Source organism: Rhinoraja longicauda, chromosome 9, assembly GCF_053455715.1.
Source record: "Rhinoraja longicauda isolate Sanriku21f chromosome 9, sRhiLon1.1, whole genome shotgun sequence".
Classification (NCBI taxonomy): Eukaryota; Metazoa; Chordata; class Chondrichthyes; order Rajiformes; family Arhynchobatidae; genus Rhinoraja; species Rhinoraja longicauda.
Genome location: NC_135961.1, coordinates 6,141,346 through 6,280,184, shown reverse-complemented (window position 1 = coordinate 6,280,184; position 138,839 = coordinate 6,141,346). Strand labels below are relative to the sequence as shown.

The window sequence follows — 138,839 nt, the reverse complement described above, 5'->3', positions numbered from 1 at the left end:
CAATATAGACACAAAATGCTGGAGTGATTCAGCTGGAGGGACAGGCAGCATCTCTGGAGAGAAGGAATATGTTGCAAGGAAATGCAGATACTGGTTTATATCGAATATAGACACAATATGCTGGAGTAATTCAGCTGGAGGGACAGGCAGTATCTCTGGAGAGAATGAATGTGTTGCAAGGAACTGCAGATGCTGGTTTACACCGAATATAGACACTAAATGCTGGAGTAAATCAGCTGGATGGACAGGCAGCATCTCTGGAGAGAAGCAATGGGTTGCAAGGAACTGCAGATGCTGGTTTACACCGAAGATAGACACTAAACACAGAGTAACTCAGCTGTAGGGACAGGCAGCATCTCTGGAGAGAAGGAATGGGTTGCAAGGAATTGGGTTGCATTGGGTTGCAAAGACACCACAAGTTACAGTCACTATATCCATGGACTATCCCAGAGGGGAACATCCTTTCCGACACCACCAGATGTGCACTAAACTTGTCACTCTTCAAGTCACAACTCGACAACTTGGACATGGATCACCTCACCAAACTTGCCCACATGAAAATCTAAATAAACTTTTTGCAACCAATACCCACGCAAGCGAAACCTGCATGAGATAGCCCAGCTGTTGGCGGTTGTGCAGCATAAAACAGAAAAAAACCCTGCAGATGCTGGTTTATACTGAATCAAGACACAAAATGCTGGAGTAACTCAGCGGGACAGGCAGCATCTCTGGAGAGAAAGAATGGGTTGCAAGGAACTGCAGATGCTGGTTTATACCGAAGATAGACACAAAATGCTGGAGTAATTCAGCTGGAGGGACAGGCAGCATCTCTGGAGAGAAGCAATGGGTTGCAAGGAACTGCAGATGCTGATTTATAGACACAAAATGCTGGAGTAATTCAGCTGGAGGGACAGGCAGCATCTCTGGAGAGAAGCAATGGGTGATGTTTTGGTTCCAGAGCCTTCCTCAGACTGAGAGTCAGGGGAGAGGGAAACTAGCACAAAGGTGGGGGCAGCGAGAGAGGGTGTTGCACATCTCTCGTTGGAGAGCTTCTTCAAGGTAGGCATACCTTAAGGATACTTTGCAGTGGAGCAAAGGACATATGTAGGGAGAAACTGTTGATGCTGGTTTACACCCAAGACACCACTAGTCACAGGCAGCCGATCACAAAGCACACCTCTACCATCAGAAGATAGACACAAAATGCTGGAATAACTCAGCGGGTCAGACAGCAATTCTGGGGAAAAGGAATAGGTGACGTTTCATGTCGAGACTCATCTTCAGACTCAGAACTGCAGATCTGCCAGCCTCGCACTGCTCTGTATATATCCAGATAAAATCTATAGATTAAAACTCTCGATTGTTTTTTTGTTCCTGAAGGGGGGGAGGAGGTGTTGGGGATCTTGAAGAACATTGAGGTGGATAAATCCTCAGGACCTGATGGGATTTATCCCAGGTTATGGGGGGAGGCAAGAGAGGAGATTACGGAAGCCTTGACGAAGAACTTTACGTCTTCTCTAGCCACAAGTCAGGCCCCAGAGGACTGGAGAGTAGCTAATGTTGTTCTTTTATTTAAGAAGGGAAATAGAGAGAATCCAGGGAATTATAGGCCAGTGAGCCTAACATCTGTGATAGGGAAACTATTGTAGAGGATCCTTCAGGATTAGATTTACTCTTATTTGGCAGAGAGTGGGTTAATTATGGAAAGTCGGCAAGGCTTTGTACAAAATTGGTCGTGTACAAAATTACTAAATTGATTGAGGTTTTTTTTGAGGTGACGAAGGCGATCGATAAAGGTGGAGAGGTGAATGATGTCCATATGGATTTCAGTAAGGCATTTGATAAAGTCCCCCAAGGTAGGCTGATCCAGAAGATTAAGATGCATGGAATTAACAGTGACTTGGTTGTATGGATTCATAATGGATTACTGACAGAAGACAGAAGGTGGGGTGGAAGGACAAAATTCATGCTCGAGGCCAGCAACCAGTGGAGTTACCCAGAGATCTGTGTCTGATATATAAATGACTTGAACATAAACATAGATGGGTTGGTTAGTAAGTTTGCAGATAACACTAAGATTGCCACAGTAGAGGAAGGAAGTGGAGGCTTTGAAAAGGGTGCAGTGGAAGAATACCTGAATTTGGGGGTATTAGCTAGAGGGAGAAGTTGGACAGACATGGATTGTTTTTTCAGTAATGCCAAAGGGTGCAGGGAGACCTGATAAAAGTGTAGACAATTGAGAGGTATAGACACGATAGACAGAATCCTTTTCCCAGGATGGAAAAATCAAATACTAGAGGGCACAGAGGCAAAATTTAAAGGAGACTAGACCTCACCTCTCCAAACCTCTCCTGCATTGGTGCAGCACCCTCTCCTCCCCCACTCCCCCCTCCCCTCTCCCCCCCCTTACTCCTCCCTCCCCCTTCCTTCTCCCTCCCCCTTCCCCTCCCCCCTCCCTCTTCCATTTGCCCCCTCCTCCCTCCCCCCTAAGCAGGAGGAGCTGAAGACCAGCACCACAGACAGAGGCCGGCACGGTGGCGCAGCGGTAGAGTTGCTGCCTTACAGCGAATGCAGCGCCGGAGACTCAGGTTCGATCCTGACTACGGGCGCCGTCTGCACGGAGTTTGTACGTTCTCCCCGTGACCTGCGTGGGTTTTCCCCGAGATCTTCGGTTTCCTCCCACACTCCAAAGACGTACAGGTATGTAGGTTAATTGACTGGGTAATATGTAAAAAAAATTGTCCCTAGTGTGTGTAGGATAGTGTTAATGTGCGGGGATCGCTGGGCGGTGCGGACTCGGTGGGCCGAAGGGCCTGTTTCCGCGCTGTGTCTCCAAAATCTTAAAAAATATATAAAATCTGATGCCTGCTGGAAAACTTCTGGCATCCAGACTGAGCTGAAGCCAAAGCCAGAGGGGGAACAACTGCAGTTACTCACACAAAGGAGGAAGCAGGTCGGGTTGACCATATGTCAAGTCAAGTTTATTTGTCACATACATATACAAGATGTGCAGTGAAATGAAAGTGATTGTGCTAAACTACAAAACAGAATAGATTTTTTTTTTTTAACAAAAAATAAATTAATACAGTAAATTAAATTAGTCCCTGGTGATATGAGGGACAGTTTCTATGGTTACACAAGTTATGAGGGATTTATTGCCAATGGAATCAAGCAATCAAGAAAAGGAAAATAAATGTACAGTAGGTACAGCACAAATTGCAGGACTGTAGATTTTAAATTACTCGGTTTACAAACCAGGTAAATGGCAGGTCGACCAGGTTGGTAGATTGAAGACGACTACCTCAGATCTTTTTTTTTCACAAGTTCCTGGATCGACACCAAGTGTGTGGGAATGTGATGATGCATCCTCCATAAATGCCGCTCCGATCCCGTTACTGGCAGACAGGCCTGGAGGAGCTGAAGACTGGCATCAAGGACAGCGCCTGTCTGCTGGAAAACACCCCGCACCCTGGACCTTGCTCTGGACTGAGCTGAAGCCAGAGCCAGAGGAGCAACTGCTACATCCAATTAGCCAGGATAGGATTATCTCACCTGCATCTCTAAAACCAAAGGTATCACAAAATGCTGGAGTAAGTCAGCAGGTCAGGCAGCATCTAGGAGAGAGGGAATGGGTGACGTCTCAGGTCGAGACCCTTCTTCAGTCTGAAGAAGGGTCTCGACCCGAAACATCACCCATTCCCTCTCTCCTAGATGCTGCCTGACCTGCTGAGTTACTCCAGCATTTTGTGATACCTTGGATTTGTACCAGCATCTGCAGTTATTTTCCTACACTCCTTAAAACCAAGGTAGTTCCAGTCAGCAAGAGAGGGGTGCCTCCCTCCAAACTGTATTTCCCATTGCAGGCTTGGAGGAAGATTGAGCCACCGGGACAAGTTTGAGACTGCCAGCTCATCTTCACATGCCCATAGTAGACGACAAAGGGGGTTGCATCCCCACACAGAGAGAAAGACTGAGCCACCAGGACAAGCCTAAGACTGCCAGCCATTCCTCTCAAGGCGAGACTAAACCACCAGGACAAGCCAGAGCCTCCTCACCTGTCCACAGATGACAAGGGACTGCATCTCCTCTTGGAGAAAGACTGCTGCCGGGACCAGCCTGAGACTGCCAGCACCTCTTTGCTTGCCCACAGATGACAAGCGGACAGTGCCCCCACATGGACATGGACCTTCTCGTCACCATTGTCTTTCACTGTAAATAAACATTTTCACATAAGTTCACCCTAGCATGTGACAATAAACTGAACTGTAAATTGTGTCGGTGTAGTCAGTGTTGATCCAGTGTCTTCCCTGATGCCACGATACATTGCATTCGTGTTAAAATTTGTGCCGAAGGAATCAAATTCATGGTCAATGTGGGCTGATTGATTGATAATCATAATTAATCTGCTTTACTGTAAATATATAGATGAAACACCTTCATTTGTTACTAGATTTATTGCATGTGCAAATCAGGGGCAAAACAACTGGCTATTTTCAAAAACTATATGTCAAATGTTTGTAGCTTATCGCATGCATAGTTTTCCAGATATTAACTGATCAAAACATTGGCTGTTAGGGAAAATCAAAAACAAGTGTATATGCTGGAAATGTAAACTAAAAACAGAAAATGATGGAATCACTGGCAGTTAATGGTATTGCAAAAGTATCACCAGATTTCAAGTTCAACTTATTTTACGAGTAGAAAAGGGGGTTTTGTTCCCAACTCCATGTGTGAATTCAGAAACCACTGTTGCATGACGGTTGCCTCTGTTAACTCTGCCCAGCTGCTGTCAACCCCTCTGAAATCATTTGCAAATCTTGGTCTATGCTTATGGATATTATTTTCCTCCCAATCTTAATGTAGTTTACAAAAGGACCCAAAGTAGACACAAAATGCTGGAGTAACTCAGTGGGCCAGGCAGCATCTCAGGAGAGAAGTAATGGGTGATGTTTCGGGTCGGGGCCCTTCTTCAGACTGAAGAAGGGTCCCGACCCGAAACGTCACCCATTACTTCTCTCCTGAGATGCTGCCTGGCCCGCTGAATTACTCCAGCATTTTGTGTCTACCTTCGATTTGAACCAGCATCTGCAGTTATTTTCCCACACAAAGGACCCAAAGTGTTCTGTCCAGAGATAGTGCATGGAAACTGGCCCTTCGGCCCACTGAGTCCACACTGACCATTCATTGCCTGTTTACACTAGTTCTATGTTATCCCACTTCCGCATGCACTCCCTACACACGAGGAGTAATTTGTAGAGACCGATTAATCTACAAACCCGCACGTCTTTGGGATGTGGGAAGAAACCGGAGCACGCGAAGGAAACCCATGATGCCCGCAGAGAGAACAAACCACTGGATAAATAGTTAGCTTGTTCTAGGTTTGTGGCTTTCTGGGCCATTAACTCTTATAACATTATTCAAGAAATCTCAAGGTCTATATTTCATCCTGAATGGTGATAACAACTGAAATTATAATTTTGATTCTTCTGCAGATGATGGATTTTCAAACTCTCATCAAAAACAATTTTCGACTGAGCGTTGATGGTGGGGCAAAAGAAGAAAACTTTAAAGAGGCCCAGGTGAAATTTAAGTTCTCTTTAAGTAGTTCTTCAACAGATTATCAATTCCTCAGATAATAGGGGCACCAAAATAAATTGAGAAACAGTTGTGATTGGAAGCAACTTTTTCCAGGTATTTTAAATTTTTTCAAGGTGGGTTAAAGAAAACAGTTAAAATGGTATCTCTAAGTCTGAAGAAGGGTCTCGACCCGAAACGTCACCCATTCCTTCTCTCCTGAGATGCTGCCTGACCTGCTGAGTTACTCCAGCATTTTGTGATAACCTTCAAATGGTATCTCTCTGTATTAATATATATGAAAGGTCTGGTAGTTCATTGGCATTGGCATTACAAAGCAGAAATGGTCATTAAATATCTGTTAAGCAAAAACCAAAAGAATGAAGGTAGTTGCAGCTCGACATTGGATGGTGAAAACTAGTTACTGCAACAAGGCTGCCATTATATTCTGGAGAGATACAAAAAGCTGGAGTAACTCAGCAGGTCAGACAGCATCTCTGGAGAAAAGGAATTGGTGAGGTTTCGGGTCGAGATCCTTCTTCAGACTGATAGTCAGGGGAAAGGGAAAAGAGAAATATAGTCGGTGATACAGAGAGATATAGAACAAAAAAGATATTCGAAAAAGTAACAATGATAAAAGGAACAGGCCATTGTTAGCTGTGATTAACATTGGATACTGTGATTAACTTTAGAGCAAAACAAGGGCCCAAATAGTTTACTCCAATTGTCCTTCTCCAGCCTAAGAAGTAGGTGCCCAGATTTTACATTGGTATCATTACATTTGGAAGTGATTGCTGTAATTTCTCGACACTTTGTTCAATGTTGCAATAGACAATAGACAATAGGTGCAGGAGGAGGCCATTCGGCCCTTCGAGCCAGCACCGCCATTCAATGTGATCATGGCTGATCATTCTCAATCAGTACCCCGTTCCTGCCTTCTCCCCATACCCCCTGACTCCGCTATCCTTAAGAGCTCTATCCAGCTCTCTCTTGAATGCATTTAGAGAATTGGCCTCCACTGCCTTCTGAGGCAGAGAATTCCACAGATTCACAACTCTCTGACTGAAAAGGTTTTTCCTCATCTCAGTTCTAAATGGCCTACCCCTTATTCTTAAACTGTGGCCCCTTATTCTCAGACTGATGTCTGAATAAGGGTCTCGACCCGAAACGTCACCCATTCCTTCTCTCCAGAGATGCTGCCTGACCCGCTGAGTTACTCCAGCATTTTGTGTCCACCTGGTGATTTATTGAGTTCAGCCTTTTAGTCTCTTTGTTAGCTTACAACCCAGCAATATGAATTTTGATTTATCTAACATCAAGTAACCCTTGCATTCCCTCTCTCTCCGACTCTCCCACACCCTAGTCCTCTTGCTAATTTCACTGTTAGTATTCCTTTGTTATCACCTTGTCCCCAGCCAACAATGGCCCATTGTGGGCTCCACCTTTCCTGAGTCATTGATGCAGGCTCTGGTTTGTTCTGTACCTTCCCACACCTCCAGTGTCGCCCTCCCTGACTCTCAGTCTGATCAAAGGTCTCGACCCGAAACGCCACCCATTCCTTTTCTCCAGAGATGCTGCCTGTCCCGCTGAGTTACTCCAGCATTTTAAGTCCATCTCTAATCTCTTTGTCATCTGAACATTATTGATTTTTTATTTACTTTGATTATTAATCTATTTGGGGCCATGCCTTTTTTACCTAGAGCTTGCTGGTTTTATCTGTCTCTTTAATTTACCCGCTGAACATTATACTTTCAAATTAATTCTACATTATTTTATCATCTTCCAGTCCAGTTGAAAGGTTAAGAACACATAATTCCTTTTCTGGCTCAATAAAATTTGTCTTACTATTCACAGAATTTTCAGTTTTTAGATCCTCTTTCCAGCATCTAGACTATTTATTTTAATTAACATTACTTAGTGTTCCCTTTTGATGAAAATTCCCTGAATCGCTCCTTGTCTCAACTTTGTTTTAAAATTATAATTTCTACGAAGGTATTTATTTTAAACTTAATTCATTTGTATTTCTTTTTATGCTTCTTTTAACATTTGGTATCTTCAGAAACTCCCACATATAAATGCACCAAAACTTCAGGTTAGCACTTGTCATGCCTAATTTTCTTATAATAAAAACAGAAAATGCTGTAAACACTTGGACATGCAGCATCTGTTGTGAAATGAATAGTTAATGTTTCACGTCAATGGGAGGAACAGACTTATTCAAGAAAGAAGCAGAGTAGACATTCTGGTTGTATTTCCATGATAAAGTCAAGTCAAGTCAAGTCAATTTTATTTGTATAGCACATTTAAAAACAACCCACGTTGACCAAAGTGCTGTACATCAGTTCAGGTACTAAGAACGAACATACAATGGCACACAAACATAACAGCACATACATAAACAGTTCACAGCGCCCCCTCAGAGGGCCTCAAACGCTAGGGAGTAGAAAATAGGTTTTGAGCCTGGACTTAAAGGAGTCGATGGAGGGGGCTGTTCTGATGGGGAGAGGGATGCTGTTCCACAGTCTAGGAGCTGCAACCGCAAAAGCACGGTCACCCCTGAGCTCAAGCCTAGACCGCGGGATAGTCAGTAGCCCCATGTCGGCCAACCTGAGGGACCTAGAGATAGAGTGGTGGGTTAGAAGGTTTTTGATATTGGGGGGGGGGGGGGGGGGAGCCCATTTAGGGCTTTGTATGTGAATAGGAGGAGCTTGAAGTTGATTCTGTACTGTACTGGGAGCCAGTGGAGAGAGGCCAGAATCGGGGTGATGTGGTCCCTTTTACGGGTACCCGTCAGGAGTCTCGCTGCGGCGTTTTGGACCAATTGCGGGCGGGACAGGGATGATTGGCTGATCCCAGTGTACAGGGAGTTGCAGTAATCTAGGCGGGAGGAAATGAATGTCGTCAAATTGGAGGAATGGTTTGATTTTAGCTATGGTACGAAGACGATCTGATTGGGATTTGGGAAATTGAAACTCTCACAGTGAGAGACGAAGGTGTCATGCATATAAATGGAAAGGGACTGGACCAGAAGAGAAAGATGAAGAATTTAGTTTGAGGATACAAGAGTACGTTGTAAGAGTGGGTCTGCCTGGACAGTGCTAACTATAGATTTTTGGCAATGGGCTGTGCAAGGTCAAGGCTGGAAACTGTGGACTGAAGATCCGCCCAGGAAAGAAGCTTTGTAGTGGGAGATAATGGATTAATAGGAACAGGCCCTTCAGTTTCCAATGTCTGTGCCAAACATTATGCCATAATAAACTGACCTCATCTGCCTCAACATGACCCTTTCCCCTCCATTCCCTGAATGTGCCTATCTAAAAGCCTCTTAGATGCCACTCTCGTATATTCCATCAGCCATGACAGTGTGTTCCAGGTACTCATGATCCTGTGTTCCAAAAAATTGCCGTGCATATTTCCTTTAAGCTTTGCTGCTCTCACTTTAGAGCTGTGCTCAAGCAACATACTGGTAAAACTCTTCTGCATTCTTTCCATGTTTTCCACATTCTTCCTGTAATGGGTCGAGCAGAACTGCACGCAATGCTCCAAATACAGCCTAACCAAAGTCTTGTAGAGCTGTATCATTTCTTCCTGACTCTTACACTCAATGCCCCAACAAATAAATGTGAGGATATTATATGTCTTCTTTACCACTTTATCTACTTGTGTAGGGACCAATGGACAAGTGCCCCAATATCCTTCTGCATATCAATGTTGTTAAGGGTCCTGCCATCAACCATATGGTTTTCTCTTACATTCGACCTCCCAAAGTGCAACACCTCACACTTGCTTGGATTAAATTCCATTTGCCATTTCTCCATCCGTTTCTCTAGTCTTGTATCTTGCTGTACACCTCGACAGCCTTCCTCACTGTTCTTACTTGATGTTCAGTGGTGGGGTTATGGACTAGGAGGAGGTATGAAGAAGTGTTTGAGAGCTACCAGACCCAGGTAACTTCCATCATCATTTTTTACTTTCAAGTTTTGTACATTGCCTTTTTTATGTTTCCACATCCCATCTTTATTTGATTTGCTCTTACCAAAGCCGTATGTTTTATTTCCTTTCTCATTTCGATCTTGTAGAAAGATATTAATCTCATCCAAAGTTAAAATTCATAACAGGTGGAACACGTGCACTATTTTATTGGATGTATTTGTAAACCTCTACAAAATTGCTGAATAAAATAAGTGATGTTCATTTATTATTGTGTTATTGTTATTATTTTTAATTGTCTTCAGTTTTGGGCAAAATGTTGTGGTAAAGATGTTGTCAAGCTGGAAAGGGTGCAGAGAAGATTTACAAGGATGTTGCCAGGACTTGGAGCTATACGAACAGGTTGAGCAGGCTAGGAAGATGAGGGATGATCTCATAGAGGTCTACAAAATCCCGAGAGGCATAGATCTGGTAAACGCAGAGTCTCTTGCCCAGATGAGGGGAAACTGAGAACCAGAGTATAAGTTTAAGATGAGGGGGGTAAAGATTTAATAGGAACCTGAGGGGTAACTTCTCTATACGTAGAGTGGTGGGTGAACGTAATGAGCTGTCGGAGGGGGTAGTTGATTCAGGTTGTAAGTTTGTAATGATGCCCTCTCTAAATATAGAGTAAAAAAGCACAGAAACAGACCGTTCGGTCCAACTTATCCATGCGGACCAAGATGCCCCATCTACACTAGTCCCACCTGCCTGTGTGCTTGTTTGGCCTCTCTCTAAAACCTCCCTATCAATGTAGCTGTCCAAAACTCTTTTAAATGTTGTTATAGTACTTGTCTCAATTACCTAATGCAGGTAGTATCGCACCGTTTTAGAAACATTTAGACATGTACATGGGAAGGATAGGTTTAGAGGGATATGGGTCAAACGGAGGCAGATGGGAATAATGTAGATGGGACATTTTGGTTGGTGTGGACCACTCGAGGTGAGGGGCCTGTTTCTACCCTGTATGACTCTATTGTTCAGTCAAAATGTTGAAGATGAAAAATTGAAATAGGTCCCCCAATTTACTGCAGTAATGCATTGTTTGCTTGGACAGACATGACTCCATCGCCGCCCGTACGTCGACACATTGCCAGCGGCTTCTTGAATGCAGGAGCAGCACCTTTTCAGGGGGGCGAGGATATGCTTTGTGTTTGGAGAGGCACATCCAAAGATACTAGAGGAGCAAGATAGACCACTCGACTCTAAAAACCGTAGTGGGGCATGGGTAAATTTCAGTGCCATTTTAGTAGGCAGATTCTGTGTGCTACACTGGGCAGTGTTCACAACTCTCTGCGGCTTCTTCATATATAAAATGTTTGCAAACAATTATTTTTGTTCAACTTCTTGGATAAATCGATAGTTGACATTTATAACTATTTCTTGAAGAGTTGCTGCTTCGTGATCTTTAAACTTTGGATGTTACTGATTGAATATTTGCACTAGAGATCCACTCTGTCTGTGTCTGGCCAATTGATCATATTTAATGAACTGTTCTTCTTTGTTTTCTCTGTTAATTTTAATTTTACATCCACGAGCTGTATCTCTTTGTGTTTTATTTTTAAAAGTCATGGAAGCAGAGATTAGGCATTTGCAAACAATAGAACTCTACTGTATCCACAATATAATTGAAAACACATTTAACTTAATACTTAGAGCCAAGAAAATTTGAATTGGTGAATTGATTAGTTAAAAACCCTTGACAGCCACTAAAATGACCAATGCTGCCTGACGTGGTACAGAAGCATGAATCCAATTCAAATAGACACAGTGTTGGAGTAAATCACCGGATCAGGCAGCATCTCTGGAGAAAAAGGATGGGTGATGTTTCAGGTTGGGACCCTTCTTCAGACAGGGGGGGGGGGGGGGGGGGAGGTGAAGAGCTGGTATAAATCAGAACCTGATTGGTTAGCTGATATGCAAAACAATGCAACCCTGTCTATCTTGCACACAAAATGATGTAAATCTTACCATGAATGACAGAAATAAAAAGTGTTATCCTTGTTTATGAAGTTCATTTTTGAATGATATAAAATTGAAGAGGGTTGATGCAATATACTGCTAACCAATAAATTTGTCGTTATGAGATATTCACATTTGAAAAATCCATAAATCACAAAAAAAACAAGAAGGTACCTATGTTATTTGACCAACTTAGCGGTTGAATTTAAATATGATTTTTTTACAGGTTGCAGGATAGTGGGTAAGGATCGTGTTAATGCATGTAACTCATTTTTCACAAAAGTGAGGGTTAGCACTATATTGCACCAACCCCTTCAATTATATGTTAAATTCAAAACTAAACTATGGTAGTAATGTACATTATTCATGTCTAAAGCTAGCACTTCTGTATCAGTGTAGGTATGTATGCATTACATTTTAATACACTAATATAGAATGAAAAGAATGAAAAAATATCTTGACATGTGTTCAGTTATTTTATTCACAATATTAGGATTTCTGGAAATAGGTTTGATGTTACTGATTGCGCACGTGTATGGGTAGTCCCTAATGAAATGTATGTGAGAGAACAGTGATCATGATAGGGAGAACCATGTGCTGAGAAATATGTGCATGACTGATTATATATCATGCACAGACTTCTCATGCACTATATACTTCTCAAACTTCTCATGCACTATATGCTTCTCAGACTTCTCATGCACTATATATCATGCACAGACTTAGCACATGGTTCTCAGCACATGGTATCTATAGAGAGAAATAGATAGATAGATAGATAGATAGATAGATAGATAGATAGATAGATATAGATAGAGAGATAGAGAGATAGAGAGATAGAGAGATAGAGATAGAGAGATAGAGAGATAGAGAGATAGAGAGATAGAGAGATAGAGAGATAGAGAGATAGAGAGATAGATAGAGAGATTGAAAGATTGAAAGAAAAAGGTTGCTAAACAAATAATTAGAGGAAATCACAAGAAACTAGAGATATATATATGTGTGTATACATATATATGCATATATGGCGAGTCCGAAAACTTGTTGGTTGTAGAAGAAGTTTATTGCAGCCGCAATATTCGAATACAGAGTTAAACAACAAGGTAAAGGACAACCATCAAAAACTTACTGTCTTCTTCGAAGACTTCGCCGAACTGAACATTTCGGGCGCCAAAAGCGCACATGACCACGCTGGCCAATCAGCGATGTCGCTCCCTGGACCAATCCCCATGGTCGCGTTCCCACATGACCTCGCTGGCCAATCTGAGGGTTCGACGACCTGGACCATTCTCTATGGTCGCTACATGACCCCCCCCAGAACCCGAGGTACGGAACCTAGGAGGGAGCCGGATTTCGCGACCATAACGAGTACGGAGAGGGACAGCCTGAACCACAGGAGCCGGGGGTTCCGGACTTGGAGGAACTGCCGGAACGGGGGGTCCTGGAGGAACTGCCGGAACGGGGGGTCCTGGACTGAGCGGAACTAACGGAGGTCGGCCTCTCCTAGGGGTTTGACCGACCAGGACCGGTTGATCCGGATCCAAGTGTGCAGGTTTGAGCCGGGACACCGAGACGAGCTCACTCTTGCCGCACATGTCTAAGGTGAAGGTAGCCGTTCCCTTACGCAAAACCCGGAACGGCCCTTGATAGACCCTCTGCAACGGGGCGCGATGGGAATCTTTTCGCAGAAAAACAAACTCGCAGTCCTTCAGGGAAGGCGGTTCATGTACCATGGGACACCCATGACGTGAAGTCGGAACTGGAGCCAGGGAGCCCACTCGTTCCCGGAGAGATGCTAACACTGATGGAACTGTAGGCAGCTGGTCTGAAGGGTCCGGAAACAAATCTCCGGGTACTTGAAGTGTCGAGCCATATACTAGCTCCGCGGACGACGCACCGAGATCTAGCTTAGGAGCAGTCCGGATGCCCAAAAGAACCCAGGGGAGCTGGTCTACCCAGTCCGGGCCTTCAAGCCTTGCACTGAGGGACGCCTTAAGTTGACGGTGGAACCTTTCTACAAGTCCATTTGCCTGGGGGTGATATGCAGTAGTGGGTTGTAACTTGGAACCGTACAGTTCTGCGAGCGCGGCCCAGAGGGACGAAGTGAACTGCGGCCCTCTGTCAGTGGTAATAACTGCCGGGACCCCGAAACGAGCTACCCAATGGTGGGCCAAAGTCCTGGCACAAGACGCTGACGAAATATCAGACAATGGGAAAGCCTCTGGCCACCGGGTGAACCGATCCACCACCGTGAGGAGGTGGGTGTAGCCCCGGGAGGAAGGCAAAGGCCCGACTAAATCCACGTGGATGTGGAAAAAACGAACTGCTGGGACCTCGAAATCCTGCACGGGGGGCTGGACATGGCGCTGGACTTTAGCGGTCTGACAGGGAACGCAGGAACGCGCCCAACCCGCTACCTGTTTCCGTAGGCCATGCCAGACAAACCGAGCTGCTACCAAAGCAGAGGTGGAGCGGATGGACGGGTGCGCCAGCCCATGAATGGCATCGAAAACCCGGCGCTGAAGGGAGGGCGGTACTACCGGCCTGGGACGGGGAAGAGAAACATCGCACCAGACTTTTGTGCCTTCCGACCCGCAGGCTACCTGAGCCAACTTCAATCCCGAAGTAGTGGACTGGTATGCCGAAGCGGTATCCGCTAGAAGCTGTGCCTCCGCAAGCTCCTGGGGATCCACCTCGCAGTCCACCGCCGAAATAGGGGAAAAAGCAGGTCTAGACAGGGCGTCAGCAACGGCATTAAGCTTACCCACGACATGACGGACATCGGTGGTAAATTCGGAGATAGCAGTCAGGTGCCGCTGCTGGCGGGCCGACCATGGGTCAGACAATTTGAAAAATACAAATGTTAATGGTTTGTGGTCCGTAAAGGCCACAAATGGGCGACCCTCAAGGAAGTACCTGAAATGACGAACAGCTAAATAGAGGGCCAGAAGCTCTCGGTCAAATGCGCTATACTTCAGCTCAGCCGAATTTAGTTGCCGGCTGAAAAACGCCAAAGGCTGCCAACGGCCACCGACCTGCTGCTCCAAGACTCCGCCCACCGCCACGTCAGAGGCGTCAACCGTCAGGGCCGTGGGGGCGGAGGGGCTCGGGTGGACCAACATGGTGGCGTCTGCCAAAGCTGCCTTAGCTGCTGTAAAAGCTGACTCTGCGGCCGGGGACCATATCAACTCTACCGGTTTTCCAGCAAGGCACTGGAAAAGCGGGCGCATGACCCGCGCAGCTGCCGGAACGAACCTATGGTAGAAATTAACCATGCCTACGAACTCCTGTAGTCCTTTTACTGTGGTGGGCCTGGGAAATGCCCGGATAGCCTCCACCTTCTCGGGCAAAGGGGAGGCGCCGGCAGGGGTAATTCTGTGCCCTAGAAAATCAAGAGAAGGGAGGCCGAATTGACACTTGGAGGGTTGGATAATGAGCCCGTGGTCTTGGAGCCGCTGGAACACAGTCCGCAAGTGGACCTGGTGTTCCTGCACTGAGGGGCTGGCGACCAGGATGTCATCTAAATAAATAAACAAAAAGGGTAAACCCCGGCCCACGCGGTCCATCAGTCGTTGGAAAGCCTGTGCCGCGTTCTTTAAACCGAAAGGCATACGCAACCATTCAAACAACCCGAACGGAGTAATCGTTGCAGTTTTCTGTATGTCCTCCGGTCGCACCGGAATCTGGTGGTATCCTCGTACCAAATCGATTTTGGAGAACACCACCGCTCCTTCCAGCCCAGACGAAAAGTCCTGTAGGTGCGGTATGGGGTAGCGATCAGCCGTGGTGACAGCATTGAGACGCCGATAATCGCCACATGGTCTCCACCCCCCAGATGCCTTGGAGACCATATGCAACGGCGAGGCCCACGGGCTGTCAGACTGACGGACAATTCCCATTTCCTCCATCTTCCTAAATTCCGCCCGTGCCACCACCAGTTTGTCTGGCGGTAGTCTCCTGGCCCGAGCGAAAACGGGAGGGCCTTCGGTGCAGATGTGATGGACCATGCCGTGCTTGGCCGAAGGCGTGTCAAAACGTTGGATGAGCAGCTCTGGAAACTCCGCCAGGATCTCAGCATACGAGTCAGGGGCCGCGACGACGGCCTGGACAGTAGGGCTGGGCGGGGAGGCGATTGTCGGAGCGACGGGCTCCTCTCCGGCGGAGGGTCGGAGGTCGTTACCGCGGACATCAGGGACCAGTGAAAAAGCCCAGAGAAAATCTGCGCCCAGGATCGCTTGTCTGACGTCGGCTATGATGAATGGCCATTCGTACGTGCGGAGGCCTAACACAAGGGACATCTTCCGTATACCGAAAGTGCGAATGGGGCTGCCATTAACCGCGATGAGGGTGGGACCTGTCTTACCCGTTCTGGTTTCGAGGTCGGTCGGCGGCACTATACTGACGATGGCTCCCGTGTCCACCAAAAATTCTGTGTCCGTGAATCGATCATGGACGTAGAGGCGTCGGTTCTGGCCAATCGTAACTGCCCCTATGTACGATCGGCCGAGGCATTTCCCGCGAAGGTACAAGGTGAGCGGCAGTTGCGGGATTCGCTACCCCATCGTAGGTGATAATAGCACCAGCCGCGCTTGTGCGGATCTTTTTGGCGGGCTTTCGGAGAATTGGCGGGAGACGCGGCGCCATCTTGATGTCGCTGTGGCGTGGTCACTGATGTCGAGACCTTGTTTTTAGCCGCTATGAGCGCGTCCGCTTTCGCTGCATATGCTTCGGGGTCCTTAAAAGAACAATCCGTGAGCAGCAGTCGGACATCCTCAGGAAGCTTCTCTCGGAATGCCTGTTCGAACATAAGGCAATCCGTATGCTCACCGGCTAGCATCATCATTTCGGACATGAGAACGGAAGGCCGTCGATCTCCGAGATCCGGTAGGTGCAGAAGTCTTGCGGCGCAATCATGCCTATTAAACCCGAAGGTTCGCAGTAACACTTTCTTCATGGCCTCGTACTTGTTTTCCGCAGGCGGATTAACGATGAACCGCATCACGCGTGTGGTCGTCTCCGGTGATAGAGCGCTGATGAGGTAGTAATACATCGTGGAGTCGTCCGATATCTTCTTTATATGAAATTGAGCTTCGGTGTGGATAAACCAAGATTGCGGTGAATGTGTCCAAAACAACGGAAGGTGAACGCTCACCGCGCTTAACTCCGGTGTGCCAGGCGCGGCAATCAACAACGAGGCGTCGTGTCCCTGCATAGTCGGTGATCGTCCAGATCACGTCGGGGTCACCAATATGGCGAGTCCGAAAACTTGTTGGTTGTAGAAAAAGTTTATTGCAGCCGCAATATTCGAATACAGAGTTAAACAACAAGGTAAAGGACAACCATCAAAAACTTACTGTCTTCTTCGAAGACTTCGCCGAACTGAACATTTCGGGCGCCAAAAGCGCACATGACCATGCTGGCCAATCAGCGATGTCGCTCCCTGGACCAATCCTCATGGTCGCGTTCCCACGTGACCTCGCTGGCCAATCTGAGGGTTCGACGACCTGGACCATTCTCTATGGTCGCTACACATATACATAAACCATAAAGGTCAAATTGCCTTTATGGTTTATGTACATCATGTGAAAAATAAGATGAAGAGAGAAATAGAGCGTTGCTTTAAATCAAAGTTGCTTCTGATCCACGAGAAGGAACTTTGAGACCTACTTATCTCTATCTTGCCTCTCACACACACACACACACACACACACAGGTCACCCATTCCTTCTCTCCTGAGATGCTGCCTGACCTGCTGAGTTACTCCAGCATTTTGTGAATAAACACACACATATATATATATTTATATATTTATATATATAATAAGTTAAATTTGTGCAGGGTGTGCGTTTGAGCAATACAAGGGAAACTGCACAAAAGAGGGGAGGAAGGATGGGAGGGAAATAATGGGCAGAAACAGTAAGAAATAATAAAATCAGAGAAATTAAGCAGGGGGGAAACATTTAAAAGTAAAAATAACAACAAAAATGTGAGTTGATAGCGAGTTGAAATGTGATGTGAGAGATACATTCTGCATTTTAATGGTATCATCACACATACTGTTCCCCCACAGTACTGATTACACTGTGAGAGGCAGAACGGGCGGCGGGTTTTGCTTACTAAAATGGCGGCGCTTTAGTCTTCAGCGCAGGCGGCGGGTTTTGCTTACTAAAATGGCGGCGCTTTAGTCTTCAGTGCAGTCGGCGGGTTTTGCTTACTAAAATGGCGGCGGTTTAGTCTTCAGTGCAGGCGGCGGGTTTTGCTTACTAAAATGGCGGCGCTTTAGTCTTCAGTGCAGGCGGCGGGTTTTGCTTACTAAAATGGTGGCGCTTTAGCCTTCAGTGCAGGCGGTTACAGCGGTCCATCGGTCCATCTCGCTCCTCTGGTATCTTTGGGCCCATCCCACGGGATGCCCGGCCAAGCTGACGAGTGCAGGTAGAAAGCAGAAGAATGGCCGCGGCTGCCACCCAAGTAGATTCTTCTCGCATCTGGATTGCTTTGAAGAGACTGGATCTGAATGGTAGAGATCCCTATTCATTTAACTATTGCATGCAAGCATTGGGGAAACAAGTGAAACAGTGCCCTCAAATGGTTGCACTTAATATGTCGGTGCGTGCGTGTATATTTGACTCTGGCCCTGCGTGCGTGTATATTTATTGACTCTGGTCCTAGAGATAAATAAACTGAAAGCAGGGGATGAGTCCAATCACAACGTTGGCGTCGTGCCCCAAGTTGAAAGTCACAAAGACCATTTTGTTAATATAACACATGTTAACTCATGACAATTTATTCACAAAATGCTGGAGTAACTCAGCAGGTCAGGCAGCATTGCTAGGCAGCAGCATTTATTTTCATGCATTAATTAAATACAAATGAAAATATATCAAAGAGAAAGCTAACTCAAAGCATCTCAGGAGAGAAGGAATGGGTGGCGTTTCAGGTCGAGACCCTTCTTCAGTCGTGCTGCATGACCTGCTGAGTTACTCCAGCGTTTTGTGAATAAATACCGTCGATTTGTACCAGCATCTGCAGTTATTTTCTTACATTAACTCATGACAACCATTCCTATTGGTACTGTAACTAGTCTCCAGTCTCATTCTTAATGATTTTAATTTTTGTGAGAGGTCTGGGGTACATGACCTAACAATCTGGACCAAAATCCCTGACACCCCAAAGGATGTACCGTTTTGTTTTCATCCTGCAATTTCAACAATTTACAGAGCGAAATATTATTGACATAAAACAGGCAAGGGAGATCTAATCACTAATAGATTTTTTATTAAGTTATTGTATCATCAAGTACTTGCATAGTTTTAAATTTCAATATTGTGTGAATGCATATTTCACTGCAAATTACATTGTACAATTGTTTTCCATTCCTATACTGATGAATCTTGATCTAGAAGGAAGCTGATCACAAAGGTCTAAGGATTACTTTGGGATTTTTTCCCTCTGATATTATCTGCTGCCAAACATTAATAAGTAGATTTCTAACTTCCAGCAGCCTTGGAAGTCAGGTTGGCAGGGTAGCCAATAATACAAACCATAATAATTTATTTTATCATTCCCCACTAGTCTTTGCCATCACTAAAGGATCCAGTCGGCGTTTTCCGGCGACTGTCATAGTCGTAGCAGGTCGCCAAAAAAACGGCGACTGGATCCCCTCTACGACAATGTCTTCGCCAAGCTACAACAACCTACCACCTAGTCGACGTCAAGCTAAGGCAAGCTACCGACAACCGGCGACCTAATCGTCGCGAATAGGACGTCCACCTACGACCACACAGCCGACAACCTACGACAACCAAAGTCAACCTACGTCCACCCGCGACAAGCTACGACCGTGTTGGCGACAACTGAAGACAATTCACGTCATTTTGGCCTCCGGTTTTGACGCCGGTACCTGTCGCCAGTTGACGTAGGTAGTCGCCAATGGAATTCACCGAAGTCAGCACCGGCGACAACCTAGGTCACCTGGCGACAACCTACGACAGCACCTATGTCAGGAGACGTAAAGTCACGCTCATTGCCATCAAACCCACTGTCGCCGAAAAATGTTCAACATTTTGAAAATCTAGCGACGATCAGAAAGACGCTACGACTCTTTGGAGACTACTCATGACCATACAGGCGACACCCCGGCGACCATGTGGCGACAGCCTAGTCGCCTGTAGTCGACTAAAAAATCACCTAAGTGGGACAGGCCCTTAAAGCTTTTAGCAATTTAATGTTACAAATCAACATAGAGAATCATAGAACCAGAGAAAATAGGAACACGAGTAGGCGGTTCCTGATTCAAGCTTACATCGCCATTGAGTACAAGAAAATAACTGCAGATGCTGGTACAAATCGAAGGTATTTATTTCACAAAATGCTGGAGTAACTCAGCAGGTCAGGCAGCATCTCAGGAGAGAAGGAATGGGTGACGTTTCAGGTCGAGACTCTTCTTCAGACTGAGTATATTGACTATAATTATGACATCCTTCATTTCAGTACTACATTCCTATATTCTCTCCATACCCTTTGATGTTATTTGTGCAGAGAAAATTTCCTATTTTCTTTTCAGGCATATTCAGCAACTTAGCCTCTACAGTTCTCGGTAGTAATTTAGTCTACATATTCCCCCGTTACATGAACAAATTTCTCCTCATCACTATCTTTAATCCTTTGCGCGATTAATCGCCATGAGCATTGTAACATATCTCCTAGTTGCTTTGAATAAAATATATAAAGATATACTGGGTAGCTGAGTGCCTTAAGGAATACAAAGATTTGTAAATGTGGTCCTTTCTGTTCTGCTTCATTTCCCCATCACAGAATTTGTTCCTCACTCTCCCGGAAATAAGTGTACCCCAATTGTAGTACTTGTAGTACTTGCAGCTCACAACTGTGAGAAATGTCCTGCTTACAATCTGTGTTAAATGGTTACAGGGAAAATCACAACTTGCTATGTTGATGGCAGTATTGTAAGATAGACTTTAATGTTCTCCAAACTTTATTCTATTTTGTTCATTTATATAACTTATTAAATTCAATTATTATATTAAATTGGAGGAACAGCACCTCATATTTCGCTTGGGCAGCTTACAGCCCAGCGGTATGAACAATGACTTCTCTAACTTTAGATAGTTCCTCTGTCCCTTTCTTCCCCTCCCACTTCCCAGTTCTCCCACTGTCTTCCTGTCTCCACCTGTATCCTTTCTTTGTCCCGCCCCCCCTGACATCAGTCTGAAGAAGGGTCTCGACCTGAAACGTAGATCAGTCTGAAGAAGGGTCTCGACCCGAAACGTCACTTATTCCTTCTCTCCAGAGATGCTGCCTGACCCGCTGAGTTACTCCAGCATTTTGTGATACCTTCGATTTGTACCAGCATCTGCAGTTATTTTCCTATATAACTTATTAAATGACCACATTATAATGACTTGGAGGGGCCTGGATTAAAAAAACATCTAAATTATGCACATAACCAAAACCCAATATAGTTGATACATCCTTGTTGTTATTTTCATGGCAATTGACTGAGCTTCTTCCATCTTGGAGAATTGTCTGCAGAAGGGGCTTGACTTGAAATGTCACCCACTCCCAGTGTTGCAGTGCTAATTTTTTAGGTGCCGGAGCTGTCACTGGTGCTGGAGCGGCCGCTGTTAAATCTTCCGCTAGTTACAATTCCCCGCTGTTTATTTATTTAATTTTTTACAGAGGTGCCGGAGCAGCACTGTACCCCTGCCTATTTGTTCTCTCCAGAGATGCTGCCTGTCCCGCTGAGTTACTCCAGCTTTTTGTGTCTATCTTTGGAGAATTTGGAGACTTGATCATCCTATTTATGAAGAATTCCTGGTGACATTCATAATCTGCAGCTGTTGTATATCCTAGATAAAATACTTTATCCATTCCATCATATTGTTTTGACATTATGAGTTCATCAAATCTACTGTAATTAACCAAGCAAGATACCATATATTTTATGTTGATTTTTTCCCCACCATGGTTATGTAGAAGAGACCAGCAGCAACACTTGCATTTCCAAAGGAGTTAATATGGTTTTCAATTCGGTGCTAACTTAAATCTTTGGCTGGAAGAGGATCCAGCCTGCCCCCTGTGTGCAGTTCCAGCAAACCTCAAGCACATCCTGGTCGGTTTTAAGACCAGCCTAACACAAGGCAGATACACCTGGCGACACAACCAGGTGCTGAGGTGTTTGGCAGCTGCACTCGCGTGCAAGAGAGTTACCACCCACGCCATGCCTATCAATGCCCAGCTAACATTCCCACAAATCCCATCCTTCATCCGGGAAGGAGAGAAACGGAAGACTACCACCTCGCCTCTCAACTCATGCCCACTGAGCGCAGCCAGAGACTGGGAAATGCGGGTTGACCTAGGCCAGAGGCTTTCCTTCCCAGTTGAAATCACAGCTACCAACCTGCGACCAGACCTCGTCCTCTGGTCCAACTCCTGTCGGCGTGTTTTCATCATTGAGCTGACGGTGCCCTGGGCGGAGGCTGTGGACGAGGCATATGAAAGGAAAAGGCTGAGATATTCCAACCTTGCAGTAGAGGCAGAGGGGCGAGGTTGGAGTGTAAGGGTGCGTCCAGTGGAGGTGGGGTGCAGGGGCTTTGTAGCCAGTTCCACCGCAAGGCTCCTGAGGGAAGTTGGAGTCAGAGGGCAGGCCCAAAGAAGGGCAATCAAAGAACTTGCAAATGCCGCCGAACGGAGCAGTCACTGGCTGTGGCTGAAAAGAAAAGATACTATCTGGGCTGCCACGTGACCATCTAGAGGCTAACCATAAGACACACACCCAGGTCTGATCACCCTGCGGTGGGCCTGCCTCGACTGAGGGTGTCTTGTGATAAAAGGCCGAAACACCCAGTGACGTTGAGGTACACAACTGAAGATGTGTCTGAATGGTAGCAACATTACCTAGTGGTCACCCCCAAGAACAACACCAGTCAATTGTAGTGCAAACCTTAGGGATTGTAACATCCAGTCCTACTAATCAATCTGCAGCTGTTGTATATCCTAGATAAAGTACTTTATCCATTCCATCATATTGTGTTGACATTATGAGTTCATCAAATCTACTGTGATTAACCAAGCAAGATACCATATATTGTATGTTGATTTTTTTTTCACCATGGTTAAGTAGAAGAGACCAGCAGCAACACTTGCATTTCCAAAGGAGTTAATATGGTTTTCAATTCAATGCTAACATGTTATAAATTCATCCACTCATTCTAGAAATGTTGAGTGATTATTGTCTTTGGATAAAGTGATTTTATTGTTCGAGTATATGGAGTGAACATATAGGGGCAAGAATCGGCAATGCTATACTTCGAGCTTGCTGCACCATTCAATAAGATCGTGACTGATCTAATCTTTGGCCTCAGCTCCAGTTTATCTGCACACTCTCCATAATGTTTGATATCCTTCGACTTACAATCTATCTTGAATGTACTTAATAATTTAGTATACACAAAAAGTAATTCATCTTTATTTCAATCTTGAGTTGAGACTAGATTCCCCATCAGGGAATATTTCCTTACAGCATCTTTACCCCTGCCCCAATTTTTTAATATGTTCCAATGAGATCCTCAGCATCCCTTCTCAATCTATATTAGTGATTCATATGAAGGAAATAATTCTCTCCAGGCTTGCTGATGATTCAATCCAAACATGAATTGTGAATTGTTGGTATAAATAAATGACTTCTCGCATTTTGTTTTCAGATGATGAAATTACTATTGTTAAAGATGTTTGGATTTTACAAGAACTAGACGCAGCTGCTGCTAAGCAGGTACAATAGGAATGTTTGTTTTTCTCTTTCATATCGGTTTGCAATTGTTAAGGGACTTCCCAATTGTGTTAACAAAAATGCCAGCTAGCATTTGGTATGGGTTATGGGCTGATAAATGGCAAATAATAGGCATGTCAAAAAAAACCCCAGATAATGTCTATATCCATTAAGACAGAGTCTGACCACCTATCTTTGCCATTCAATGGCATTATCTTTGCGGAGTCCTCCATTATTAATGTCCTCGGATTCATCATTGATCAGAACCTAACATGGATTAGCCGTATAATTACTGTGGCCATGAGAGCACGACATAGTTTAAGCATTCGGTGGTGAATAATTCTCTTCCTGACTCCCAAAACGTACCCACAATCTGCAAGAAATAAGTCAGGGATGTGATGGATTTCTTCTCATTTGCCTGAATGAATGCAGCTCCAACAGCACATAAGAAGATCAATACCACCCAGGACAACATGTGCAAGAAGGAACTGCAGTTGCTGGTTTAAACCGAAGATCAACACAAAAAGCTGGAGTAACTCAGCGGGACAGCCAGCATCTCTGGAGAGAAGGAATGGGTGACATTTTGGGTCGAGACCCTTCTTCAGACTGGTTAGGGATAAGGGAAACGAGAGATATAGATGTGCCCTGACCCAATTTGCACTAGCTTCTCATATTCACCCTACGGACAGCTAACAATGGCCTGTTTCCTTTATCATCGTTACTTTTTTGCATATCGTTATCTCTCCACATCACCATCTATATCTCTCGTTTCCCTTATCCCTAACCAGTCTGAAGGAGTGAACCCAAAACATCATCTATTCCTTTTCTCCAGATATGCTGCCTGACCCGCTGAGTTACTCCAGCATTTTGTGTCTATATCGACACAACCCTAACCCTACCTTGATAACGGGAAAGCTGAGGCCCACCTTTTGCACTACCAAAATGTTTCTTCCTTTTCTAATTATGTTTTTGTACTAATGTCTTGTTATTTTTGCACTGTCTTTGCTTTAGACCGTTGTAATTTATGTCCAATTTATGTATAATTTGTTTATTTTATGTGTTTGTCTCAGTGTATGTGCCTGTGATACTCCTGCAAGCAAGAGTTTTCATTGTACCTGAAACTCGCTGTCCTCATGGATATGACCATAAACTTGAACTATACTTCACGCTGCCTTGGGAAAATAGCCAGCATTATCAAGGACTGCTGTCACCCATTCTCTCTTCTCTCCTCTCGTGTCCGGTAGAAGATATAAAAGCTTGAAAGCACGTACCAGATTCAAGAACAGCTTCTACCTGCTGTTACCAGACACCTGAACGGACCACTCATATGTTAAGGATGTATTCCTGATCTTCAAATCTATCTCATTGCACTTTATCTGGAGCTGCAACACAATATTCTGACTTTATTTTCTCGTGTGCATTGTTGTACTCGTGTATAATTTGCCTGGGTACTAACACAAAACAGGTTTTTCACTGTATCTCAGTACACATGATGATGTTAAATCAACACCAATAACATATTATATCATAATTCCCTGAATTCTCCAACTACAATGTCTTTACCCTGAGTAAGTGTAAATTTCAAGTATTAATTTAAGATCTCACTCACATCCCCTGGCTCCATGCACTGATTGCCATTTTGTTGCCTAGATACCTTACCATTAAAAGTTTTTGGGATTTTCCTTAATCTTACCTGTTGGTGATATTTTTTTGTCTTGCTTGCCCTTCTAAATTATTTTTTAAGTTCACCTCCTCACTTTGGATACTTCTGAAGAGCCTCCATTGTTCCTAGTTCTTTCTACCTGTCATGTACTTACAATTTTCTTTATTCAACCTTTAAGTCTCCCTTGACATCAAGTGTTCCTTAGATTTGCTGTTCTTATCTTTCACCCATAAGGAAATATGTTGGCCCTGAATTCTGATTATTTAACTTTTGAATGACTCAACTTGTTAGATGTAGACCCACCTCCAAGTGGCTGCTCCCAGTCTACTTTTGCTAGGTCCTTTTGTATGATACTGAAATCAGCAGTACTTTAATTTCGGGGCAATTTTCCCATATCTCTCAGTAAATCCTATGGAGCTCTCAGTAAATCCTATGGACTCCAAAATGCTCTTCACTGACACTTCAATCATGTACCTGCTATTATTCCCTCATATTTGATTTAGATTTTTTTTAGATTTAGAGATACAGCACGGAAACAGGCCCTTCGGCCCACCGAGTCTGCGCCGCCCAGCGATCCTCGCACATTAACACTATCCTACACCCACTAGGGACAATTTTTACATTTACCCAGTCAATTAACCTACATACCTGTACGTCTTTGGAGTGTGGGAGGAAACCGAAGATCTCGGAGAAAACCCACGCAGGTCACGGGGAGAACGTACAAACTCCGTACAGACGCGGCCCGTAGTCAGGATCGAACCTGAGTCTCCGGCGCTACATTCGCTGTAAGGCAGCAACTCTACCGCTGCGCCACCGTGCCGCCCAGTACTGTCTCTTTTCTCATGGGATTATTTACGTGCGGATCGAGGAAAAGGGTATTTGGGGTTCCACACCTCAAACCTGGCACAAACCTATTGTTTATCGGGTAATGGTAATTGCTGTCGTTCTATATGGTTATGAGACCTGGGCTACCTACAGCAGCCATTCCAAGGCAATTGAAAAATACACAAATGCTATCTTTGCAAATTCTTCCAAATTCATAGAAAGGATAAATATCATGTTCAAAACCAGACTCCCAAAACAAATACTCTGTTCCGAGATTGGTCATGAGAAGAGATCAAAGGCTGACCAAGCAAAAGATTCAAGGATGTGCTCAAAATCTCCTCGAAGAAATGCAACATCCTCACTGAGTCTTGGGAATATCTGGCCTATGATCACACAAAGTGAAGGAGTGTTTAGGATGATACTGAGAACCATATGTTAGACCAACACAAAAGCACTGTGTGTGACAAATGTACTGGACCACTTCTCAAGCATCTCATCCACATGGTTTATCGGTCATCCACTGCACCATTTGTGGAAGAGTGTATGGCTCACACATTGTCCTTGGTGGCAACCAAAGTAAGTTATCTTTGATCATCGGAGAGTGTTTAAGAAAAGGGCATGAACTAATTGTCAATCACATGCATGTGTTTGGGTGATTAGCAAATTTAACATTTTTTTCCTATGATAGCAAGAATCAATAGAAGAGTATGTTGTGGGCCAGTTAATTCATCAGCCCATTCATTTCATTCTGAAATGGCATAGGATGCATATAACATTTAAGAGACTTTTAAGCATGCATAGATAGAGGAAATATATGAATTCCTTGCATTTTAGAAATTCTATAATATATTAAATTATTTTTACCAACAGTTACTTTGTGTGTTTTTAAATTATAGGTTATCTTCCATTCCTTTGGGCTGGAAGACAGCATACTTGTTTTGAAGGTAATACTGATCATCAAAGCATATTAAAATAAATGTGCTTGATTAATGATCATAAGTTTTAAATTAAATTTATGGATTCCATGATTGAATATGTACTTGAATGATGAAATGAGAATTAATGACTATATGATAAATTAAAATCAAAATTTTAATCAAATGCATTGATTTAATCAAAGTTTTAGTCAAATGCATTTTTACCCTGGATTCAAAATAAATACATATATAGTGTATCCTTAAGTACTTGAACATTGAAATCGAGTGAATTTGCACATTGTGCACATGCACACAACTATTTAAAGAGAAATATATAAAATGTGATTTTTGTGCATTTAGTGTATTTTTAATTGATAACTTTAGTTAAAGTACCTAATTTTAATCCCCTAATTGCATTAATCATGGAGTAATTATATATTTAAGTTACATTTTATTTTATTTATAAGGATTGTTATAAAACTCGATTGCATGAAAATAAATGGAAACATCATGATTGCCAGCATAACTTGACAATGTCGGGTATAGTAGTAAGTGTCTTATATAACTAATGTATAATATCCCTCTTTTTCTATTCAATTCCCATTCGAAATAATGGCAATATTCTGTTAGCTGTTCCAATCACGTGTGCTTGCATAATAGCTGTAAAATATAGACATTCAGATCCTCTGCTTCTCAGAGCTTTACTATCAACATAACATCAGGCGTGAATTTTCCGCGTTTCTGCGGATTTCCGCGTTTTTTAAAATCCATTGTCTGCGCTTTTTGCATGATTTCCGCGTTTTTCACTTTGCCAAAATCGCGTTTACCAACGGAGAAATTGGATCGGAATCTAGACCAAGTGGACCCTTTGGGCGCAAACCTCTCCTGCATTGGTGCAGCACCCTCTCCTCCCCCACTCCCCCTCCCCTCTCCCCCCCTCCTCCCCTCTCCCCCCACTCCCCCCTCCCCTCCTCCCTCCCCCCTCCCCTCCCCCTTCCTCCTCCCCATCCCCATCCCCATCCCCCTACCCCTTCCCCTTCCCCTTCCCCTCCCCCCTTCCCCTCCCCCCACTCCATCTCCCCACCATCCCCCTCAACCCCCCTTATCCTCCCCTTCCCTCCCTCCCCCCTCCCTCTCCCTCCCTCCCCCCTCCCACCCCAGGAGATAGATTTAAACTTTAAAATGTAAATAACTAAAAATATAACACCGATTTCAATGAAACTTCTTCCATTAGCACCAAAGGGACGACGGTGAGTAAGGTGGGCCCTAAATTGTTGCACTATCGTGTACCGTTTTGGCTGTAGTTCAGGAACAAACAACAAACAAACAAGAGTTTTAGTATATAGATCAATTAAGACGGGGTTAAAATTTCACAGCAGAAAAGCCAATTACCACCTTTTTGGGCTGATTATCAATTAATGTGCGAATTTACTCCAAAATGTTATTCGTATACAATGACATATTCACATTATTTTGTAATGTCTGTTTTTACTTTGAAATGCACTAAAAGAGGCTTGAAGCTGGTAATTATGTGTGTAGTTTGCAAAACAATTCCAATTATTTGTTCCCGCTGTACGCCTCACGCAAGCGCTCGGCTCTTCTCTTTTTCTTTATCTCACTCACATGCCTGATAACATGCTTCATTTTTATTTTCCTGCCAAAGTAGACATTGTATATATTTTTTGCCATTATAATCTATTTACTAGATTGTTACCTACTCATTCAACCTATCTCTATCCATTTTTGCCTCCTTATGTCATTTTGACAGCTTACCTTTCTCCCTTTCTTTGCATCATTAACACATTTTGTGATCATATCCTTCAATCTTTCATCAAAGCAATTTATATAATTTGTATGTTTGAGGCACAGCACTGATCCCAGTTCCACACCCCATGCTACATCTTCTATATAAGGAAATACCCTCTTTTGTTTACTTTCTGTTTCCTATCAGCCTGCCAGTCTTGCATCCATACCAATGTGTTATCTGCTACACCATGACCATTTCTTTCACAGAGTCATACAGTGTACACCTTTGGCTCAACTTGCCCACATCAGCTACCATGTCCAGCTGCATTAGTTCCACCTGCCTGCGTTTGGCCCATATCCCTCCAAACCTGTCCTATCCATGTGCCTGTCTAACTGTTTCTTAAATGTTTGCGATAGTCCTTGCCTCAACTACCTCCTCTGGCAGCTCGTTCCATACACCCACCACTGTTTTTTACCCCTCAGATTCCTAATAAATCTTTTCCCCTTCATCTTAAATCTATGTCCTCTGTTCCTCGATTCCCATACGCTGGACAAGAGACTGTGCATCTACCCGATCTATTCCTCTCATGATTTTATACACCTCTATAAAATCAAATCCCTTTGATATGGCATCTTATCAAGTGCTTTCTGCAAAGTTAAGTAGAGTACATTCCGCTTCAAGTCAAGTCAAGCGAAGTTCATTGTCGTATGCACAAGTATGGTGAGGTACAGGCACAATGAAAATCTTGTTTGCAACAGTGTCATGGGAACGTAGACTCAGACAACACAAAAATACAAATATACATAAATTATACAAATTCTGCGAAACAATGAAAAGAAAGTGTGTACCAAACAAGACATTAGTGCAAAACAAAATTAGAAAGCAAGTCCATGGTAGTGCAAGAGATGGGCCATGGTTTTTTGTTGCTGAGGTAGGATTGGGGATGTGCTGGTCGGTTCAAGAATCTGCTGGTTGTGGGAAAGTAGCTTTTGCTGATCCTGGTGGAATGGGACTTCAGGCTTCTGTAACCCCTTCTCAGTAGTAACAGTGCACAAAGGGCCTAGCTTGGCGGGTGGGGATCCTTGATGAAAGCTGCCTTCCTGAGGTAAATGCTGCCAATGCTGGGGAGGCCTGTGCCTGTGATGGAATGGCTGAGACCACCATTCTCTACAGCCTCTTGCATTCCTGTGCGTTGGAATTGCCATACAAGCTCATATGAAACCAGTTAGGATACTTTCTACAATGCATCTGTAGAGGTTTATTAGAGCATTCGGAAACATGCCGAATCTACGCCTTCTACGTGATTATATTTCTGCACTGGGCCCAGGACAGATCATCCGAGATGTCAATGGCCAGAGATTTGTAGCTGCTAACTCTCTCCACTGCTGACCCATCAATGAGAATTGTCATGTGCTCTCCCAACTGCCCTTTTCTGAAGTCAATGATTAGTTCCTTTTATTGTTGACATTCATCCAGAGTACGTTACCTCTTTGAAGATCTATAAACTTGACTTCCCTTTCACGAAATCTTCCTTGGTTCAACAGGCTCACTTTCTCTAAGGTAAAAGCTTATTGTGTTAACTTTATGTCAACTCCAAATATCAATAGAGAGTCTCTCCATCTGATTTTCTGTTCCTCATCTTGCACTGCTTTATTAAATTCTTCAGTCATTCTTTGCTGTTTGTATATTTGTTAACTTCATTTCAGAATCTGTGTATTTGTAACAATGCCTATATTTATTGCTCATTCCTAATTGTCCTTGGGAAGATGATGATGAGCCACCTTCTGTAACCACTGCAGTCCTTCTAAAGGTGATACTCTAAGAGGGTTGGATAAAGAGTTCCAGGATTCAGGCTATAAAGAGCTGATGATATTTTATCAAATGCAGGTATTGTGCAGTTTGGACAGGCACTTGCATGTGAGGGTGTTTCTATAAACATGCTGCCCTTTTTGTCTTGATAAAGGTGATTGTGAGTTAACATGAGGGTGGAAAGAAGCATGAGTGAGTAACGAGTGCATTTTTACTTGGTTGGCACTCCAGTCAGTGTGTGTGGTGTTGAAGGGATGAATGCTTGGGGTGGTTGTTAATGTTGAGCTTCTAGATAGTTCTTGACTGCACTCTTCAAGTAGAGAGTATGCTATCACTCCAGATATAACTTTAAGATGGAGGAAAAGCCTTGTGGAGGTTAATTACTCTCTGAAAGATACTCAGCCTCACGACTTCTCTTGGAGTCATGGTATTTCTGGCTGATAAAGTTAAGTCTCTGGTCAATGGTGACCCAAGGACAATGCTGATGGGGCTCCAGGCAATGGCTAAGGATATTGAATGTCAGGTATAGGTGATTAGGCTCCCTGCTGTTGGAGATGGTTATTGGTTGGCACCTCTGTGGCAAGAATGTTACTTGCCAAATACTGGCATCATGCCTGAATGTTGTCTGAGTTTTGTTGCATATAGATATGGGCAGTTTCATTTGCTGAAAAATTGCAAATGAAATTAAATATGATATAGTCATCAATGAATATTCCCAATCCTGCCCTTATGATGGAAGGAAAGTCATTGGGGAAGCAGCTGCAGATGATTGAATCGAGGATAGTGCTCCGATGTTATGCCTGCAGTTACTGGGATAATGAGGCCAGAATATTTGACCTCTGACAATCACAAGCGTCATCTTTTGTGCAAAGTATGACATCAGCCATCAGAATGTTTTTACTTTGATTCCCATTGACTTCAGTTTTACCGGAGCACATTAATGCCACGTTTGATGTCAAGGGCAGTTGTTCTCGCCTCCACTCTGGAATTCAGTTCTGTTATTCCCATATTGGGACAAGACTATGGAGTCTTCTGGAGCCATGTGGTCCTGGCAAAACCCAAGCTATCTATTCTTGCGACTTGCCACCCATCTTGTGCCGTTCTATGTGTTTTCTTTATGTTTGTACTATCTTTAAACTTTTTTGTGAACCACATTTGGTAGAAACTCTCTTTGGTTAATTACTTTTCTGTTGGAATGCATCCCTTTTGTGTATTTGGAAAGACCTAATTAATGCCCTTCCAATACACGTGCATTGGGTGTATCCTTAACCCAAATATGCCAATTCTCTTTCATTGGCTCTACCCTCATAATTGCCCAAAATCAATGTAAGATATTATACTTGAACCTGTTTTCTCCCTCAAGCTGAATCTAACATTCAATCATTTTACAAGCACTGTTACTTCGGGTTGCCTTCAGGATGAAGTAATTAATTAATATAATGATACCATAATCATTAGTATAATGATACTATGGCTTCAACACATGTTGCTCTGAGGAACAATTTGGAAACGTGATATGGTGACCTCATCTGAACTACTTTTGCTCATCTGATTTTTGCTGTTTGCATGTAAAATTAAAATTCCCATTATTATTGCCATTAAGCTCCCTTTATTTCTTGGTATCACAAAATGCTGGAGTGACTCAGCAGGTCAGGCAGCATCTAGGAGAAAGGGAATGGGTGACATTTCGGGTCGAGACCCTTCCAGCCCCCTTTATTTCTTTATTTGTATCAATAGCCATGGAAATTGTCTTTTTAAAACATGCCGTAGATTTGAAAGTAGAGCCCAGGTAGATGGTTGTACTTGATCTGAGGGGGGAAGCAGACTATCAGATAATGTTTACATTCTTTGTTTTCAAGGAAGAAAACTAGCATGCCATCGCCTGTTGTAATTGTATTGGCTCAAAGTTGTGTTTCTTTCAACTACCTCCAGTAGAGGAAGGAATGCAGCTGTTTTCTACTGTTAAACTAGCTGTACTTTCGTTTAGCAAATTTTCCAAAGAGATCTTATCTATTTCTTTCTGAAAATTCAAATAATTAATTTTGACTATAGCCATTATTAGTTGCTTAAAGCACCTTCTTAAGAAAACTGCAAAAATGAATCAATTAATTTAATAATCATAATCATGTCTCCATTATGTTCTCAGTAACAGGAAGATGCCAACTTGAATCCAAAAAGTTACCATGACAAAGCTGTTTTGTGTTTATTTCCGTTTATGGTTGACAAAGAGCCTAGTACATTTCGGTTGGTTACTTCTTAGCTTGCTGTTGCCATGGGAGAGATAGACAGATTCTTGATTAGGAAGGGGCGTCAAGGGTTATGGGTAGAAGGCAGGAGAATGGGATTAGGAGGCAGAGATTAGCCATGATTGAATGGAGGAGTGGACTCGGTGGGCCGAATGGCCTAATTCTACTCCGATAATTTGTGAATTTGTGAAAATGTAAATATTTAATGTTATTCATTGTACTACATGCCATAATCTTGTTTTCCAGCTTCGAAACAGTCAAGGTTCTTTGATTCCAATTAGCAGCAAACTGAATGTAAACAGCAAACAATCGTAAGTAAATTACAATTATTCTGCATTCTTTATTACTGCATTCTTCAGTCAGATGCAGCAGGTGGCTGGAGATGAATATGTTATGAATCTAATGATTTAAAATGTAATAATATGCTCCTTGAAGTACTCTTAAGTCATCCAACAAATTACACTTTCCATGGCATTTCATCCACTACTCTGAATATGTATTGCCTCCATCACTCTATGTAGTCCATAGAGCTCAGAGGGCCATCGGAACACAGCTACCAGACTTGGAGGGCATCTACAACACACGATGCCTCTGAAAAGCCACCAGCATCCACAAAGACTCTTCACACCCCTGCAACAGTCTGTTCGAACTCCTTCCATCGGGCAGACGATACAAGGCCTTCTACGCCCGCACCTCCAGACTCAGGAACAGCTTCACCCCCAGGGCCATAGCTGCTATGAACCGGTCCTGCTGAGCTGGATGGTCACAACGCCTAGATCAACTTGCACTTTACCCTGTCTAAAACTGTTACAATTGTTTCGTTGGGTTGCTGTTGTCTAAATTACTTAAATTATTGCATCGTATGGGAGGCGCATTCCCAATCTCGTTGTACCCCTGGGTACAATGACAATAAAGATATATTGTATTGTATTGTATTAGTGCACAATGACTTCTTTGTGTGCCCATTTACGAAGAAAATAGTGCATTAACATATCAAAACAGCACCTCTCAAATTTGGAGATTGCTGTTCCATTACCATTGCAGGGTATTAATTCTTCCACCAAACACCACTTGTGGGTATAGCTTCATTAGAAGGACAGCAGTTGTTCATGAAGACAGTTTATCATGAGCTTAAAGATAATTAGAGAGGATCATTAAATGTTGGCCTTGTCATTGAACCCCTCTTTCCATAATATGAATAAAAACATTATTCTATGAATATCATTTTTACAGATCCACAAATTGCTCCTATCTGTTTCACTATCTCCAGAGAAGTAGCCTGTAATTCATTTACCCTGAAAACAAGGTTTTGTGTCTACCTTTGGTTTTCTAACAACTGTCTGGTTGATGTTATTGAAATGAGCTTTTTTTGCCATCCAATTGCCATTGCGGCAATCCTCCAAGCTCCTCTCAGTTACTCAATTCAGGATTCTCATTCTTGCTCACAAATTCTTCCTTGTTCTTGCCTCATCTTACCGTTGTGATCTCCTCCAGCTTTATGCATCCTTTGCTCCTCAAATGCTGGAGTCACTAATTTTGTGCAGTTTATCATTGCTTTTTCAGCCCATTGGAATTCCCCGGCTAGTTATTTCTGGCTGTGAGGAGTACTTTAAGATTTAAGATTATTTTAAGATTGCTACTTTGTTGTATTTTCATATAGTTCTGCAGTATTGATGTAGGTTGCTGTTTTGCTCAATGCTGGACATGTCTAACATGTAACCGAAGCACGGTGGCGCAGCGGTAGAGTTGCTGCCTTACAGCGAATGCAGCGCCGGAGACTCACGTTCGATCCTGACTACGGGTGCTGTACTGTACGGAGTTTGTACGTTCTCCCCGTGACCTGCGTGGGTTTTCTCCGAGATCTTCGGTTTCCTCCCACACTCCAAAGACGTACAGGTTTGTAGGTTAATTGGCTGGGCAAATGTAAAAATTGTCCCTAGTGGGTGTAGGATAGTGTTAATGTGCGGGGATCGCTGGGCGGAGCGGACCCGGTGGGCGAAGAGCCTGTTCTGCGCTGTATCTCTAAATCTAAAAAAATCCGAAAACATGACCTTAATATGGTATACAACATATCAGATGTCATACTATTGCATTAATACTATTGGCACCATTTCAGAAAAATTATTGGAAGCATTACTGTTGTTTTCTGAACATCTTTTTTCTTCCAGAGTGAAAGGTTATTGTGATTATTTGGCCGTTCATTTCATGGGCATTTCATGGTTCAACTTGCAGTCAAATGTTATTTTACTTCCTAGAATTTCTGCATTTAACTTGAATGATGTTTCAATATTTCAGACCTTATATCCTGGAAGTAGTGAAATTGTTTCAACATGGTATGTATCCTATCAATGTATTCTATGAGTGTTGAACTTTGAATAAGCATTCCTGCTTTGCCACTTGTTTAAACAGATTGGTGATTATAACATATTACCTTCCCATTCCTGTGACTAGATTCAAGAAGATCAGTGTTTTTTTAGTTAAACCTCACTTTGCAGAAATGAAAACATCTGAGACGACTGGTGAATTCTTATAAATTCCACTGAAACGCATGAACTTTAAAAGCTGTTGCCCTACATCAACATTTTGTATCGCTCAGTAAATTCTGCGTATAAGCAGGAAAACATCATCCACCACTGTTTGCTGCTTGGTAGCAACTGCCTAGAAATATGCGAAAGAATAGCAAGACCTAGTGGGAACGTTTACGAGCTGAAGACCTAAGCACAATCACTTAGAACAGTGCTTCTTAAACTGGTGAATGATTCACCTAAGGGTGAATGAAATTATTTTGGGGTGAATGAAACTAGAAGGGTGAATGACTTAATATATATAAAATTATACACAAGGGAGAATAAGATGAGCATTACCAAAAAACAAGAGGGTGAATGAAATTTTGTGATAAGACTCAAGGGTGAATGACACTGAAATAGTTTAAGAAGCACTGACTTAGAAGATGTGGTATCACAATTACTACCACAGCATCATTGAAAATGCAAACTGATAATTCACTATTTCTTGGGAGGTTTATAAAAGGATAGAAATGGGAGAAGAAAAAAGTGGCATGTTGGTTACAGAAATATGTAGACCTGTGAAGAGGGATAATGTGTCAGAAAATGACAACTTGAAATGAATTGAGAACAGAAAATGGGGCAAGAATACCACCAGGGGAATATTATAAACCAGCCGACAGTCAGTGAGAGATAGCAAAGCATGCATTCCAGCAGATCTCTAATTGATCTCAAGAAGGTGGCATAGAACTGCCTTCTTGTCACAATCTGCACTTCGTAATGAGCGATTATCTTGGCCAGCCACGTCTCATGGATCTGGATTGCATGTAGACCAGATCATGTTAGCTTCACTGATTCCCTTTTCTAAAGTTCCCATTTGTATCAATGCAAATAGGTACCTTTAGAAAAGGGAGCCACCATTTGAACCAGATGGAACCAGCAGCAAAAAACAGTTAACTCGATAGAAAGGGGAAAAGAAATATGATTTTGTGAGGAAATGTGCATATGATTCAAAATGAACAGTAGAAATGTTTGTGGATATATAAAATAGAAGATAGTGGAGGTGGTTATTGTGGAACCGCGAGAGAATGAGGCTTGAAAAGCCGGGAAACAGTAGATGCATTGAACCATTTTTTTGTATTGGTCTTCACCTTAGAGGACACTGCAATTACCCTCATGATAACAAAGGGTGCACTCAAATACCATGTAAAAATCCCAATCACGAGGAACAAATTAATCGAAAAAAAACCGTGGACTTAAGGATGACAAATTGCCAGGACTTAATGGCCTTTACTCGGTGGGTTTGAAGGAGTTGTTTGCATAGAAAGTAGACCCATTGGTTAAAGCTTTCCAAACCTCATTGAATTCCGGGATGGTCACATTCCCAGACCTCCCAACCCTTCCGAATTTGGCGAAACGTTTTTGCTTTCTTATTTCATTTCCGCCATTTTGATTTCACCTCACATTTTTCCGCAAAACACATGCCTCGCCGCTCGCCCTGCCCCTCGCCCCGCCGCGCACCGCCACTCGCCTGGCCTCGCCTCGCCGCTCACCTGGCCTGGCCTCCTCGCCGCTCGCCTGGCCTCCTCGCCGCTCGCCTGGCCTCGCCGCTCGCCCTGGCCTCCTCGCTGCTCGCCTGGCCTCCTCGCCGCTCGCCGGGCCGGGCCTTGCCACTCGCCTGGCCTCACCTCTCGCCGGGCCCTGGCCTCGCCGCCCTAGCGTGAAGGCCCGTTGATGTTGAGAGGGGATGGGGTGGTGGGTCGGGGAGTGGGGATGGGGGGCAGAGGAAGGGAGGGGGGAGGTGGGAGTAGCGGTGGGAGGAGTGGGGGGGTAGGGAGGGGAGTGGGGTGTGGAGCGAGCGGGAGTGGGAGGTGGGGGGGGAGGGGAGGTGGGGGGGGAGTGGAGGGTGGGGGGGAGTGGAGGTGGGGGGGGAGTGGAGGTGGGGGGGGGGAGTGGAGGTGGGGGGGAGGGGGGAGGGGAGGGGGGAGAGGGGAGGGGGAGGGGGGGGAGGGGGTAAGGGGGGAGGGGAGGGGGGGAGGGGAGGGGGGGAGGGGGGAGGGGAGGGGGGAGGGGAGGGGGGGAGGGGAGGGGGGAGGGGAGGGGGAAGGAGGAGGGAGGGAGGGAGGGGGAGAGGAGGGGGGAGGGAGGGGAGGGGAGTGGGGATGGGGGAGGGGGAGGGGAGGGGGGTGGGGAGGGGAGGGGTGGAGGGGGGGAGGGGAGGGGGGGAGTGGGAGGTGGGGGGGAGGGGAGGGGGGGGAGTGGAGGTGGGGAGAAAGGAGGGGGGAGGGAGGGAAGTAGGGGGGATGGGTGGGGACAGAGTGGCAGAGGGGGGTGAGGGAAGTGGGGGGAGGGGAGTGGGGATGAAGAGGGGAGTGGGGTTGGGAGCGGAATGGGGGTGAGAGGGAAGGGGGATGGGGGAGTGGAGGTGAGGGGAAAGGAGGGAAGGAGGGAGGGGTGGGGAGGAGTGGGGGTAGAGTGGGAGTGGGAGGGTGGGGGGGAGGGTAGTGAGGGGGGAGTAGGGGTGGGGAGGGGATGGTGGGGCTACAAAGTTGCATTACATGCCATATTATGAATTTTTATGTAAAATTCTGAATTTTGGACATCATAATTATGAATTTGTAAAATCAAATGTTGGGAGGTCTGCGTTCCTATACTGTCGTGTCTAAAGAGTGGAGTGGAAAATGTAAACAAAGTGGACTATAAATTGTGCAAAACATAACTTTTTACATTAGTCTGCTCTTTTATTTTCAGTTGCCCCCAAACCTCGTACTGCTACTTTGACAGTTATCAATAAAGGTTTGAAGAACGGCCTGCAAAGCATCATGAAAAGGGTATGAAAAAAAGTCGTGTATATGAATTGCAAAACAAATCATTTACCAAACTTTCCCAAATCAGAAGATCAGTATAGAAAAGTTTTTTAAAAACCTGCAGATGGGCAATGTTTTAATATTGTTAATAATCTGTTTTTATAGAAAGTTTAACAAAACACTGAGATTGGTTACTTAAAAAGTTTAATGATGAAAATACACCTCTTTTAATTCTGCTTGTTTGAATGCATTTTAATAGAGATGAACACCTGTTTTCACTGGCTTGTGCATGGGCGCAGTGTGTTTGGGTGGGATCACACTTAAGACACGTGAGAAGTATTATTGCTTTAGTTTTAAAGCACTGTCAATATGAATGCTCTGCACATTGATCATTCCTTGCATGACAAAGAGCTCGACATGTGTGTGGGCTATAACCCAGTTTCAACACACAGGGACAAAGTGTTGGAGGAACTCAGAAGGTCAAGCAATATCTGTGGAGGGAAATGGGCAGACAATGTTTCGGGTTGGGACCCTTCTTCAGGGTTCCTTACTCATTGCAGGAGTAGGCCATTCGGCCCTTCGAGCCAGCACCACCATTCAATGTGATCATGGCTGATCATTCTCAATCAGTACCCCGTTCCTGCCTTCTCCCCATACCCCCTGACTCCGCTATCCTTAAGAGCTCTATCTAGCTCTCTCTTGAATGCATTCGGAGAATTGGCCTCCACTGCCTTCTGAGGCAGTGAATTCCACAGATTTACAACTCTCTGACTGAAAAGGTTTTTCCTCATCTCCGTTCTAAATGGCCTGCCCCTTATTCTTAAACTGTGGCCCCTGGTTCTGGACTCCCCCAACATTGGGAACATGTTTCCTGCCTCTAACGTGTCCAACCCCTTAATAATCTTATATGTTTCGATAAGATCCCCTCTCATCCTTCTAAATTCCAGTGTATACAAGCCTAGCCGCTCCAGTCTTTCAACATATGACAGTCCCGCCATTCCGCCTGTCAGCTTACTGCTTTTTCTGGAGAAGGTCAAAGTAGTGAAGTTGGACATTAGGAAATCTCTGAGGAAGGGTTTCTAGAATAGGATCCCAATCCCAAAAAATGATGGATCAGCTCATTTTTAAGCATGGAACCTCCCATCTTTTATATCTGCACATATTTCCCCCCCTCTTGCTTCACATGTGATGCACTCTGTGCGTGATCTGGGTCATCCAATTATCCCATTTTCTGCACTGCCTAAAGCAGTAGTTCCACCAGTAAGTGCTCAATTGAATAAATCTTCTTAAAACAGCACTGCTGTTTTAATTAGATGAAGCATTCACTGCTAGGAATTTGTCATATTTAGTCTCAGAGAGCAGCTGCAGAAGAATGTTGTTCATTCCTGTCCTCGATTTGTTGAAGTGGCCTAAACTGCAAACCAAGATTAAGTCAAGTGAACCATATAGCAGTATGTCGTTGTTGTCATTGAATTAATTCTTGCTCTTGTTGATTCAAAGCTGAAATATTCCAGATGCTGAAAATCATTTCTAAAATGCTGGATATTTTCAGCAAAGCAGTTCCCAGCATGTAATAGTAAAAAAGAGCAAGTCCTTGCATGGAAACCTCCCTCCTATTCCTTCCATTCTCCACCAATTAAGCTATTCCACATCTTCAATCCTTTGTTACCTCAGCCTCTTCAGCAATGGGAGCATCTTATTAGTACATAACCAGTCAGGAGCACACGATTAATTGCTCCAGACAGTGCAGACAAGATTCTTCTCATGGATCAGGTGATTTTATGCCAGCACAGACTACTACTTAAAATGCCAATGCAGTACTCACAATGTAGGAATCTCGAATCAGGAACTAGAAATTTCAAAAATATTTGTAATGTTCACTGAAATTATAAGGCCGTTGTTGAAATAGACAATAGACAATAGGTGCAGGAGTAGGCCATTCGGCTCTTCGAGCCAGCACCGCTATTCAATGTGATCATGGCTGATCATTCACAATCAGTACCCCGTTCCTGTCTTATCCCCATACCCCCTGACTCCGCTATCTTTAAGGCATCACAAAATGCTGGAGTAACTCAGCAGGTAATCTGCAGTTATTTTCCTATACGAATCCAAACTTGTGTTTTCTTTCTTTAGAGCCTTTGCAAACAACTGCAGAAACATTTAAAAAGAGGTAAATTTCCACAGCAAAATAAACGTCAACTCCATGCCAAAGGATAAAAGCTCACATATTTATTCAGCTTCTTAAAAAAGACAACTGGCTCTTACACCCAGCAGCTATCACTCAATGTCTTTTCTTCAAGCTACATATACCATTTTGCAGTAACTTATTAAATAATTGCATGCGTGTGACCTATTCCTCATTAAATGAGTTTCTTTGCAACTGATCACACCTGATCACCAGTGGGATGATCCAATAGTATGCAAGCCATGTAGGAAAAATAACTGCAGATGCTGGTTCAAATCGAAGGTAGACACAAAATGCTGGAGTAACTCAGCGGGTCAGGCAGCATCTCTGGAGAGAAGGAATGGGTGACGTTTCGGGTCGAGACTCTTCATCAGACTGATGACGGGAGGGGGCGGGACAAAGATAGGATGTAGTCGGAGACAGGAAGATTAGTGGGAGAACTGGGAAGGGGGAGGGGATCGAGAGGGGAAGCAGGGACTACCTGAAGTTGGAGAAGTCAATGTTTACACCGCGCAGTGTAAACTGCCCAAGCGAAATATGAGGTGCTGTTCCTCCATTTTATGCTGGGCCTCACTCTGACAATGGAGGAGGCCCAGGACAGTAAGGTCAGATTGGGAATGGGAAGGGGAGTTGAAGGCTGAGCCACCGGGAGATCAGGTTGGTTAGGACGGACTGAGCGGAGATGTTCAGCGAAATGATCGCCGAGCCTGCGTTCGGTCTCGCCGATGTAGAGAAGTTGACATCTAGAACAGCAGATACAGTAGATGAGGTTGGAGGAGGTGCAGGTAAACCTCTGCCTCACCTGGAAAGACTCTTTGCGTTCTTGGATGGAGTCGAGGGGGGAGGTAAAGGGACAGGTGTTTCATCTTGACACAAAATGCTGGAGTAACTCAGCGGGTCAGGCATGACACAAAATACAAAGTATGCAAGCCATCCTTGGTCCAGTCTGAGGAAGGGTTTCGACCTGAAACATCACCTATTCCTTTTCTCCAGAGGTACTGTGTGAACCTTTGAGTTACTCCAGCTTTTTGTGTTTATATCTTTGGTCTCCATGGCCAAGAACACCAATTCCTCCAAGAGGGAGGATAATTAATCGCATATCCTTAACCTTACATTTCCTGACTTAAAATGTGAGATCAGCCCAATATCCATTTGTGAATTTCGTCCCGGAAATGTCTCAATATATCTGAATATTTTGCGACTTAGTTCTTTTCTCATTTATAAACTAGTAATAATTATTCTTAAATTCCTAAAAAATGCAGAAGCTGGAAATCGGCAACGAAAGCAGAAAATACTGGAAGTACTCGGCAGTTCAGGCGGCATGTGTAGAAAGAGAAGCAGTTAAGGTTTCATGTCTGGGAATATTTTTCACAACTGATACTTCATACCCTGGCATGCAGAATAAAAGAACTGATCACGGCTAGTATTAACTTCTCTGCACTGATCCACACTGGCAGGATTTCAAGCAATGAATCATGAGTCTGATATTACAATAAATTAATTATTTCACTCCGCCTTTTGATTTTTCATAAACACACACATGATCTTTCTTGAAGATCCAAATTTGAATCAAACAGCTAAAACCATACATAACATCTTTAATTAAAATGATGGTTTCTTTTGAGACCGACACAAAGTAATGCTAACCATCCCTAATAAGTCCACACTCCAAGTGTGAGTAAACCTTATTCCTAATAAACTCTCCCTATAATTTCTCTATAATAAGGCTCACCAGCCAGGCAGCACAGTGGACGCAGCCGGTAGAGCTGCTACCTCACAGCGCCAGAGACGCAGGTTCGATCCTTACCTCAGGTGCTGCTCGTGTGGAATTTGCACGTTTTACCTGTGACCATGTGGGTTTCCTCAGGGTGCTCCAGTTTCCTCCCACATCCCAAAGACGTGCAGGTTTGTACGTTAATTTGCCGTTGTAAATTGCTGCTAATGTGTAGGGAGTGGATGTGAAAGTGGGATAACGAGGAACTAGTGTGAAGGGGTGATCGATGGTTGCTGTGGGCTCAGTGGGTCAAAGGAGCTATTTCCATGCTGTATCTTTCAAATGTGCTCTATCCTGATTTATCCAAATTGCCCTTCCAAAACAACGGAACTACATTGATTACTCTCAAACCAGCAGTATGCTATCCTCGGTATCCTTTTTTGGGGAAAAACTCTCAACGTGTCACATGTCGATATTCCCAGTGACAGGTGTTCCCTACTCCCCACTTGAGATCTTTCCCCCAAGGTCATAGAACATAGAACATGCAACAGTATAGCGCAGGAATGAGCCCAATGCCCACAATGTTTGTGCTGAACATGATGCCCAGTTAAATTGATCTCATCTGCTTGTGCATTGTCCATATCCCTCTATCCCTGCACTTCCATGTGCCTATCTGAAAGCCTCTTAAACACCACGATTGTATCTGCCTCCACCGCCATCCCGGCAATACGTTTCAGGCCCCCACCATTCTCTGTGTAAAGACACATGACCCGCACGTCTCCATTAAACTTTCCTCAGGCTCCGGAATTCCAGAGAAAACAATCCAAGTCTGTCCAACCTCTCCCTGTAGCTGAAACCCTTTAATTCAGGCAGCATCCTGGTAACTTCTACATACACATCCCTCCCCCTCCCTTCCCTCTTCCCCCAGCCTCACCTTTCTGCCCCCCCCCCCCCCCCCCCCCTCCACCAAATGTTGGTTAACCAGTTCCACGGTTCACATCGATATATCCCTCTTGGGATAACACAGTCTCCAGCCAACAATCAGCCTATCAGGGTTAGAGGCACAATACTGGAGTAACTCAGCAGGACAGGCAGCATCTCTGGAGAGAAGGAATGGGTGACATTTCGGGTCGAGACCCTTCTTCAGCATATCAGGGAACCTCCTTGCCTGAGATCATTTGTTGCCAGCCCCGATTTGTCCTGTTTCTCTCCAGTTTCTCTCCCCCCCCCCCCCCCACCCCTTCCATTACAACCAGTCTGAAGAAGGGTCCGACATGAAACGTCACTCATTCACCTATCCATTTTCTCCAGAGTTGCTGCCTGACCCGTTGAGTTGCTCCACCATTTTGTGTCTCTCTGTGGTATAAATCAGCATCTGCAATAGTTTTTCCTTACATTTTGACTATTCCACTGCAGTTTCTTCTGGTCAGAGAAACATAGAAAATAGGTGCAGGAGGGGGCCATTTGGCCCTTCGATCCAGTATTGCCATTCATTGTGATCACAGCCGATCATCTACAATCAGTAACCCGTGCCTGCCTTCTCCCCATATCCCTTGATTCTGCTAGCTCCTAGAGCTCTATCTAACTCTCTTTTAAATTCATCCAGTGAATTGGCCTCCACTGCCTTCTGTGGCAGAGAATTCCACAAAGTCACAACTCTCTGGGTGAAGAGACTTCGCAAAGGAGTACTCAAAATGCAATGAAAAGGAATTGCAGACGCTGATTTATAATTTGAAGAAGTTCTCCCTCTCTCTCTGATGAAAGTTCTGCGAGACCCTCTCTTACTGCTCCCCCTCTGTGATTCCCACTGCTCTCCGACCACGTTTTAATCCAGACTCGCTACCACAGCCACGTGTTTTTCCTCGGCGCTTGCCTTCTCCTCCATCTTGTGCCCCTTGGCTTCCAGCTCCGGTTGCAGACCTCCAGTTCAGATTTGACCCGGTTTACAAGTACCATCAGTCAATCCATCGTTTCCCACAACAGTTCTCCTCCTGCTTCCTGCGTTCCACACGGACCGCTATGTGCTAGCACCAGCAGGTTCTCGATCTGACTCTCCCGTATCTCTGGGCCTCACTCACCCAGACCGGCAATGGATCTCAACATTACCTGGTTTTACGCCAGATCCATGCCGTCAGTAAATGCTTCCTCACCTACCTGGACTCCACTAAGGATCACAAACTTGCCCGCCCCCAGACCGGTCCTTCCGCTGACTCCTCAGCTTGCCCACCCACAGGCCCAAGGCTTCACGGCTGGATCATGCCGCTCACCGACCATCACGTGGGTGTCCAGATGCACCATCGCCGCCAGGAGTGAGAGCAACACCTTTCTTATTCCTCAACTCTACGCCTATGGCCTCACTGCATGGTCCATCCAGTTGTCCTCTTTAAGTGTAGCTTTGATATTTTCCCTGATCAGTAGTGCAACCCCCTCACCTCCTTTACATCGCTCTTAATCATGTCTGAAATCTCAAAACCCTTAGTGGACAACAGAGGTTCGAAATGTTCATGGACATCGCTTTACCTGCTTAATGCTGTATTGTGTCAACAATATTTTATCAACTTGTTTTTCATACGTATGATGGTAATCATGGCTTGCTCTTGAGTAGTCCTCATTGAACCCGGATTAATCCGGTTTTAACCAGGATTGTAGCATAAGGACTGTTTCATGGCATAAGGTTACAGGTTATAGTGGAATAGAATTCTGCTGCTCCCGCGCCTGGTCCACAGTGCTTCGTGATTGCCTAGTTTCGAGCTGCTGGATCAATTCAAAATGGATTATATGTAACACGGTGATACAGTGACACAACATGAAGCAGAGTTCCTAGTGGGTCCGACAGCACGTCTGGAGAAAAGGAATGGGTGACGTTTCAGACTGAAGAAGGGTCTCGACCCGAAACGTCACCCATTCCTTTTCTCCAGAGATGCTGTCTGTCCCGCTGAGTTACTCCAGCTTTTTTGTGTCTATCTTCGGTTTAAACCAGCACCTGCAGTTCCTTCCTACACAAGAAGAGTTCCTAGTTATGATTGGGGTAAGGGTTCACAGCATTCCTTACAGAGGCAAGTGGTAGATGGGTGTGAATGAGGTTAATTTAAATTTGAATTTCCCTATGTGTTGGATGTCTCATCTACATGTTGCAAGCTCAGTACGGTGTCTCCTCTGACCTCCCTCGTTTGGATGCAAAACGGCTGGTTCTCCACAGAGGTCTTACCTTTGTACACCCATGCTCACACCTCACTGCGTTTCGGGCCTACTATGATGTAGGGCTCTTCTTACAACACCTCCACTTCCATGCCTTTTTCTATGGGAAGGAATCCTCACCTCCCATTAAACGACCTGAAACGTGACCTATCCATGTTCTTCAGACATGCTGCTTGATCCGCTGAATGATTCCAGAACTTTGTGTTCCTTTGTGTAAGCCAGCATCTGTAATTCCTTGTTTCGACTCCAAGCATTGATGCTGAACAATGTTTTTTATAAACCGAATAGGATATATTTTTCAATCGGGCATTAAACAGATGCAGAGATTGAAAATATTCCTGATTGAGACGTAAATATTTCGCCAATTATATAATAGAAAACTCACCTTCATAAGTTCATAAGTGATAGGAGCAGAATTAGGCCATTCGGCCCATTGTCTACTCCGCCATTCAATCATGGCTGATCTATCTCTCTTAATCACATTCTCCTGCTTTTTCCCCATATTTCTACTCCCTAGCGTTTGAGGCTCATTGAGGAGGCGCTGTGAACTGTTTGCGTGCTACTGTATGTTTCATTTTTTTTCCTTAGTACCTAATCAGATGTACAGCACTTTGGTCAACGTGGGTTGTTTTTAAATGTGCTATGCAAATAAAATTGACTTGACTTGACTAAACTTGACCTGTACTAATCATGAATCTGTCAGTCTCTGCCTTAAAAATATCCATTGACGGCCTCCACAGCTTTCTGTGGCAAAGAATTCCACAGATTCACCACCCTCTGACTAAAGAAATCCCTCTGACTAAAGAAATCCATCTTAGACAATAGACAATAGGTGCAGGAGTAGGCCATTCGGCCCCTCGAGCCAGCACCGCCATTCAATGTGATCATGGCTGATCATTCTCAATCAGTACCCCGTTCCTGCCTTCTCCCCATACCCCCTGACTCCGCTATCCTTAAGAGCTCTATCTAGCTTTCTCTTGAATGCATTCAGAGAATTGGCCTCCACTGCCTTCTGAGGCAGAGAATTCCACAGATTCCCAACTCTCTGACTGAAAATGTTTTTCCTCATCTCAATTCTAAATGGCCTACCCCTTATTCTTAAACTGTGGCCACTGGTTCTGGACTCCCCCAACATTGGGAACATGTTTCCAGCCTCTAACGTGTCCAACCCCTTAATAATCTTATACATTTCGATAAAATCTCCTCTCATCCTTCTAAATTCCAGTGTATACAAGCCTAGTCGCTTCAGTCTTTCATTCTGAGGCTGTGACCACTGGTCCTAGACTCTCCCACTTCTGGAAACATTCAAATTGTGGCATTGTGATTATTTATATCCACCAAAGAAAGCGGATGGGATCTTGATTTAAGATTTCAGTTTTAAGGCATTGTACAGCATTTCCTCAGATCTGTAGTGGAATGCCAGTCCCAGATATTTTATGTGTTTGAAGGGCCTGTCCCACTTAGGCGATTCTTTAGGCGACTACAGGCGACTAGGCTGTCGCCTCATGGTTGCCGGGGTGTCGCCTGTACGATCGTGGTCGTCTCCAAAGAGTCGTAGCTTCTTTCTGGGCGCCGCTGGATTTTCACAATGTTAAATTTTTTTTGGCTACAGTGGGTTTGACGCCAATGAGCGTAGTTTGACGTCTCCTGACGTGGGCGCTGTCGTAGGTTGTCGCCAGGTGACGTAGGTTGTCGCCGGTGCTGACTTCGGTGAATTCCATTGGCGACTACCTACGTCAACCGGCGTCAAGAGAAGTCAAGTTGCGGCAGGCATTGGGAAAAACCGTCCTCAGAAGTCAAGCTACAACGACCAGTCGCGATGCTGATGAATGAAGTCCATGTACGCCTATATCGGCGACAATCTACGACAATGTACGACCATACCGGCGACAAGCTACGACCATACCAGCGACAATCTATGACAGCTGGCTACCGTCGGCGACAGTTGACGCGACTAGCTACGCCAGGACAAGTCAGTGGAGCCTCCGTGGCGAACACCCGTGGTCAGGCGACTAGGGCGTAAAGGAAATTCTTAACATTTTGACGGACAATTGATGTATGAAGCTATTGTATTTCAGAGTAGTTTCTCATGGCATCATTTTCAAATAGTCATGATGCAGAATGATTGGAAACCCTACCCTACACCCCCTTTTATAGGGAAGCTGGGTGATTCCATTGTTTTGGAGGCCAGAATGACGTGAATTGTCTTCAGTTGTCTTCAGTCTTCAGGGTCGTAGTTTGTCGCGGGTAGACGTAGATTGACTTCGGTTGTCGTAGCTTGTCGTAGGAGTTGTCGTAGGTGCGGTCGCAGGTGGACGTCCTAGTTGCGACGATTGGGTCGCTGGTTGTCGGTAGCTTGCCGTAGCTTGACGTCGACTAGGTGGTAGGTTGTTGTAGCTTGTCGTGAACGTTATCTTGCGGGGATCCAGTCGCCCTTTTTGTCGGCGACCTGCTACAACTATTACAGTCGCCGGCAGTCGCCTAAAAAATCGCCTAAGTGGGACAGGCCCTTAAGTCTTAACCATAGGACTTGAATCATACCATGTGACTTTGATAGAAATACCAGCAACTGGTCCAGAACTGAAATGTACAGTATCAACAAATCCTTTTCTTAAGTATATATGCTTTTCTATTGCCATGTAAAATGTAGACATTTGAAACCTTTCTTTTATTTTGGTGTTTCAGCGTGTCAAATCAGTTCTTAAGCATCAGCCAAGATAACACACCCTTATCCTGGTAATATAGCATTTAAAATCCTGGCATAACTATAATAAACTTATATTGCACTCATTCCAAAGCCAACATTCCTCAGCTTTGTTGCCTAAAAATGAATGGAATATTCCGGATGTAATTTGACCAAGCCTTTGTTCAATTGAGATATAATACCTTTAGGTTTGAATTCCAATCCCCTTGCTTGTGAAGTATTTAAAGTATTTTTTTTCTAAGAAAGTGATCTTACTTAGAGTTTTCCTTTTAATCTGAGGGAATTATATTTCACTTTAAAATGAACAGAACAGTGTTTTTTCTCATGAAAAGCCTTCCTGCTTTCAAATCTACTCAGTTTAGATTTGCAGGGGGATGTGATCCAACGTAGGACTAAGGCAGGTGAGAGGTGTGGAAGGTGATGAAGGAAAGTTCAGTGGACTGAACAGGCAGAAGCACGGCAGGGAGCAAGGAAGGACTGTTGAATTGCATTTACTTTAATGCGAGAGGTCTGGGAGGAAACGCAGATTAACTCTGGGCATGAACAGGTACGTGTGACTTGGACATTGTAACCGTTACAGAAACCTGGCTAAGAGAGGGACAGGACTGGCATCTTAATGTTCTCCTGTAGTAGTTTAAGTTGCCATATGAGAGATAGAGGTTGGGGTAAAAGAGGAGGGAGTGTTGGTTTGTTGATTAAGTACGATGTCACGGCAATAGTCCGAGATGACATTTCTTATGGTTTGTGCAGTGAGATTCTGTGGTGGAGCTGAGAAATAAATGTGATGATCACCTTTCTGGGAGTGTCCTATAGACCCCAAATAGAGAATTAGACTGCGAAAAATGAGGGCAAGACTCATAAGGTTGTTATAGTTGGGAATTTTAACTTTGCCAATATTGACTGTGACAATCATAGTGTCAAGGGCTTAAATGGTGTGCAATTTGTCAAATGTGTCACGAAAGATGCCTCAGGTAATTTGTACATGGCCTTACAAGGGGGAGGGCAAAGCTTGATCCACTTTGGAAAATGGGAAGGGCAAGTGACTGAAGTGTCAACGGGGCAAGCCTTTTAGGACCAATGACCACAGTTCTATTATCTTTAAAATAGTTATGTATAAAGACAGTATTGGCCCACAAGATACAATTCTGAATTGGGGCAAGGCCAACTTTGATGCTATTGGACGGGAACTTGCTAAAGTTGTTTGCAGGCAAAGGAACATGTGGAACGTTGGACGCTTTTAAAAGTGTGATGTCAAGAGCTCAGGGCTTGCATGTTCCTGTTAGAGTGAAGGGCGATGGTTGAATGGTACTTTATTATCACATGTAACAAAGTACAGTTCAATAAATTATCACTATACATAACACCAATCCCAGATCAAGTACAAAGTGTATAGAAATAGACCACTGGAACCATATACAAGAGTCGCCAGGTTTTGGCGCCACTTTCCAAGTCCCAGTTGCTTTAAGTGGAGCTTGCCATGAAGGCCTATTGTCCTGGTGGTGTTGCTTGGCCATGCAAAGCTGTAGGTGTCCTTCACAGCTGCTTCACCGCTCTGTGGGGCTGCAGGTCACATCTGGTCCGTGGGTCTCCTGGACAGGTGCCTGATTCAGTTGAGCCCCAGGCTGCTGGGGGGCCTCCTGCCATTGCTTCAATCTGGATCGCCCATCATTCAGCCTCTGTGCCCCAGGGGGCGTCTCACGCAGCCGACCTTGAGGGCGCAGAAGCTAAGACCCGGGTTCCTTAATACCGGCTCTCTGTTCTTGCGTCCGCCGTCACGGACTCCCTCCACCCTCCTCTCTGGTTCTCCAGACCGCGGGCCGAGCAGGGGCCAGCCTCGGTGACTTCCTGCTTCAGGGTGGGTTCCCGGTTACGCGGCAAGCGAGTCTGGTCTCCTGCCGGGGGATAGCTGTGGCAGCACAGTCTTCTGCCGTTTGGCGAGGGTGTTTCAGGATTTAGACCCAGTGACGATGAAGGGACTATGATAATTTTCCAGAGAGGAATGGCGCCAAACTTGGAAGCATTCCTGCAAGTAATGGTGATCTCATAAACCTCCTGCCCTTCACCAGGTGTTGGATCATGAGAGAAATTGACGCTGTGGTCAGGAAACAGAAGGAGGCATGGGACAGGAATAGGCATTTGGGATCAAGTGTTTCCCTGGAGGAGTTTTGGGAATAAAGGAGCAAAAAGGGTGCAGGAGATTCTTCTGGCAGATAATATTATGGAAAATCCAAAGAGATTTTACAGGTACATTAAGGGAAAGAGAGTATCTAAAAAGAATAGGGCCCCTCAAAAACCAAAGCAGTCATCTCTGTGTGGAGCTGCAAGAGATGGGTAAAGTCCACAACGAGTATTTCTCTTCTTTTTACCATGGAGAAAGACATGAATACTGAGGAACTTGGGACAGTTAATGGAGATGTGTTGAGGACAGTTCGTATTACAGTCGAGGAGGTGCTGAATGTCCAAAAGCATATAAAGGTTGATCATTCTCCCAGGCCTAGTCAAATGTATCTCGAAGACACAGTGGGAAGCTAGAGAAGAAAAAGCAGGTGCCCTGGCTGAGATCTATGAATCATCATCAGGTACAGGTGAGGTGCCGCAAGACTGGAAGGTGGATAATGTTGTGCCTCTATTTAATAAGAGCTGCAATAAAACCCTGGAACTATGGGCCTGTGAGCCTAACATCCGTGGTAGGCAAGTTACTGGAGAGGATTCTGAGGGATAAGATACGTGTGCATTTGGATAGGGAGGGGCTAATGATGGATTGTCAGCATGGCTTTGTATGGGGAAGATCGTATTGATTGAGGAATTGATAGTAAATCTGAATGAGGTTTTTGAAGTAACCAAAATGTTTTTGGTTGATGAGGGCAAAGCTGTAGACCGTATGCATAATCATAATCATAATCATACTTTATTAGCCAAGTATGTTTTGCAACATACGAGGAATTTGATTTGCCATATAGTCTTACCAATAAAAAGCAACAGAACACACAAAATACATTTAAACATAAACATCCATCACAGTGACTCCTCCACATTCCTCACTGTGAAGGAAGGCAAAAAAAAGGTTCAATCTCGTCCCTTCTTTGTTCTCCTGCGGTCGGAGGCCTCGAGCCTTCCGTGTCGGGGCGATCATGACTCCCATAGCCGGCGGTCGGGCCCTCAAGTCGGGGCAATCAAGCTCCTGCATCGGGGGGAGTGGGGGGGGATCTCTACCCGAGACTGCGAGCTCCTCGATGTTGAAATCCGCAGGCCGCGGTTGGAGCGTCGATCCCAGGCAAGGGATCGCATGCTCTGATGGTAAGTCCACGGCCCCGTGGTGGGGCTCCAAGTCAGTCTCAAGCAAGGCCGCCAGCTCCATGCTGTTAGGCTGCAGAGTGACCGGAGATACGATCCGGAAAACAATCGCATCTCCGGCAAGGTAAGGGATTGAAAAACAGTTTCCCCCGATCCCCTCCTCCACCTCCCCACATAAAACAAACCAGAGAACATTAACACAAACTTTTAAAACACACTGAAAATAACAAAAAAGATGAAAATACAGACAGGCCGTTGGCAAGGCTGCCATCGCTGACGGTGCCACCCGGTGGAATATGGACTTCAACAAGGCATTTGATAAGGTTCAGTATAGTAGGCTGCTCTGGCAGGTTAGATTGGATGGGATCCAGGGAGCGCTAGCTGCTGGATGGAGCATTGGCTTCATTAATGGAAGCAGAGGACGATGGTGGAAGATTGTTTTTTTGGACTGGAGGCTCTACTGGTGTGTCTCAGAGATAGGTGCTGTTTGTGATTTATATCAACGATTTAGAAGGGAATGTAGAAGATATGATTAGTAAATTTGCAGATGACACTAAAGTGGGTGATAGAGATAGCGAAAATGGTTATCAAAAATTGCAGCAGGATCTCGATCAGTTGGGCAAATGGACTGAGGAATGGTTAAAGGAATTTAATGCAGGCAAGTGTGAGATGTTGCATTTTGGGTTGTCAAACAAGGGCAGGGCCACAGTGAATGGCAGGGCTGAGGCTGAACATATACATAGTTCCATGAAAGTGACGTCACAGTTAGATAGGGTGGTCAAGAAGGCCTTCATCAGACAGGGTACTGAGCGTAGAAGTGGGAATGTTATGTTAGAGTTGTTCAAGACGTTGGTGAGGCCACATTTGGAGTATTGTGTTCTGTTTGGTCACCTTGATATAGGAAGGATGTTGTTAAGCTGGAAAGAGTGCAGGGAAGATTTACAAAGATGTTTAGTTTTGTTTAAGTTTATTGTAGAGATAGCGCAGAAAAAGACCCTTCGGCCCACCAAGTCCGTGTGGACCAGCGATCCCCACACACTTACACACACTAGGTGAAATTTACAATGATACCAAGCCAGTTAGCCAACAAACCTGTATGACTTCGGAGTGTGGGAGGAAACCGGTGATCCCGGGGAAAATCCACGCAGGTCATGGAGAGAACGAACAAACTCCTTACAGACAGCACCCATAGTCAGGATTGAACCCGGGTCTCTGGCGCTGTAAGGCAGCAACTCTACCGCTGTGCCACAATGTTGTCGGGAATTAAGAACCTGATTTATAGGGAGAGGTTGGTCAGACTAGGATGTTATTCCTTGGAGCACAGGAGGATGAGGTGTGATCTTATAGATGTGTACAAGATCATGAGGGGAATAGATAGGTGTGAATTCACAAGGTCTTTTACCCAGAATTTTAGGGTAATCAAGATCCAGAGGACATAGGTTGACACTGGCAGGTGGAACTAGAGTAGATGGGCATCTTGGTCAGTATGGGCAAGTTGGGCTAAAGGGCCTGTTTCTGTGCATTATGACTCTGACATTCTATAATAAAAAATGTTGACTTTGTGTTGATGGATACTTTCGGAATGTTAAGGAAGTAGATTTTATTGTGCCGTACACCATCATTAATTACATTGAACTTCATTTTCGTAAAATTTCTTTCAGATTGAAAGATTAGAGAAACTGGCACCAGAAATAAAAATGAAGTGGCGAAACAAGTTGCATGAGGTAACAATTTTTTTTCCTGTCAAAAAGGTAAATAACATGATTGTTCGGGAAGGTGTGATCTCAAGTGGGATACAATGCGGTGAACTTTAAAGCTGTTTAAATGACGAGGGTGGAGGAAAGGGGGAGGGGAGGGGAATGTAAGAGAAAGTTACTTAAAGTTAGAGAATGCAATATGCGTACCACTGGGTTGTAAGCTACCCAAGCAAAATATGAGGCACCCTGTGCAACTCCTTAGAAGAATGAGGAAGGCCTTGATTGAACCTTATTGGGTTTTTGGTTATAGGGTTTTAGAATCTTTGGATATTTTTATGTTAGATAAATTCTTGATAAGCAAGGTGATGAAACATCAATCTATGTAGACTGGAATGTGAAATTGGGGTCAGTATCAGAGCAGGTTATGAATTTTATGTCGGAAGGAACTGCAGTAGCTGGTTTACATCGACGATAGACACAAAACGCTGGACAGGCAGCATCTCTGGAGAGAAGGAATGGGTCACGTTTTGGGTTGAGACCCTTCTCAAGACTGAGAGGCAGGGGAGAGGGAGACAGATATGGAAGGGTAAGGTGTGAAAACACAAATCAAAGGGGACGATGATCAAGGAAATGTAGAATGGTACTTTGTTAGCTATGGGAAGGTGACAACGAGGCATCCAATCAGTAATATTTAATCAGAAGGACAATAGAACTAGTCGGAGAACTAGGTTGGGGGAGGGATGGAGAGAGAGGGGAAGCAAGGGCTACTTGAAGTTAGAGAAGTCAAGAGTCATACTGCTGGGTTGTAAGCTGCCCAAGCGAAATATGGAGTGCTGTTCCTGCTGTTCCTCCAATTTGCACTGGGCCTCACTCTGACAATGGAGGAGACTCAGGACAGAAAGGTCTGGGTGGGAATCGGATAGACCCAGGCGGACTGAGTGGAGATTTTACTGAATGGTTTTACTGAATAACGGACCAAATGCATGGAGTGAGTGGCCTCCTCCTGCACCTAATTCATATGTTCATAAGGCTTTTCCCAATGATAGATTTCAATACTGAAGTCGGATTCTTGTGCAGTTATTTTCTTTTCTGATGTATGAGATCTGTTTAGAAAAATAATACTGGAAGGTGTAAATATGTTGATCTGTCTGGCTGATTTCTTTTTTTCTTTTAGGAAATGGGGCTGCTGAACCAGAAACTACATTTCTTGGATCAGAGAATGCAGGTAAGTGAGTAAGGCTACAGACTAAAGGCATTAGAGTGTTGTTATAGTGACAGGAAAAGTTATCACTCACTTTTCTTTTAATTGATTATTGAATCCAACCATTGATCATCAGAAGGTAGACACAAAATGCTGGAGTAACTCAGCGGGACAGGCAGCATCTGGAATGGGTGACGTTTCGGGTCGAGACCCTTCTTCAGACTGATGTCAGGGAAGTGGGCGGTACAGAGATAAAATGTAGTCCGAGACAGTAAGACTGGTGCTAGAACTGGGAAGGGGGAGAGGATGGAGAGAGGGAAAGCAAGGGCTACTTGAAGTTAGAGAAGTCAATGTTCATACCGCTGGGGTGCAAGGTACCCAAGTGAAAATGTTGTGTCTTTTTTTAAAAGATTTTTTTAGATTTAGAGATACAGCGTGGAAACAGGCCCTTCGGCCCACCAAGTCCGCACCGCCCAGCAATCCCCGCACATTAACATTATCCTACACACACTAGGGACAATTTTTACATTTACCCAGTCAATTAACCTACATACCTGTACGTTTTTGGAGTGTGGGAGGAAACCGAAGATCTCGGAGAAAGCCCACGCAGGTCACGGGAAGAACGTACAAACTCCGTACAGACGGCGCCCGTAGTCAGGATCGAACCTGAGTCTCCGGCGCTGCATTCGCTGTAAGGCAGCAACTCTACCGCTGTGCCACCGTGCCACCTTGTGTCTACCTTCGATTTAAACCACCATCTGCAGTTCTTTCCTACACATTGATCATCAGAAACAGCTCAACATAATCAAGTGGATGCCAGGTGACTGGCAGGTGCCGAGTACCATCACTACAGGTCAAACTTGGGGATGGTCTCTGCAACAGTGCATCTCTACCGGATAGGCTCAATGGCTTTTAAGTCCATTTTGAATAGGCAAACAAAGTTTCAGCCAGCTGCTTCTTCCACTCCCTGCTGAATCTGTCCCATACCTCTCGATGGCAGAAGTAGGATCTACTTTCACAAGGGTAAACTCTCAGAAAGCGTCCAGCCTGGGTAGACGCAACAGATGGTTTCTGAAATCATGTGCCTATCAACTGGCCACGGTCTTTCCTGACGCCTTTCACCTCTCATTTCAACAGAGGACACATTTCTGTTGAAATGAGAGGTGAAAGGTGTCAGGAAAGGTGCTGGAGTAACTCAGGAGAACATGGATAAGTGACGTTTTGGGCCAGGACCCCCTTCTTCAGACTGATTGTGGGGCAGGGGAGGAGGGGAAGAATGCTGGAAGAGAGGAGGGACAGGCCAAAGCTTGGCAGGTAATAGGCCGACACAGGTGAGGAGGACTTTTTGATAGGTGTATAGTTTAGACTTTAGAGATACAGCGCGGAAACAGGCCCTTCAGCCTATGTAGTCCGCACCGACTAGCAATCACCCTGTACACCAACACTATCCTACCACACTAGGGACAATTTACAATTTTACCGAAGCCAATTAACCTACAAACCTGTAATTCTTTGGAGTGTGGGAGAAAAATGGATAATCCGGAGAAAACCCAAGTAGTCACTCCGTACAGACAGCACCCCCAGTCAGGATCAATCCCGGGTCTCTGGCGCTGTAAGGCAGCATCTCTACCGCCATGCCACTGTGCTGCCCTTATATTTGGATATAATTATATAGTGATTATACTTATATGGATATAATGATATGGGCATATGGTTGGATAAATGCCAAAGATAAAAAGACAGAAATTGTTAGACAAAAGGTTTGAAGAGTTGCGAATTGTGAAGCTAGAGGAAGGATTTGGTAATACAACCATGTGTGTTTTCTGTACCATGTTCTGATCTGGGCTAGCTACCACAGCCATGTGCATTTCCTCATGGGACTATTGCCCAGTATCTCTAACATTAACCATAATGATGCATTGAGAGATTGGTAATGGTCGATATCTGCACCAGTCTCTTGGGCAATCATGCAAATTCCCTACCACAAAATTAGGCTTACAGAGGAAACTTCTCTCTTGCACTACATTCAGCTCTGCATCACCTTGACAATAAGAACACTTTTGTCTGTATGCTATTCATGGACTACAGCTCAACCTTCAACAGCATAATATTTAATATTCTCATCCCTAATCTCCAACCTTGGTCTCGTTGTCTCCATCTGCAAATGGCTTCCGGACTTTCTGAATGGCAGAGAGTTGGTCAGTTGGTTAGAACTGATCATAACATTTCTCCACCTCTTGTACATCACAAACTAACTCTCCACATGTCTCCAATACTTCTCCAGAGTACGTTTTCAGCTGAATGTTTGTTGCTGAGATAGTTATATTGCTCAACTTGGATACATCGGTGTCTTTGCTTATGAATGTGCATTCAGCAGCAGTATCAATACACAGAGTAGTGTATTGATTGTTCACTTTGACCTTTGTCTGAAAGTCTTCCTTTCCAGACCCACCATTCGTAGTGTAGATGCCGTACAGTCCAAGTTCATTACTCTCTGACTGTTCTTCGAGGTTGTAAATCCCACGTGTTTGGTTTTGTCGAGCCTTTTGTTTTGCTTTGTCCTGTGATGGTGCTCTGCATGCTGATGCAACATAGCCTTTCTTTTGATATTTGTATCACCTAGAGTCATTGAACATGGCAATTATTTGCTTTGTGTTGACCATTGCATCGATAGCACGTATCTGCACTTTTCCCAGAACGTTACTGTGAAGGCCTTTTCCCTGTCTTGTCGCGCTTGTGTTTTGGGACTGCCTTTTGACTGTTGACTGTGCCAGCATGTGTTGGTCGAAACTCATGTGCACTGTGTGCTGTCATCTGCATGGCCAAAGCGGTTTTGCATGCAAATCAAAGGTAAGGGCTGGTGTGTTCAGTAATTTTGATTGGATTTGCTCATTCAGCAATCCACATACAAATCTTATATAAGAAAATAACTGCAGATGCTGGTACAAATTGATTTATTCACAAAATGCTGGAGTAACTCAGCAGGTCGGGCAGCATCTCGGGAGAGAAGGAATGGGTGACGTTTCGGGTCGAGACCCTTCTTCAGACTGAGTCTGAAGAAGGGTCTCGACCCGAAACGTCACCCATTCCTTCTCTCCCGAGATGCTGCCCGACCTGCTGAGTTACTCCAGCATTTTGTGAATAAATCCACATACAAATCTATCATGCAAAGCTCGATCCAGAAATGTTCCAAAATTGCAGGATAAAGACAACTTTACGTTGGTGCAGCGGTAGAGTTGCTGCTTTACGGCAAATGCAGCGCCTGAGACTCAGGTTCGATCCTGACTACGGGCGCCGTCTTTACGGAGTTTGTACGTTCTCCCCGTGACCTGCGTGGGTTTTCTCCGAGATCTTCGGTTTCCTCCCACACTCCAAAGACGTACAGGTATGTAGGTTAATTGACTGGGTAAATGTAAAAATTGTCCCTAGTGTGTGTAGGATAGTGTTAGTGTGCGGGGATCGCTGGGCGGCGCGGACTCGGTGGGCCGAAGGGCCTGTTTCCGCTCTGTATCTCTAAATCTAAAAAAAACTTCTTCAATGAGATAACGTACTCACCCACAGTCTCACCATACTTCTGGTTTCCTGTGTGAAATTTGTAACTTTCAGCAATCTCTATGGGCTTAGGGTTGAAGTGAGCATCAAGTTTTGAAAGAACAGTCTCAAATGAAACACTCCTTGCTTTCTCTGGGGCTGGGATGAGAGTTATGAGAGTTTCATAAACTCCAGGACCAATTTCAGTTAATAGAACAGCTTGTCCCTAGTGTGTAAGATAGAACTATGAACCTAAAACTATGAACCTAACTGTGAACTGTCCCTGTGTCGGATAGAACCAGTGTACGGGCGATCGCTGGTCTGCATGGACTCAGTGTTTCCTCGCTGTATCTCCAAACTAAACTAAGCTGAAATGGTTTAAAAACACTATTTAAATGTGTAGTTCTCCAAAGTATTTAAAACGCTTTTATTTGTACAGTAGTAAGGTCAGTAGAAGAAACAGAGCAACATTAATGTGCAGTACCTTTATCTCTAAAGTAGACTAAACCAAGAATCACTCCATCTGCCTCGTGATTATTCCGTGAAACAACAAACTCGGTTGACCACAGATTCAGTCTGCTATAACCCCCATCCAGTATGAAGAGGTCCGTTATTGCGAGGGTTTACTTTATTTTTCATTGCTATATGCGTGCTGTTTACCCTGGAGCTTTATGTGAACAAGGAATTTCATTGCACCTTGACATATATATAAAACAATAAAAAATCTGAGTTTGAATCTCAGGTAGCACTGACTATGGCAGTGTGAACTTAGTGGCCCTGGATGTCACATTTAAAGGACTTCCAGGCTTTTGAAATAATTTGTTTTTCAGATGATCAGCAGGGTAGCTGAAACTTTGTACGAAAGAATTAAGTTGCCTGAGAAACCGACTGTCTTACTTTAGTATAACCCATCTTTGGTTCATCCTTTCCATTTTATCAATAAATTCATGTTGCCTCCCAGTCAGATCATCTAAACTGTTGGTAGCCCAGGTCAAGATCATTTGACCTAAAACTAGGTGTAAGTCTGATGTTACTTGACTTTGCTCTCGATCTGCAATGTTCTTGAACTCAGTCGGCTTTCACCAGCCACACTGCAGCTGTTGGGGAGCATACTGCAAATGCACAGGGATAGTGGAGTCGTGTGTTTATCTTTGTATCTGTTCTGTAATCCTGTGGAATTCTCTGCCTCAAAAGGCAGTGGAGGCCAATTCTCTGAATGCATTCAAGAGAGAGCTAGATAGAGCTCTTAAGGATAGCGGAGTCAGGGGGTATGGGGAGAAGCAGGAACGGGGTACTGATTGAGAATGATCAGCCATGATCACATTGAATGGCAGTGCTGGCTCGAAGGGCCGAATGGCCTCCTCCTGCACCTATTGTCTATTGTCAGAGAGTTGTAAATCTGTGGAGTCCTCTGCCTCAGAAGGCAGTGGAAGCCAATTCTCTGGATGCTTTCAAGAGAGAGCTGCATAGAGCTCTTAATGATAGCGGAGTTAGGGGGTATGGGGAGAAGGCAGGAACGGGGTACTGATTGTGGATGATCAGCCATGATCACATTGAATGGCGGTGCTGGCTTGAGGGGCCGAATGGCCTATTCCTGCACCTATTGTCTATTGTCTATCTATTGACTATGGCTGAATTCTGGTGCTTATTGTTGGAATAATGATGTGACGGTCAGTAATAGAGGAAGTGTATTGAAAGTGAGCCTGTTAATTAACCGTGAGATGTAGTTGAGATCACTTGTATGATCGTGAGTTAATATATTAAAGCCTGAATAGGTAAAGGTTGATTCTTGTCGTGGCATTTTTTTCTACTTGTCCATCCAATGTTGCACCTACTCCTCTAGGGCACACAGGAATAGAGGAGCCTGAATACATTTGTGCATAAATCCTTGTAGGCTGAAGGGCACTCGCAATGTGTGCTTACTCAAGCAAATGGTACCTTGAGATTGCCAAGTAGAAACAGAGTGAAAAAAGCAAGTTGTAAAATGGCATGACGTTAAATTATGGGATTGTGGTAAAGGGCTGTTTTTCAGACTGAAGGCATGTAACAAATGGTGTATCAAACAGTCCGCTATTGTTTTTTATTTATATTAACGATTTGGAAGTGAATGTAGGTGGAATGGTTGAAAGATTTGTAGATTACACTAAATTTGCTTTGGCAGAGTAGACAGTGAAGAATGGTGTCCAAAGCGCGATGTTGATCAACTGGGCCATTGTGCCAAATAATGGCAGGTGGGGTTAAATTTAGAAAAATGCGAGATGTTGCATTTGATAAGGCAAGCCAGTACAAACAAGACTTATACAGTAAGTGGTAGGGGCCGAGGGAATGTGGTAGAACTCAGAGACCAAGGGGTACAATTACATAGTTCCATAAACATGGCAACACTGGTAAACAGGGTGGTGAAGAAGGCATTTGGCATGGTTGCCTCCATCGATCTGCGTATTGGGTGCAGGAGTTTTGTTACAGCTGCACAAGACGTTGGTAAGGTTACATTTTGAGCAATATGTAAAGTTCTGGTCTCCCTGCTCTCGGATGGATGACATTGAACTGGAAAGGGCGCAAAAAAGGTTTATGAGGACTTTACCAGGTCTGGAAGATTTGAGTTATAAGGAGTGGCTGGAAAGGCTTGGTCTATTTTCCCTGGAGCCAAGCAGGCTAAGGGGTGACATGAGAAAAGTTTATAAAATCACAAGAGCCATAGATAAGTTGAAAAATCTGTTTATTCCACAGGGTAGGGGAGTCTAAAACGAGAAGGCATTGATTTTAGCTGAGGGGGAAAGATTTGAAAGGGGCAATTTTTTCACACGGTGGGAGGTAGGGATATTTCTGTTTCTGTTTCTGCTTTCTACTGTTTATGTTTTCTACTATGGAGCCAGTGGAGGAGATAGCTACAATTACAACATTTACAACATGGAGAGGTGGTACATGCATAGGGAAGGTTTAGAGGAATATAGGTCAGGCACAGGCAGGTGGGACTAGATCAGTGAGTATATTTAATGCTTACATTCTTGTTACCGTAATTTCTTATGTCTTAATGATGTGAGTTTACTAACGTATTTTCCCATTAAGCTGACATCTCCTTACATTTTTTCTTGTAGGTTGCTGACTCTCACAATTGGAAAGGCATGTTTAAATGTCCACCACTCTGGTGAATTCTCCAATTACAGCACCAAGTTTTCTATATTTACCTAACAACTACTAAAATAAAGTATATGTTATGTATATGTATATGTTAAATAGCAATGTACAGTCTTTCTCCAGGTTACAAACACCCAACCTATGAACACAAAAGATTATTAAATCCTAAAATCTGATATATGTACGTACATTCCTTTCTACAAGCAGCAGAACTATCCTCTGTCTCCCCACTTTTAGTAATTATTCTTTCTTATCATTCTGATCTGCTTGTGAAGGGCCAAATGGCCTACTCCTGCACCTATTTTCTATGTGATGTCATTCATTGGAAACATGTTCAATAGGGTGCAAATCACATCAAGAGGTACAATCGGCATGTAAGAAAGGCAATGTTACATGGGCAAGGTGGTCATGAGGGATTTCAATATGCAGGTAGACTGGGAAAATCAGATTGGTACTGGGCCCCAAGAGAAGGAAATTGTAGAGTGCCTATGAGATGGTTCCTTAGAGCAGCTAGTAGTTGAGCCTACGAGAGAAAAGGAGATTCTGGATTTGGTGTTATGGATCAAACCGTATTTGTTTAGGGGACTTAAGGTAAAGGAACAACTAGGAGGTTGTGACCACAATATGATAAAATTCAACCCGCATTTTGAGAGGGAGAAGATTAAATCAGGTATGTCGGTATTATTGTTGAGTAAAAGTAACTTCATTGACATGAGGGAGGAGCTGGCTAAAGTTGATTGGAAGGGGACCCTAGCAGGAACAACAGTGGAGTAGCAATGGCAGGAGTTTCTGGGAGTAATTCGGAAGATGCAGGATCTTTTCATCCCAAAGAGGAAGAGACATTCTAATGGGAGAATGAGGCAACCATGGCTGACAAGGGAAGTCAAAGACCACATAAATCTAAAAGAGAAGGCATTACATATTACAAAGATTAGTGGGAAGCTAGAGGATTGGGAAGCTTTTAAAAACCAACAGAACATGTGTTCTGCAGGGGTCTGTGTTGGGGCCGGTACACTTCACATTGTACATCAATGATTTGGATGAGGGAATTGAAGGCTTTGTGGCCATGTTTGTGGATGATACGAAGATAGATGGAGGGACTGGTAGTGTAGAGAAGCAGGGACTCTGCCCCTCTCCCAACCTGTCCAAGTCCTTCGGCAAAGAAGTGGCAGATGGAATACAGCATAGCAAAGTTTGTGGTCATGCCCTTTGGGAGTAGGAATAAAGGTGTAGTCTATTTTCTAAATGGGGAGAAGATTCAGAAATCAGGTGCAAATGGACTTTGGAGTGCTGATACAGGATTCCCACAATTCGCAAGTTGAATCAGAGGCAAATGCAATATTAGCATTTATTTCAAGAGGACTAGAAATAACAGGGATGTAATCCTGAGGCTTTATAAGGCACTAGTCAGACTGCATTTGAGGTATCTTGAACAGTTTTGGGCCTCATATCCGAGGAGGAATGTGGAGAGGGTCCAGAGGAGGTTTACAAGAATGATCACGGGGATGATTGGGTTAACGTATGATGAACTTTTGATGACCCTGTACTCACTGGAGTTTAGAGGGATGAGGGGAGACATTGAAATTTACTGAATAGTGAAAGGCCTGGATTGAGTGGATGTGAAGAGGATGTTTCCACTAGTGGAAGCATCTGGGACCAGTGGGCACAACTTAAGAATAAAAGGACGTATCTTCAGAAGGGAGATGAGGAATTTATTTAGTCAGAGGGTGGTGAATCTGTGGAATTAATTGCCACAGATGGCTGTGGAGGCCAAATCAATGGATATTTTTAAGGACGAGATTAACAGATTCTCGATTAGCAAGGGTGTCAGGAGTTATGGAAAGGCAAGAGACTGGGGTTGAGAGGGAAAGATAGATCAGCCACGATTGAATGGCGGAGTAGACTTGGGCCGAATGGCCTAATTTTTAAAGCGGAGATTGACAGATTCTTGATTAGTATGGGTGTCAAAAGGTATGGGGAGAAGGCAGGGAAATGGGGTTAAGGGGGAAAGATAGATTAGCCACGATTGAATGGCAGAGTAGACTTGATGGGTCGAATGGTCCAATTCTGCTCTTGTGACATAAACGTATATTCAGATTAATTTATACACCTGAGTTCAATGAAATTCCTTGTTCACATGAAGTTAATTGAGTGAACAGTACACTTAAATACAGCAACAACAGAATGATGCAAGATTACAATACTGTGGAGGTAGAGTTACTGGATCAAGATTTTTTTGTGTATTTTCCGACTTGTGGATGTCTGTAAAAACGGAACCGGTTCCTTACCTGGGTCCAGTCTATAATAAAAAATCAACTCTGCACTCTGGTTCCGAAATATGCTTTCATTGACATATATTATAATGTTGCACATAAGAGGATGAGTTCAGGGTTACTGCAACTGTGAAATCTGAACCTCAGTTAGATTTGAGTCGCAAATGTTTAGGCACTTGGCATAGGTGAACAAGCGAAGTCAATAATGATCCAGTCCATGCACTTTTTCATCAGCCCTCAGAAACAGAGAGGCATGGAATGTCTCTGCAGATGGTGGTTTAAACCGAAGATAGACACAAAATGCTGAAGTAACTCTGAAGTACGGGGACAGGCAGCATCTCTGGATGAAAGGAATGGGTGACGTTTCGGGTCGAGACCCTTCTTCAGACCTGGTCTAACCAGGTTTGTTTGCATGCTAACCAGATGAGTCTGGATGCAATAATGGTATTGAAAGCAGAACTGTAGTCTATGAATAGAAGTCTAATGAAGGTGTCTCTCTTATCCAGGTATTCCAGGGATGAGTGTAGGGCCAGAGAAATGGCGTCAACCATGGACCTGTTACGGCAGTAGGTGAACTGCAGTGGATCAAGGTAGCTTGGTAGGCTATACGCAGCCGCTCAAAGAACTACAGTGCGCTCCATAATGTTTGGGGCAAAGACTCATCATTTATTTATTTGCCTTTGTACTCCACAATTTGAGATTTGTAAAAGAAAAAAATACATGTGGTTAAAGTGCACATTGTCAGATTTTATTAAAGGGTATTTTTATACATTTTGGTTTCACCATGTAAAAATTACAGCTGCGTTTATACATAGTCCCCCCATTTCAGGGCACCATAATGTTTGGGACACATGGCTTCACAGGTGTTTGTAATTGCTCAGGTGTGTTTAATTGCCTCCTTAATGCGAGTATAAGAGAGCTCTCAGCACCAAGTCTTTCCTCCAATCTTTCCATCACCTTTGGAAACTTTTATTGCTGTTTATCAACATGGGGACCAAAGTTGTGCCAATGAAAGTCAAAGAAGCCATTACGAGACTTGAGAAACAAGAATAAAACTTAGAGACATCAGCCAAACCTTAGGCTTACCAAAATCAACTGTTTGGAAAATCATTAAGAAGAAAGAGCACTGGTGAGCTTACTAATCACAAAGGGACTGGCAGGCCAAGGAAGACCTCCACAGCTGATGACAGAAGAATTCCCTCTATAATAAAGAAAACCCCCAAAAACCTGTCCGACAGATCAGAAACACTATTCAGGAGTCAGGTGTGGATTTGTCAATGACCACTGTCCGCAGAAGACTTCATGAACAGAAATACAGAGGCTACACTGCAAGATGCAAACCACTGGTTAGCCGCAAAAATAGGATGGCCGGCTTACAGTTTGCCAAGAAGTACTTAAAAGAGCAACCACAGTTCTGGAAAAAGGTCTTATGGACAGATGAGACGAAGATTAACTTATATCGGAGTGATGGCAAGAGCAAAGTATGGACAATAGACAATAGACAATGGACAATAGGTGCAGGAGTAGGCCATTCAGCCCTTCGAGCCAGCACCGCCATTCAATGCGATCATGGCTGATCACTCTCAATCAGTACCCCGTTCCTGCCTTCTCCCCATACCCCCTCACTCCGCTATCCTTAAGAGCTCTATCCAGCTCTCTCTTGAAAGCATCCAACGAACTGGCCTCCACTGGAGGAGAGAATGAACTGCCCAAGATCCAAAGCATACCACCTCATCTGTGAAACACGGTGGTGGGGGTGTTATGGCCTGGGCATGTATGGCTGCTGAATGTACTGGCTCACTTATCTTCATTGATGATACAGCTGCTGATGGCAGTAGCATAATGAATTCTGAAGTCCTACCTGCTCAAGTTGAAACAAATGCCTCAAAACTCATTGGCCGGCGAATGCCTCAAAACTCATTCAACAGCAGGACAATGATCCCAAACATACTGCTAAAGCAATAGAGGAGTTTTTCAAAGCTAAAAAATGGTCCATTCTTGAGTGGCCAAGTCAATCACCCAATCTGAACCCAATTGAGCTTGCCTTTTGTATGCTGAAGAGAAAACTGAAGGGGACTAGCCCCTAAAACAAGCATAGGCTAACGATGGCTGCAATACAGGCCTGGCAGAGCATCACCAGAGAAGACACCCAGCAACTGGTGATGTCCATGAATCGCAGACTTCAAGCAGTCGTTGCATGGAATGGATATGCAACAAAATGCTAAACATGACTACTTTCATTTACATGACATTGCTGTGTCCCAAACATTATGGTGCCCTGAAATGGGGGGACTATGTATAAACACTGCTGTAATTTCTACATGGTGAAAACAAAATGGCCTTTGACAATGTGCACTTTAACCACATGTGATTTTTTTTCTATTACAAATCTCAAATTGTGGAGTACAGAGGCAAATAAATAAATGATGGGTCTTTGTCCCAAACATTATGGAGGCACTGTACATGATGGTGGATGTCAAGGACACTGGGTGGTAGTCGTTTTGGAACGGGATCTTGCTTTTCTGTGGTACCGGGATGACAGTGGTCATCTTGAAGCGGGTGGGTATATCAGAACGGAGTAGGGAGAGATTAAAACTGTCCGTGAATACTCCCACGAGTTGATCCATGCAGTATCCAATGAAACGGCCAGGGACTCTGTCTGGGCCAGTTGCTTTTCATGGGTTCGCCCTCAAGAAGGCCAGTCTACCTTCTGCAACAGTGACTGGGAAAAGGCACACTCGAGTCTGAGGGGACGGATGTCCTTCTACTCAAAGTGAGCATTGAATGCATCACGTTCATCAAGTAGGGCCACACTATCAACACTGATGTTGTCTGACTTCACTTTGCAGCCAGGTATTCAGGCCTTGCCACAATCTGCGAGTATCTAAATGATTATAATGGGACTCAAGTATGCCTATAAAACCACCAGCTATTAGTCACCTTTATTTGTCTCATAATTTGTTCTTGTGTTACTCTTGGCCCGCTGTGGACCGTCCGGTGCGGCCTGCAACCACAACAACCTGGCTGCGGGCGAGGACAGCGGGAGAAGGGAAAGACATTGTGGCCTTCCATCACAGTGAGGAGAGAGAGGACTGGAGGAGACTCACTGTGATGGATGTTTCTTTGATGGATGTTTCTTTTTTTGTGTGTTTTTGGGGTTGGGTGGTTTGAGTGCCTGTTTGATGCTTTTATTGTTGGACTGTGTTTTTGGGGGTTTTGGGGTGTGTGATTTGAATGCCTATTTAATGCTTTTATTGTTGGACTGTGTTTTGGGGGGTTTTTGGGGTTGGGTAATTTTGGGTGCCTGTTTAGTGCTTTTATTGTTGGACTGTGGGTGATTGAATTAACATTTTGTTCAAGATGGCCGCGCCGTTGTGTTTGGCTGCCTGCCACTGTATGTTTCTTTTTTTTCCTAGTCAGATGTGCAGCACTTTGGTCAACGTGGGTTGTTTTTAAATGTGCTATACAAATAAATTGACTTGACTTGACTTGACTTAAAAGGTTGCATCCCTATCTGCGCCACTGTCAGGAAGACTAAAGTTTAATTTTTGCTCACAGTAACTCTGTTTTCTGTCGTTTAGGGATGAATGCCCCATTGTCCATTTGGCCCCCTAACCCCAGTCAACCGAAGGCCACTCACCCTGCTCCATCACTGATTCTTCTTCCTGGTATTCCTGCTTTCAAGAGTCTGCTAAATCGTCCACAATCTTTTTCTTAACTTGCATGGGATCCAAGGAGAGATAGCTGAATGGATAGAAAATTGGCTTCATGAGGATGGTGGAAGGTTGCTTCTCAGACTGGAGGCCTGTGACTAGTGGTGTGCCTCAGGGCTCGGTGCTGGGCCTGTTACTGTTTGTCATCTACATCAATGATTTGGATGAGAACATACATGGCAAGATTAGCAAGTTTGCAGATGATACAAAAGTGGGCGGTTTTGGAGATGATGAAGATCGTTGTGAAAAATTGCAGCAGGATCTTGATCGATTGGCCAGGTGGGCTGAGGAATCATTGATGGAATTTAATACAGAGAAATGTGAGGTATCTAATGTGGGGAGGACCTACATATTGAATGGTAGGGCTTTGGGGAGTGTTTTAGAGCAGAGGGATCAAGGAGTGCAGGTACATGGTCCCTTGAAAATGGAGTCGCAGGTAGCTAGGGTGGTCAAAAAGGTGTTTGGCACATTGGCCTTCATCAATCAGCGTATTGAGTATAGAAGTTGGGAGGTCATGTTGCAGTTGTATAAGACGTTGGTGAGGCCGCATTTAGAGTATTCAGTTCTGGGCATCATGTCATAGGAAAGATGTTTTGTCAAGCTGGAAAGGGTACAGAGAAGATTTGCAAGGATGTTGCCGGGGCTAGAGGGTGTGAGCTACAGGGAGAGGATGAGTAGGCTGGGACTCTATTCCTTGGAGCACAGGAGGATGAGAGGTGTAGGAAAATAACTGCAGATGCTGGTACAAATCGAAGGTATCACAAATGCTGGAGTAACTCAGAGGGTCAGGCAGCATCTCTGGAGAGAAGGAATGGGCGACGTTTCGGGTCGAGACCCTTCTTCAGACTGATGTCAGGGGGGCGGGACAAAGAAAGGATATAGGTGGAGACAGGAAGACATTGGGAGAACTGGGAAGGGGGAGGGGAAGGGAGGGACAGAGGAGCTATCTAAAGTCAGGATGAGAGGTGATCTTGAGATGTATAAAATCATGAAAGGAATAGATTGGGTAGATGCACAGTCTCTTGCCCAGAGTAGGGCCAGAGGACATAGGTTTAAGATGAAGGGGAAAAGATTTAATAGGAATCTGAGGGGTAACCTTTTCACACAAAGGGTGGTGGGTGTATGGAACAAACTGCCAGAGGAGGTAGTTGAGGCTGGGACTATCCCAACATTTAAGAAATATTGGTCCATATTTGGAGGGATATGGACTAAATGCGGGCAGGTGGGACTAGTGTAGCTGGGACATGTTGGCTGGTGTGGGCGTTGGGCTGAAGGGCCTGTTTCTACACTATATCACTCTATGACTCAATAACTCACTTTATAATCTATGGGGCCCTTTCCGCACCTCACACCTATTGTCCACCCAGCTCTCTTGAACCTAGGAACTGAAAACTGTCAACCATTTCTGTAACAGCTCCGTTGATGCGGACAGAGTTGTGTTCACCCCCTTGCTTCCTTGGGTCAACAACCAACTCTCTCTTGCTGGCATTGAGGGTTAGACTGTTATACTGGCACCATGACACAAAGTTCTTGATTTCTTTCCAATACTCCATCTCATTGTTGTAGATCAGGTCAACAACAGTGGTATCATCAGCAGACTTGAAGATTGAGTTGGGGTTGTACTCAGAGTTGTAGAAGGAGTAGAGCAAGGCTTTGAGCACACAACTCCAAGGGGTACCAGTGTTGAGGGTCAGGGTGAAGGAAATGTTACGAATAATTCTTACCAACTTTAGGTTGCTGGTCAGGAAATCCAGAAACCAGTTGCCGGTGGAGACCTCAAGGCTAAGGTCCAGAAGCTTAGAAGCATAGAAACATAGAAAATAGGTGCGGGGGGAGGCCATTTGGCCCTTCGAGCCAGCCCCGCCATTCATTGTGATCATGGCTGATTGTCCACAATCAATAACCCGTGCCTGCCTTCTCTCCATATTTCTTGATTCCACTAGCCCCTAGAGCTCTATCTAACTCTCTCTTAAATCCATCAAGTGAATTGGCTTCCACTACCCTCTGTGGCAGAGAATTCCACAAATTCACAACTCTCTGGGTGAAAAAGTTCCTTCTCACCTCAGTTTTAAATGGCCTCCTCTTTATTCTAAGACTGTGGCCCCTGGTTCTGGACTCCCCCAACATTGGGAACAATTTTCCTGCATCTAGCTTGTCCAGTCCTTTTATAATTTTATATGTTTCTATAAGATCCCCTCTCATCCTTCTAAACTCCAGTGAATACAAGCCTTCGGGATGAGCTTATTCAGTATTACGGCATTGAAGGCTGAGCTATAGTCAATGAATAGTCAATGAGAGGGGATCTTATCGAAACATATAAGATTATTAAGGGGTTGGACACGTTAGAGGCAGGAAACATGTTCCCAATGTTGGGGGAGTCCAGAACCAGGGGCCACAGTTTAAGAATAAGGGGTAGGCCATTTAGAACGGAGATTAGGAAAATGTTTTCCAGTCAGAGAGTTGTAAATTTGTGGAATTCACTGCCTCAGAAGGCCAAGTCTCTGAATGCATTCAAGAGAGAGCTAGATAGAGCTCTTAAGGATAGTCAGGGGGTATGGGGAGAAGGCAGGAACGGGGTACTGACTCAGAATGATCAGCCATGATCACATTGAATGGTGGTGCTGGCTCGAGGGGCCGAATGGCCTACTCCTGCACCTATTGTCTATTGTCTAATGGCACCTGACCTGCGCTTATTGTTAAGGTGTCGAGATCCAGAACTGAGTATAATGCGAGAGAGATGGTGTCTTCTGTAGACCTATTTTTCCTGTACATAAATTGCAAGAGATCTAAGTAGTCTGAAGGACTGGCGTAAATATCGGCAATTACAAATTAGTAACAGTAACAATTTGTCAAACAAATCCCTTTTCATAATTGCCTCTATTATGGCATAACATGAATAATGTCACATTAATTGTAGTTTGAGATTTTTGCAACATGTTTTGACAATCAAATATAAATGTTCCTTGTCGATAAGCTAAGCTTAATTGGTCTCAATTTAGATTTTTTTAGATTTTTTAGATTTAGAGATACAGCGCGGAAACAGGCCCTTCGGCCCACCGAGTCCGCGCCGTCCAGCAATCCCCACACATTAACACTATCCTACACACACTAGGGACAATTTTTTTTTTTTACATTCACCCAGTCAATTAACCTACATACCTGCACGTCTTTGGAGTGTGGGAGGAAACCGAAGATCTCGGAGAAAACCCACGCAGGTCCCGGGGAGAACGTACAAACTCCGTACAGACGGCGCCCGTAGTCAGGATCGAACCTGAGTCTCCGGCGCTGCATTCGCTGTAAGGCAGTAACTCTACCGCTGCGTTTAGATGGGTTTCCAAATATTTTTTTAGTTACATAGCATATATTGGGCAGCAACATTGCTTAGCTGGTAGGGCGATAGAAGATTTCGATAGAACCTAAGATGAGTTGAATATTGGTAGGATAGGTTATGGGGAAAGTTAGTGAGAAATGGGATTATTCTGTGAGCTGGCATAGATTTGATATAAATAGCACTCTGATCTTCCGGGAAATGAATGGGAAATTCACCATGACAGTTAAGCAATAAATTAGAATGTGTAGGAATGAGGGAATGTTGCCAATTAACTCTGGTGATCCCAGAGATAATCCTGATCTCTGGTGCTGTCTTCGTGGGAATCTGCTTATTCTCCATGTTACCGCGTGGAGTTCTTCCACTTTCCTGCCATTTCCCACAGACAGAGTCTGAAGAAGGTTCTCGACCCGAAACTTCACCCTTCTCTCCAGAGATGCTGCCTGTCCCGCTGAGTTACTCCAGCGTTTTGTGTCTATTTCCCACAGACAGGCAGGTCGATAGATAAATTGCGCACTTATAAATTACCCTAGTGTGTAGGTGCGATAGAATCAGGGAGTAATTGAACATTAGTTGGATAGGTTACGGGGAAAGTTAGTGGGAAATAGGATTCTTTTGTGGGCTGACATAAATTTGATAGAGGCCTCACCGACCTTCAGGAAAAAGAATGGGCAATTCACCATGACAGCCAAGCAGTGATTTGGAATGTCAGGAATGAGGCAGATCACAATATAAGGAACAGAAACATAAATAAACCAGTGGCTGCTCGGTCGCTCAATGCCCACGGCTGATCTTTTATCAGCATCACACTCCTGTGCTGACTCTCCCTTATTTCCTTATTTTGAAAGGATCACAATGGGGTTGGCAGTGCGGCACAAGTTAAAATCAGGAATGTTTCTTCTGAAAGGAAATAGTCCTTCACTCAACTTACAGTAAGTCCGTCTGAGAATGTGAACAGGAATTGCCACTTCACAGGGTACCTTCACACACTCCTCCCGATCCTGTAATGTAGAAATGGCTGGAGCATCTCCTCACATAAGATTGGACATGGGATCAGCCATGACTTTATTTACTGTAACTGATTTCTGGGCTGCTCCCTGGGCATCTAGTACATTCTTGGTAAAGTTACAATGGGATTCAGCTGAAAACTTAAAAAAGGGTTATTTTTCTGCCCAGGAAATGATTATCTTGCCGTGAGTGTTTTTTCATTTCATATTTCACAATCAGTTCTAACTAAATTAATGTTGTTGTGTCATGCCCTGAGGAGATCGTGACTGGAACTGCCACAATATTTCTGGATGGTATCTCATGCAGTTCCTCAGAGCATTTTACGTTTAACAAAAATGTTGATACCCCCTGTTCTACTCTTGGGAATGTAGAATTTAACAACAGAAACCATTATTGCATCATCGAATCATACTGCAGGGAAAGAGACACATGCCGACTAAAGTCCCCCATCTACACGAGTCTCAACTGCCCGCGTTTGGCCCATATCCCTCTAAACCTTACCTATCCATGTACGTGTCGAAATGTCTTTTTAATCTTGCAATAGTTCTGCCCCAACTACCTCCTCTTGTAGCACATTTCATATACCCACTGCTCTCTCTGTGCAAAAGTTGCCCCTCAGATTCCCATTAAAAGTCAGCAAAAAATAACAAAGACATTAACTAAGAAGGGAAAAATAGATTATGAAAGTAAATTAGCGAAAAATATAAAAACTGATAGCAAGAGTTTTTATAGTTATATAAAAAGAAAAAGGGTGGCTAAGGTAAATGTTAGTCCATTGGAGGATAAGACGGGGAATTTGTTGGTGGGGAACGGAGATGGCAAAAGCATTAAACGAATATTTTGTATCAGTCTTTACTACAGAAGACATTAAAAATATTCCAACACTGGATAAACAGGGGGCCAGAGGAACGGAGGAGTTAAGCACTATTAAGATCACTAAGGAGATGGTATTAGGTAAATTAATGGGACTTAAGGCGGATAAATCCCCTGGGCCTGATGGATTACATCCTAGGGTCTTGAGAGAAATAGCGGTTGGGATCGTGGATGCATTGGTGATAATTTTCCAAAGCTCCCTGGAGTCAAGAAGGGTCCCGGTGGATTGGAAAATGGCTAATGTAACACCTATATTTAAAAAGGGAAGTAGACAGAATGCTGGTAATTATAGACCGGTTAGTCTAACATCTGTGGTGGGTAAAATGTTGGAGACTATTATTAAAGAAATACTGACGGGGTATTTGTATAAACATAACTTAATTGGACAGAGTCAGCATGGTTTTACGAAGGGGAAGTCATATTTGATTAATTTGCTTGAATTCTTTGAGGAAGTAACATCTCGGGTGGATAAAGGGGAACCGGTAGATGTGGTATACCTGGACTTCCAAAAGGCTTTTGATAAGGTGCCACATAAAAGACTATTACTTAAGATAAAATATCATGGGAATAGGGGTAATATATTAGCATGGGTAGAAGATTGGCTTTCAAACAGGAAGCAGAGAGTTGGGATAAATGGATCATACTCGGGATGGCAATCGGTGACTAGTGGGGTTCCGTAGAGGTCGGTGCTGGGACCCCAGCTGTTTACAATTTATATAAATGACTTAGAGGAGGGGACCAAGTGTAATATATCCAAGTTCGCAGATGACACAAAAATGGGAGGAAAAGCAGGGAGTGAGGAGGATAGAAAAAGCCTGCAAAAGGATATAGATAAGCTAGGAGAGTGGGCAGCGACTTGGCAGATGAAATTTAATACTGATAAATGTGAAGTTATGCATTTTGGAAAAAAAAATCACAAAGCAAGTTATTTTCTAAATGGGGAGGAGCTGCGTGGTAATACAACGCAAAGGGACCTGGGGGTACTAGTACAGGAATCACAAAAAGTTAGTATGCAGGTGCAGCAAGTGATTAGGAAGGCCAATGGAGTCTTAGCCTTTATTGCCAGGGGGATAGAGTATAAAAGTAGGGAGGTTTTGCTGCAGCTGTATACAGTATTGGTAAGACCGCATTTGGAATACTGTGTGCAGTTTTGGTGTCCATATTTAAGAAAGGATGTACTTGCTCTGGAGGCAGTGCAGAGAAGGTTTACACGGTTAATTCCAGGGATGAGGGGGTTGACATATGAGGAAAGGTTAAGTAGGTTGGGACTTTTCTCATTGGAGTTCAGAAGAATGAGAGGCGATCTTATTGAAACGTATAAGATCGTGAGGGGCCTTGATCGGGTGGATTCGCTAAAGATGTTTCCGATGATCGGGGAGACCAGAACTAGGGGGCACAGTCTTACAATAAGAGGGGGCTCTTTTAAAACTGAGATGAGGAGAAACTTCTTCACTCAGAGGATGGTTAGTCTGTGGAATTCGCTGCCTCAGGGAGCTGTGGAAGCAGGAACGTTAAATAAATTTAAAACGGAAATAGATTGTTTTTTAATAGACAAGGGAATTAGGGGTTACGGGGAGCGGGCAGGGAAGTGGACATGAGCTATTGTTAGTATAGTAAGACCTGAGTAATCTCCTGGACAAGTTTCGATCGCCTAGCTTGGGGTCGGAGAGGAATTTCCCAGATTTTTTTCCCAAATTGGCCTGGGTTTTTATCCGGTTTTTCGCCTCTCCCAGGAGATCACACGGTTCTTTTGGGTGGGAAGAAGGGCGATAGTGGGAAGGGGGTTGGGGTAGGATCAGCCATGATCGTATTGAATTGTGGAGTGGGCTCGAGGGGCCGGTTGGCCTACTGCTGCTCCTATTTTCTTGTGTTCTTGTGTATTATATCTTTCCCCTCTCACCTTAAACTTATGTACTCTGGTTCATGATTCCCCTAATCTGGATAAAAGACTGTGCATCCACCCTATCATTTCCCTCAGTGCAAAAGACAACCTTCCACCATCACCCTCTCCTTCTTTTCATGAAGCCAATTTTCTATCCAGTCAGATCTCCCATGTGATCCTTCCTTCCAGAGCAGCCTACCATGCTGAGCCTTGTCAATGTCTTGCTGAAATCCATATAGACGTCTACAGCTCTGATCTCATTAGCCTTTTTGGTTACATCTTCACAAAACACAAATCAGATTTGAGAGACACGATCTCCCACATACAAAACCGTGCTGACTATTCCTAATCAGCCCGTGGCTATCTAAATGCATGTTTATCTTATCCCTCGGAACACTCTCCATTAACTTTCTGACCACAGATGCTGGACTCGATGGCCTGGAGTTCCCAGGCTTTTCCTTGCAGCCCTTCTTAAATAGAGGCACATTTGCCACTCTCCAGTCTTCCGGCACCTCACCCATATTTAATGCTGAGCCATATATCTCAGCCAGGGCATCTGCAATTTCCTCTCTAGCTTCCCACCCTCAAGACACTCCCATTGACTGCCTCAATTTCCTCATGTCTTTCTCTACGGTAAAAACAGAGGAGGAATACGCATCGAGGACCCTGCCCACCTCTTGCCGCTCTACACAGAGAGCCTAGTACTCTCTGTTTACCTTTTTCCTTTCACACACATACAATCTCTTTCGATTAACCTTATTTTTTGATGAAATAAATCTCTTGATGCTCCTGAACACATCGAGGTTGGGAGCCTCGATCACCTTGTGGCACCACGGGAGAAGAATGAGGAGGAGATAAGACTTTTATTTGCCTTCCATCACAGTGAGGGTGTGCCTAGAGCAATCACTGTGATGGCTGTTTGTGTAAAAATTGTATCTGTGTGTCCTGTGCTTTTTGTTGTCTACTGCCGGACCCTGACGTGTGAGGACGCTGGCGTTGTTTATTCGCCGCTTCTCCGTTAGGATAGTTTGTCTGTTTGTTTTTATGTTATGATTGTTTTTGTAAAGCGCTTTGAGCTTCTGGTAAGGCGCTATATAAAATAAATGCTTATTATTCTTATTATTATTATCAGTGGTGTAACCCGGGGTGGTTGGGTGTTTCGGGTCTTTCAACATCAGACACCCTCGCCCGGGCGACCCAGCCGTGGTTGATCAGACCACAACTTGTGTTCAGGTGGGATTCGCTCCTCCCCATGGACCTCCTGTGCTGATCCAGAGCCATCTCCAGGCTTTCTCCGCTGCCTCTGTGGTGTTCTTGATGGCTCTTCTCCTCTCCATTCCGATGATGGTCAGTGCACTCAAGGCTTTGTAGAGCGATTGCGCTGCAAAACCTCTACAGCCAACCTCGATGGGCCTGCACCTTGCCTTCCAGCCCTGCTCACGGCAGTCTATGACCAGCTCTTCGTATTTAGTCCTCTTCCTCTCGTGGGCCTCCTCCAGACGGTCCTCCCACTGCACTGTCAGTCCCAACAAGACTATTATCTAATATAACATTATCTGCCAGAGCTATCTCCTGCCCCCTTTTTGCCCTCTTAATTTCCTTCTTTAGCATGCTCCTCAGTTCCTGAAACTCGTCCAGAGGTACACTTGATCCCAGCTGCCTGTACCTGTCCCGTGCCTCCTTCTTATTCTTGACCAGATCCCCAGTTTCTCTCATCATCGAAGCTTCTTTACACATTTGGCAAATTCTGCCCAACCTTTTGCTCTATGACTTTTGCGCTATACCTTTTGCACTAATGTGGAGATCTGTCCTTTTTCTTTGTTTCAGCCACTGCGGTTTTGGGGGATAAAAGGGGCTTAATTCTAGGGGCTGGTGTGACACGTTTCCACTGGCCCAGGAGTCCGCAACTCTGTGTGTGCTTTTAGAAACCTGTCAACGAGATCTCTAATAAACTAACAGGTAAAGTCTGTGCCGTCTCTGATTATTGTCATCCAACTGACCGCGAAGTCGAACTCGACATTATGATGGTCCAAGTTAATATTGGGAAAGTTAACATCCCCTACTATGACAACCTTATTAGTTCTCTAACTTCAAGTAAACCTTGCTTTCCCTCTCTCTCCATCCCTCCCCCTTCCCAGTTCTCCGACCAGTCTGGCTGTCTCCAACTACATTTTATCTCTGCTTTGTTGTTACCTTTTCCCAGCTAACAATGATCTGTTCTACATTGTCCTTGATGTCCATTCTCTTTATCCTATTTTCACACCTTACACTTTCTTATCTATGTATCTCCCCCTCCCCTGACATCAGTCTGAAGAAGGGTCTCGACCCGAAACGTCCCCTATTCCTTTTCTTCAGAGATGCTGCCTGACCCGCTGAGTTACTCCAGCTTTTAGAATCAGGGAGTAATTGAACATTAGTTGGATAGGTTACGGGGAAAGTTAGTGGGAAATAGGATTCTTTTGTGGGCTGACATAAATTTGATAGAGGCCTCACCGACCTTCAGGAAAAAGAATGGGCAATTCACCATGACAGCCAAGCAGTGATTTGGAATGTCAGGAATGAGGCAGATCACAATATAAGGAACAGAAACATAAATAAGGGTTATTTTTCTGCCCAGGAAATGATTATCTTGCCGTAAGTGTTTTTTCATTTCATATTTCACAATCAGTTCTAACTAAATTAATGTTGTTGTGTCATGCCCTGAGGGGATCGTGACTGGAACTGCCACAATATTTCTGGATGGTATCTCATGCAGTTCCTCAGAGCATTTTACGTTTAACAAAAATGTTGATACCCCCTGTTCTACTCTTGGGAATGTAGAATTTAACAACAGAAACCATTATTGCATCATCGAATCATACTGCAGGGAAAGAGGCCCATGCCGACTAAAGTCCCCCATCTACACGAGTCTCAACTGCCCGCGTTTGGCCCATATCCCTCTAAACCTTACCTATCCATGTACGTGTCGAAATGTCTTTTTAATCTTGCAATAGTTCTGCCCCAACTACCTCCTCTTGTAGCACATTTCATATACCCACTGCTCTCTCTGTGCAAAAGTTGCCCCTCAGATTCCCATTAAAAGTCAGCAAAAAATAACAAAGACATTAACTAAGAAGGGAAAAATAGATTATGAAAGTAAATTAGCGAAAAATATAAAAACTGATAGCAAGAGTTTTTATAGTTATATAAAAAGAAAAAGGGTGGCTAAGGTAAATGTTAGTCCATTGGAGGATAAGACGGGGAATTTGTTGGTGGGGAACGGAGATGGCAAAAGCATTAAACGAATATTTTGTATCAGTCTTTACTACAGAAGACATTAAAAATATTCCAACACTGGATAAACAGGGGGCCAGAGGAACGGAGGAGTTAAGCACTATTAAGATCACTAAGGAGATGGTATTAGGTAAATTAATGGGACTTAAGGCGGATAAATCCCCTGGGCCTGATGGATTACATCCTAGGGTCTTGAGAGAAATAGCGGTTGGGATCGTGGATGCATTGGTGATAATTTTCCAAAGCTCCCTGGAGTCAAGAAGGGTCCCGGTGGATTGGAAAATGGCTAATGTAACACCTATATTTAAAAAGGGAAGTAGACAGAATGCTGGTAATTATAGACCGGTTAGTCTAACATCTGTTGGTGGGTAAAATGTTGGAGACTATTATTAAAGAAATACTGACGGGGTATTTGGATAAACATAACTTAATTGGACAGAGTCAGCATGGTTTTACGAAGGGGAAGTCATGTTTGATTAATTTGCTTGAATTCTTTGAGGAAGTAACATCTCGTGTGGATAAAGGGGAACCGGTAGATGTGGTATACCTGGACTTCCAAAAGGCTTTTGATAAGGTGCCACATAAAAGACTATTACTTTTGGATAGCAGTAACGGGATCATTCCGAGTCAGCATGGATTTACGAAGGGGAAATCATGCTTGACAAATCTACTGGAATTTTTTGAGGATGTAACTAGGAAAATTGACAAGGGAGAGTCAGTGGATGTGGTGTACCTCGACTTTCAGAAAGCCTTCGACAAGGTCCCACATAGGAGATTAGTGGGCAAAATTAGGGCACATGGTATTGGGGTTAGGGTACTGACATGGATAGAAAATTGGTTGACAGACAGAAAGCAAAGAGTGGGGATAAATGGGTCCCTTTCGGAATGGCAGGCAGTGACCAGTGGGGTACCGCAAGGTTCGGTGCTGGGACCCCAGCTATTTACGATATACATTAATGACTTAGACGAAGGGATTAAAAGTACCATTAGCAAATTTGCAGATGATACTAAGTTGGGGGGTAGTGTGAATTGTGAGGAAGATGCAATAAGGCTGCAGGGTGACTTGGACAGGTTGTGTGAGTGGGCGGATACATGGCAGATGCAGTTTAATGTAGATAAGTGTGAGGTTATTCACTTTGGAAGTAAGAATAGAAAGGCAGATTATTATCTGAATGGTGTCAAGTTAGGAGGAGGGGGAGTTCAACGAGATCTGGGTGTCCTAGTGCATCAGTCAATGAAAGGAAGCATGCAGGTACAGCAGGCAGTGAAGAAAGCCAATGGAATGTTGGCCTTCGTAACAAGAGGAGTTGAGTATAGGAGCAAAGAGGTCCTTCTACAGTTGTACCGGGCCCTGGTGAGACCGCACCTGGAGTACTGTGTGCAGTTTTGGTCTCCAAATTTGAGGAAGGATATTCTTGCTATGGAGGGCGTGCAGCGTAGGTTCACTAGGTTAATTCCCGGAATGGCGGGACTGTCGTATGTTGAAAGGCTGGAGCGATTGGGCTTGTATACACTGGAATTTAGAAGGATGAGGGGGGATCTTATTGAAACATATAAGATAATTAGGGGATTGGACACATTAGAGGCAGATAACATGTTCCCAATGTTAGGGGAGTCCAGAACAAGGGGCCACAGTTTGAGAATAAGGGGTAGGCCATTTAGAACGGAGATGAGGAAGAACTTTTTCAGTCAGAGGGTGGTGAAGGTGTGGAATTCTCTGCCTCAGAAGGCAGTGGAGGCCAGTTCGTTGGATGCTTTCAAGAGAGAGCTGGATAGAGCTCTTGAGGATAGCGGAGTGAGGGGGTATGGGGAGAAGGCAGGAACGGGGTACTGATTGAGTGATCAGCCATGATCGCATTGAATGGCGGTGCTGGCTCGAAGGGCTGAATGGCCTACTCCTGCACCTATTGTCTATTGTCTATTGTCTATTAAGATAAAATATCATGGGAATAGGGGTAATATATTAGCATGGGTAGAAGATTGGCTTTCAAACAGGAAGCAGAGAGTTGGGATAAATGGATCATACTCGGGATGGCAATCGGTGACTAGTGGGGTTCCGTAGAGGTCGGTGCTGGGACCCCAGCTGTTTACAATTTATATAAATGACTTAGAGGAGGGGACCAAGTGTAATATATCCAAGTTCGCAGATGACACAAAAATGGGAGGAAAAGCAGGGAGTGAGGAGGATAGAAAAAGCCTGCAAAAGGATATAGATAAGCTAGGAGAGTGGGCAGCGACTTGGCAGATGAAATTTAATACTGATAAATGTGAAGTTATGCATTTTGGAAAAAAAAATCACAAAGCAAGTTATTTTCTAAATGGGGAGGAGCTGCGTGGTAATACAACGCAGAGGGACCTGGGGGTACTAGTACAGGAATCACAAAAAGTTAGTATGCAGGTGCAGCAAGTGATTAGGAAGGCCAATGGAGTCTTAGCCTTTATTGCCAGGGGGATAGAGTATAAAAGTAGGGAGGTTTTGCTGCAGCTGTATACAGTATTGGTAAGACCGCATTTGGAATACTGTGTGCAGTTTTGGTGTCCATATTTAAGAAAGGATGTACTTGCTCTGGAGGCAGTGCAGAGAAGGTTTACACGGTTAATTCCAGGGATGAGGGGGTTGACATATGAGGAAAGGTTAAGTAGGTTGGGACTTTTCTCATTGGAGTTCAGAAGAATGAGAGGCGATCTTATTGAAACGTATAAGATCGTGAGGGGCCTTGATCGGGTGGATTCGCTAAAGATGTTTCCGATGATCGGGGAGACCAGAACTAGGGGGCACAGTCTTACAATAAGAGGGGGCTCTTTTAAAACTGAGATGAGGAGAAACTTCTTCACTCAGAGGGTGGTTAGTCTGTGGAATTCGCTGCCTCAGGGAGCTGTGGAAGCAGGAACGTTAAATAAATTTAAAACGGAAATAGATTGTTTTTTAATAGACAAGGGAATTAGGGGTTACGGGGAGCGGGCAGGGAAGTGGACATGAGCTATTGTTAGTATAGTAAGACCTGAGTAATCTCCTGGACAAGTTTCGATCGCCTAGCTTGGGGTCGGAGAGGAATTTCCCAGATTTTTTTCCCAAATTGGCCTGGGTTTTTATCCGGTTTTTCGCCTCTCCCAGGAGATCACACGGTTCTTTTGGGTGGGAAGAAGGACGATAGTGGGAAGGGGGTTGGGGTAGGATCAGCCATGATCGTATTGAATGGCAGAGTGGGCTCGAGGGGCCGGTTGGCCTACTCCTGCTCCTATTTTCTTGTGTTCTTGTGTATTATATCTTTCCCCTCTCACCTTAAACTTATGTACTCTGGTTCATGATTCCCCTAATCTGGATAAAAGACTGTGCATCCACCCTATCATTTCCCTCAGTGCAAAAGACAACCTTTCACCATCACCCTCTCCTTCTTTTCATGAAGCCAATTTTCTATCCAGTCAGATCTCCCATGTGATCCTTCCTTCCAGAGCAGCCTACCATGCTGAGCCTTGTCAATGTCTTGCTGAAATCCATATAGACGTCTACAGCTCTGATCTCATTAGCCTTTTTGGTTACATCTTCACAAAACACAAATCAGATTTGAGAGACACGATCTCCCACATACAAAACCGTGCTGACTATTCCTAATCAGCCCGTGGCTATCTAAATGCATGTTTATCTTATCCCTCGGAACACTCTCCATTAACTCTCTGACCACAGATGCTGGACTCGATGGCCTGGAGTTCCCAGGCTTTTCCTTGCAGCCCTTCTTAAATAGAGGCACATTTGCCACTCTCCAGTCTTCCGGCACCTCACCCATATTTAATGCTGAGCCATATATCTCAGCCAGGGCATCTGCAATTTCCTCTCTAGCTTCCCACCCTCAAGACACTCCCATTGACTGCCTCAATTTCCTCATGTCTTTCTCTACGGTAAAAACAGAGGAGGAATACGCATCGAGGACCCTGCCCACCTCTTGCCGCTCTACACAGAGAGCCTGGTACTCTCTGTTTACCTTTTTCCTTTCACACACATACAATCTCTTTCGATTAACCTTATTTTTTGATGAAATAAATCTCTTGATGCTCCTGAACACATCGAGGTTGGGAGCCTCGATCACCTCGTGGCACCACGGGAGAAGAATGAGGAGGAGATAAGACTTTTATTTGCCTTCCATCACAGTGAGGGTGTGCCTAGAGCAATCACTGTGATGGCTGTTTGTGTAAAAATTGTATCTGTGTGTCCTGTGCTTTTTGTTGTCTACTGCCGGACCCTGACGTGTGAGGACGCTGGCGTTGTTTATTCGCCGCTTCTCCGTTAGGATAGTTTGTCTGTTTGTTTTTATGTTATGATTGTTTTTGTAAAGCGCTTTGAGCTTCTGGTAAGGCGCTATATAAAATAAATGCTTATTATTATTATTATTATTATCAGTGGTGTAACCCGGGGTGGTTGGGTGTTTCGGGTCTTTCAACATCAGACACCCTCGCCCGGGCGACCCAGCCGTGGTTGATCAGACCACGACTTGTGTTCACGTGGCATTCGCTCCTCCCCATGGTCCTCCTGTGCTGATCCAGAGCCATCTCCAGGCTTTCTCCGCTGCCTCTGTGGTGTTCTTGATGGCTCTTCTCCTCTCCATTCCGATGATGGTCAGTGCACTCAAGGCTTTGTAGAGCGATTGCGCTGCAAAACCTCTACAGCCAACCTCGATGGGCCTGCACCTTGCCTTCCAGCCCTGCTCACGGCAGTCTATGACCAGCTCTTCGTATGTAGTCCTCTTCCTCTCGTGGGCCTCCTCCAGACGGTCCTCCCACTGCACTGTCAGTCCCAACAAGACTATTATCTAATATAACATTATCTGCCAGAGCTATCTCCTGCCCCCTTTTTGCCCTCTTAATTTCCTTCTTTAGCATGCTCCTCAGTTCCTGAAACTCGTCCAGAGGTACACTTGATCCCAGCTGCCTGTACCTGTCCCGTGCCTCCTTCTTATTCTTGACCAGATCCCCAGTTTCTCTCATCATCGAAGCTTCTTTACACATTTGGCAAATTCTGCCCAACCTTTTGCTCTATGACTTTTGCGCTATACCTTTTGCACTAATGTGGAGATCTGTCCTTTTTCTTTGTTTCAGCCACTGCGGTTTTGGGGGATAAAAGGGGCTTAATTCTAGGGGCTGATGTGACATGTTTCCACTGGCCCCGGAGTCCGCAACTCTGTGTGTGCTTTTAGAAACCTGTCAACGAGATCTCTAATAAACTAACAGGTAAAGTCTGTGCCGTCTCTGATTATTGTCATCCAACTGACCGCGAAGTCGAACTCGACATTATGATGGTCCAAGTTAATATTGGGAAAGTTAACATCCCCTACTATGACAACCTTATTAGTTCTCTAACTTCAAGTAAACCTTGCTTTCCCTCTCTCTCCATCCCTCCCCCTTCCCAGTTCTCCGACCAGTCTGGCTGTCTCCAACTACATTTTATCTCTGCTTTGTTGTTACCTTTTCCCAGCTAATAATGATCTATTCTACATTGTCCTTGATGTCCATTCTCTTTGTCCTATTTTCACACCTTACACTTTCTTATCTATGTATCTCCCCCTCCCCTGACATCAGTCTGAAGAAGGGTCTCGACCCGAAACGTCCCCTATTCCTTTTCTTCAGAGATGCTGCCTGACCCGCTGAGTTACTCCAGCTTTTTGTGTCTATCTTCGGCATTGACATTGATGGCCGTAGCACTTGTTCCCATGCTATGCTAATGTTCTGTGACCATTTATGATCCTGACAAAGTTGCAGCTTAATGTCTCCTTATGTGATGTGGGAATGTCAGACAAATAATTGACTTCAGTATCAATCAACCTTGAAAGGCATTAGGTATATGACTCTCAGCTAAATCTTAATAGCTAGTAGTTATGTTGACAGGCGATTTGATATCTTTCATTGTGCTTCTGAGTTGAGAGGTATATCTTGTTTAACAGTCTGGATCCTTGACCTTACTTCAGAATTTGCAAACTTTGAACAGTGAATTCCACAATGTGCCTTCTTTCAAACACAATTGGTGAACAAAAACAAATGAAAATAAACTGTTACATAGACAAAGAATGTTTGAAGGTTATTACATAGACAGCAATGTTTGAATGCCATTATTTACTTTGCAGTAACCCAGATTGCATAGATAATTAAAAATGTCCGTAACAAACAATCGTGCTGCAATAGTCTGGGTCTCTGAAGGCAATTGAGCCTTCCGGTTGTCACCTCTCTGCTCTTTTAAAACGACAATCTGCTCTCGGGTGATGGCTTTAAGAGGAACAAAGTGACAGTCCACTGACACACAAAAACCTTAGGCAATCCTGCCTGCCCCTCAGTGCAAGTAGAACCTGCTCCATCTGCTGCTGCCCGATTAGTGTGTCAGTGTCATCTGGCACAATCCTGACTGGAATTCCCGGATCAGCAATAAGACCTGTAAGAGATTGGGGATGGACTCCCACCTTCTTCTTGACATCTTCTGCATCTTTCAAAAAACAATACAACTAGATGCTGCCAATCTGAAATAAAAAGTCGGAGGGAACAAACAAGATGGCTGTGATAGGGTGGAGATGAAATGAAAATGGATGACACATATTGGTGTCAACTGAGAGAGAGGAGGAAAAGACATTAATTGACCAATCGCTAAACTGGAGGAAGTTCAAATTGAGAGAGATCAGAGTTAAGAGAAAGAACAGGTAAAAGTGCTGAAACTGTCCGGCACGGTGGCGCAGCAGTAGAGGTTGCTCAGGAACAAATCAGGAATGTTTCTTCTGAAAGGAGATAGTCCTTCACTCAACTTACAGTAAGTCCGTCTGAGAATGTGAACAGGAATTGCCACTTCACAGGGTACCTTTCACACACTCCTCCCGATCCTGTAATGTAGAAATGGCTGGAGCATCTCCTCACATAAGATTGGCTGGACATGGGATCAGCCATGACTTTATTTACTGTAACTGATTTCTGGGCTGCTCCCTGGGCATCTAGTACATTCTTGGTAAAGTTACAATGGGATTCAGCTGAAAACTTAAAAAAGGTTATTTTTTTCCCCAGGAAATGATTATCTTGCCGTGAGTGTTTTTTCATTTCATATTACACAATCAGTTCTAAATAAATCAATGTTGTTGTGTCATGCCCTGAGGGGGTCGTGACTGGAACTGCCACAATATTTCTGGCTGGTATCTCATGCAGTCGCTCAGAGCATTTTACGTTTTAAAAAATGTTGATACCCTTGTTCTACTCTTGGGAATGTAGAATTTAACAACAGAAACCATTATTGCATCATCGAATCATACTGCAGGGAAAGAGGCCCATGCCGACTAAAGTCCCCCATCTACACGAGTCTCAACTGCCCACGTTTGGCCCATATCCCTCTAAACCTTACCTATCCATGTACGTGTCTTTTTAATGTTGCTATAGTTCTGCCCCAACTACCTCCTCTTGTAGCACATTTCATATACCCACTGCTCTCTTTGTGCAAAAGTTGCCCCTCAGATTCCCATTATATCTTTCCCCTCTCACCTTAAACTTATGTACTCTGGTTCATGATTCCCCTACTCTGGATAAAAGACTCTGTGCATCCACCCTATCATTTCCCTCAGTGCAAAAAACAACCTTCCACCATCACCCTCTCCTTCTTTTCATGAAGCCAATTTTCTATCCAGTCAGATCTCCCATGTGATCCAACCTTCCAGAGCAGCCTACCATGCTGAACCTTGTCAATGTCTTGCTGAAATCCATATAGACAACGTCTACAGCTCTGATCTCATTAGCCTTTTTGGTTACATCTTCACAAAACACAAATCAGATTTGAGAGACACGGTCTACCACATACAAAACCGTGCTGACTATTCCTAATTAGCCCGTGGCTATCTAAATGCATGTACGGGGCCCCCTTGACGGTTCCCGGGGAGTTCATCCCACCAGCGCAGGGTCGAGTGGAGCAGCCTTCTGACGCCCTGCAACGTCTTCGGCAGACGGTGGGCAGGCTGGCACCTGTGCCCACGTCACGTCATGGGACATTCCAGCCACACGTCCCTGCCGCTCTGGAGGACTGCCAGTTTGTGTTCCTGCGCAGGGACGCACACCGATCACTTCTCCAGCGGCCGTACGAGGGCCCCTTCCGGGTCCTGCAACACGGCTCGGCCACATTCGTTCTGGACATGGGGGGTCGCAGAGAGACTGTTTCGGTCGCACGGCTGAAGCCGGCACACGTGGACATTGATCGGCCGGTGCCGGTTGCACAGCCCCGCCCGCGCGGTCGCCCCCCGTCCAAGCTACCCCCTCCAGTGTCTGCTACGACCCCTCCACCTGTCGGTCAGTCGCCGGTCCCTGCGCCGGTCATGGTGCGCACCCGGGCTGGTCGCCTCGTGCGCCCTCCTGTCCGTTTTGTACCTCCGGTTCTTGGGGGGGGTCCTGTGGCGGATCAGGCCACTCCTTGGGTCAGCCCCCTCGTTACGTGACGGACAGGCGAAAGGGGTTAAAAGCCAGACCAAGGGAAGGCGTATCTTATCCCTAGGAGAACTACGCTGTGGGCAGGAGCTCACAGCCTAATAAAAGAATCTTACTAAACACTGCCTGGCGTCTTGCCTTTTCTCTGGCCTCCGCCAGGCCACTACATGTTTATCTTATCCCTTGGAACACTCTCCATTAACTTTCCGACCACAGATGCTGGACTCGATGGCCTGGAGTTCCCAGGCTTTTCCTTGCAGCCCTTCTTAAATAGAGGCACATTTGCCACTGTCCAGTCTTCCGGCACCTCACCCATATTTAATGCTGAGCCATATATCTCAGCCAGGGCACCTGCAATTTCCTCTCTAGCTTCCCACCCTCAAAACACTCCCATTGACTGCCTCAATACAATACAATACAATACAATACAATACAATACAATATATCTTTATTGTCATTGTACAGGGGTACAACGAGATTGGGAATGTGCCTCCCATACGATGCAATAAATTAATTAGCTAATCAGTATTAATTTAACCAACCCAATGAAACAAATTGTAACAGTTTTAAAACAGAATAAAGTGCAAGTAGATCTGTGCCGGTTCACTGTGCGATGTGACCATCCGGCTCAGCAGGACCGGTTCATAGCAGCTATGGCCCTGGGGATGAAGCTGTTCCTGAGTCTGGAGGTGCGGGCGTAGAAGGCCTTGTATCGTCTGCCCGATGGTAGAAGTTCGAACAGACTGTTGCAGGGGTGTGAAGAGTCTTTGTGGATGCTGGTGGCTTTTCTGAGGCATCGTGTGTTGTAGATGCCCTCCAAGGCTGGTAGCTGTGTTCCGATGGTCCTCTGAGCTCTATGGACTACTCGCTGAAGAGCTTTCCTCTCTGCCTCCGTGCAGCTGAGGTACCACACAGGGATGCCATGTGTTTGGATGCTCTCTATGGTGCAGCGGTAGAATGTCGTCAGCAGCTGTTGGGGTAGACCAGACTTCTTCAGTGTTCTTAGGTAGAACAGTCGTTGCTGTGCCTTCTTGACCAGCGCAGCAGTGTTATTGGACCATGTTAGGTCCTCCGAAATGTGAGTGCCCAGAAACTTGAAGCTGGACACTCTCTCCACACTGTCCCCAAACAACACAAAACACAAAACAAAAAGAAACATCCATCACAGTGGAGATGAGATGAAAATGGATGACACATATTGGTGTCAACTAAGAGAGAGGAGGAAAAGCCATTAATTGACCAATAGCCAAACTGGAGGAAGTTCAAGTTGAGAGAGATCAGAGTTAAGAGAAGGAACAGGCTGGCACGGTGGCGCAGCAGTAGAGATTGCTGCCTTACAGCGCCAGAGACTCGGGTTCGATCCTGACTACGGGTAATTGTACGGCATTTGTACGTTCTCCCCGTGACCTGCGTGGGTTTTCTCCGAAATTTTCAATTTCTTTCCACTCTCAAAAAATGTACAGGTTTGCAGGCTAATTGGCTTGGAACAAATGCATAAATGTAAAATTGTCTCTCGTGTGTGTAGGATAGTGTGAATGTGCGGGGATCGCTGGTCGGTGTGGACTCTGTGGGCCGAAGGTTCTGTTTCTGCACTGTATCTCTAAGCTAAACTAAAGCTAACTGAACGGAGGGACGGAGAGCACAACACTACAGGAAATCTATAATACATCTTGTGAAAGCTCACCAGGTCGGGCAGCATCACTGGAAAGGAAAATGGCCAGGGATGGAAAAGCAAAAATCTGCTGATGCAAGTAAATGTAAAAGACAAGCTCGGAATGTTGGAAATGCTCAGTAAATCAAACAGAATCTTTCGAGGGAGAGCAGTCAGGGCCAGGGTTGATGAGCTGTGACAATGCATGGTTGTACATGGACAGTACAACCTGAATTCCAAGCCCTAACTACCTCACCAGAAATGGTAGACGGACACAAAATGCTGAAGTAACTCAGCGGGTCGGGCAGCATCTGTGGAGAGAAGGAATGGGTGACGTTTCGGGTCGACTCCCTTCTTCAGAAATGGTGTCTGATCGCAGATCAGAAAGGCTGTTTGCTTGAATGCTTTTGAATTAATGCACTGATCCGGAAGTTTGCAGTTGCGGGTTTTCGGAAGATGAGAAGTTGTTCTTTGAGCTGATGTTGGAATTAATTAAGAAGTTCTAAGATGCCAAAGACAGAGAAATCGGATTGGAATGAGTTGGAGAATTAAAGTGACAGGCAAGTGGAAGCACAGGATCATCCTTTCGAATTGAATTAATGTGCTCTTTAAAGTGATCACTAATCTGCAGGGTAGATGAAAAGTGCAGAAGGATGAGAGGGGATCTTATCGAAACATATAAGATTATTAAGGGGTTGGACACGTTAGAGGCAGGAAACATGTTCCCAATGTTCAGGGAGTCCAGAACCAGGGGCCACAGTTTAAGAATAAAGGGTAGGCCATTTAGAACGGAGATGAGGAAAAACTTTTTCAGTCAGAGAGTTGTGAATCTGTGGAATTCTCTGCCTCAGAAGGCAGTGGAGGCCAATTCTCTGAATGCATTCAAGAGAGAGCTAGATAAAGCTCTTAAGGATAGCGGAGTCAGGGGGTATGGGGAGAAGGCAGGAACGGGGTACTGATTGAGAATGATCAGCCATGATCACATTGAATGGCGGTGCTGCCTCGAAGGGCCGAATGGCCTCCTCCTGCACCTATTGTCTATTGTCTATTGTCTATTGTGGTTGATTCCAACAAATCTGTCCTCTTGCTAACCAACATGCCTAGCATCCCTGCAGTCCTCTAGCAGAAGAGCTTCTGCTGGCTTGGACATATACACCGGATGGATAATGGGCGTATGCCCAAACACGTGCTTTATGGGGAGGTTGCCAATGCTCGGAGACCAAGAGGAAGACCAACGCTCTGCTACAAGGACACAATTAAAAGGGGTGTGGCACGCTTCAATATCAAACACTGACAACTGGGAAGCGGCAGGTGGAGGAATGATCTCCAGGAGGGCATGAAATATCACGACAGCATTCGTGACCCTGGAGCACAGGCGCCAACGCCGCAATATGGTCAAAGACGGCAGCCACGGACTCCCCAGAACAACGACCAGAGACCACTTCCCCCGTGGAAGGATCTGGGGGATCACGGATAGTCCGAGTCAGTCACACAAGGAAACGTAACCACTGATGATAAACCCCCCTCTCCACGCAGGACAATGCCAAGCCTGGAGTACTGTGTGCAGTTTTGGTCTCCAAATTTGAGGAAGGATATTCTTGCTATTGAGGGCGTGCAGCGTAGGTTCACTAGGTTAATTCCCGGAATGGCGGGACTGTCGTATGTTGAAAGGTTGGAGCAATTAGGCTTGTTTACACTGGAATATAGAAGGATGAGGGGGGATCTTATTGAAACATATAAGATAATTAGGGGATTGGACACATTAGAGGCAGGAAACATGTTTTCAATGTTGGGGGAGTCCAGAACAAGGGGCCACAGTTTAAGAATAAGGGGTAGGCCATTTAGAACGGAGATGAGGAAGAACTTTTTCAGTCAGAGAGTGGTGAAGGTGTGGAATTCTCTGCCTCAGATGGCAGTGGAGGCCAGTTCGTTGGATGCTTTCAAGAGAGAGCTGGATAGAGCTCTTAAGGATAGCGGAGTGAGGGGGTATGGGGAGAAGGCAGGAACGGGGTACTGATTGAGAGTGATCAGCCATGATCGCATTGAATGGCGGTGCTGGCTCGAAGGGCTGAATGGCCTACTCCTGCACCTATTGTCTATTGTCTATTGTCTATTGCCACACCATCATCTCCCGCAGACGGACGGATGCCAGAACTTGATTCAGTGAAATGTTTGATCAAAGACGCTAGGATGTAGATGCTAAGAGATACAACAAAATAAGCACTTTGTATGTTGCCTAGCTAAAAATAGAAAACGCTGGAAAAACTGAGTGGATTAGACAGCATTTCAGCATCTGTAGAAAGAAAAATAGTTATTGTGGGTGATGTTTCTTCTGAAGAAGGGTCTCAACCCGAAACGTCACCCATCCCTTCTCTCCAGAGATGCTGCCTGTGCCGCTGAGTTACTCCAACATTCCGTGTCAATCTTCGGTTTAAGCCGGCATCTGCGGTTCCTTCCTACACAAAATAGTTGTTTCAGGTGAAGGACTCTTTCCTTAGATGCTGTCAAAGCTGCTGAGATGTTCCAGCATTTTCCGCTTTCATTTCAGATTTTTAGGATCTGCTTTTTTTTCCACAATCGGTGAAATTCGCTCATCAGGAAGTTCGTCATTAGCACAGTGTGAATGGTACTCGTGCTGCGTGACAATTAACAGCCCATGGTTTTATTGCACATTAGCAGAGTCCGCTTATTGAGAAGATGCATATAAAATGTGATTTTGTCATCGGCAGGAATACATCTGATCTTATCATGGTAGGAAGGTTCCTGCCTTCTCCCCATACCCCCTGACTCCGCTATCCTTAAGAGCTCTATCCAGCTCTCTCTTGAATGCATTCAGAGAATTGGCCTCCACTGCCTTCTGAGGCAGAGAATTCCACAGATTCACAACTCTCTGACTGAAAAAGTTTTTACTCATCTCAGTTCTAAAAGGCCCTTATTCTTAATAAACCACAATAAATTCTGTGGTTACATGAACAGGTCATTATGCCTTTCTCCTGTTATCATCCCGTGTTTTGCCGGTGGTTACACTCGCCCATGTTTCTCAAATGACTATCAAACTCTGCTGCCATCTCTTGCATGGACAATTAGCCAGCAGCAACTTGGCATTTAGGTAGCAGAAATAAACACAAAAAATGTGGGAAATACTCAACGGGTCGGGCAGTATTGGGAGACACAGAAGCAGAGTCAACATTTCACGTGGATGACTTTATAACGGAGGTGGGAAAAGCAAGGAACCACAGGAGTTTTAATTTACAGCTCACCCAGAGAGTTGTGAATCTGTGGAATTCTCTGCCACAGAAGGCAGTGGAGGCCAGTTCACTGGATATTTTCAAGAGAGTAAGATAGAGCTTTAAGGGCTAACAGAATCAAGGGATATGGGGAGAAAGCAGGAACTGGGTACTGATTTTGGATGATCAGCCATGATCATTTTGAATGTTGGTGCTGGTTCGAAGGGCCGAATGGCCTACTCCCGCACCTATTTTCTATGTATCTGTAGGGGTGGAGAGAACCATCATAGAGTGGAAACTGAAAGAGGCTGACATATGTAGACGGTGTTGAAATATGCTGGAAAACCTCAGCAGATCAATCAGCATCTGTACAAGGGGAAACAGATAATATCTTGGACTGAAGATAGACGCAAAAGGCTGGAGTGACTCAGCAGGTCAGGCAGCATCTCTGGAGAGAAGGAATGGGTGGCGTTTCAGGTCGAGACCCTTCTTCAGAAATCAACAGTCAACAGAGCTTTATTTGTCATTCGGTACCAAGGCACCGAACGAAATTACATAGCAGTCACACAAAAAAAACACAAGACACATGACCCCAACACAAACGTCCATCACAGTGACTCCAAACACCCCCTCACTGTGATGGAGGCAACAAAACTTCCACTCTCTTCCCCACGCCCACGGACAGACAGCTCGTCCCCGACCGACCCGCACAGTCCCCGCAAGGGGATGAAAGTCCCCGCGGCCGAGCCGCACCGGGCGCTGAAACGTCCCGTGGCCGAGCCGGGCGATGGAAGGCCCCACGGCCGAGCCGTGCGCAGCTAAGTCCCGTGGCCGAGCCGCGCCGGGCGATGGAAGGCCCCGCGGCCAAGCCGCACCGGGCACTGTTAAGTCCAGCGGCCGAGCCGCACCGGGCGATGGAAGGCCCCGCGGCCGAGCCTCACCAGCGATGAAAAGTCCAGCGGCCGAGCCGCACCGGGCGATGTTAGGCCCCGCGGCCGAGCCGCACCGGGCACTGTTAAGTCCAGCGACCGAGCCGCACCGGGCAATGTTAGGCCCCGCGGCCGAGCCGCACCGGGCGATGTTAGGTGCCTAATGGTGTCTAATCGCTGATTAGAAAGGCTGTTTGCTTGAATGCTTTTGAATGAATGCACTGATCCGGAGGGTTGCAGTACAGGTTGTCGGAAGATGAGAAGCTGTTCTTTGAGCTTATGTTCTCTGGAGAAAAGGAACGGGTGATGTTTCAGGTCAGAACCCTTCTTCAGACTTGGGTTATTTTGTTGGAACCCAGACCCAAAATGTTAAGACCATCCTCTCTTTTTACTATGCCCCCTCCACCCTGATGCACACGCCTTCCCTCCACCCCCACCTGGCCACTGTCCTCTCCCACCCTTATCCCTCCCTCTGGCTTTACATTTGACTCCTTTTCTCTCCATATCTGACATCCCCTCGTCTCCTTCTCCGATCTGGCCGTTATGACTTTACCCATCTGCAGTTCGACCCATCTGCGCCACTATCGAGCTATCACTTGTTACGTTCAGTCCTGCCCCCACCACTTTTCTAGCTCTCCCTTCCGTTAAAAATCAGCCTGAAGAAGGATCTCAACCCAAAATGTCACCTGTCCATTCTCTCCACAGATGCTGCGTACGACACGATACGATTAAACTTTATTTATCCCCGGAGGGGAAATTGTTCTGCCGACAGCCACAACACACAAGGTAAAACGAAAACTTGAAATTAAAAGTGAAAACAAAATGAAAAGGACAAGTGACTGTTGTCTGGCTGCCGTGTGCACAGCGCCTTCACCGGAACAAACGGACAAACAAACAAACACAGACTTATCCCCTGGGCAGAGGATACTAAACTAGAGCCTCCCCCCCCCCTCCCCCCACACCAAGTCTCCCTTTGTTCTCCCACCGTCCCTCACGGCAGCCCCCTTGTCTTCCCATCCCCTCAAGCTCATCGACCGCGATCAAGTTGGCGCAGCGGTAGAGTTGCTGCCTTACAGCGAATGCAGCGCCGGAGGCCCGGGTTCGATCGTAACTACGGGCGCTGTCTGTACGGAGTTTGTACGTTCTCCCCGTGACCTGCATGGGTTTTCTCCAAGATCTTCGGATTCCTCCCACACTCCAAAGCCGTACAGGTTTGTAGGTTAATAGGCTTGGTAAATGTAATATATGTACAAATTTTCCCTAGAGGGTATAGGATAGTACTGATGTGCGGGGATCGCTGGTCAGCGCGGACCCGGTGGGCCGAAGGGCCTGATTCCGCGCTGTATCTCTAAACCCTACTGCCGCCGAGGCCCACTGAGTTACTCCAGCATTTTGTGCTTTACCCAAAATGTTAACTGTTTCCACTTCGAAAGATTTCGCCTGACCAACGGATTTTACCAGCGTTTAATTTTTTTGATTGATATTTTAGGCCTTTGTAATCTTTGCGTTTCTTGAAAGGAAAGGTGAGACAGAAAAACAGCTTGAATTGCAAAATAAAAGAAAATGCACAATTTGGCCTTTTTTACCTGATAAAGGATGTGCTTGCGATAGAGGGAATGCAGCAAACAATTCACCAGGCTGCCTCCTGAGAAAGCAGGTATGTCATATCGGAAGAGATCAAGTAGACCAGGCCTTCATTCTTTAGAGGTCAGACGAATAAGAACGTCACCCATTCCTTCTCTCCAGAGATGCTGCCTGACCCGCTGAGTTACTCCAGCATCTTGTGTCTACCTCAGAATAAGAAGAGGCCTCACTGAAACCTTCGCTCAAAGGGTGGTGAACCATTGGAATTCTCTTCTTTGAAATGCGGTGGAGGCTTTGTGAATGTTTGTTTCTGAGATTGCTAAACTTGGATTCATCGGTCTTTGCTTATAATAGACAATAGACAATAGACTATAGGTGCAGGAGGAGGCCATTCGGCCCTTCGAGGCAGCACCGCCATACAATGTGATCATGGCTGATCATTCTCAATCAGTACCCCGTTCCTGCCTTCTCCCCATACCCCCTGACTCCGCTATCCTGAAGCGCTCTATCTAGCTCTCTCTTGAATGCATTCAGAGAATTGGCCTCCACTGCCTTCTGAGGCAGAGAATTCCACAGATTCACAACTCTCTGACTGAAAAAGTTTTTCCTCATCTCAGTTCTAAATGGCCTACCCCTTATTCTTAAACTGTGGCCCCTTGTTCTGGACTCCCCCAACATTGGGAACATGTTTCCTGCCTCTAACGTGTCCAACCCCTTAATAATCCTATACGTTTCGATAAGATCTCCTCTCATCCTTCTAAATTCCAGTGTATACAATTGTGCATTCAGCAGCAGTATCAATATATCAATATCAATATATCAATATCAATAGTGTATTGATTGTTCACTTTGACCTTTGTCTGAAAGTCTTCCTTTCCCGACCCACCATTCGTAGTGTAGATGCCGTACAGTCCAAGTTCATTACTCTCTGACTGTTCTTCGAGGTTATTAATCCCACGTGTTTGGTTTTGTCGAGCCTCTTGTTTTGCTTTGTCCTGTGATGGTGCACTGCATGCTGATGCAACATGGCCTTTCTTTCGATAGTTGTCGCACATAGAGTCTTTGAACTGGCAACTGCTATGGAGGCTCCACCATGGATTGCATTCAAATTAGAGATCAAGGGATTTGTGGATACTGCAACAATCAAGGAATAAAGAGAAAGAGCAGGAATTACTGTTGAGGCAGATGATCAACCACAAACATTGAATGGTGGAGCAGGTCCAAGATGCTGAATGGCCTATTCCGACGACTACTATTTCTCATGTTAAATACCCAGCTGATCAGGCAGCATCTGTGAGAAGACAAAAATAGATAACTTTATAGTTGGTGAACCAGGTGAATCAGAATTGGTAGTTCCAGTATTCCAATGCTGGACCTGATGTAAATTCCCCAAGCTGAGAAGTTAACTCCGTTTTTGTCTCCTCACAGATGCTGCCTGAAACTGTCAGGGTGGCACCGTGGCACCGTGGCACCGTGGCACCCTGGCACCGTGGCACTGTGGCACCGTGGCACCATGGCACAGCTGGTGGAGCTGCTGCCTTACAGCACCAGAGACACCGATTCGAAACTGACCTCGGGCGCTGGCGCGGTGGCGTAGCGGTAGAGCTACTGCCTACCAGAGCCTTGCCTTGCCAGAGACCCTGGTTCAATCCTGACTATGGGTGCATGTCTGTACGTAGTTTGTACGTTCTCCCCGTGAACGCGTGGGTTTTCTCTGAGATCAATTTCCTCCCACACTCCAAAGAGTAGGTTAATTAGCTTGGTAGAAATGAAAATTGTTCCTAGTGTGTGCAGGATCAGGTTAATGTGCGGGGTTCGCTGGTCGGCACGGACTCGGTGGGCTGAAGGGCCTGTTTCCGCGCTGTATCGCTAAGCTAAACTAAACTAAGCTCCCACTGACCGTATGGACCCCCCGGGTGCTTTGGTTTCCTTCCACATCCCAATGATGTGCAGATTTGTAAACTAAATGGCCCCTGTAAAATTGCTACCAATGTGTAGGGGGTGAATGAGAAAATGGAGCATAGAAAATGGGATGAGAACCAGTGTCAACATGTGGTTGTAGAGTAACCAAACAGTCTTTCCAGGTGAGACAGAGGTTCACCTGCACCTCCTCCAACCTCATCTATTGCATCCGCTGCTCTAGATGTCAACTTATTTATATCGGCGAAACCAAGCGCAGGCTCGGCGATCGCTTCACTGAACACCTGCGCTCGGTCCGCATTAACGCAACTGATCTCCCGGTGGCCCAGCACTTTAACTCCCCCTCCCATTCCCAGTCTGACCTCTCTGTCATTGGCCTCCTCCAGTGCCATAGTGAGGCCCGCCGGAAATTGGAGGAGCAGCACCTCATATTTCGCCTGGGCAGTTTGCAGCCCGGTGGTATGAACGTCGACTTCTCCAACTTCAGATAGCTCCCCTGTCCCTCTCTTCCCCTCCCCCTTCCCAGATCTCCCTCTATCTTCCTGTCTCCACCTATATCCTTCCTTTGTCCCGCCCCCCTGACATCAGTCTGAAGAAGGGTCTCGACCCGAAACGTCACCCATTCCTTCTCTCCCGAGATGCTGCCTGACCTGCTGAGTTACTCCAGCATTTTGTGAATAAATCAACATGTGGTTGATGGTCAACGTGGACTCGGAGGGCTGATGGGTCTGTATCCATGCTGAATCCCTAAACTAAACTAAACTCTGTGTCTCTCTGACCTGCTGCCCATTCAAGCATTCTTTGTCTTTATTTCAGATCGAGAAAACAAAATGGGAATAGGATTGAAAATTAATATGACAACTATCCAGAAGTTCAGGGTCTCTCTTGTGGATTGGGTGGAGATTTAAAAAAAAAAAGATTTTTAGATTTAGATTTAGAGATACAGCGCGGAAACAGGCCCTTCGGCCCACCGGGTCCGCGCCGCCCAGCGATCCCCGCACATTAACACTATCCTACACACACTAGGGAGAATTTTTACATATTACCCAGTCTATTAACCTACATACTTGTACGTCTTTGGAGTGTGGGAGGAAACCGAAGATCTCGGTGGAAAACCCACGCAGGTCATGGGGAGAACGTACAAACTCCGTACAGACGGCGCCCGTAGTCGGGATCGAACCTGAGTCTCCGGCGCTGCATTCGCTGTAAGGCGGCAACTCTACCGCTGCGCCACCGTGATACAAAGTGGTCACCTTTTTGTTGAGTATAGAAGAGAGTGTGGAATGCAGTACACACGATTAGAAGAAGTACAATGATATCCCCGAATACGTGTTTGTGTCCCTGCATGTTCGGCTGTTTGGACATCTGAGGTCTTGCATTTATTGTGATTGCGTGAGAAGATGCTGCCAAAAATTGAGTAACTGTTGGTGGATATGATTGAGTTGACCAGGGAGATGGGGAGTTATCTTTTCCTTTGGAAAGTTGAAAGCAGAGGGAGGGTCATGACGTTTTTATTGGAGCGTAACATTGACAATGCAGCTAGGTACAAAGTGCTGGAGTAACTCAGCGGGACAGGCAGCTTCTCTGGATAGAAGGAATGGGTGATTTTGGGTCGATACCCTTCTTCAGACTGATGTCAGGGGAGTGGGCGGTACAGAGATAAAATGTAGTCGGAGACAGTCAGACTGGTTGGAGGGGGAGGGGATGGAGAGAGAGGGAAAGCAAGGGCTACTTGAAGTTGCTGGATCAGTTGGGCAAATGGGCTGAGGAATGGTTAATCGAGTTTAATGCAGGCAAGTGTGAGATGTTGCATTTTGGGTTGTTAAACAAAGGCAGGACCTTCACAGTGAATGGCAGGGCTGAGGAGTGTCGTGGAGCAGAAAGAGGTCTAGGTGTGCAGATACATAGTTCCATGAAAGTGGCGTCACAGTAGATAGGGCAGTCAAGAAGGCCTTCATCAGACAGGGTACTGAGCGTAGAAGTGGGAATGTAAGAAAATAACTGCAGATGCTGGTACAAATCGAAGGTATTTATTTCACAAAATGCTGGAGTAACTCAGCAGGTCAGGCAGCATCTTGGGAGAGAAGGAATGGGTGACGTTTCGGGTCGAGACCCTTCTTCAGACTTCAGGATATAGGTGGAGACAGGAAGAGAGTGGGAGATCTGGGAAGGGGGAGGGGAAGAGAGGGACAATCTAAAGTTGGAGAAGTCGATGTTCATACCACTGGGCAGCAAGCTGCCCAGGCGAAATATGAGGTGCTGTTCCTCCAATTTCCGGTGGGCCTCACTATGGCACTGGAGGAGGCCCATGACAGAAAGGTCAGACTGGGAATGGGAGGGGGAGTTGAAGTGCTCGGCCACCGGGAGACCAGTTTGGCCAGCGCGGACTGAGCGCAGGTGTTGAGCGAAGCGATCGCCGAGCCTGCGCTTGGTTACGCCGATGTAAATAAGTTGACATTTATTATATAATCATTATATAATCAAAAATGTTGACTTCGTGTTGATGGAGACTTAAGGAATGATAAGGAAGTAGATTTTATTGTGCCGTACACTATCATTAAATACATTGAACTTCCTTTTCGTTAAATTTCTTTCAGATTGAAAGAAACTGGCGCCAGAAATAAAAATGAATTGGCGAAGCAAGTTGCATGAGGTAACAATTTTTTTTCTTGTCAACAGGTAAATAACATGATTGTTCGGGAAGGTGTGATCTCAAGTGGGATACAATGCGGTGAACTTTGAAACTGTTCAAATGATTAGGGTGGAGGAAAGGGGGAGGGGAGGGGAGTGTAAGAGAAAGTTACTTAAAGTTAGAGAATGCAATATGTATACCATATATGTAGTTGTAAGCTACCCAAGCAAAATACGAGGTGCTGTTCTTCCAATTTGCATGTCATATCATATCATATCATATACATTAATATACATTAATGACTTAGACGAAGGGATTAAAAGTACCATTAGCAAATTTGCAGATGATACTAAGCTGGGGGGTAGTGTGAATTGTGAGGAAGATGCAATAAGGCTGCAGGGTGACTTGGACAGGTTGTGTGAGTGGGCGGATACATGGCAGATGCAGTTTAATGTAGATAAGTGTGAGGTTATTCACTTGGAAGTAAGAATAGAAAGGCAGATTATTATCTGAATGGTGTCAAGTTAGGAGGAGGGGGAGTTCAACGAGATCTGGGTGTCCTAGTGCATCAGTCAATGAAAGGAAGCATGCAGGTACAGCAGGCAGTGAAGAAAGCCAATGGAATGTTGGCCTTCGTAACAAGAGGAGTTGAGTATAGGAGCAAAGAGGTCCTTCTACAGTTGTACCGGGCCCTGGTGAGACCGCACCTGGAGTACTGTGTGCAGTTTTGGTCTCCAAATTTGAGGAAGGATATTCTTGCTATGGAGGGCGTGCAGCGTAGGTTCACTAGGTTAATTCCCGGAATGGCGGGACTGTCGTATGTTGAAAGGCTGGAGCGATTGGGCTTGTATACACTGGAATTTAGAAGGATGAGGGGGGATCTTATTGAAACGTATAAGATAATTAGGGGATTGGACACATTAGAGGCAGGAAACATGTTCCCAATGTTGGGGGAGTCCAGAACAAGGGGCCACAGTTTAAGAATAAGGGGTAGGCCATTTAGAACGGAGATGAGGAAGAACTTTTTCAGTCAGAAAGTGGTGAAGGTGTGGAATTCTCTGCCTCAGAAGGCAGTGGAGGCCAGTTCGTTGGATACTTTCAAGAGAGAGCTGGATAGAGCTCTTAAGGATAGCGGAGTGAGGGGGTATGGGGAGAAGGCAGGAACGGGGTACTGATTGAGAGTGATCAGCCATGATCGCATTGAATGGCGGTGCTGGCTCGAAGGGCTGAATGGCCTACTCCTGCACCTATTGTCTATATATATACAGCCGGAAACAGGCCTTTTCGGCCCACCAAGTCCGTGCCGCCCAGCGATCCCCGTACATTAACACTATCCTACACCCACTAGGGACAATTTTTACATTTACCCAGCCAATTAACCTACATACCTGTACGTCTTTGGAGTGTGGCAGGAAACCGAAGATCTCGGAGAAAACCCACGCAGGTCACGGGGAGAACGTACAAACTCCTTAGAGTGCAGCACCCGTAGTCAGGATCGAACCTGAGTCTCCGGCGCTGCATTCGCTGTAAAGCAGCAACTCTACCGCTGCGCTACCGTGCCGCATACTCTGGCAATGGAGGAGTTTCAGGGCGGAGAGGTCAGTTTGGGAATGGGAAGGGGAGTTGAAATGGTTAGCGACTGGGAGATCCCTTAGGCCTCGACAGACTGTGTATTCAGCAAAACGGTTGCCGAGTCTACGTTTGTTCTCACCGATATACAGGAGTCCGCATCGAGAACATCGGATGCAGTAGATGAGGTTAAATAAGTTACATGATTAACCTGAAAGGGCTGTCGGGGTCCCTGGATGGAGTCAAGGGAGGAGATATGAGACAATAGACAATAGACAATAGGTGCAGGAGGAGGCCATTTGGCCCTTCGAGCCAGCACCGCCATTCAATTTGGGAAACGCATCCAACTTGGTTTTTCACATATTGTTCAATGAGAGCAAAATTATTTTTTGAAACTGTGGGTTAAATTAATTGTAGTAGGAATAGGTAAAGGGCAGCTATCTGCATCGCTACTGAAATTAAATTTTGCCCATTTTGTTAGGTTGCAGAAAATAAATAGTGGACAGTGTGCATGCAATCTCTTACATTGCCCATGGTCCACAGTTCATCTCTGTTCTCCAGGTAACAATGTGAGCATTGGAGATAGTACAAACATTGCTCACAACATAACATCAAACGTGAGAGTCTGATGTGATCATAAAATGTTAATGGACATGGGACCTTTGATTAGGTCTAATAAAGGTGTTTTAGGTTATGAAGATGCTTCGTCAGGTATTTGTTAGAAAAGTATTTGTGGGGTGTTCTAAACTAGGTACGACAAGTAACAGAAAATTATTAATGAATACAATAAATCCAGTCAGGAATTCAGGAGTTAAATCTTCATCCCGGAGAATAGTTTGAACATGGAATCCTGTCAAAAGATGCTTTTAACATGCCTTTGAAGTGAATTAGATTTTTAAAAAAAACATGTGCAGAAACAATAAATGGATATGTTGATTTATTCACAAAATGCTGGAGTAACTCAGCAGGTCAGGCAGCATCTCGGGAGAGAAGGAATGGGTGACGTTTCAGGTCGAGTCCCTTCTTCAGACTGATGTCAGGGGGGCGGGACAAAGGAAGGATGTAGGTGGAGACAGGAAGATAGAGGGAGATCTGGGAAGGGGGAGGGGAAGAGAGGGACAGGGGAACTATCTAAAGTTGGAGAAGTCGATGTCCATACCACCGGGCTGCAAACTGCCCAGGCGAAATATGAGGTGCTGTTCCTCCAATTTCCGGTGGGCCTCACTATGGCACTGGAGGAGGCCCATGACAGAAAGGTCAGACTGGGAATGGGAGGGGGAGTTGAAGTGCTCGGCCACCGGGAGATCAGTTTGGTTAATGCGGACCGAGCGCAGGTGTTCAGCGAAGTGATCGCCGAGCCTGCGCTTGGTTTCGCCGATGTAAATAAGTTGACATCTGGAGCAGCGGATGCAATAGATGAGGTTGGAGGAGGTGCAGGTGAACCTTTGTTTCACCTGGAAAGACTGTTTGGGTCCTTGGATGGAGTTGAGGGGGGAGGTAAAGGGACAGGTGTTGCATCTCGTGCGGTTGCAGGGGAAAGTGCCCGGGGTTGGGGTGGTTTGGGTAGGCAGGGACGAGTGGACCAGGGAGTTACGGAGGGAACGGTCTCTGCAGAACGCAGAGAGGGGAGGGGATGGGAAGATATGGCCAGTGGTGAGGTCCCGTTGTAGGTGACGGAAATGTTGGTGGATGATATGTTGGATCCGCTGGCTGATGGGGTGGAAGGTGAGAACGAGGGGGATTCTGTCCTTGTTGCGAGTGGGGGGAGGGGGAGCAAGAGCGGAGCTGCGGGATGTAGAAGGGACCCTAGTGAGAGCCTCATCTATAATGGAGGAGGGGAAGTCCCGTTTTCTGAAGAACGAGGACATCTCGGAAGCTCTAGTGTGAAACATCTCATCCCGGGCGCAGATGCGGCGTAGACGGAGGAATTGGGAGTAGGGGATAGACTTTTTCAGGGGACCGGGTGGGAAGAAGTGTAGTCCAGATAGCTGTGCGAGTCAGTGGGTTTATAGTAAATGTCCGTCACTAGTCTGTCTCCTGTGATGGAGATGGTGAGGTCCAGAAACGGGAGGGAGATGTCGGAGATAGTCCAGGTATATTTAAGGGCAGGATGGAAATTGGAGGTGAAGTGTATGAAGTCAGTGAGTTCTGCATGGGTGCAAGAGGTAGCACCAATGCAGTCGTCGATGTAGCGGAGGTAGAGTTCGGGGATAGGGCCAGTGTACGTCTGGAACAGGGATTGTTCGACGTACCCAACAAAGAGGCAGGCGTAGCTAGGGCCCATGCGAGTGCCCATAGCTACGCCTCTGGTTTGGAGGAAGTGGGAGGAGTCAAAGGAGAAGTTGTTGAGGGTAAGAACCAGCTCTGCGAGGCGGAGGAGAGTGTTGGTCGATGGGGATTGGCTGGTTCTACGGTCGAGAACCTGGTTCTGGTTCTATGGATATGTTGGATTGGACATTGGAGCCTCATGTGCATAAACACCAGGTGATATCAGTTGGATTGAACAGTGGATGTGTAAGAAGGAACTGCAGGTGCTGGTTTAAACCGAAGATAGACACAAAAAGCTGGAGCAACTCAGCGGGACAGACAGCATCGATGGAGAGAAGGAATAGGTCTCAACCAAAACGTCACCAATACCTTTTCTCCAGAGATGCTGCCTGACCCGCTGAGTTGGATAAAACAAACTATTCCGCACTGTAAATTCTACGTTGCGACCTGTAAATATTGAAAAGCTGCTTGGCTTCCAGTGAATTCCTAAAATGGGCTAGATTGAGCCAGATTAGCTGTGCCATCACATTCTTGAAAACTACTCTCAATGCCACTAAATTGCAAACTGTAAATTAAAAGTCCTAACGTGGAATGCTTATAGCGTGGAGGACCATTATGCTGATAGAACTCGAATTTATGCCTCTCCCTCTCTGCCTGCCCATCCAAATTCTACTACTTTTATCTCCTACTGACCGTAAAATAGAAAGGGATCACAAAATGCTGGAGTAACTCAGCAGGTCAGGCAGCATCTCAGGAGAGAGGGAATGGTTGACGTTTCGGGTCGAGACCCTTCCTCAGTCTCGACCCGAAACGTCACCCATTCCCTCTCTCCTAGATGCTGCCTGACCTGCTGAGTTACTCCAGCATTTTGTTTCCTACACTTAACATAGAAAGGACTTTTGTAGCCAGCAGAGGTGACAGGTCACAGAAACTGGAGGGATTATTGGCATACCCCACTGATGCATCAGACTGTGATTCTCAGCAGGGTTTTTATGGCCATTTGTAGGTCGCCCATTAAACACCATAGCAGCTGGTGCGTGGCTGTGTTCTGCAGCTGCGGCTCACCGGCAGTCTCTCCGTTTTTTTGTTGTGTTTTTTAGTCAATGTTGATGTTAAATGTACGCTTTGTTTTATTTTTAACTCTGTGTATGTAGGGGGGTGGTGGGGGGGTTGGGGGAAACCTTTTTTTAAAATCTCCTCCTCAACGGAGATGCGACCTTTACCGTGTCGTATCTCCGTTCGCGCTACGGCCTAACATCGTGGAGTCGGCGGCCTCCAGCTGGGATCGACCTCGAAGACTCCGGTCGCAGGGCCTGGACTTACCATCTCGGAGGCTTCGGCCGTGGGCCCTGCAGACCGCAACATCGGGAGTTCGCAGGTCCCTGGCTGGCGACCGGCTTTTGGGAGCTCCAGCCGCAGCAGCTTCGACCGCCCCGAAGCACGAGGTACGATCAACCCACCCCCAGGCCCTTCATCGCCCTGCGTGGCCCGGCCGCAGCACTTTACATCGCCCGGTGGGGGCTCAGGACTCTCATCGCCCTGCGTGGCTCGGCCGCGGCATTTTCCATCGCCCGGTGGGGGCTCAGAACTTTCATCGGCCTGCTCGGCTCGACCCTGGGACTTTCCATCGCCCGGTGGGGGCTTCAAGGGATTGGGAGCCTCGATCACCTCGTGGCGCCACGGGAGAAGAACGAGGAGGAGATAAGACTTTGCCTTCCATCACAGTGAGGGTATGCCTAGAGCAATCACTGTGATGGCTGTTTTGTGTAAAAAATTGTATCTGTGTGTCTTGTGTTCTTTAATGTCTACTGCCGGACCCTGACGTGAGAGGACGCTGGTGTTGATTATTCGCCGCTTTTCCGTCAGGATAGTTTGTCTGTTTGTCTGTTTGTTTCTATGTTAATTGTATTTGTAAAGCGCTTTGTGCATGTGTTAAGGCGCTATATAAAATAAATATATTATTATTATTATTATTATAACAACACCAGACCCCCACAAGAACATTAATCAGTCTTAAACAAACATAAGTTGCCCAAAACACTAAACTAGCTTCCAGGAATACAATTTTCTTGTAAGTGCTTGTACTTCACAATACAGTAAGTTACCTCCCCCCAACCACGATGACCTCTCTCTGTGCCATAGGCCCATCCATCCTTGCCTCGGTACATCAAAGCGACTTTCACTTGCCACAAACAACACATGCTTGTGAGGAGAAATATGTCAAACATTGCATGCACTAAGAACAATCGGGAGAATAAAGCTGATGTGAATAATACAATAAACGTCCAGATTGTGTCTGACATTAAAAAATACTATTCATATCTTTCTAAATTCATCAACTACTTTGTTTTTAATCAGTTCATCTTTCTGGTAGGTCCTTGCTAATGCCCTCAGGTCACCATAACTCTGGTCAAAAACAATGAGTAGTAAGAACCTCCTTGGAACCGGTTTCCAACATGCAGGTTCTTCTTATTGAGACCACATCACAAGCCAGAGCTGAACACACTTCTCGGCATCTTCATTGTAGGCAGCGAGATCGGCAGCTTGGTTTACCAGTTGAGGACATTTCAGCGGGTGTTCCATTGTTTGTGGTTCAATGCCACATTCACAGGTGACTACGTTGGAGTTATATCGCAGGCAGTGAAGAAAGCCAATGGAATGTTGGCCTTCATAACAAGAGGAGTTGATTATAGGAGCAAAGAGGTCCTTCTGCAGTTGTACAGGGCCCTAGTGAGACCGCACCTGGAGTACTGTGTGCAGTCAGTTTTGGTCTCCAAATTTGAGGAAGGATATTCTTGTTATTGAGGGCAAGAATATCCTTCCCTCATCTTAGTTCTCCGACTAGTTGTATTGTCCTTCTGATTAAATATTACTGATTGGATGCTCGTTGTCACCTTCCCATAGCTAACAAAGTACCATTCTACATTTCCTTGAGCATCGTCCCCTTTGATTTGTGTTTTCACACCTCAACCTTCCATATCTCTGTCTCCCTCTCCCCTGCCTCTCAGTCTTGAACCCAAAACGTGACCCATTCCTTCTCTCCAGAGATGCTCTCTGTCCAGCGTTTTGTGTCTATCGTCGGTGTATGCAGTTCCTTCCGACATAAAAATCACAGCTGCTCTGATAGTGACCGCAATTTCACATTCCAGTCCACGTAGATTGATGTTTCATCACCTTGCTTATCAAGAATTTATCTAACATAAAAATATTCAGAGATTCAAAAGCACCAAAGACCTTATAAGTTTCAATCAAGGCCTTCCTCATTCTTCTAAGGAGTTGCAAAGAGTGCCGTCCCAGCAGAAAGTGGAAAGGAGTGGAGATGGGAAGAAGTGATTTGTGGTGGGGTCACACAGGAGGTAACGGAAATGTCGGAAGGTAACGTGTCGGATGTGGAGGCTGGAGGGGTGAAAGGTGAGGACCAGAGGAACCCTGTCCATGGACCGCTCCCTCCACATCTCCTTGGTTCACTCATGCCTTCCCACCCAAACCACCCCCTTCCCAGGTACTTTCCACCTACAACAGCAGGAGAAGAAACACCTGTCCTGCCCGGAATGGCGGGACTATCATATGTTGAAAGACTGGAGCGACTAGGTTTGCATACACTGGAATTTAGAAGGATGAGAGGAGATCTTATCGAAACGTATAAGATTATTAAGGGGTTGGACACGTTAGAGGCAGGAAACATGTTCCCAATGTTGGGGGAGTCCAGAACAAGGGGCCACAGTTTAAGAATAAGGGGTAGGCCATTTAGAACTGAGATGAGGAAAAACTTTTTCAGTCAGAGAGTTGTGAATCTGTGGAATTCTCTGCCTCAGAAGGCAGTGGAGGCCAATTCTCTGAATGCATTCAAGAGAGAGTTAGATAGAGCTCTTAAGGATAGCGGAGTCAGGGGGTATGGGGAGAAGGCAGGAACGGGGTACTGATTGAGAATTATCTGCCATGATCACATTGAATGGTGGTGCTGGCTCGAAGGGCCGAATGGCCTCATCCTGCCCCTATTGGCTATTGTCTATTGACATTTCCAGATGCGACATTGATGTCAAAAGGACCAAGGTAGACACAAAATGATGGAGTAACTCAACAGGTCAGGCAGCATCTCGGGAGAGAAGGAATGGGTGATGTTTTGGTGTCGAGACCCTTCTTCAGACTCAAAGGGACAATGTCATTGTCATGGCGACGTTGTTAAAGTTAAGCCCCTGTCCCACTTTGGTGGCTACAGGCGACTAGACTGTCGCCACACGGTTGCCGGGGTGTCGCGGGCACGGTCGTGAGTCGTCTCCAAAGAGTCGTAGCGTTTTTCTGGTCGCCGCTGGATTTCGGGAATGTTAAAAAAAAAAAAATCAGCGACTGTTGGTTTGACGCCAATGAGCGTAGCTTAACGCCTCCTGACGTGGGCGCTGTCGTAGGTTGTCGCCATGTTGTCGCCAGCTGATTAAGGTTGTCGCCGGTGCTGACTTCGGCGAATTCCAAGTGTGGACTTGATCTGATCACCCATCAGTGTAATGTGTCTCAGAAGGCATTGGAGGCCAATTCTCTGAATGCATTCAAGAGAGAGCTAGATAGAGCTCTTAAGGATAGCGGAGTCAGGGGGTATGGGGAGAAGGCAGGAACGGGGTACTGATTGAGAATGATCAGCCATGATCACATTGAATGGTGGTGCTGGCTCGAAGGGCCGAATGGCCTACACCTGCACCTATTGTCTATTGTCTATTGTGTCCATAAATGATGTGAGGTTTTGTATGTTTTTGCACTTGTATTCTGTTTAAAGTTTGAATTTTAAAGTTTGAAGTTTGAAGTTTATTGAAATTTATTGAAGTTTATTACAACACCTCCAAGGAGCTGATCATCAACTTCCGCAGGTCACTTAACGGGGAATACGCTCCGATCTTTATCAACGGGGACAGTGTGGAGATAGCGTCCAGCTTCAAGTTTCTGGGCACTCACATTTCGTAGGTCATCAGCTGAGTGACTTTGGCGGAACCCAAACTGAGCTTCCCTGAGCAAATCATAGTGAAAGAAGCACTGCGTGTTAGGACTATCTGTTCCAACATTTTGTCGGTGAGCAGAGTAATGGTGTAGTAATTAGGCAAGGTAAATGTTATTGCCATGAGAGTAATAGACGTTTGTTTTGTTCCACTGAGCAATCTTTGCAAGCACCAATGATAAAGACCATAAAAACACTTGTCTGGTTTTGTCTCCACTCCTGAATGGGATCTTGCGAACAGGTTTGTGGGTTTATTGAATTGCCCAGGTAAGTATACAGAATTTCAGATGTTTTAATGGTATACTCTGTAGTGTAGGATAGTGTTAATGTGCGGGAATCACTGGTCATTAGAGGCAGGAAACATGTTCCCAATGTTGGGGGAGTCCAGAACAAGGGGCCACAGTTTAAGAATAAGGGGTAGGCCATTTAGAACGGAGATGAGGAAGAACTTTTTCAGTCAGAGAGTGGTGAAGGTATGGAATTCTCTGCCTCAGAAGGCAGTGGAGGCCAGTTCGTTGGATGCTTTCAAGAGAGAGCTGGATAGAGCTCTTAAGGATAGCGGAGTGAGGGGGTATGGGGAGAAGGCAGGAACGGGGTACTGATTGAGAGTGATCAGCCATGATCGCATTGAATGGCGGTACTGGCTCGAAGGGCTGAATGGCCTACTCCTGCACCTATTGTCTATTGTCTATTGTCTATTGTCATTGCGGACTTGATGGGCCGAAGGGCCTGTTTCCGCGCTGTATCTCTAAGAACTAAAACTAAATGTATGGTGTTGGAATTACACTGAAGTTGTCTGAAATAGTGGAAGCTAATCCTTTAAATGTGGGGGGTGCTGAGGCTGAAGATAATGAGAAGACAAAGCCATGTCAGAGGGAGGGAGAGAAGGGGGCAATGTAGGACAGAAGTGTGGGAAGCAGAATGGACATGTCTATGTTGGGCCAGTTGGAGTAGAATTGAGAAGAAAAGAAAATGGGACTCAAATGTGGCATATTCAAAATAGATGCAGAGTACAACAAAATGTGCAGGAAGGAACAGCGGCACGGTGGTGCAGCGGTAGAGTTTAAGCGAGTTTAAGCGAATGCAGCGCCGGAGACTCAAGTTCGATCCTGACTATGGGCGCCGTCTGTACGGAGTTTGTACGTTCTCCCTGTGACCTGCGTGGGTTTTCTCCGAGATCTTCGGTTACCTCCCACACTCCAAAGACATACAGGTATGTAGGTTAATTGACTGGGTAAATGTAAAAATTGTCCCTAGTGTGTGTAGGATAGTGTTAATGTGCGGGGATCGCTGGGCGGCGCAGACTCAGTGGGCCGAAGGGCCTGTTTCCACGCTGTATCTCTAAAAAAAAGAAGAAGATGCCGGTTTAAACCAAAGATAGACACAAAAAGCTGGAGTAAGTCAGCGGGTCAGGCAGCATCTCTAGAGAGAAGAAAGAGGTGACATTTCATGTCGAGACCCTTCTTCAGACTGAGAGTCAGGGGAAATGGAAACGAGAGAATATAGACGGTGATGTTATGGCGAGTCCGAAACTTGCTAGTTGTAGACGAAGTTTATTGCAGCCGCAATACACGAATACAGAGTCAAAACAACAAGTTATAGGACAACCAATATAAACTTACTGTCTTCCTTGAAGACTTCGCCGAACTGGCTAAAACGGGCGCCAAACGCGCACCTGACATCGCTGGCCAATCAGCGATGTCGTTTCCTGGACCAATCCCCATGGTCGCGTTCCCACGTGACCTCGCTGGCCAATCCGAGGGTTCGACGACCTGGACCATTCTCTATGGTCGCTACATGACCCCCCCCAGAACCCGAGGTGCGGAACCTAGCAGGGAGCCGGATTTCGCGACCATAACGAGTACGGAGAGGGACAGCCTGAACCACAGGAGCCGGAGGTTCCGGACTTGGTGGAACAGCCGGAACGGGAGGTTCTGGAGGAACTACCGGAATGGGGGGTCCTGGAGGAACTGCCGAAACGGGGGGTCCCAGGGGAACTGCCGAAACTGGGGGTCCCGGAGGAACTGTCGGAATGGGGGTTTGTGGACTGGGCGGAACTAACGGAGGTCGGCCTCTTCTAGGGGTTTGACCGACCAGGACTGGTTGATCCGGGTCCAAATGGGCAGGTTTGAGCCGGGACACCGAGACGAGTTCACTCTTGCCGCCCATGTCTAAGGTGAAAGTAGCCGTTCCCTTACGTAAAACCCGAAACGGCCCTTGATAGACCCTCTGCAACGGGGCGCGATGGGCATCTTTACGCAAAAAAACAAACTCACAGTCCTTCAGGGAAGACGGTTCATGTACCATGGAACACCCATGACGTGAAGTCGGCACTGGAGCCAGGGAGCCCACCCATTCCCGGAGAGCTGCTAACGCTGCTGGGACTGTAGGGAGCAGTGCTGAAGTGTCCGGAAACAGATCTCCAGGTACTCGAAGGGTCGAGCCATATACCAGCTCTGCGGACGACGCACCGAGATCTGGCTTAGGAGCCGTCCGGATGCCCAAAAGAACCCAAGGGAGTTGGTCTACCCAGTCCGGGCCTTCAAGCCTTGCACTGAGGGACGCCTTTAGTTGGCGGTGGAACCTCTCTACGAGTCCATTTGCCTGGGGGTGATATGCAGTTGTGGGTTGTAATTTGGACCCGTACAGTTCCGCCAGCGCGGCCCAGAGGGACGAAGTGAACTGTGGTCCTCTGTCAGTTGTAATAACTGCCGGGACCCCGAAACGAGCTACCCAATGAAGGGCCAAAGTCCTAGCACAAGACGCTGACGAGATGTCAAACAATGGGAAAGCCTCTGGCCACCGGGTGAACCGATCCACCACCGTGAGGAGGTGGGTGTAGCCCCGGGAGGAAGGCAAAGGCCCGACCAAATCCACGTGGATGTGGAAAAAACGAAAAGCCGGGACTTCGAAATCCTGTACGGGGGGCTGGACGTGGCGCTGGACCTTAGCGGTCTGACAGGGCACGCAGGAACGTGCCCACCCCGCTACCTGTTTCCGCAGGCCATGCCAGACAAACCTCGCTGCCACCAAGGCAGAGGTGGAGCGGATGGACGGGTGCGCCAGCCCATGAATGGCATCGAAAACCCGGCGCTGAAGGGAGCGCGGTACTACCGGCCTGGGGCGAGGAAGAGAAACATCGCACCAGACTTTCGTGCCCTCCGACCCACAAGCTACCTGGGCCAACTTCAATCCCGAAGTGGTGGACTGGTACGTCGAAACGGTATCCGCCAGGAGCTGTGCCTCCGCAAGCTCCTGGGGATCCACTTCGCAGTCCACCGCCGAAATAGGGGGAAAAGCAGGTCTAGACAGGGCGTCAGCAACGGCATTCAGCTTACCCGCGATATGACGGACATCTGTGGTAAATTCTGAGATAGCAGTCAGGTGCCGCTGCTGGCGGGCCGACCATGGGTCAGACAATTTCAAAAAAGCAAATGTTAATGGCTTGTGGTCCATAAATGCCACAAATGGGCGGCCCTCGAGGAAATACCTGAAATGACGGACAGCTAAATGGAGAGCTAGAAGCTCTCGGTCAAATGCGCTATATTTCAGCTCGGCCGAATTTAGTTGCCGGCTGAAAAACGCTAAAGGCTGCCAACGGCCACCAACCTGCTGCTCCAGAACTCCACCCACCGCCACGTCAGAGGCGTCAACCGTCAGGGCCGTGGGGGCGGAGGGGCTCGGATGGACCAACATGGTGGCGTCTGCCAAGGCTGCCTTAGCTGCCGTAAAAGCCGACTCTGCGGCCGGGGACCACAACAACTCTACCGGATTACCTGCAAGGCATTGGAAAAGCGGGCGCAGGACTCGCGCCGCTGCCGGAACGAATCTATGGTAGAAATTAACCATGCCAACGAACTCCTGCAGCCCTTTTACTGTGGTAGGCCTGGGGAAAGCCCGGATAGCCTCCACCTTCTCTGGCAAAGGGACAGCGCCGGCAGGGGTAATTCTATGTCCTAGAAAATCGAGAGCAGGCTGGCCGAATTGACATTTGGAGGGTTGAATAATGAGCCCGTGGTCTTGGAGCCGCTGGAATACGGTCCGCAAATGGGCCTGGTGCTCTTGCACTGAGGGGCTGGCTACCAGGATGTCGTCTAAATAAATAAACACAAAGGGTAAACCCCTGCCCACGCGGTCCATCAGTCGCTGGAAAGCCTGTGCCGCGTTCTTTAAACCGAAAGGCATACGCAACCATTCAAACAACCCGAACGGAGTAATAGTTGCAGTTTTTTGTATGTCCTCCGGTCGCACCGGAATCTGATGGTATCCTCGCACCAAATCGATTTTGGAAAACACTACCGCTCCTTCCAGTCCAGATGAAAAGTCCTGTAGGTGCGGTATGGGGTAGCGATCAGCCGTGGTGACAGCATTGAGACGCCGATAATCGCCACATGGCCTCCACCCCCCAGATGCCTTGGAGACCATGTGTAACGGCGAGGCCCACGGGCTGTCAGACTGACGAACAATTCCCATTTCCTCCATCTTCCTGAACTCCGCCCGTGCCACCACCAGTTTGTCTGGCGGTAGTCTCCTGGCCCGAGCGAAAACGGGAGGGCCTTCGGTGCGGATGTGATGGACCACACCGTGCTTAGCTGAAGGTGCGTCAAAACGTTGGACGAGCAGCTCTGGGAACTCTGCCAGAATCGCAGCATACGAGTCGGGGGCCGCGACGACGGCCTGGACAGTAGGGCTGGGCGAGGAGGCGATTGCCGGAGCGACGTGCTCGTCTTCAGCAGCGGGTCGGAGGTCGTTACCGCGGACATCAGGAACCAGTGAAAAAGCCCAGAGAAAATCTGCGCCCAGGATCGCTTGTTTGACGTCGGCTATGATGAATGGCCATTCGTACGTGCGGAGGCCTAACGCAAGGGACATCTTCCGTGTGCCGAAAGTGCGAATAGGGCTGCCATTAACCGCGATGAGGGTGGGACCTGTCTTACCCGATCTGGTTTCGAGGTCGGTCGGCGGCACTATGCTGACGATGGCTCCGGTGTCTACCAAAAATTCTGTGTCCGTGAATCGATCATGGACATAGAGGCGCCGGTTCTGGCCAATCGTAACTGCCCCTATGTACGATCGGCCGAGGCATTTCCCGCGAAGGTACAAGGCAAACGACAGTTGCGGGATTCGTTACCCCATCGTAGGTGATAGTAGCACCAGCCGCGCTTGTGCGGATCTTTTTGGCGGGCTTTCGGATAATTGGCGGGAGACGTGGCGCCATCTTGCCGTCGCTGTGGCGTGGTCACCGATGTCGAGACTTTGTTGATGGAATCCCCTGCCTTGTTTTTTCACGCTATGAGCGCGTCCGCTTTCGCTGCATATGCTTCGGGGTCCTTAAAAGAACAATCCGTAAGCAGCAGTCGGACATCCTCGGGAAGTTTCTCGCGGAATGCCTGTTCAAACATCGGGCAATCCGTGTGCTCACCGGCTAGCACCATCATTTCGGCCATGCGGACGGAAGGCAGTTGGTCTCCAAGCTCCGGTAGGTGCAGAAGTTTTGCCGCACCACCATGCTTATTTAACCCGAAGGTTCGCAGTAATGCCTTCTTCATGGTTTCATATTTGTCTTCCGCAGGTGAAGTTATGATAAACCGCATCATGCGCTTGGTTGTGTCCGGCGATAGAGCGCTGACGAGGTAGAAGTACTTCGTTGCATCGTCCGACACCTTCTTTATGTGGAATTGAGCCTCGGCGTGGATAAACCAAGCTTGCGGTGCGTACGTCCAAAATAACGGAAGATGCACGCCTCCCGCGCTTGACTCCGGTGCGCCCTGCTCGGTCATCGTCAACGAGGCGTTGATTCCTGTTCAGTTGGTGATCGTCCAGATCACGTTCGGGGTCACCAATATGGCGAGTCCGAAACTTGCTAGTTGTAGACGAAGTTTATTGCAGCCGCAATACACGAATACAGAGTCAAAACAACAAGTTACAGGACAACCAATATAAACTTACTGTCTTCCTTGAAGACTTCGCCGAACTGGCTAAAACGGGCGCCAAACGCGCACCTGACATCGCTGGCCAATCAGCGATGTCGTTTCCTGGACCAATCCCCATGGTCGCGTTCCCACGTGACCTCGCTGGCCAATCCGAGGGTTCGACTACCTGGACCATTCTCTATGGTCGCTACAATGTAGAACAAATGAATGAAAGATATGCAAAAAGGTGACCATGATGAAGGGAACAGGCCATTTTTAACAGTGGGCTTGGTGAAAATGAGTTGCAGCCAATGCGACTTAACAAGACGACTTTGAAGCTTGGGTGGTGGTGGGACGGAGAGAGAGGGGGGATGCAAGGGTTACTTGAAGTTAAAGAACTCCGGCAGCGGCAGCGTCTTCGCCCGCCACGAATCGCGGGGCTTGGGTCGGCCCGCCGCGGACCTTTCACCGTCCGGCGCGGCCTGGAACGTGGCAACTACAACAGCCTGACCGCGGGAGAAGACGGCAGGGGAAGAGAAAAGACATTCTGGCCTTCCATCACAGTGAGGAGGGGACTGGAGGAGACTCACTGTGATGGATGTTTCTTTTTGTTTGGTGTTGGTTTATGATTGTGTGTGTGTTATTGCTTATTTTTATTGCTCTTATTGTTGGACTGTGGGTAATCTTTCATTTCACTGCACATTTATGTGTATGTGACAAATAAACTTGACTATTGACTAGTGCTGGGTTATAAGCTGCCCAAGCGAAATATGAGATGCTGTGAGAGTCCTTAAAGGAATCAGAGTGATGGGATTGCAGGCATTCCAGCAATTAGAAATGGTGGACTTGTAGTTGATATTCAGTCCTGATTCTCCTCGCACTTTTTAAAATTTTAGAGCAATTTGCAAGAGCACATCATCTCCACACATAGTCCTAGCAACAAGCTCTGATGCATTTCCCTACTTCTAACCTCCACGGTCTCCTAATTGTTTCCCCAACATCCAACACTGGATTGACTGGTTATAGACAATAGACAATAGCTGCAGGAGGAGGCCATTCGGCCCTTCGAGCCAGCACCGCCACTATCGGGGTGATGTGGTCCCTTTTACGGGTACCCGTCAGGAGTCTCGCTGTGGCGTTTTGGACCAATTGCACGCGGGACAGGGATGATTGGCTGATCCCAGTGTATAGGGAGTTGCAGTAGTCTAGGCGGGAGGAAATGAATGCGTGGATGATTTTTTCAATGTCGTCAAATTGGAGGAATGGTTTGATTTTAGCTATGGTACGAAGCTGGAAGAAGCTGGCTTTTACCACAGCGTTGACTTGCTTGTCAAACTTTAATGCAGAGTCAAATATCACGCCAAGGATATTCTCCAATTACACCGCCTTGCTGAATTCCTCAGACTGATATTGTAATTGCCAATTGCCTCCTCTGGTAACTCTGAAATATTTCAGATGATACTAAAAGCAATGCAACAATTTTGCCAAATGGGCCAATAATCACACTGATCTGATGTGATGTCACAACTTCCCTCTACAACAATATGTTTTTTAAAAAATCACACATTGTTCTACTTTATTATTAATATTGAAGAATAAGTCCACTCAATAGATATTTCCTTGCACATTTCCCAAGGTTTTCCAATATATCCTAATCATGTTCTCTAGAGATGCTGCCTGACCCGCTGATTTACTCCAGCATTTTGTGTCTACCTTCGATGTAAACCAGCATCTGCAGTTCTTTCCTGCACTTTAATCCATTCATTCCTGGGATCATTCTCGTAAACTTGCTCTGGACCCTCCCCACATCATCTCATCTTGATATCCTTATCTACACGTGTTAATCTGAGTTTTGGAGAATCCTTTCTGTTTCAAATTTGCAACTTTATCTACTTTTCATTTCTACTATCGAGGACTCCTATATTAGTTTTTTCATACCAGCATACACTGTTGTGGGTTTTCTGAAATAATCCTTCACTTATTTTGGCATAGAATACCAAACGATGACAATGCTTATTTGTGGTAATCCGACCTCAGCTAAGCTGGGCGGTACAGTGGTGCAGTTGCTGCCTTACAGTGCCAGAGACCCGGGTTCGAATCTAACCGCGAGTGCTGTCCGTATGGAGTTTGCACGTTCTCCCTGTGACGACTGGGTTTTCTCCGGGTGCTCGGTTTCCTCCTATACTCCAAAGATGTACAGGTTTGTCGGTTAATTTGCTTCAGTAAAAATGGAAAATTGTCCCTCGTGTGTAGGACATTGCTAGTGAATGGGGATTGGTGGTCGGAGCGGACTCGATGGGCCGAGGGGCCTGTTTCCATGCTATATCTCTAAACTAAACTAAACTAAACTATTGTACGGCAATGTTACAATTTCTTAACCAGGGGTAGCCATAGTAGCATGAGCCCGAATATAGCAGTTTCCCTAATTGACATGCACCACAGCAATTGTGCCACTGGACTTAGATACAATTATTTTGCTCGTTATATTTCAACACGTTCTATTTGCTCGTTATTTTGCTCGTTATATTTTTACGGGCGGCACAGTGGCGCAGCGGTAGAGTTGCTGCCTTACAGCGAATGCAGCGCCGAAGACTCAGGATCGATCCTGACTACGGGCGCCGTCTGTATGGAGTTTGTACGTTCTCCCCGTGACCTGCGTGGGTTTTCTCCGAGATCTTCGGTTTCCTCCCACACTCCAAAGACGTACAGGTTTGTAGGTTAATTGACTGGGTAAATGTAAAAATTGTCCCTGGTGTGTGTAGGATAGTGTTAATGTGCGGGGATCGCTGGTCGGCGCGGACCCGGTGGGCCGAAAGGGCCGGTTTCCGCGCTGTAGAATCTAAATCTAAAAATCTAAAAAAAACACCAGAAACACTAATGGGGCAATGTTTCCATTTTAATGAGTCTTTTCTTCTTATTTTTCCAGCAAGTGCAGCCGGGAGACATATACAAGTTATGTTGAAACATATCTAACAAATATCAATGAAATGCCACACCATCAACCAGTTTTAAATTAGTCTTAAGACAATACTTGGGACAACATTAAAGGGCCTGTCCCACTTAGGCGATTTTTTAGGCGATTGCCGGCGACTGTCAAAGTCGTAGCAGATCGCCGAAATTTTCTTTTACCCGACGACAATGACCACGACAATGCCGAGTCAGATCGAGATTACACCGTCTTCGGAAACATCGCGAAATTACCACGCTTATCAATGCTTCTCCAGCGTCCTAATTTTCATTGAAATCACTGACAAGTCTGTAATCTTGCCCGGGTTACTTGAAAACCAAGCTTCATGGTAACAAGGCATAAACTGGATTGACTTCCAGTTTACTAATAGCAGTATTAAGAAATTTAATTTTAAACGTGGTTAAATGGATTTTTGTGCAGACTGTGGGCATTCTTTGAAAATGTACGGGAGATGCATATCTGGTTTCTGGGTTACATATCTGGGTTGGGAGCCTGCTTTAAATGTAATCGCTGATGGCCATAAACATCGCGAAAATTCCCACGCTTACCTGACCGTCAAACTGTCGCCTCCAATCTACCTGTCAAATGTCCGGACGGTAAATAAATTGCTTAAACACAAGCATTTTATAGTATCTTCAAATGATTTTACTTAATTTAATATTACGTGCTTCTAAATGCATCTAAGACAACCTAGCAAACCGGGGGACAGCATGCGACAGCGCCCGCAATAAGCTACGATACCTGGCGACAAGCCAGCTGTCAACGAGAAATTTCAATCCGGTTGATTTCTCAGCGACACGCCGAGATCCACTACGATCTTTGGAAGACTCCTCACGATCATGCCCGCGACACCCGGCGAACTGTCGGCGACAGCCTAGTCACCTTAAAATCGTCTGTGGGACAGGCCCTTAACACAGAGGACAATGATACACAGAGAGAAGTCTGGTGTAAGGTTGCTGAAATCTAAACCACAACGGTAAATAAAATACATAGATCAAGTGGTTGGGCAAATTTACCACTTTTAACAATTAGCGGATTGTTCCTTTCCCCCCCCCCCCCCCCCCCCCCACCCCTGGATAACAATGCATCAGCCTATTATATTTAGGGAAAACTTTCTACAGGATTGGATTTACATATCACAAATCACACCTAATAGTGATTTTCCAAATAAACAAAGCTTAAAAAGTCACTTGGGAAAACAGTAATTACCTTGTGAGGAAGGAGAGGGAAGGAAATGGGAGCTAATGGTATGATAAGCAAATATTTCCGTTGTAATATTCTCGGTGTTGGAAGGAACTGCAGATGCTGGTTTAAACCGAAGATAGACATAAAAAGCTGGAGGAACTCAGTGGGTCAGACAGCATCTCTGGAGAAAAGGAATAAGTGACGTTTCGGGTCGAGACGGGTCTGAAATATTGATCAATTATCTGAAATATTGAACTAGTCTGAAGAAGGGTCTCGACCCGAAACGTCACCTATTCCTCTCAGAGATGCTGCCTGTCCCACTGAGTTACTCCAGCATTTTGTGTCTATCTTCGGTTTAAACCAGCGTCTGCAGTTCCATCCTACTGAAATATTGATTTCTTGGAATGGAATGAGGGGAACAGGGGCAGTAATGAAATTGGAAATTTGTTATCGGTAATTATTAGATCCATAAGAGATGATATTGGAAGGCCCGTGGCTGGCACAGGAGTTAAGCATCTTGACTCGTTGAGTACCAGAAATCGTCATGAGGAAAGGACAATGGAGAAGGGTAATTGAAATCGGACTGGACATCCAAAATGCTTTGGCTTGGCAGTAAAACTGCTCTGAAAAACAAATGAATTGTCTTTTTGAAGGTGGCTAGATTCTAATTTGCATTCATTATTGGGACCTTAGCTGTTTGTGATATATATTAACAACTTAGATGTGACGGTAGGTGGAATAATTGGTAAGATTGTAAGACTCTGTTCATTTCCTCTTTTGCACTACCAGATGTACTCATGGATTGGATGATGTTTTTGGACAGCAAGTAAAGCAATCCAACAATCCAATCGCAGCAGGCTATCGATCATTTGGAAAGTTGAGTGGTGTGGTGGCCGATGAAATTTAGTTTAGAGGTAGAGATACAGCGCGGAAACAGGTCCTTTGGCCCACCGTGTCCGCGCCGACCAGCGATCCTCGCACATTAACACTATCCTACACACACTAGGCACAATTTACAATTATATCAAGTATACAAACCCAAGCCAATTAACCTACAAACCTGTGCGCCTTTGGAGTGTGGGAGGAAACCGAAGTTCTCGGAGAAAACCCACGCAGGTCACGGGGAGAACGTACAAACTCCGTACAGGCAGCACCCGCAGTCGGGATTGAATCCGTGTCTCCGGCGCTGCATTCGCTGCAAGGCAGCAACTCTACCGCTGCGCCACCTTTGCCACGCTAGACTAGATCTAATTTAATCCTGACTAGAACAACGAAATGCCTTTTGAGAAGTCAAATGAATGTTGGACGTACGCAGTGAATGGTAGGGCATTGAGGGAAGGTGGTGAACAGAGAGACCCAGGGATCCAAGTCCACAGTTCCCTGAAAGCGGCAACACAGGCATTGGAATTGGTTTATTATTGCCAAGTGCACCAAGATACCGTGACAACTTTGCTTTACTTGCTGTCCAAGGACATCATCCAATACATGAGTACATCTGGTAGGGCAAAAGAGGAAATGAACAGAGTGTAGAATATTGTGCTGCTGCTACAGAGATATCTATATTCTAAAACTCTCGTTTGTCTGTTTGTTTGTTCCTGAACTACAGCCAAAACGGTACACGATAGCGCGACAATGTTAGGCCCACCTTACTCACCATCGTCCCTTTGGTGCTAATGGAAGAAGTTTCATTGAAATCGGTGTTATATTTTAAAAGTTATTCACATTTTAATGTTTAAATCTATCTCCTAGGGAGGGAGGGGGGAGGGGGAGGGCGGTGGGGAGGGGGGAGGGAGTGAGGGGTGGAGGGGTGATGGAGGGATGGGGGAGGGAGGGAGTGGGGTGGGGGGGAGAGGGGAGGGGGTAGTGGGGGGGAGGGGAGTGGGGAGTGGGGGAGGAAAGAGTGCTGCACCAATGCAGGAGAGGTTGGTTTAGTTGTAAATTAAAACTATAAGTTGCAATGAGGTGGATTGGAGCATTGGGACTTCATCCTAACATATGATAGCTCCATTCAAGAATCTGAAAAGAGCAGAAAATTAGCCGTTCTTGAATCTGACAGTGTGTGCTTTCAAGCCTTCGTATCTCCTGCCCGATGGAAGAGGAGAGAAGAGTGAATGACCTATCCTTGACGATATTGGCTGCGTTCCCGAAGGCAGCGTGAAGTACAGATGGAATTGATGGGGGGGGGGGGATTGGGAGCCTGGTTTGTGTGAAAGACTGGGGTGCACTCACAACATGACACAATTTCTTGCGATCTTTGGGCAGAGATGCATTTGGATGGAATGCGTTCTGTGGTGCACCTGTAGAAGTTGGTATGAACTGTTGGAGGCGTGTTGGATTTCCTGAGCATTCAGAGAAAGTAGAGTGTTTGGTGTGCTTTCACAGCCTTAGCGTTCATGTGGTTGGACCAACCATTGTTGGCGATACTAAATTTACACCTAGAAACTTGAAACTCTCAAACATCTCCATGCAAAGAGCGTTGATAGAGACTGGGGTGATCACTCCAACCTACTTCCTGAAGTTGATAACCAACTCCTTAATTTTACTGATATTGAGGGAGATGTTGTTGTCTTCACACCATGCTACTAAGCTCTCTTCCATCTTCTTGCACTCCCTCTTGTCATTGTTTGAGATACAATACAATACAATACAATATATCTGTCATTGTCATTGTACAGGGGTACAACGAGATTTGGAATGCATCTCCCATACGATGCAATAAATTAATTCGCTAGTGAGTATTAATTTAAACAACCCAATTAAACAAATTGTAACAGTTTTAAAACAGAATAAAGTGCAAGTAGATCTGTGCCGGTTCACTGTGCGATGTGACCATCCGGCTCAGCAGGACCGGTTCATAGCAGCTATGGCCCTGGGGATGAAGCTGTTCCTGAGTCTGGAGGTGTGGGCGTAGAAGGCCTTGTATCGTCTGCCCGATGGTAGAAGTTCGAACAGACTGTTGCAGGGGTGTGAAGAGTCTTTGTGGATGCTGGTGGCTTTTCTGAGGCATCGTATGTTGTAGATGCCCTCCAAGGCTGGTAGCTGTGTTCCGATGGTCCTCTGATTCGGTCCACTACAATGATGTTACCTGCAAATAATAGACGCAAAAAACTGGAGTAACTCAACGGGTCAGGCAGCATCTCTGGAGAAAAGGAATAGATGACGTTTCGGGTCGAGACCCTTCTTCAGACTGAGAGTCAGGGGAGAGGGAAACGAGAGAAAAAGACGGTGATATGGAGAGATTTCGATCAAATGACAGAAAGATATGCAAATAAAGTAACGATGATAAAGGGAACAGGCCATTGTTAGCTGTGGGTGACATGAAAACGAGTTACAGACAATGAGACTGAACAAGACGACATAAATCATTGTTACTTTGGTTTACATCAGCATCTGCAGTTCCTTCCTACACATGTTATCTGCAGACTTGTTGATTGAGTTAAAGCAGAATTTGGCCACACAGTCATTAGCATATGGGGGAGTATAGCAAGGGGATGAGAAAGATGCCTTGCCAGGTAGCAGTGTTGAGAATTATCATGGAGGATATTTTGTTGCAGAGGCAGCTAGCAATTATAATTTGCAAATGAGATGATTCTTGTTTATTGCAAAGACAGCAGAGTACACGAATGAGGAAATCTTGCCCACACTAGTTTGGTGACTAATTTGGTGACTGTGTGCACAAAAGCTGATTTTGATTTCCTTATTAAAAGAAGGGTACACTTCCTTTGGAGGTTGTACAGGGAATATTTACTGGATTATTTCCTGGGGTCAGATGTTATCTTTTAAGGAAAGGTTGAGCAGGGTGGGGCTACATTAGAAGGAGAAATCCAAAGGAGGTCAACATAATTTAAAGATATTGAGCGCATCATTTAACATCAAAGTTTGAGGAAATTTCTAGCTGGACACGATGAATCTCTGGAATTCTCCACCCCAGGGAGATGTGGAGATGACCTCATCTATATACTAAAACTCTCATTTGTTTGTTTGTTTGTTTGTTCCTGAACTACAGCCAAAACGGTACACGATAGCGCGACAATTTTAGGCCCACCTTACTCAACGTCGTCCCTTTGGTGCTAATGGAAGACGTTTCATTGAAATGGGTGTTATATTTTTAAAGTTATTCACATTTTAAAGGGGGCGGGAGTGAGGGAGGGGGGAGGAGGGAGGATAAGGGGGGTTGAGGGGGATGGAGGGGGTGAGGGGAGGGAGGAGAGGGGAGGGAGAATGGGAGGGAGGTGAGGGGTGGGGGAGGGGGGAAGGAGAGGGTGCTGCAGCAATGCAGGAGAGGTTTGGGCCCAACGGGTCCACTTGGTCTAGTTAGAATTAAATGTTAAAACAGAGGTGGATACTTTTTGAAGGATTGGGGGATTGAGGGCTATGGGGATCAGGCACAGAGATGAGTTGAGGCCTGGGATAGAACAGACATGATCAAATTGAATGGCGCAGCTGAAATGGACGTTAACCTACACCTGTACTGATATCTCATGTTCTTGTGCATCCTATCATAAGTAGCATACAAAAATCATATCTGTATTTTTTGATGTTTAGAAGGGTTACCTTATTGAAGCAGGTGAGATTTTGAAGGGACATTCCTACACCTAATTTTTATATCATCATATATTTTGGGAAGAATAGAAAAGTAGAAGATTATTTATATAATCTGATACTAGTGGATATCAATGTCCGGAGAGATCATGGTGCTCATCGGGATGCATCGCAGCTTGGTTTGGGGACAGCTCCATCCAAGACGGCAAGAATTTGCAGGGAATTGTGGACGCAGCCCAGCCCAGCCCAGAGTTGCTGCCTTACAGCGAATGCAGCGCCGGAGACCCGGGTTCGATCCTGACTACGGGTGCTGCCTGTACCGAGTTTGTACGTTCTCCCCGTGACCTGCGTGGGTTTTCGCCGAGATCTTCGGTTTCCTCCCACACTCCAAAGACGTGCAGGTTTGTACGTTAATTGGCTTGCTAAATCTAAAAATAGTCCCGAGTGTGTGTAGGATAGTGTTAATGTGCGGGGATCGCTGGTCGGCGCGGACCCGGTGGGCCGAAGGGCCTGTTTCCGCGCTGGGATAAAATACACAATTGATTTAGTTTAGTTTAGTTTAGAGACGCAGCACGAAAACAGGTTCTTCAGCCCACCGAGTCCAGATCAACCAGCGACCCCTGCATATTAATGGTTAATATGTCACACTTGGGACAATTTACATTTATGCCAAGCCAATTAACCTACAAACCTGTAGATCTTTAGAGTGGGAGGAAACCGAAGATCTTGGAGAAAACCCACATGGGTCTCGGGGAGATAAACTGTAAATTTCTCCGGTGTGGGACGAATAAAGGACCATATTATGAACTCCGTACAGACAGCACCTGCAGTCAGGATCGAACCCGGGTCTCTGGCGCTGAAAGCGTTGTAAAGCAGCAACTCTACCGCTGTGCCACCGTGCCAATGAAAGATTGAATACCTTTTTCAAAGTAGTGAATCTATGTTGCTTATGGAGTTCTCCAAGAATTATATCCACAAACTTAAGTTGTGCAAAGATTTCAATGAACTATGATGGGAGAGTCTAGGACCAGAGGTCACAGCCTCAGAATTAAAGGGCGCTCTTTTAGAAAGGAGGTGAGGAGGAACTTCTTTAGGCAGAGGGTAGTTAATCTGTGGAACTCATTGCCACAGAGGGCTGTGGGGGCCAAGTCAGTGGATATTTTTAAGGCAGAAATAGACTAATTCTTGATTAGAACGGGTGTCAAGGGTTACAGGGAGAAGGCAGGAAAATGGGATTAGGAGGCAGAGATCAGCCACGATTGTATGGCGGAGTGGACTCGATGGGCCGAATGGCCTAATTCTACTTCTAGAACTTGTGAACTGTAAGTCATGAAGGACAAAATAATTTAAATAGTCATGAATATTAGGAAGCTTCTCTGGAAATGGAGATGAAGTCAACATTTCAGGTTGATGACATGTCAAGTCAAGTCAAGTTAAGTCAATTTTATTTGTATTGCACATTTAAAAACAACCCACGTTGACCAAAGTGCTGTACATCTGATTAGGTACTAAGGAAAAAAATGAAACATGCAGTAGCACGCAAACAGTTCACAGCGCCTCCTCAATGAGCCTCAAACGCTAGGGAGTAGAAATAGGTTTTGAGCCTGGACTTAAAGGAGTCGATGGAGGGGGCAGTTCTGATGGGGAGAGGGATGCTGTTCCACAGTCTTGGAGCTGCAACCGCAAAAGCGCGGTCACCCCTGAGCTTAAGCCTAGACCGCGGGATAGTGAGTAGCCCCAAGTCGGCCGACCTGAGGGACCTGGAGTTAGAGAGGGGGGTTAGAAGATTTTTGATGTGGGGGGGGGGGGGGGAATGTCCATTTAGGGCTTTATACGTGAATAGGAGGAGCTTGAAGTTGATTCTGTACCGTACAGGGAGCCAGTGGAGAGAGGCCAGAATCGGGGTGATGTGGTCCCTTTTACGGGTACCCGTCAGGAGTCATCAAAACCTAATCAATATTTTGCCTTTGGTCTCGCAAGTTGATCATAAAGTTGAATCATTTTACGATAGCCAGGGCTTGAACCTTGTAGCTTGAGATGTGGTCCCCTACTTTCGAAAAGAAAATTAAATTCACAGTGCATTCAAGCTTGACTTTTTGGAGTGATTCACGCTAAACAATGACTGCAACTATAAATCCATGATACTTAAAATACAATGTCAGCATGGAAAGATCTTTCCAGTTTTGATGAATCACCTGGCACCTTTAGAAAATATGCAGTTACCCACGGATTAGTAATGATGTTAGCAATTTTCTGCCCATTTTGCAAATTCTTTCTCTAAATTAAATGAGCATCACATTTTGCTTTGAATAAGCATATCCTGCCTCCTTGGCTTTTGGGAGTTTTAGGTGCCAACAGGAATTGTCTTTTACACACACCACTGTGACTGTCTTTGTTGCTCATATCCTCTCCAATCCCACGTTCCAAAGGAAGGAAAAGTCCCCAACAAATAGTTGATAGTTCCAAATTTATAAACATCATATGAAAAGGGACATATAACATTCTAAAGGGATTGGACAGGCTAAATGCAGGAAAAAGTGCTCCCAATGTTGGGGGAGTCCAGAACCAGGGGGTCACAGTTTAAGAATAAGGGGTAGGTCATGCATTCAGAGAATTGCCCTCCACTGCCTTCTGAGGCAGAGAATTCCACAGATTCACAACTCTCTGACTGAAAAAGTTTTTCAGCGTTGATAGAGACTGGGGTGATCACTCCAACCTACTTCCTGAAGTTGATAACCAACTCCTTAATTTTACTGATATTGAGGGAGATGTTGTTGTCTTCACACCATGCTACTAAGCTCTCTTCCACCTTCTTGCACTCCCTCTTGTCATTGTTTGAGATACAATACAATATATCTGTCATTGTCATTGTACAGGGGTACAACGAGATTTGGAATGCACCTCCCATACGATGCAATAAATTAATTCGCTAGTGAGTATTAATTTAAACAACCCAATTAAACAAATTGTAACAGTTTTAAAACAGAATAAAGTGCAAGTAGATCTGTGCCGGTTCACTGTGCGATGTGACCATCCGGCTCAGCAGGACCGGTTCATAGCAGCTATGGCCCTGGGGATGAAGCTGTTCCTGAGTCTGGAGGTGCGGGCGTAGAAGGCCTTGTATCGTCTGCCCGATGGTAGAAGTTCGAACAGACTGTTGCAGGGGTGTGAAGAGTCTTTGTGGATGCTGGTGGCTTTTCTGAGGCATCGTATGTTGTAGATGCCCTCCAAGGCTGGTAGCTGTGTTCCGATGGTCCTCTGATTCGGTCCACTACAATGATGTTACCTGCAAATAATAGACGCAAAAAACTGGAGTAACTCAACGGGTCAGGCAGCATCTCTGGAGAAAAGGAATAGATGACGTTTCGGGTCGAGACCCTTCTTCAGACTGAGAGTCAGGGGAGAGGGAAACGAGAGATATAGACGGTGATATGGAGAGATTTCGATCAAATGACAGAAAGATATGCAAATAAAGTAACGATGATAAAGGGAACAGGCCATTGTTAGCTGTGGGTGACATGAAAACGAGTTACAGACAATGAGACTGAACAAGACGACATAAATCATTGTTACTTTGGTTTACATCAGCATCTGCAGTTCCTTCCTACACATGTTATCTGCAGACTTGTTGATTGAGTTAAAGCAGAATTTGGCCACACAGTCATTAGCATATGGGGGAGTATAGCAAGAGGATGAGAAAGCTGCCTTGCCAGGTAGCAGTGTTGAGAATTATCATGGAGGATATTTTGTTGCAGAGGCAGCTAGCAATTATAATTTGCAAATGAGATGATTCTTGTTTATTGCAAAGACAGCAGAGTACACGAATGAGGAAATCTTGCCCACACTAGTTTGGTGACTAATTTGGTGACTGTGTGCACAAAAGCTGATTTTGATTTCCTTATTAAAAGAAGGGTAGACTTCCTTTGGAGGTTGTACAGGGAATATTTACTGGATTGTTTCCTGGGGTCAGATGTTATCTTTTAAGGAAAGGTTGAGCAGGGTGGGGCTACATTAGAAGGAGAAATCCAAAGGAGGTCAACATAATTTAAAGATATTGAGCACATCATTTAACATCAAAGTTTGAGGAAATTTCTAGCTGGACACGATGAATCTCTGGAATTCTCCACCCCTGGGAGATGTGGAGATGACCTCATCTATATACTAAAACTCTCATTTGTTTGTTTGTTTGTTTGTTCCTGAACTACAGCCAAAACGGTACACGATAGCGCGACAATTTTAGGCCCACCTTACTCAACGTCGTCCCTTTGGTGCTAATGGAAGACGTTTCATTGAAATGGGTGTTATATTTTTTAAGTTATTCACATTTTAAAGGGGGTGGGAGTGAGGGAGGGGGGAGGAGGGAGGATAAGGGGTGTTGAGGGGGATGGAGAGGGAGGGGGTGGGGGGAGGGGAGGGGGGAGAGGGGAGGGAGAGGGGGGGGAGAGGGGAGGGGGGAGGGGGGGTGAAGGGAGGGGGAGGGGGGAAGGAGAGGGTGCTGCAGCAATGCAGGAGAGGTTTGGGCCCAACGGGTCCACTTGGTCTAGTTAGAATTAAATGTTAAAACAGAGGTGGATACTTTTTGAAGGATTGGGGGATTGAGGGCTATGGGGATCAGGCACAGAGATGAGTTGAGGCCTGGGATAGAACAGACATGATCAAATTGAATGGCGCAGCTGAAATGGACGTTAACCTACACCTGTACTGATATCTTGTGTTCTTGTGTATCCTATCATAAGTAGCATACAAAAATCATATCTGTACTTTTTGATGTTTAGAAGGGTTACCTTATTGAAGCAGGTGAGATTTTGAAGGGACATTCCTACACCTAATTTTTATATCATCATATATTTTGGGAAGAATAGAAAAGTAGAAGATTATTTATATAATCTGATACTAATGGATATCAAAGTCCGGAGAGATCATGGTGCTCATCGGGATGCATCGCAGCTTGGTTTGGGGACAGCTCCATCCAAGACGGCAAGAACTTGCAGGGAATTGTGGACGCAGCCCAGCCCAGAGTTGCTGCCTTACAGCGAATGCAGCGCCGGAGACCCGGGTTCGATCCTGACTACGGGTGCTGCCTGTACGGAGTTTGTACGTGTTTCCCCGTGACCTGCGTGGGTTTTCTCCGAGAACTTCGGATTCCTCCCACACTCCAAAGACGTGCAGGTTTGTACGTTAATTGGCTTGCTAAATGTAAAAATAGTCCCGAGTGTGTGTAGGATAGTGTTAATGTGCGGGGATCGCTGGTCGGCGCGGACCCGGTGGGCCGAAGGGCCTGTTTCCGCGCTGTATCTCTAAACCATCACACAGACCAACCTCCCTTCCATTGACTCCATTTATACCACATGATGCCTCGCCAAGACCAGCAGCATAATCAAGGACGAGTCGCACGCTGGCCACTCCCTCTTCTCCCATCGGGCAAAAGGTGCAAAAGTGTGAAAACGCACGCCTCCAGATTCAGGGACAGTTTCTTCCCAGCTGTCATCAGGCAACAGAACCATCCTACCACATCTAGAGAGCAGTCCTGAACTACTATCTACCACACTGGAGACCCAACGGCTATCTTTGATCGAACTTTACTGGCTTTATCTTGCACTAAATGTAATTCCCTTATCATGCTTCTATACTGAATGCAGGGCCGTTTTTACAGCATTATGGGCCCCCGGGCAAAGCAGTGTACTGGGGCCCCTACCGTTACTCTCCCCCACCCCCCTTTCCCTACCAGCCCCCCCCCTGTCGTGGACAGGGTGCTACATTGTTGCGAAAAGCACTTACCGATCGCTGTGAGAAGCACTTAGGGATGGAAAAGCAAAGCACTTAGGGAGCTAATTGTTGCGAAACAGATCGCTGTGAGAAGCACTTAGGGATGGAAAATGTTGCGAAAAAAGCACTTATTGAACCTACATTTTTAAAGTAGTATTTATTTATTGCAAGTCACTTAACATACACAGATCAGCATGGGGCCCCTATGCTCGTGGGGTCCTGGGCAAGTGCCCATCAGGCCCATGCGTTAAGACGGCCCTGACTGAATGGCTCGATTGTAATCGTGTATTGTCTTTCCGCTGACTGGATAGCGCGCAACAAAAGTTTTCACTGTACCTCGGTACACGTGACAATAAACTAAACTGAACTAAATTAAACGAAACTAAACTAAAAACACAGAAAGTTAGCACCCGGAAACAGTTAGCAAATAAAACAACATGATTCTTGTTTATTGGAAGGAGAATGGAGTATGCAAATGAGGAAATCTTGCTACAGTTCTATACTCTGTGGTGACGTTACGTTTGAACGAAGGCTGATTTTGATTTCCTTATTAAAAGAAGGGTAGACTTCCTTTGGAAGTTGTACAGGGAATATTTACTGGATTGTTTCCTGGGGTCAGATGTTATCTTTTAAGGAAGGGTTGAGCAGGGTGGGGCGACATTAGAAGAATGAAAATCCAAACGCAGGCTCGGCGATCGTTTCGCTCAACACCTTCGCTCAGTCTGCCTTAACCAACCTGATCTCCCGGTGGCTGAGCACTTCAACTCCCCCTCCCACTCCCAGTCTGACCTTTCTGTCATGGGCCCCCTCCAGTGCCATAGTGAGGCCCACCGGAAATTGGAGGAACAGCACCTCATATTTCGCTTGGGCAGCTTGCAGCCCAGCGCTTTGAACATTGACTTCTCCAACTTTAGATAGTTCCTCTGTCCCTCTCTTCCCCTCCCCTTTCCCAGTTCTCCCTCTATCTTCCTGTCTCCACCTATATCCTTCCTTTGTCCCGCCCCCCTGACATCAGTCTGAAGAAGGGTCTCGACCCGAAACGTCGCCCATTCCTTCTCTCCTGAGATGCTGCCTGACCTGCTGAGTTACTCCAGCATTTTGTGAAATAAATACCTTCGATTTGTACCAGCATCTGCAGTTATTTTCTTACATTAGAAGAATGAGAGGTGATATAAGATTCTGAGTGGCTTGACATTGTTCAACTTTGAAGTTGTTTACTCTAATGGGACTGGTTAGAGCTAGGAGCACAATCTCAGGATAATTGGTTACGTCCAGAGGCAAAGAAGTATTTCTTCTGCAGCTGAAAAACAAACTGCTGGAGGAATTTAGCAGATCAGGCAGCATCTGTGGAGAGAGAGGGGTGGTTGATTTTTTAAGTTCAGACACTACATCAGGTCCCATATCCGGAGAGTCTTCTATTTTGTTAAGATGTCTTGGATGGAGTGGATGTGGAGAGGATGTTTCCACTAGTGGGAGAGTCTGGGGCGTTCAGATGAAAGGACGTTCCTTTAGGAAGGAGATGAGGAGGAATTTCTTTAGTCAGAGGGTGGTGAAACTTTGGAATTCTTTGCCACAGAAGGCCATGGAGGCCAAGTCAAGGGATATTTTTAAGGCAGAGATAGATACTTGATTAATACGGGTGTCAGGGCTTATGGGGAGAATAATAATAATAATAATAATAAGCATTTATTTTACATAGCGCCTTATCAGGTGCTCAAAGCGCTTTACATAAACAATCAACATAAAAACAAACAGACAAACTATCCTAACGGAGAAGCGGCGAATAAACAACGCCAGCGTCCTCTCACGTCAGGGTCCGGCAGGAGACAACAAAAAGTACAGGACACACAGATACAATTTTTACACAATTTTTACACAAACAGCCATCACAGTGATTGCTCTAGGCACACCCTCACTGTGATGGAAGGCAAAGTCTTATCTCCTCCTGATTTCTTCTCCCGTGGTGCCACGAGGTGATCGAGGCTCCCAACTTTTTGAAGCCCCCACCGGGCGATGGAAAGTCCCAGGGCCGAGCCGAGCAGGCCGATGAAGGTCCTGAGCCCCCACCGGGCGATGGAAAGTCCCAGGGCCGAGCCAAGCAGGCCGATGAAGGTCCTGAGCCCCCACCGGACGATGGAAAGTCCCAGGGCCGAGCCGAGCAGGCCGATGAAAGTCCTGAGCCCCCACCGGGCGATGGAAAGTGCTGCGGCCGAGCCATGCAGGCCGATGAGGGGCCTGCGAGCGGGTCGATCGTACCTCGCACTTCGGGGCGGTCGAAGCTGCTACGGCTGGAGCTCCCAAAAACCGGTCGCCAGCCAGGGACCTGCGAGCTGCAGGGCCCACGGCCGAAGCCTCTGAGATGGTAAGTCCAGGCCCTGCGACCGGAGTCTTCAAGGTCGATCCCAGCTGGAGGCCGCCGACTCCACGGTGTTAGGCCGTAGCGCGAACGGAGATACGACACGGTAAAGGTCGCATCTCCGTTGAGGAGGAGATTTGAAAAAAAGGTTTCCCCCAACCCCCCCACCACCCCCCCACATACACAGAGTTAAAAATAAAACAAAACGTACATTAAACGATGACATAGACAAAAAAACAAAAAAAAAGACAGAGAGACTGCCGGTGAGCCGCAGCTGCAGAACACAGCCACGCCCACGAGAAGGCAGGAGAATGGGGTTAGGAGGGGGAGATAGATGAGCCATGATTGAATGGCCGAGTAGACTTGATGGGTCGAATGGCCTAATTCTACTCCTATCACTTATGAATTTATGAACAGCTGGGCTGCTGTGTTTAGCTTGTTCAAGAGCACATTTCTTAAGCATTTCAGTAAGCCTATCAATAGAGCCCAATGCTTCGGCCACGCAAACCGCCATTTTGTGATATCACCAGGGAGAGAATCCAAATTAGATGATCATTGAATTATTTGATAGTGGGGACTTTGAGACAAAATGCAGATGGATCATCCATTTGGGATTTCTGTCTAACAATAGCTATAAATTATTCAGTCTTGCATGCATTAGGAGGTCTGAGACTAGGTGCAGAAAAAGGAGCTGTGGGAACCTTTACAATGTTTCTGAGCTTGAGATGCGGAGTTTTGGGATTTAAGTCTGGGATAATGAGTGGCGGAGGACTGAGGCGTTTGATTCCTGATCTTCTGATGGCATGGCACTAGCGTTTGTCCTGAGTGTGTTGCTTTTGCAACTTAACAAGGGTCCTCCTCTGGGGAGGCACAGTGGTACAGCAGTAGAGTTGCTGCCTTCCCGAGACCCGGGTTCGATCATGACTGTACTTGTCTGTAGGGAGTTTATACGTTCTCCCATGACCGCGTAGGTTTCCTCTGAGGTCTTCGGTTTCCTCCCACACTGTAAAGACGTACAGGTTCGTAGGTTAATTGGCTTGGTACAGTGTAAAAATTATCCCTAGTGTGTGGAGGATAGTGTTAATGTGCGCGGATGGCTGGTCAGTGCGGACTTGGTGGGCCGAAGGGCCTGTTTCTCTAAACCAAACTAAACTAAACAGGTCAGGCAGCATCTCAGGAGAGAAGGAATGGGTGACGTCACATATTCCTTCTCTCCCGAGATGCTGCCTGACCTGTTGAGTTACTCCAGCATTTTGCGAATAAATACCTTTGATTTGTACCAGCATCTGCAGTTATTTTCTTACAGTAAACATTATTAATGGTACTTGAGTTTAGTTTAGTTTAGAGAAACAGGCCCTTCGGCCCACCGAGTCCGCACCGCCCAGCAATCCCTGCACATTAATACCATCCTACACACACGAGGGACAGTTTTTACACTGGACCAAGCCGATTGGATAGCATGCAACAAAAGCTTTTCACTGCACCTCGGTACACGTGACAAGAAACTAAACTAAACTGAACATTATTCATGGTACATTAGTTCAGTTGAGTTTATTGTCACGTGTACCGAAGTACAATCAAAAGCTTTTTGTTGCGTGCTATCCAGTCAGCGGAAAGATGATACATGATAACAATTGAGCAATTGCCATTAGTCAGCAAAAAATCAGCATTATGTTTCACACACATGCCTAGAAATGTGGGCATAAATGACAACGTTTCCTTGCTGCACACGTGAGAATCAGTGACTGAAGGCATGGATCCAGACTACGAATTTCCAAACAATTGTCCTTTGCAATTTGACTGATGTGAATTGTAACTGTGCAGATGTATTGTGCTTATACTCGTACTGAGATGTACTGGGCTTATACTCACTGGAATTTAGAAGACTGAGGGGGGATCTTATAGAAACATATTAAATTCTTAAGGGGTTGGAGAGGCTAGATGCGGGAAGATTGTTCCCGATGTTGGGGAAGTCCAAAACCAGGGGTCACAGCTTAAGGATAAGGGGGAAGTCTTTTAGGACCGAGATGAGAAAACATTTCTTCACACAGACAGTGGTGAGTCTGTGCAATTCTCTGCCACAGAAGGTAGTTGAGGCCAGTTCATTGGCTATATTTAAGAGGGAGTTAGATGTGGCCCTTGTGGCTAAAGAGATCAGGGGGTATGGAGAGAAGGCAGGTACAGGTTACTGAGCTGGATGATCAGCCATGATCATATTGAATGGCGGTGCAGGCTCGAAGGGCCGAATGGCCTACTCCTGCACCTATTTTCTATGTTTCTATGTGTCTGACTCACTCCTGCAAGCCTTGATATCTTTTCCCATGCAAATCACAGCAACACCTGTCCTTTGCCACTCCCTGAAGATGCATCATTTAATAGCCTGGGTCCCTGAGCCAGCTACAATTTGGGATTCTGAAGCCCACTCATACAGCTTGCCATACTAGTTATCTCCCGCTCTTTGGTACACCCAGGTGTACAGGCCATCCTATGAATGATACCCCCATAGTTCCCCGATCCTTCTTCAATTACTGCTTCCCACACCTTGCTTACTTCTTGATTTTCATTGTTCCATTTTGGTCCGTATGACAATTAAACCCTGTTGTCTCTTGTCCCTTGTTCTGGCTCATTCTCCGACCCGACTTTGCCTTACTTGTGGCTCCCCAAGGCCTTGCGTCTCTGTCCTCTATTAATGAATCCCGATTGCCCTCTGGACTCGCCCTGAACGGGTGACGTTTCGGGTCGAGACCCTTCTTCAGACTGAGGAAGGGTCTCGACCCGAAACGTCACCCATTCCTTCTCTCCCGAGATGCTGCCTGACCTGCTGAGTTACTCCAGCATTTTGTGAATAAATACCTTTGATTTGTACCAGCATCTGCAGTTATTTTCTTACATTTCCAACTGCATGATTAGTCCGCATTGCTAATTCCTGCTGCCATCACTGGCTCTGATTCCCGGTTCATACCACCATCTAAGCCAGCAGTCCTGACCCGTAGATAGGCACAAAACGCTGGAGTAACTCAGCGGGTCAGGCAGCTTCTCTGGAGAAAAGGAATAGGTGAAGTTTCGAGTCGAGACCCTTCTTCAGACTGAGAGTCAGGGGAGAGGGTAACGAGAGACATAGACGGTGATATGGGGTGATGTAGAACCAATGAACGAAAGATATGCAAAATAGTAAACAAGGTAAAGGAAACAGGCCATTATTAGCTGTGGACCAGGTGAAAAAGGGGTAACAGACATTGAGACTCAATAAGATGACGTTGAAACTAGTACGATGACTTGGGTGGTGGAGGGACGGAGAGACAAAGAGGATGCCATCCTGGCCATAGACTTTCTCTTCAATGCGACCACTTGATGTGGCCCATTTTCCAGACTTAACTGATACCTTCTTTCAAGTGATTCTCAATAATGTGGCCAATGCAGGAACATGTACAATGATCATTCAGTGGCACCTGCTTCCTTGGTTCCTGGGTCTTGTTGAATTTGGCTCCACTGGGCACAGGTGACCCCAGTGTAACTAGCAATCATATCTGCCCTTTTGCCTCCTGCAACTATACCAATGAATTTCAACGTTACTAACTTAGTAATAGATGGAAATGCAAGGCTCCAATTACGCGAACATAAATCCAGTGTAAATAGTTGCCTGTGTAAATCGCAACTATTGGGTGTTTTATCTATACACGCCAATTAACTTCAAAGACACAATTCAGTCCAATTAATGTAAGGTGCTTCTGATAATGGATGTAGACAGAGTGAATACTTGAGAACAAAGTTTCAAATAGGTGCAATGCCATAAATTTTGGACGATCAACAGGGAAAAAGGTAGTACGAGCAATTAGAAATGTGCATGGGCACATTGCAACATTGGTTTGAAAGTAAAGGGCAATGGCTTATAAATTTCAAACCATGACCAGCTGATGAAGAGAGCTGATCATGGAAAGGTTCACCAGGAAATACCTGAGACAAATCTTTAAGAGAGAAGTAGGTAAGCATTTAAAGCATGGACAGGCATAAGGAGAAAATGGGAAATTGGGATAAAATACACAATTGATTTAGTTTAGTTTAGTTTAGAGACGCAGCACGAAAACAGGTTCTTCAGCCCATCGAGTCCAGATCAACCAGCGATCGGTGCATATTAATGGTTAATATGTCACACTTGGGACAATTTACATTTATGCCAAGCCAATTAACCTACAAACCTGTAGATCTTTAGAGTGGGAGGAAACCGAAGATCTTGGAGAAAACCCACATGGGTCACGGGGAGATAAACTGTAAATTTCTCCGGTGTGGGACGAATAAAGGACCATATTATGAACTCCGTACAGACAGCACCTGCAGTCAGGATCGAACCCGGGTCTCTGGCGCTGAAAGCGTTGTAAAGCAGCAACTCTACCGCTGTGCCACCGTGCCAATGAAAGATTGAATACCTTTTTCAAAGTAGTGAATCTATGTTGCTTATGGAGTTCTCCAAGAATTATATCCACAAACTTAAGTTGTGCAAAGATTTCAATGAACTATGATGGGAGAGTCTAGGACCAGAGGTCACAGCCTCAGAATTAAAGGGCGCTCTTTTAGAAAGGAGGTGAGGAGGAACTTCTTTAGTCAGAGGGTAGTTAATCTGTGGAACTCATTGCCACAGAGGGCTGTGGGGGCCAAGTCAGTGGATATTTTTAAGGCAGAAATAGACTAGTTCTTGATTAGAACGGGTGTCAAGGGTTACAGGGAGAAGGCAGGAAAATGGGATTGGGAGGCAGAGATCAGCCACGATTGTATGGCGGAGTGGACTCGATGGGCCGAATGGCCTAATTCTACTTCTAGAACTTGTGAACTGTAAGTCATGAAGGACAAAATAATTTAAATAGTCATGAATATTAGGAAGCTTCTCTGGAAATGGAGATGAAGTCAACATTTCAGGTTGATGACATGTCAAGTCAAGTCAAGTCAAGTCAATTTTATTTGTATTGCACATTTAAAAACAACCCACGTTGACCAAAGTGCTGTACATCTGATTAGGTACTAAGGAAAAAAATGAAACATACAGTAGCACGCAAACAGTTCACAGCGCCTCCTCAATGAGCCTCAAACGCTAGGGAGTAGAAATAGGTTTTGAGCCTGGACTTAAAGGAGTCGATGGAGGGGGCAGTTCTGATGGGGAGAGGGATGCTGTTCCACAGTCTTGGAGCTGCAACCGCAAAAGCGCGGTCACCCCTGAGCTTAAGCCTAGACCGCGGGATAGTGAGTAGCCCCAAGTCGGCCGACCTGAGGGACCTGGAGTTAGAGAGGGGGGGTTAGAAGATTTTTGATGTGGGGGGGGGGGGGGGGAATGTCCATTTAGGGCTTTATACGTGAATAGGAGGAGCTTGAAGTTGATTCTGTACCGTACAGGGAGCCAGTGGAGAGAGGCCAGAATCGGGGTGATGTGGTCCCTTTTACGGGTACCCGTCAGGAGTCATCAAAACCTAATCAATATTTTGTCTTTGGTCTCGCAAGTTGATCATAAAGTTGAATAATTTTACGATAGCCAGGGCTTGAACCTTGTAGCTTGAGATGTGGTCCCCTACTTTAGAAAATAAAATTAAATTCACAGTGCATTCAAGCTTGACTTTTTGGAGTGATTCACGCTAAACAATGACTGCAACTATAAATCCATGATTCTTAAAATACAATGTCAGCATGGAAAGATCTTTCCAGTTTTGATGAATCACCTGGCACCTTTAGAAAATATGCAGTTACCCACGGATTAGTAATGATGTTAGCAATTTTCTGTCCATTTTGCAAATTCTTTCTCTAAATTAAATGAGCATCACATTTTGCTTTGAATAAGCATATCCTGCCTCCTTGGCTTTTGGGAGTTTTAGGTGCCAACAGGAATTGTCTTTTACACACACCACTGTGACTGTCTTTGTTGCTCATATCCTTCCCCAACAAAGTCCCCAACAAATAGTTGATAGTTCCAAATGTATAAACATCATATGAAAAGGGACATATAACATTCTAAAGGGATTGGACAGGCTAAATGCAGGAAAAAGTGCTCCCAATGTTGGGGGAGTCCAGAACCAGGGGGTCACAGTTTAAGAATAAGGGTAGGTCATGCATTCAGAGAATTGGCCTCCACTGCCTTCTGAGGCAGAGAATTCCACAGATTCACAACTCTCTGACTGAAAAAGTTTTTCCTCATCTCAGTTCTAAATGGCCTACCCCTGAGCGACCAAGCTTGTATACACTGGAAGGAGCGACTAGGCTTGTATACACTGGAATTTAGAAGGATGAGAGGAGATCTTATCGAAACGTATAAGATTATTAAGGGGTTGGACACGTTAGAGGCAGGAAACATGTTCCCAATGTTGGGGGAGTCCAGAACAAGGGACCACAGTTTAAGAATAAGGGGTAGGCCATTTAGAACTGAGATGAGGAAAAACATTTTCAGTCAGAGAGTTGTGAATCTGTGGAATTCTCTGCCTCAGAAGGCAGTGGAGGAAATTCTCTGAATGCATTCAAGAGAGAGCTAGATAGAGCTCTTAAGGATAGCGGAGTCGGGGGGTATGGGGAGAAGGCAGGAACGGGGTACTGATTGAAAATGATCAGCCATGATCACATTGAATGGCGGTGCTGGCTCGAAGGGCCGAATGGCCTCCTCCTGCACCTATTGTCTATTGTCTATTGTCATTTAGGACTGAGGTGAAGAAAATCTTTTTCACTTAGAGAGTTGTGAATCTGTGGAATTCTCTGCCACAGAAGGCAGTGGAGGCCAATCCATTGGATATATTCAAGAGGGAGTTGGATGTAGCTCTTAGGGCTAACGGAATCAAGGGATATGGGGAGAAGGCAGGAACGGGGTACTGATTTTGGATGATCAGCCATGATCACATTGAATGGCGGTGCTGGCTCGAAGAGACGAGTGGCCTACTCCTGCACTTATTTCTATGTTTCTTTGTTCACAATGCTTGAAGAAAATCTCTTGAGATCGTATCTTCCTATTAATTATACTAGGATTTTCTCCACTGGAAACCTGCAGCCTGGTCTCAAAGATCTATTCAGAATCACTGAGCATGTTGAGAGTGTGTGCTTGTAAACTTAGAGACACTTCTGGAGGACTCGCCTGTTCTTGTTTGTTGGGAAACCCTTGATAGCAGTGTCTTATAGGGTGGAAGATGTGAGAGTGTGCAGGTTTTCTTTGTGTGATAAATGCTCTCAGTGATAGGAGCAAAAGAAATTCAGTTGCCCAGCGCAGAATCCCAGCAATGAAATCCATTCTCTGGTGGCCTTTGCACACCGAACAATTGTCACCCTTTTCTCTCCTTTCACCTTTCTGTTGATCGTGATTTTCACACCATTGAGTTCAATAATGTCAAATGTTTTACACTTTGGGGACGGCATGTTGGCTCAGTGGTAAAGTTGCTGCCTCACAGCGCCAGAGACCCGTGTCCGATCCTGAGCACGGCCGCTGTCTGTACGACGTTTGTACGTTCTCCCCGTGACCTGCGTGGGTTTTCTCCGGGTGCTCCGGTTTCCTCCCGCACCCCAAAGACGTACAAGTTCGGAGGTTAATTGGCTTCGGGAAAATTGTAAATCGTCCCTAGCGTGTGTAGGATAGTATTAGTGTGCAAGAATCGCCGGATGGCACGGGCTCAGTGGGCCGAAGCTGTATCTCTATGCTAAACTAATCTAAATACTAAACTTTGCTGCCTTACGGTGCCAGAGAACCAGATTTGATTTTGAGTATGGGTGCTCTCTGTACGGCGTTAGTACAATCTCCCCATGACCTGCATGGGTTTTCTGCGGGATCTCCAGTTTCCTCCAAATATGTACAGGTTTGTAGGTTAATTGGCTTGGCATAAGTGTAAGTTGTCCATCGTGAGTGCACGATGTGTACGGGGATCACTGGTCGGTGCGGACTCATTGGGCCGAGGGGCCTGTTTCCACGCTGTATCGATCATTTTTTTAAAGTACCAATCTCCATTCAATCTCACCGATTAATGCCTCCATGATCTGATGTCGCTTTTTTCCTCCAGCAGCTGCACCCATTTTCCTTTCATCAGGCCCTGTCTCACGCAGTTATAATTCCCTTGAAATCACGTTATTATCATGTTCCCCGCGGGTTCTTCCACGCACATTGGCAACATTTCCATTGCCTACTCATCCACATTCCTTGATAGCAATTATTTCTGAGTAAGACAACGTACTGTTAAAGAAAAAAACCCTATTGAATGCATTCATGGCTTTTACTGTATCTAACCAACCCCAGTCAATTTTGGTATCCCTGCACCTTTTAAATTATTTATGCAGTTCCACACTGCAAATCTCTATTGAATTTTACTTGCATCCAAGCAGGCAGAGAATAACAAATCTCACTCACTCCTGGTATCGTTTTCCCTCCTCATATTAATGGATCCTTTCTCATTTCCGATTGTTTCGGCAGGATTTGAACAAACTACCCATTTTAAAGTGATTGTTAACTTGACAAATTTGGCATCATCCCATTGTCTGGATTCCTAAGCTCTTCCCTGTGTTTTCCCACTTTTCCAGTGGATTGAAATGTCCTTGAGTCGAAGAGGCACACAGCACAGAGCCAGATTACGTGGGTAAATGCTTTGCATCACTGAGTTCCACAGTCCAACAACCCCAGCCTCGTAAAACGAATATGTTACGGAAACAACAACTGAAGGTATCAACACTACAGGGCGTAGGACTGGAGTGGAGAACCTTCGTTGTTGCCCTACATGCCAGGAGGCATAATGGGCAGTAAGAATCACAGAGGCCATGCTGATGATCAAACACCCAAGTATGGGATCCGAGGAGAAATAGCTCAATGGATAGAAAACTGGCTTCATGAAAGGTAGCAGAGGGTGATGGTGGAAGGTTGCTTCTCGGACTGGAGACCTGTGACTAGCGGGTGGGCGGGATCTTGAACGATTGGCCAGGTGGGCTGAGGAATGGTTGATGGCATTTAATACAGAGAAATGCGAGGCATTGCATTTTGGGAAGTCTAACATGGGCAGGACTTACACAGTGAATGGTAGGGCTTTGGGTAGTGTTGTGGAGCAGAGGGATCTAGGAGTGTAGGCGCGTGGTTTCCTGAAGGTGGCGTCGCAGGTAGATCGGGTGGTCAAAAAAGCTTTTGGCACATTGGCCTTCATCAGCCAGAGTATTGAATATAGAAGTTGGGAGGTCATGTTGCAGTTGTGTCAGAAGTTGGTGAGGCTGCATTTAGAATATTGTGTTCAGATTGTGTTCAGTTCTAGGCAGCATGCTGTAGGAAACTAGTTGTCAAGCTGGAAAGCCTACAGAAAAGATTTACAAGGGTGTTGCCGGGACTTGAGGGTGTGAGCTACAGGGTGAGGTTGAGTAGGCTGGGATTCTATCCCTTGGAGCGCAGGAGGATGAGGGGTGATCTTATAGAGGTGTACAAAATCATTGAGAAGAATAGATCGGGTAGATCCAGATGCACTGGTCTCTTGCCCAGAGTAGGTGAATTGAGGACCAGAGGACATATTTTTAAGGTGAAGGGGAACAGATTTATTAGGAATCTGAGGGGTAACTTTTTCACACAAAGGGTGGTGGGTGTATGGAACAAGCTGCCAGAGGAGGTAGTTGAGGCTGGGACTATTCCAACGTTTAAGAAACAGTTAGACAGGTACATGGATAGGACGGGTTTGGAGGGGTATGGACCAAACACGGGTAGGTGTGAGTAGTGTAGCTGGGACATGTTGGCCAGTGTGGGAAAGCTGGGCCGAAGGGCCTGTTTCCACACTGTATTACTCTATGATTCTATCTACACTAGTTCTACATTAGTCTTTATCCATATATATCGCATTTTGTTACCTCATCAATCCTAGCGTCACTCGCGTGTCTTGTGCAGTGAAGTGACACTATCATATACAAATCATCATTAGGTGTGGGTAAGGAACTGGAAGACTGGAGTGATGGCTAATGTTGTGCTTCTATTTAAGAAGGGTTCATGAGTTCATAAGTGATAGCAGCAGGCAGAGGCCATTCGGCTCATCAAGTCTGCTCCACAATTCAATCATGCCTGATGTATCTCTTCCTCCTAACCCCATTCTCCAGCCTTCTCCCCATAACTCCTGACACCTGTACCAAT

General features: G+C 45.6%; 1 protein-coding gene across 3 annotated transcripts; it reads left to right on the top strand.

Moving 5' to 3' along the window:
* Positions 1-17,835: 17,835 nt before the first annotated feature.
* LOC144596450 (uncharacterized) lies at positions 17,836-115,383 on the top strand. Of its 3 annotated transcripts, none has more exons than XM_078404716.1 (9): positions 17,836-18,022; positions 23,226-23,293; positions 26,675-26,722; positions 32,744-32,808; positions 34,793-34,830; positions 37,753-37,832; positions 52,565-52,627; positions 53,775-53,825; positions 60,431-63,418. In XM_078404716.1, the coding sequence occupies exons 1-9, from the start codon at positions 17,953-17,955 to the stop codon at positions 60,482-60,484; spliced, it is 537 nt and encodes a 178-aa protein (XP_078260842.1). In that variant the 5' UTR covers positions 17,836-17,952; the 3' UTR covers positions 60,485-63,418. The 3 variants fall into 3 exon arrangements, with proteins under 3 accessions (XP_078260842.1, XP_078260843.1, XP_078260841.1); XM_078404717.1 differs by lacking the exons at positions 17,836-18,022; positions 23,226-23,293; positions 60,431-63,418 and adding exons at positions 25,528-26,354; positions 97,159-97,214; positions 114,853-115,383; XM_078404715.1 differs by lacking the exons at positions 17,836-18,022; positions 23,226-23,293 and adding an exon at positions 25,537-26,354.
* Positions 115,384-138,839: the final 23,456 nt, after the last annotated feature.

Coding starts and splice junctions, on each gene's coding strand:
- LOC144596450 (XM_078404715.1), top strand. CDS start 26,211: ATGTTAGACCAACACAAAAGCACTGTGTGTGACAAATGTACTGGACCA. Junction 34,831..37,752: donor AGTGAAATTGTTTCAACATG/GTATGTATCCTA, acceptor TTTTATTTTCAG/TTGCCCCCAAACCTCGTACT. Junction 52,628..53,774: donor GGCGAAACAAGTTGCATGAG/GTAACAATTTTT, acceptor TTTTTCTTTTAG/GAAATGGGGCTGCTGAACCA.